Source organism: Drepanopeziza brunnea (genome assembly GCF_022702325.1).
Source record: "Drepanopeziza brunnea f. sp. 'multigermtubi' strain 214-2 chromosome Unknown ctg19, whole genome shotgun sequence".
In the NCBI taxonomy this organism is placed as follows: Eukaryota; Fungi; Ascomycota; class Leotiomycetes; order Helotiales; family Drepanopezizaceae; genus Drepanopeziza; species Drepanopeziza brunnea.
Genome location: NW_027094082.1, coordinates 251,112 through 373,007, shown reverse-complemented (window position 1 = coordinate 373,007; position 121,896 = coordinate 251,112). Strand labels below are relative to the sequence as shown.

Sequence of the window (121,896 nt, the reverse complement as noted above, 5' to 3'; positions counted from 1 at the left end):
TTGGGCACCGGCTGCGGGGAATATCATGTATCAGACGATCGGATGTCCTTAGCAGAGGTTCTTAACACGCTTCGTCGTCTTTCGGACCTGAAAGGCTGATGCTGGGTGGTAGTTAGAGGTGGCAACAACAGCCACTAGTGAATGGATCGAACAATAGATACGGTAGGTAGACGGGTAGATAGGTAAGGACATCTGATAGTCCGTACACAGTAGGTAGATGCGGCATCATTCATCAGGCATGCAAGGACGGGTCGTGTGCTCTTGCGGTGAAGGTCCGTCGTCCGTATCCATCGCCCGTATACCTTAATAGCCAGTGAAAGGCTACCGGCTGCCGCCGTGCGACCAAGGAAGAGCGCTGTACCGGTAGTGCTGCTCAAGTTCCTGGTGGGTGCTCGTACGGAGCTCCTACAGACTTCAGAAGTATGCTCGAGTTCCGGATGTATGTAGTAGTAATACAACTAAGTACTGTAGTAGGTACGTAGTATGAGTAGGAAGTACTTACTTACTACACACCTAGGTAGCTCCTGAATCTGCGGCCAAGATAGCCTGCAGCAGCGCAAGACGTCCGAGAGTCGTAAATCGTAACCAACTCTCCTGCCTGTCCGTAGAATATTGCAGATGGGAAGATCTCCCTAAGGACCTAAGTTTCGTTTCAAGTCGTTCTTTTCTAGAATTCTCCAAGAAGCACGACAGCGGAAGAGGTCATGGGATTTCTGGTGAATTTGGTTCACGAAGAGCTGTCGAGGTGAAGAGGTGAAAAGGTGATCTCCCTGCTCCGGTCGGGGAGGGCGTGCAAAACCTAGCCTAGCCTAGCCTAGCCTGGTCCACCTATAGCTCCACCTATAGCTCCACCTGTTGGCTCCACCTAAAGCTCCACTCCCAGCCGCTTCGAGTTAGCTCCGAGCAGCGATTTACGAGAGTCACTAAATCTCAAATCCCTCTTCAGATCCAGTCTGCCCGCCTTCTCTCATACCACATACGGAGACCTGCGATCTATTATCAACGTCGACGACGGCGGGCAGGATCAGCATCACCATCAACTCCCGCCTGACCCTCCTGATCGGTGCATCTCTATCTGCATTCCTCCAACGGAATTGCTCTGTCTGGTCTTCTGGACTGTCCGCTCCTTACCACACTCACCCACACTCCTTTGACTTCATCCCAACTCGATTTTTCCAACAACGCCAGAGAACCTCGGCCAGTACGATTTGATCAAGGCTTTCTTGACACATCGGGAGAAACTCTCGGCAGTACGTCAGAATCGTCAGAAACATTGACACAGACATCATCAACGTCAGTCCCCCTGCTCTACAAGACACAGTTGGCGAATCTGTCAGCGCTGACGGTTGGACTTCAGTTTTGACCACCCTCCTCGTCCAGAGAAACAATCGCCCGAATCGACAGTCGAAATCGAAGTCCACGTCCCGACAACAAGATATTGAGGGGATTGAGTGATCGAGTCTTTATGCTCGCATCTTAATTGGGCGTCGACACCGGCCGCCGTGCGGCAGGGACTCAATGGCGGCTGCGACATCTCCCGGTACAATGTCGTTCAATGGATTGGACCTATCCAACGCCTCCTTCAGCCCCACAGCAATTGATAATCTTTCAAAGCCTTCAATATCCCCTCGACTCAGCAGTCCCGGGCCTCTCCCGCTACCCAGCTTCGTCTTCCCGGCTCCGCTACCACAGCCCTCTGGCTCAAGATCAGCACCAGCCTCCTTCTCCAGAGCCTCGGGTCGGCGACCACTGAGTGCCATTGAGACCCGAAGTCAATCAAAGGAATGGACAGCTGGCAATGGCGAACCCTCACCATCGCCAGAATCACCGTGGGCATTGCCAAGAACCATTCCACCAAGACCAAGCAGCACGCACCAACGAAACGTCTCCGAGTTTATAGGCCGTGATGGTCTGAATGGAGTCGGAGGTGGGTTGATGTCGACAAGCCCTACAAAGTCCGAAGGAGCCCTCCCCAACTCTCCTACTACACTTGGGCCCCCTGGAGGCCGTCGAGGACACGCCCACAGAAGATCAGCAGCTATCAGCGTGAGCGACTTGGCATTTATTCTCAAGCCTAATGTCACCAATACTCGAGGTGGGAGTGCTCCTACATCGCCTTCGGCGATGCGTGAGCGCCACCCTAACATGCCCTCTCTCGATGCTGCAATCCAGCCTGCGAAATCATTGAACGATCTGGCAGATCCGGAACTCAGCCCCAAGACACCCAAAAGCCGAGTTGGATTTTCTGACGAAGTTTCGATTATCCCTAGACCACTGTCCATGGTCTCCAGCGATTCTTCCAGCACAGTTCGCCATGGACATTCGGTCTCTAATTCAATGTCCTCGATCGTTTCGGGGCCATCCTCGCCATCCTCGAAGGATATACGTAATACTTTGTCATCGACGCACAGAACGGTTGACGCTCGGCCTCGCACTGCAGAACCCATCTTAGACAGAGAACAGTTAGAAGGCATCAACGGACGAGGCTCGCTCACTCTTCTGGAAGATGTTGCGGCTGCATCAACCCCCTCAACCCCAAGATCTGCGAAGAAATGGCAATTTTTCGGCAATGAGAATGCTTCTGGCGAATCATCTCCCAAGTCTCGCCCAGCCAGCGCTGCCTCGTCCGCAAAGGAGTCTAAAAAGGCTGAAACTGCTCCATCTTCTCCTGACTTGACGTCTCCAGCGAACCCAGTCGACTCGATGGAGCCACGCGCCAGCTCCCGAAGGTCCTCTATATCTAAAAAGCCGAGCAAGAACAAGAAAAAGGTTAAATCCTGGGCTGGATCAATCCTCTCGCGCAAATCTCGACAGCGGAAACCCAAGCTTTCCCGCCGCTCACCTACTCCACCCCTGAGAGCATACACACCACCAGTCGGTCAAACGAACCACTTCAACTTCAATGAATCTGAGCACTCGGTACTCGAGAAACCGGGTACTCAAGCGGATTTCACCAACTGGAAGCCACGCGAGCTGCCACTTCAAGAAGAAATTCTAAGTCCCATTATCGATCTGGATGCCGCCCTTGGTCCTTTCAATACTCCATCGAGTTTCGGTGATGACTGGACTAAGTCTCAGCAAAATGGAAAGAAGAAGCGGGCTATGCACAGTGCGGCGGGACTGGCTGGCTTCACAGGACCCGGAATGCATTATCACAGACGGACCGAAAGTGCCCCCGAATTTGAGAACGCTCGATTTGGTCTCCATAGACTAGGAAGCAACTCGAAAATGGCTATGGAAGACGTCTTCGAAGAGGATGAAGATGAGGAGTGGGAAGATGCCAAAGCCGCCTCTGACAAGGAAACAAGCAGCAGGGCAAGCGATGCCGAAGATGTTCACTCTGGTCTCTGTATCGATATCAAGGTTGTGGACTCGGATGGTATGGATTCTGAGACGCCAACGGACTTTGACGATGCTACATTTCAGCGCGCATTGAAGCGAAAATGCTCTAGTTTGAGTGAGGGGGACCGCCGTAACATGAGCTCGACCAAGTCAGCACACTCGACCACTTCTCTGATCGATGAGCCAATTGAGGAGGAATGCATTCCCGTGGAGATAGCCGATGATTCTGTTCCACCGAGGCCTGACTCGAGAGCCCAATCCTCGGACTCGACTGTTACCCCCCCATTCCGACCTAGACTACCCAAAGAACTTCCTCCTGTCGATATACAACCATACTCTCTCCAAGCACCGTACCCTACTCCAACCAGCCCCATCTCTTCTAGTCAAGCGTCTTTCCCATCGCCACGCTCTCCACTATCGTACGATACGCAGCGCATTTCAACCGCCCCGTCCTCTTTCAATGATGAGACCGCTTTCCAGTCGCTGCTGATGGGGGAGCCAGGCCCTGAATTGCGAATGTCAGTTGATGACGTACCTTCTTTGTCGAGCAGCAACTCTACCATGACGAGAGACAACAGTGGCATTAACACTGGTATTTACTCTCAGCTTCGAGAAGGACATCGTTCTGCTTCTGTTTCCTCGGCAGCGATCAATCGCAAACGATCTAGTCTGGCCAGCTTGTCACGGCTCATCAGTAGCTCCCACGGCGAGAAGAGCAAGCTTTCAATCGAGTCCAGACCCCAAAGTGCAATTGAAGGAGAGAAGAAGGAGAAGACGAGCAAAGGGAAGCGAATTGGTCGTATGATGCAATTCTGGAAGCCAAAGGACTCTAGCGCCCCAGCATCCTAATCTGGCTTCTCTTGCCTTTCGAACTCATGCCTTTGATGCTCGAAGAGCAGAATGTTTGATAGATGATGGACATCGGAATTTTTTGTGCATATTTCACTTATAGGGCCTCGTCGACTCGACTTGGTTCCGCATCTCTTCTTTGGTCTACTTGCTCGGCACTTTCAGCGGATCTTCAGCATAAACATTAGTTGCGGCACCTCATCCCTTGACAACGGGCACAACACATCCTTCACGCAAGGGTGGATTGTGGCTTTCTCCCAACTTGGATTCCTAGACTGGGGCTGATGTTCCTCGAGGCTTTGACGCGCGTCTTTTAATGGGTGGTTGGGTTTTTGCATGGAAATGGAGAAGACATACAGCGCGTTGTTTTTAGCTTTTATTTTCATTTCTTGCGAGCTTTCGCTCTCTGGAATATATTTGCTCTGACCCTGGGCATCGGGAAGGAAGAGCACATATTACGATTCGATACTATGGACGAGATGATAGGGAACGGGATGGATGGGCTATAGTGCAACCTGCTTTCGTGTGGGGAGAGAAAGCAGATATGGATAATGCGGTAGCTCGAGGCGCTCGCACTCTGCCGATGCGAGACTTAATGAATATAACTTAGAATATGACCCGACTTTTCTTTCCAAAGGCAGATGTGATCCCACCACTGACGACGTTGGGGCGAGTCAAATTGGACTGCCTCTAGCTCACAAGTTGGGAGGGGGAGAAAGATTTAACCTGAGCTAGGTACGACTGACTACCCAGAGATAATCAAGATTCTACTTATCGTCATGACTTGGGACTCAAAAGTATTGCAAATGGAATCGGTTCTGCTCGGAAAATTGTTTCCCCGCTTGCCGCATCAGATTCCGCCTCGGCCTGAGCAGGCTTGAAAGCTCCCGAGCTCTCATCTCAAGCCTTAAGACATACATCAACGAGCACTTTTCAAGAGGCAGCGACGAAAAGGCGCAATCTACATCGCCACCAAGAATCACCATTCGCATCGGCTTAAGATCGAACTCTTTTCACACCAAAAAAATACGACCCCTGCGCAGCAAGCCAGCAATAACAAAACAACAACAACAACAACGACCACAGCGATAACAACAGCACCCAAAAATGTCCACAGCCTCTTCGTCCACCTCCTCCTCGCGCACACCCACCAAACGCCTCCTCACCGAACTCTCCGCCTTCGCCGCCACCCCGCCCTCCAGCCACCCGTTCATCGCCTCGCTCGCGCCCTCGCCCAGCTCCCTACTCTCCCTGCGCGCCATCCTCGTCGGGGCGCCGCTCCCGGCGTCCTCGGGCTACCGCGCGGGCCGCTGGCTCCTGCACGTCGCCATCCCGCCGACGTACCCGGTGGCGCCGCCGGCCATCACCTTCGTGACGCCCGTGTGCCACCCGAACGTCAAGTGGGAGACGGGCGAGGTCTGCCTGGACGTGCTGGGCGCGAACTGGACCCCCGTCCTCGGCGTTGTGGGCGCCCTCGAGTGCGTCGGCCGGCTGCTGGCTGAGCCGGGCGTGGAGAGCCCGTTGGGCGTGGAGGTCGCGGCTTTGTTGAGGGGGGGGGATCGCGTGGGTGCGAGGGCGTTGGTGGGGTTTTGGTGTGCGGAGGAGAGGTGGGAGGGGGGGTTGGGGTGGGAAGGGGAGGGAGACGGGGACAGGGACGCGGAGGATGCGAGAGGAGAGGAGGTGGGGAGGAGAGGGGAGAGGAGTTAGAGATGGGAGAGGTTGGAGACAAGGTGGAGGATTTGATGGCGGAAGAAGCTTCGGGGCTTGGAGGGGATGCTATCGACGAGAATTTGCGGATGAAACGAAGGAAACGATGAATCGGATGGACTGGGTATATGAAAGATGAATTGCACATATGGAACGCTCGCGTGGGGGTGGTGGCATTTGCATTTCAACGGAGATTGGAAATTGGTAGCTTCTTCTCTCTGGCCGCACAAGAAAAAAAGAAAAAGCGGCTTCGCGAACCGATTTTTGGGAATAAGCTCTTGTTATGCGCTTGCAGCATGAGAATAAATACATGGGACATTTCTCGATGATATCAGTTGATCGGGAAATCATGTGTAGTTAGTTATGAGACACAGGAGGTCGGTCACGCAGTTACTACATGCGTACACCAAGCCAGCGTCGCGCTCTACCAGCAGACTCCACACGCTTCAACTCAGGCAGGATTACCGCCGCCGGTATATAAGTCCATCAAACATCCAGACATTGTCTATGGTATACATACATACACATAAAAGCCCAGTTCTCGTCTCCCTATGACGAGAACCAAGCCCCAAGCCCAAGGCCGCAACGGTGATGCCATGCCACAAACGCCGTTTACACACATAAGCAAACAAGCACCTGTCCGTCCGATTCGCGCGTTATTACCTGCCCAAATCTGCTCGCTTGCTAGCGTATCCTGCAACGCTTTCTTGTTGCCGTCCTATATCCAGCCAATGGAAGCATGTGTGCTCCTTCTACCCCTTTCCGCAAAATCAATATCTCTCGAATCGTGGTCGCCGTGCTGAAATATCTTTCATGAAGTTGAGAGTGGACTGTGCCGGACGGCTCACTCGTTGTAATGGTACACCTGGGAATCTTGGTTAGCACAGAATTTGCGACAAGATGTACAGGAGAGTAAGAGCTTACCTTGTAATTCGGTAAGCCTGTAGCGCCCCATCCCAGTCGTTTCGCCATTTTTGCGAATCCTTCCGTCTCGATGAGGTGGTAGAATGCGAAAGGTGGGAACATGGCTCCGTCGCGGTGAACCTCCGCCTTGACCAACAGCGCCGTGCCCCCAACACCGTCTAGATCAATCTCCTGGTTGGGGTCTCCTCCGTCCTCAGCCATATACGCCATCAAAGTCCGGTAGGTAGCCATGGAAGCGTAACCCTCGAGTAGAATATCATCTGGTCCTAATGTATCTCCCAGCTTGCGCGCAATCTCGCTGTCCTGCCAGCTGTTGAAATCGTAGGGGCGCTCGGAAGCTTTCTTAGTCTTCGAGTCGACAAAGCGCTGGAAGCAGTTGGGGACGATGATAGGCTTATCGTGGGCAGCGAGATCTTGGATCAATGTAGGTGGGGTTTCAATCACATCTGCATCCAGCCAGAGGACCCAGGATGTGGAAGGGCCAAGGGTGGTGAAGAGAAGAGAGTTTCTGGCTCTGGACATTGCTGCTCGTCTAACCTTCTGGTTCTCCATCTTGTGACGCTCGGCTTCAGTTTGGGACTGTAGAGGAGGGTCGAAGTCCTGTCGCTCGATAATGATGCTTGCAAATCGCTGGCTGATGGGTCCTGACTTCTGGGTATGGGTGATTTGTGTTTGGAGTTGAGTAGTCGCCGCATTTCCTTCCCTGCTCTTGGGTATGATAAAGGCCAATGTGATCAGCTCATGTGGGTAGTCCAGGCGCATCAGATTGTCCCAGTACTCTTGGTAGAACTTCGCCAGGGGTGTGAGGATGAGAATGGTCTCCCTGTTGGCCAATGGATTGCTCGAGCTGGTAACGTTGTTCATGTGGTAGTGCACAACTGGAGGTGGTATCCGCTTGCCGCTCGAGGACTTCTCATTCTGCTTTCGGAAAGGGGATGTGGGTGGAGAAAGGGGATTCGAGGCCGCGCTGGCTGTTCGACTCTTTGCCGACGCTGAATCGCTACTCGATGGCGAGAACAGGAAGACAAAGATGAATATGAGCAGGGCCACGCCGATGACCCAGGTGATTGGACTCCTCCGCCCTAAACGCGTTGACCCCATGATTGCGTTGAGATTCCGGGATCCTCACTTGTGCGGTTTGCCCTTAAAATGGCCTATGTGGACTGTCCTCAGCGATCACAATCCGTGTCCGGCGGTCGCTGGTCAAAGGAATGTGGTGGCCGTAGCAGTCGTCGTCCCCGGTGGAGCGAGTTTGGTGAGACTGCGCCGTCAGGATTGGTACAGACAGGTACAGGTTTGTAAGTGTTGATGCACTGTTGTCTGTGAAGAAAAAAGGAGGTACCCACCCAACCCATGCCATGCTCAAGCCTTGAAATGAGAAAGGCGGCTCTTCGGATAAAAGTGCAACCAGCCCGAATGTGGTGGGCTTAATGCTTAATATATCATCTACCATGGGACGAAAAACTCTAAGCTTCTTAAGCATCGTAGATAGTATCAATCATACTTAGTACTTGTAGATTCCCAAGTGGCTAAACGGCTTCTTTCCTTCTTTCCTGATCTCGGGGAATGTGAGGACTGGAAAGGAGCTATGTACCTATAGCTAGCGGAAGAAAGGTTGGCTTGGACAACGTCTATTTATTGTATTGTCGTGTCAACAAGCAAGCAAGCATAACCTAGTCTACTGTATCCCTCGAGTATCCACAAACATGTTCCCCATGTCCTACCGGGTCCAGATTGCATTGTTACACAGAAAAAGAGGCCATCTCGATCTGTTTGGCTTCCGTGAGCGATTGATATCCGTCTAGTGCCTATCTATCGGTAGTATGAGTATCATTGCAGAGGTCCGGATCGTACGGACATGGACATATTACAGTCTGATCACTCGGAATGATCGTCTTCTTGGCCCCTTATCCACCTCTTGGTTCAATTTCCCGTAGCAAGTCTATCCTTTCGGTCCGTTTCTCGAGGTGTTTCCACGGCAGCGTGCCTTAGTCAGGTGATTGTGTATCGCTGCGGATGTTCAGATCAGAATTGAATCCGCTGGTGTCACGGAGATTAGTGTTCCAGGGGGGGGTTTTCGTGTTTTCGTGGTCATGGTCGTGGTCGTGGTACTTGTAACTGTTGACGGCGGCGATACCGAGGGATCAAACGCTGACGGACCCAAGTTCGTCCTGACTCCTGAATCCCCCAACTCGGGGCTGGCGGAGATCAGCCGCTATGCCATGTATTTATTATTAACTCGTCCCGTTGCTGGCGAGCTGGAACATATCGACGCATAATTGTTACACGACGTAGTCAATTCGGTATCAGGGGATGACAGCAAACAAAGGCCCTGATCAATAAGCAGTAAATAATGCGATGCGCATGAAAGAAATGGAAATGAGAAAGAAGTGAAGTGAAATCGGTCGGGGATTCACCCGTTATCCCGTAAACGGTAGAAGTAGGACTCGGGGAAGTTCTTTGTTTGTTCTTGATCTTGACCGCGTTACACCCGGATACCGACCTGACGGATCGATCGATGTGTTTTGGTTTCGAGTCCTTTGAATTCCTCGAATCCTCTGAATGAACTACGGAGAGCCAGAACCTACTTGTATTCCGTACACTTGTGACTTGACTGCCTACTGCTCTGTCAAGCGAGGCTGAAAGTAAGTGCTGAGTTACTTAACTAGTGGGTAGCCAGCCAGGACATCCCTTCTCCATCACCTTCACCCTCACCTTCACCCTCACCTTCACCTTCACCTTCACCTTCACCTTCACCTTCACCTTCACCTTCACCTTCACCGTCGCCTTCACCGTCACCTTCGCCTTCCTCAACTTCTCCCGAACTTCGAACTTCGAACTTCGACCTTCGACCTTCGACCTTCGACCTTCGACCGTCGACCTGCGAACCTTCGAGCCTTCCAGCTCTCACTGCTACAATCCTACGCCTATCCTCCACATCTCGCATCCCAACATCCCAACATCCCACATCCCATACCTACATTGCACCTATCGAGCTGGAGCATGGCTTCTGGCATTGCTCCTTGGCTTTCGTAAATAACTGCGCGCTGGCCTGGCTAAACGCCGAGTCCTACGCGTGGACGCCTGGCTGGGAAGAACCCTGGGACCTGCTTTCACCCCCTTCAAAGCAACCCGGCCTGCATCACGACCACGGAAACACTAAACTGCCTAAATAAACGGACACGCCGCGCCGTGCTCAAGCACCCCGGGATTGCCTTGCATTCTACCTACACCGTCATCTCGAGCCCAAACACCACAACGTGGTCAACATCCTGCAGCTGGAGGCGCTGAAGGAGAAACCCGGCCACCATGGAACCGGTGCCCGAGACAGAGAGGATGGAAGAGTTTAAGACGGCTGCAGTTCCTACTCTACGGATTCTGGAAACGAACGACACCTGTCAGAACGATCTGAGTAGCAGAGACAGGAAACCTCCCACCATTCGTCGATCTACGGAGCCAACTCCTTCCTCACCCCGTTCCCCGATCACCACTCCCTCTCCATCTATACCATATCGATCTCGAAATACCTCGCCCTTCTCTCGAGGCCACCTCCGCTCCAAGTCGTCGACCATGGTGCCTACCATGTCGCGGACCCAATCTCTGCCAGGGTTCAACGCCGCCGGTCATCTACTGGCCTCGCCGCACATCCGCCCCTCGAGTCCTATGGGCTCGCCCAACCGGGTTCGAGCACCTCGAAAACCAGTCGATGATGTGTTCCCAGGCCTGCCGAAACGGCTTTCGAGGGAGGTATTGAGAGACATCAGCGAGACGGGAGACGTATCCGAGGAACACACTCCTAGAGCTACGGAGTGGGGCAGCTCCCCTGTTATCGGTCTACCACCCGCTGCGGGCTTTAGAGCTCGAAGGCCCTCCTCTCCTTTACGACATCTGGCCCAGCAAAACGCTATTGCTGCCAGTACTGCCCCATCCACACCATCATCAGTCAATTCCTCACCCTCATACCCGTCTTACCGCTTCAATGATTCATTTCTGGGCACCAGCAGCTACACAAGCACATTCAGCTATCCTGGATCATACGGATCCTCTTCCGTGCCATCCACACCCACTTCTACTCGGTCCCGAAGTCCCAGTATCTCCAGCTTGGAGACCATACCTGATACTCCCGATGCGGAGGAGGCTGCTCTGGAGGCTGAGCGGATGGCACAATTGAAGGCAGCAGCAGATGCGGCGGACGGAGAGGAGTCCAAGACAAAATCAGATACTGCTGGTTCTCGTGGAAGAACGCTGGGAACTACCTTTGGCCGCGATAAGAGGAAGCGGTGGAGTGTGTGTGGTGCCGAGAGACGAGGTGATCTGAATCTGGATACGATCTGGGAAGACTGAATTCAAGGATATTTTGGAAGAAAACGACCCGCCCTCCCCGCTTTAAGAGATGCTGCAGAGGATGGCCGATCTGGAGGGAGTCCAGGCTTCTGGCGGTGACTTCATAGTCAGGCGTGGTTCGTACTGAGAGAAATGTGCTAGCGATGTGCTGCGCATGCTCTTATCTAGAGCTTGTATTTTTGGGGGAGTGGAATTTCTGGAGGCGGACATCAATCATGCACCGCACACTGCAATTACGTTTCTCCTTGCTCATTCTGAGTTCGATACCCCATATGCCAGTCGTTCGCGGGCTGGCATTCAACGAGCGGAGTTTTGAAGGGGGATTTGCATTGCTTTTCGTTGAAGACGGTCCTTTGATTCATAACGAAACTGTAAATAGAGAAATGAATCAAGTAATCCTTCGATAGGTACACTGACCAGGCGGTTTTTTGATCATGTCTTGCAAGTACCGAGACAATAGAAATGGTTAAAGGGACGTTGTATTTATCTTTTTTGGCTGAGTCGGGGGAGGGAGGCTCTAAGCGAGTAAACATCCTTTGGCTGATCGTGTCTTCAATCTCCCCTCGCCTCATGGCAATGCTGTCGATATTCAACTCCTGGCTCTGGCAATCTTAGTGCTATAAAAAACGACTTTGCTTTGAGCATGCTATTCCTTGGGCATATCTCGAAAGCACTCCATCCAGGAACCTTACGCTCGTTTAACCCTCGACAATTTGCATCCTACTTTACCCACCACTCCTTCAACATGCAGTTCGTCACTGTCCTCAGCGTCGCGGCGCTCATCAACACGGCTGTAGCTCTTCAGCCTCTTGCTCCAGAATTGATGAAGAAATATCCTGTGAACCCCTTCAAACTTATGCCTCAGATTGGTTGCTGACTCTTTGCCGCAAAGGCATGGCCGTTGGTGGAGCTGGAGACATCACAACCATCACCATACCCACACCGGCTCTGGCCCTTCTTGGACCGAGTCACCTGTAGTAGCCACGTCTGCTATCGCAGATCCTGAGAATTTGGCCATCTCGGTTGCTTCTTCTGTCCGATCGACTGTTTCGTCTATCTACACTTTCCCCAACTCTACGTCCTCCGCGAGCTCAACGGCCTACCCAACGGCATCCTCATCATCCAGCTCCCTCTTCCTAACGCAACCGCAAACTCTACCAGGGTCAGACCAACGGCCTACTCGCCATCTAGCTCTTTCGGCTGCTCAACCACAACGTCAATTAGGTCAGTATCTATCTACCCTCATCCATCTCGACGCCTTGGACTCGGCATCACGTTCTGGCAGCCGCCCTTCTATTCCATTCCCACTCACTGCTCGTCTGAAAGGGTGTGAGGCTAACACTAACACGCCCGAAGCACCCTCACCATAACCGAAGGCATCACCTACACCTTGTTCCTCCCAACCCCCAGCTCCACAAACCACACCTGGACCAACACCGCCTCCTCCGTCCCGTATCTACCCTCACCCCCCTTCCCCCCCACTAACGCCACAGCCCTCACGAACCGCACCACCTTCACGCTCATCCCGTTCCCTAGCTACGGCAGCTCCCTCTCCACCACCCTCACATCGCTGGCCACTACAACCAGCTCGTCCTCCCTCGCGGTCGACACCGGAACGTCATCCAGCACCCTAGAGGCTCTCTCGATCCCGCTTTCCGCAGACCCGATCTTCTCTGGTTCGCCGAGTGCGGTCCTGCATCCAGTCACGACCGTTTCACAGACTACGACGGTGACGGGGGGCCAGGCGACGGGAGCCCCCGACCCAGCGGCCTTGCACTGCGGCATCCACAGGCTGCCGAATGGGGCCTACAAGATGGCCGAGTACTGGGAGGAGACACGGGGCGTCTGGGTTACGCTGTTGGGGTGCTTTGAGGTTTGCGAGGTATCGTTTCTGTTTCCCCCTTCTCACTCTCTCTCTCTCACTCTCTCTTCCTCTCCCCTCCTATCATCCCTTTTCTCCAGCTCCTCATTGCCTTTTCCGAATCCCCTGCTTCGTTTTATGTGTGTGTGTGTGTAGGGGGACACTAGGGGTGGTGACCACCACCCAGACCAGGCTAACTTCAACGAACAGGGCGCCAACGACGGCGGCTGCTTCTCTTACTCGTTCTACCGTGACCAAGGCACCGGCGCGCCGCGGTGCGACCTCTCCGGGATGGCCTGGACAGCTTCATCCAGGAGGTGCCGCGCGTGTGGTACGATCTCGACAGTGGCAAGCCTTCGCTAATACTACTGTAGGTAGTAGGTTGTAAGTAGGTAAGGGCTGTGTGCGATACATAGGTAGCTCTACTCTCGCAGATCAGAAGGCCTTTCTTTGCTCTGCCCTGACTTGCCTTTTTCAAGGAAACGAGCGCAACAAGTGAAGTAAACCTGTCGTCCTCGTAGTGTAGGGTAGGATCTTCGAAGCGGGCGGCCGTGGTGTGGTGGAGCGTGGGTGAGTGAGTGAGCATGAGTGAGAAAAGCTGGAGGCGGTTATGCGTGGTGTGATGTGTGGTTGATTGATCTTGGGAGTGTGGCAGCATGGGATGGAGTTTCAGGCGTATTATCCATTCGGAGACCCCCCTTTCCCCCCCCCCCCCCCAAAAAAGGGGGAAAAAAGGGGAAAAAAAAGGGAAAAATGGCAAAAGGAAACCCGCCCACGCGCCCCTGCAAATGAGGTGTTAGCACGACCGTCCAAGTCAGAACATGCTGAAGTCCAATCTACTGCAGATATTTGGTGACAACCATTACACCATCGCGTGGGCCAAACCTGTTTTGAGGAGAGGCTGATGGGTAGTTGGATATATACGTATATACCAAATTTCATCCCACACACACGCGGGTAAACAAAAAAAGAGAGAGAGAGAGACCACTTTCTCTTTCTTCACGCGTCACAGCTGTTCCTTCCCCGCAGATTTACATGGGAGAATGTCAATATTAGTTATATTGATTCTGTTTCTATATGCATTTCAGAGCCCGCGGTATATATTTCTGGCCGATGAATGCTGTTGTTAAGTTCACGCGGGTTCTTGTAAGGGGAAGACGATGTTGCTGAGGAGATCTTTTACGTTATGGATAAGAAGATGGGGTTTGTTTGGTTTAGAAGATGGTCACTTTCACTTGCGGGTGTTTGGATTTATGGGATTGAGGTTGGATTTTGGATTTTTTTGGTATGGCTGGCTGGTAGGCTGGCTGGTATTGCCCACCTCATCCCACCTAACCCTGAAAAAAACAAACACCTGTTGCTGATGATCGGCATTTTCATTCTGCATCTATTGACATTCCAATGATTTTGAGGCTGTCCCCCGATGCAGCTCTGGGAGGAAGTGATCAACCGGGCTTGGTTTGGTTTGGTTTGGTTTGGTATTTTCAAGGGGGACGTTCGCTTCGGTTCGGTTCGTGCTCGCTAAACCGAGCCCCATGTCAACAATAACAAACACTTCAGGATAATCTCAGTCGACGAAGCAGAGAAGCCACCTATCGCATTCTCACCCCGCCACTTATTTCAGCCAGGGGTCTCCTCTTATGCCAGATGATACTTCCCTTCCAATTCCGCTCCCGGATAATCTGATTGAAGTTCGGCAAGGGCTCATCAACCTAGAGGCCCGCAGACGAGCAAAGTTGTCAGTCAGACATTCAACCTTCCTTCTCGACGACCAAGAGCTTCGAGGAAAGAAAAGGGTTACTTTACCGGCTTCCCGATCCCACGATATGCCCAGCCTTGCCAGATCAGAGCCACGGCAAGCTGTAGAGTGACCCACGCGTCGATGGGCGGGCACGAGGCATTCATCTTTGCCATGAGATCGCCATACCTACGTCCTTTCCGCCACCCGTTCTTCATGCGGTCGTGCTGGCGCCATGCAAACTGCATCAAGGGGATGACTTCGCCCAGGTGTACATAGGGGTTCCACAGCGGGGCTGGCGGCAACGTCGCGAAATACATGGTGTACGGCGTATCGAAGATGGGGAGGATCTGGTCTTCGGCAGCATCGAGATAGATGCGACTCGGGTCTTGGAATGGTGAGATACCTGGGAAGGGCGGGTCGATGTAGCCGAAGCGATCTCGATCTGGTGGAGGTTTTGCGTCAATAGAGAGGAATGTGAAGGAAGGATGGTCCATCCGTCCCGTCCGAGATCTCTGCAACTTACAGCACCAGCTCCAGCATTTCTTTTCCTTGGCATAGGTGTGTTCGTCATCCGTGTAGCCGGGATGGATCGTCGTGATAAGATTCTCGTAGAACTCTTCCATGTCTTTCAGAGTGGTTCCGACCAATACATCCCTACGTAGCGAGTCGTTAAGCTTTTTCAGGCGGTCATGGAGCTGGTGGCCGACCGATATGTAACCAGTGGCTGTGACAGGTAATGAGCCCATGGTTTTGGGATGTTGTATTCCTATTATTCGGCGGAGGCTCCGGCCTATGGAGAAGAGGAGAGGGGAGCCCTAGCAACAGCTCTTGCCCTGTGATGAGCTAGCGAGTACGCTAACTACTTCGGGGTAACTATGCAGCCACCGTCCTTACCATACTCTTCCACTCACTGCTAAAGTGAAGACAATAGATTCAATTATGAATATAACGTATTATTGAAGCCAAGACAACAGATTCGAATCCAATCACAAATATTGCCGCCGACGGCAAAACACTGCCAAAGTCCTACTGAATAAGTCTTTACTAGACAGTAGAAACCTCACCCCAACGCTTTGCTTTATCAAAGATATCTGATTCCCGCCGCAAATGGTACCTACCTGTTGACTCTATGTGTTGGAGCCAAGTAGAACGAGACAAAGATTTGTCCCCCTGGTGCTCTCCATTGTATCAAATATTCGAGGTTCTTCGAGACTTCACCCATCCTTCGCTTTCTTTAGGGTTCTTCGCCTACTCTTTTGATTTCTTTGCCTTGCCAACTGTGAACCTCGCCTCATTGGAGAATAGTGGATCTCGTTGCTATCACTTCTTGCCATCAGTCGAATGATGCCGAAGAAATCCAGAGGTACCTCTTCTTATACAAAATAAAATCAGACTCTCACTCAAAGCTGGAGTGAATGCAGCTCGCTCTTAGATATAACACGCTAGCCCCGAGTCAGAAATTTAGAAATTTGTAAGAGCCATTTTAAAGATATGGAAAGGCATCGAGAACAAGCAATATCATGGGAAGGCAGCTAGCTGTAGCTAGGGGATATCAAACTAAATTCATTATCTTGCAACATTTAGTACCGGACTCCTCGCCAATGCCTCATTTTCCCTACCCAATACTACAAGTCCCGCCTCTACCTAGTTAAACTTATCAAGTGCCTCATTCAGTATCTTCACAAACTCGAATACCTCGGCGTAAGTGTTGTACAGCGGTACCGGCGCCACGCGCATGACGTCCGGTTTCCTCTTGTCGGCCACGATTCCTGCTTCGTCCAACATGGCGCTGACAGTGTCTAGCTTGCCCGCATGGAACATGACACTCAACTGGGTACCACGCCATTCAGGATTCGAGGGAGTAATGATGGTGAAGTTTCGCTCGTAGTGTGGGCTAGCGTGGAGAAGGTGCTCGAGGTAGCCGGTGATCATGACGGACTTCTTGCGGATATCGGACATGGAGGTTTGTGCGAAGACGGATAGGGAACCGGAGAGGGAGGCGAGTTCTACGGTGGAGGAAGTGGAGACTTGGTAGCCGGAGGCACCGGGGCTAGGACGGAATTCTGGGATTCGTTAGTATCGACGATTGATTTGATAGAATCGGTCTGGGTGAGGGAAGACTGACCATTCTTCATGTTCATCCGTCCCACCTGGTCACCACCGTACCATCCTGCTAATCTGTGTCTGTACGTCGGTCTCTTCTCTTGCCCATCAGAGTAATCGACCTTCCCGTGTCTCTCATGAACATAGAAACCACCGACGCCCCCGGGTCCAGAGTTCAGATACTTGTACGTGCACCAAACAGCAAAATCCACATTCCAGTCGTGGAGTTGCAACGGTACGTTTCCGACGGCGTGAGCGAGATCCCAACCTACGATCAAGCCCTTGGCTTGCGCATACGCAGTGATAGTCTTGATATCGAAGAACTGTCCTGTGTAGTACTGGATTCCAGGAAGGAGGAGCAGAGCAGTACTCTCTGCGTGCTCATCAATGATCTTCAGAATGCTCCCAGTCGTAACCTCAAACGTTCCATCCTCAGGCCCAATCATAATCATGTTCTCCTTAGGATCAAAGCCGTGCTGCAGGATCTGACTCTCAATCGCGAAGTGGTCACTGGGGAATGCTTTCCAGTCCAGAATGATCTTGCTCTTTCCAGCGGTAGGGAGATAGAAGCTTGCCATCAGCAAATGCAAGTTTATGGTCAGACTGGCCATGATACCAGTCTCGAAAGGAGATGCTCCAACGATGGGAGCGAACTGGCGAGATACATCTTCGGCGAGCAGTTGCCACTGGATCATAGGCGAGCCCTCGAGCGGCACGAAGTGGCCGTGGACACCGATCGTGGCCCAAGTATCGAGATATGCGCTGAGATACTCTCTTGTAGCCTTAGGCTGGAGCCCGAGAGAATTTCCGCAAAAGTAGATGGAAGGATCTTTGGATTCTACCGGAGGATGTTAGCAGCTGAGACACATGTCATGTGATCTAGGAGGGGGAGATGGGGGTGGCGAACCTGGCTTGACGAGTGTTCTCGTCTTGATGTTGGATTTGGAGGGGATAATGAACTTCTCTCGAAAGGAGCGGAGATGGTCTGTGGCATCAAGGGATTGTGCGTATTCGAGAGTGTTTGCCTCGGCCGGGAAAACGTGCTTGGGGGTTTGTTGTTCTGCGAGCATAATGGAACCCATCTTAGCGAGTTGGTCAGGTGTTGATGATCGTGAGAAGATGAAGCTATATATCTTGCATAGTATAGCTAGCTAATGTAAAACGATGCGATGAGTGAGATGGGAAGAACCGGCGGATGAATATATAAATGATCTGATCTGTTCGTGTGTCACTTGCGATGCAGCTCTCGTCATCATGCTGTTAGGAGGTATCCAGTATGATCATTCATCGTATCGGTATTCCCGTGTATCTTAGACGCTTCCGCCTCCGCTTCCGTTTCCGCGTCCGCGTCCGTGTCCGTTTCCGTGTCCACCAACAGTCTCGGGAAACCCTGACCAGAGTTATTCCTGCACGCAACATATGAGAACGATCGGCCTAAGAGGCTGCAAGGAAACGGCATCCGTCCATAACCGTTGACCGATATGGTCGTTTCGCAAGTTCGGCAGCGGTGAGCTTAATATCCGTGTTTACTTACAAGATCCAGATATATATCTGGTTCTTGGAAACTTCGTGTACTACCTACCTCTGATATACGAGTCGAAATTTTCTATCACCATTTTCGCCAGTCTTATTGCTGCATCTTTTTAGTATCATTACAGTTTTTTTATCATGTTGGGCCCATTGAATGTCAACTTGGCGCAATTTGGTGTCTCAGAGAGAAATGGATTCTTACCCGACCAAGCACCCCTCAAGCGATTGAGCAGCCCATACTATGAGAGCTGGGAAACACTACTGTCACAACTCCCAGAGCTCATCAAGACAGGCTCTACAAGAAGCGAAGTGGACCAGTTAGCAGTACTCGCAACATCACATCTCGTCTCAGAAAGCGAATGGCAAAGAGCATACCTGATCTTGTCCTTTTTCACACACTCATACATCTGGGAAGCCGGCGGGCCATCACAGGTACGTAAATCATCCCCCGGGGCCCCGAAGACCATCTCCAGAGCGTTTCTGATCTTGACCAGCGTCTCCCTGCCTCCATTGCAGTACCATTTCTCGACGTGGCATCGCATCTCGGCCTCCCACCGACTGCAACCTATGCCGCCCTCAACCTCTGGAACTTCGAGTCGATATCCGGCGAGAATGACTTCACCAACCTCGACGATCTCCGCTCGCTCCACACCTTCACCGGGACGAGAGACGAAGAATGGTTCTACCTCATCTCTGTTGCCATCGAAGCGTACGGCGCAAAGATCATCCCCGCCGTCATGAAGGCCATGGACGCCGTTCGCGCCAACGAATCTGGCGTTGTTGCGGCAGCACTCGTCAACTTTTCACGTAACATCCGCGAGATTGGAATCATTCTGCAGCGGATGGACGAGCACTGTTCACCGAAGGTCTTTTATGATGACATCCGCCCGTTCTTGGCGGGGAGCAAGAACATGGCCCTGGCCGGTCTCCCGAACGGAGTCTTCTATGAAGAGGGCGCGGGGAAGGGAGAGTGGAGGCAGTACAGCGGTGGGAGCAATGCGCAGAGTTCCCTGATCCAGTTCTTCGACATTGTGCTTGGTGTTGAGCACGTGTCCACGAAGGGTTCGAAAGCGAGGAACAGCTTCCTGCAGGTAAGCCTCCCAGTGCATAGTAACTAGTTGCAAGGGAGCAGTACTGACTAGATACAGGAAATGAGACAGTATATGCCAGGCACGCACCGCAGCTTCCTCCAGAAGATGGAGGAGATAGTCAATATCCGCGAGTACGCCGAAAGCACTTCGATTTCTGAAGTGACGGAGGCGTACAATCTCGCAGTCAAGGAACTTGAGCTGTTCCGAGGCGTGCATATCCAGGTTGTCTCGCGCTTCATCATTATCCCATCGAGACAGGAGAGTCCCAACACGCATCCAGGATTGAACCTTGCGGTTGCTTCGTCGAACACCGTGGACAAGGAATTGCACGGCACTGGCGGAACCCAACTTCTGCCGTTCTTGAAGCAGAGCCGCGATGAGACGAAGGAGGCGGCTTTGCCATTGCTATGAGCGCAGAACTGGATAGCGTGTGGCGAGAACGTTACTTGATGGAATTTGGGATGGGGTTTGGCATATTGAGCATTTTCAGCGGGTAGATAGAATCATAGAATGTGGATATTGTATAATTGCCTGGTGTCTGGGATACTTCCCGCCCCAGATGCAGTAGACGAAAGTAGAGAATCAACAAACACACCACAATGAAAGCAACATACAGTTACAGTTTTGGCTCTATTCGCCTCTACCCTTCTTGCAATCATCCAGGTTCCAAGCTTGCAAAGTCGCAGCAACCACGCTTGCCAGCCCGGCACCCTCTTGCCACTGGACGTCGTGCGGGATGTCAAAAAAATCCTTGAGGACCAAGACCTTGGCCTCCTCGCCCATGCCTTTCAGTGAAGCACCCATGCAATCAATCTGGCCATTATCAACCAGCCCATCGTTGCTCGAGCTGACCAAAACCACAGTCTCTGCTTCGGGCCAAACCTTCACGAGCTCATTTTTCGCAGGCGATGCATAGTCCCACGCCCTCTCATCCTCTCCAAAAGCGCCAACGAGGAACTCCTGATACGCCGGATGGGGGTTGCTGTCTCTCAGCAGCCTGAAGTCATAGATCCCCGCCACGCCAACCACCACCTCTGGATTCTCAAACGGCACCGGAGCAGCGCGAGAAGTTTTCACGCTCTCCCTCAGCTGCAGACTCTGAAAGGCAAGAGTCGCCCCGCAGGAATGGCCGACGACCATATAGCGGCTCCCGAACCTGTACTTGGCCTGGAGGAAAGAGATGGCGGAGATGACGTCCCGGAGATGGTCTGGATGCCTGGCTTCTCTGAGCTCTGTTGTTGGGGTCGACGGGGGCTGTGGGTGGGCTGGATGAGCGGAGAGGCGGTAGGAGAGGGATGCTATGGCGGTGATGTGGGCGTTCATCAATTCTCGGTAAGAGTCGCATGAGTAGAGATGGCGGATCGTCGGGTAGAAGGATTTGTCGGTGATGGTAGGGTCACGCCAGGCTCCGCCATGGATGTAGCTGTTGGTGTTGTCAGGTCTCAGAAACGGATATATATATATATATATATATATATATATATATATAAATGAGAAATGAGAGTTGCATACATCAGGAAGAGCCCACCTCCATCGGGGGACTTGTTCTCTCCGAAGTGGTGATAGACAGTCAGTTTCTGCAGCGCGTGATCCCCGTAGCTGAAGTCCTCCTGCACGATAACCTTGTCTATCTCGACCTCTTCCTCGATGAGGGCCATCTTGTTACACGTGATCCCAAGTTTCTTGAGATATCCAAGATATCTCTGAGTCGTTAAGTCGTTAAGCGCGAATTGACGTACGAGACAGCATGAATCTTCGTACAGCTTGGTCTCCGCACTGAATCTAGTCCTCTCAATTCTCAGTCACTGGATTGAAGAGGCGGGCGTACGTATCATCCTCAATCCGACCGATACTTAACCGATACTTAACCGGGTTCGGCGGAGGTTGCATCAAATTGAGTGCGGACTTGTTGAGGCTTGAATGGACCTCTGCTCGGCATAATTTCTGTTGTCGTCGTCGTCAATGGGTATTGATCGGCTGCAGACAAGTGGGTACGGGACGGTCCGGTACGGAAGCGGAAAATTGGGCTCACACGGATCTCGCACGTCAGGTCGAATTGAATCCTTGCGCCGGCACAGTCACAGCGCTCCTCAGTGCCCAGAACACCCACAACACCAAGATCAATACCAACACCAACACCAACACCAACACCAAGAACCCCATCACAAGTACAGGATGGTGGCATGAATGCGGGTCAGCCTTCTTCAAGGAGGGGCATTGCCACCCCCCTCCCCTATCGACTCTACCTACGCGGACCGAATCTAGCCTATCTCTGGCTCTGCTGCTTGACAGCTCTTGGGCCAGAGGCAAGAGGCAAGGAAGGATCGTCTGCAAGATGGCAATGCGTTGGTATATCTTCTTGACGTACTCAGTACTTTCCTTTCAAGTTCCTCTTATACTACCTGGAACCACCTCGCCATTTTCTCTGCATCTACACTAGCTTCACAATGGGGTCTATCAGTACAAACTGGCGTGAGCTTGACATTGCCGTCGTCGGGGGAGGAATCGGTATGTCCAGACCTACCAGACCAATACCCGACCTCTTTCCTACGTAAGTTAGCTAACAACAACACTAGGTGGTCTTGCAACTGCAACTTCTCTTCGCAGAGCTGGACACAAGGTCACTATCTATGAGCGCGCGGATTTTGCCGGAGAGGTTGGTGCTTCGATCAGCTGTGCGGCAAATGGAACGCGGTTCTTGGAGAAATGGGGTGTCGACATTCCCATGGGACGACCTGTGGTACTGAAGAAGCTGATTTCGCGGGATTGGGCGACTGGAGAGGCAACGAACATCTACGACTTGGCAGATTATAAGGAACGATGGGGTGTCGTAGGTGTATCCGTCGATTTTGGAAGCGTGGCTCATCGATTTAGGTGTACAACATGTTCCATAGAGTAGACATGCATGCCATGCTTATGGACTCGGCTACGGCATCTAAGTATCCTGGCACTCCTGCTGTCCTGAAGGTCAACCACCGCGCATCCGAGATTGACCATGAAGCTGGTACCATTACGTTTGAAAACGGTGTACAAGCAACGCACGACCTGGTCATTGGAGCCGATGGAATCGGTTCGCAAGTCCGGAGAACGATTGGTATCGTGCCCGAGCGAAAACAATCTACATCGCATTGCTACCATTGTATTATTGCAACCGAGGACGTGAAGAGGTTGGGGCTGCACGACTTCACACCAAACGAAGCAATCGAATTCTGGGGTGGACAAGACATCAACAAGATTGTGTTTTCCCCATGTCGAGAGGGAGAGTTACACTCATTTTACTGCTTCTTCCCAGCGAGCATGGCTGGAAACCCAGGCGAAGGGTGGAGCCATTCCATCTCCGTCGAAGAGCTCATGCAACCTTTCTCAACACTGGATCCAGACCTCCAGGCCTTGTTCAGGAACTCCACAGATATCAAGCCATGGAGACTATTTGTGCACCAACCTTACCCCCACTGGCAAAAGGGCAAGACATGCATCCTCGGAGACGCAGCTCACCCGATGATGCCTGATCAGAGCCAAGGAGCATGCATGGCAATTGAGGATGCCGGTGCGCTCGGCATAATCTTCAGCGATAGCTACTCGTTTGCTGGCTCGGCGGAGGATATCAAGAAAGGTCTGCAGATCTACGAGCAAGTGCGTAAACCCAGAGCGACCCGGGTGCAGGCAGCCAGTGCGAGGGCGAGAGAGAACATCAACGAGCGAATCGGGTTCTCGAGTAACACCGACAAGCCGGGATACAAGGTCACGAACGAGTCTGAGAAGTTGACGATCGAGGAGATGAACCAATACGATATGTATGCCGATGTCGCAAGACAGGTTGTTGCTGCTGCTGCTGTGTCTGACGTTTGAGCGAAATAGCCTGTATTTTTTTATTATGAGTTTCTGTCTGCAATGATATATCCCTTCCTCAAGAATCCAACTTCTTCCCTTGTATACATGGCATTCCAATAACACGACAAGGCGAACGACATCTTAAGATGCTTCGTCCTGCATGCCCACTCTTAACTAATCTCTGAAGTAAAGGATGTAAGGAGGCCCACCTAAGCGAGCCGACGATTAACGACGATTCGGAGTTCCGACGTTTCTCCGGATCCGGCTCGTTTCCGCACCTCTCAACTCAGTTCCGCGTCAACCAGAGTAGAACTCCGTAATCCTGCGGTATCAACATACCTCGTACGCACATTTCTGTCTCCGTTTCCGCGCCCCGAAGTAAATTGTCGGATGTCATCCGAACGCCCAGCCAAACGTATACGGCAAGCCTGTGAGCCGTGCCGGTAAGCGCATCCGTGTCACCTGATATCTCCGTCTCCGTGTCACGGGAAGCTGATCAATGATCATGATCACGATCACAACAGGCGCAAGAAGTCCAGATGTCCGGGCGAGAAACCCGTGTGTTCCCATTGCGCCCGGCTACACCAGAGCTGCTACTTTTCCGACGAGCGGCTTGATAAAGAACGTTCGATAACGCCGTCGCCGCATGGTCCGGCTCGATCCGTTGGGCCCAAGAGCTCATCTGTTGCTGCTCCTACAGATCACGTGATATTGGTAAGTTTAGGATGATGTGTGACAAGGAAAGCAAATGTACTTCTACTGATGAGACTACATCGCAGGAGGATCGGTTGAGACTCGTGGAAAGTCAACTCTCGGAGGTGTTGGCGCACCAGAAGACGGTGGATAGGGGGGCTTCGATGCGGGTATCGTCAGAGTCTCCTAGGGCACCGATTTATCGTGATGGTGCTCAGCCGAGCCCACGACAGATGTGCGACGCGTAAGATCGCTCTCCAGATTTCTTCCTCCATTGCCAGGCTCTAACGCTGACAGGGCACCACTGCCTCCGCGGGAGGTCATACTCGGTGCCGCAGAGACGTATCTCCAGTACTGCGACTGCCAACCGCTTCCCCTATTTCATCGCTCATCCTTTATCTACACCTTAAGAGATCGCCAGCCTGAAGTTCTCCTCTCAATCCTCGCTCTAGCCTTGCGTTTCACAGACACTTCAGGTTCTAGCAGTAGCCAAGCGAGGCTTATCAGTGGCTATGTCGAGTCTGCAAGAACGATCATCTCCAAGAAGATATTTGAAGGGCTTGTAGAGCTATCAACAATCCAGTCGCTGTGCCTCTTGACACTTGTTGATTTTGCTGGTATGAACCCTATTTCCGGTTTCTGATCCCCTCGCTGACAAGCTTAGATGGTCACACAAGGCGTGCAAGCATACACAGCAGTCAAGCAATGAGCCTCGCACACAACGCTGGGCTTATCACAGAATACCCGCATGCCCTCCCGGATCAGGAAAAAGAAGAGCGAAGAAGATGTTTCTGGAGTCTCTTCCTCCTCAAACGGCTCCACGGAGCCGACTTTATGGTCCTTGACTTCTCTGCCGAGGACAATTTTCCTTGGTATCCCGAGACAACGGGCGAGCCATCATCGCTAGGGTGCCAATCAACTCCAGCTGCTCCAAATCAGAATGATGGCCAGGGGCCAGATAAAGGCATTGTAGCGTACGCTATACAGCTGAGCGAAGTCTGGTTCAAGACCACCAGGTACGCTCGCCGGCGCGGAAAGCCCAGCACCCTACCCCCTTGGTCCTCACAGTCAGAGTATGCCACTATCCTGGCCCACCAGATGGACTTTGAAACTCGGATGCCTTTCATGCACCGCTTCGCACCCGCAAAATTCTCCCAGCGTTCTGCCGAACATTTGAATTCGACTCGTGATTATTGGGGACCGTGGCTGTTCATCCAGTTCGTCTACCATACCAACATCTGCCTCTTGAATCATCCGTTGTTGATATCTCTTCGGCTGCGAGATTTCAAATGTGTCATTCCGGAGATCTTCCTTCAGCATAGCTCTGATCTCATCTCGTCCCACGCCTGTTGGATTATCTGCTTGATGGATATGCTGGAAGCCAAGTCGTTTAAAATTACGGACCCTTTCTTGGGCCATTGCGTTGCGATCATTGCCACGATATATCTGCAGGAGAGCTTCTCCGAGGATCCAGGAACGCGAAGAGAGAAGCGGGATAACTTTGATAAGTGCTTGAGATTCATTCGTGGGTTTGGTGAGCAATGGCCGCATCTTGGGCGCATAGTGAGTAGTTTCCCCTCCGTGTCGAGCGACAGCTGACAAAGATAGGCCAACAAACTTCAGAAACTAGCGGAGACGGTCTCATCGACTTACGTCGCCAGCGAAGAGCCCACTCGCCAAAACCGAAAACTTTTGATAGACCTGGGACAGTTTTTCGAAGTCTTGGAGTACTCGTGCTCCAGCGAGGTGCCCGGCTCTGCCAGGCAGCTCTTCGGCTCATCATTGCATCCCAGCTTCGGCGATTCCAGAACGGAGATGGCACAAACCTCAGTGCTGCCCCAGCCCACGAGGGTCGAAAGACAAGAGTTTGGAAACCTGACACCGAACATGACCCACGTCGCTGATCCTCTTGACAACCCAAATGTTGTGGCCAACGCACCGCTGTCAGCTGCGACAGCTCCTCTGGTGTATTCGGACAATGAGCTAGCCGTGCTGGCCGAGAGCTTCTTTCACCCAAGAAATGATTACGACGGAAACGCGAATTGGTGGCACTCGATGAACATGAATGCCTTGCGAAGATCCGAGTCCGATGTCTAAGCCCCTTCACTCTATCAGCTCGCTTCTCGTAAAGTTAGTCGCCAATCACCCAAAATAGGGACGATTTCCGAAGAAAGTTTTTATGCGAACTCTGAATGGCCCCTTCCGATGCTAAGTACGGGTCTCACCTGCCAAAAAATTCGAGCCGCGGCCAAGACGAAAGTTCAAAATTTGCCAGAAAGGCTTCGCGCATGAATACCGCATCCGGCCGACCCACCCATCTGATATTTTGTCGGTGTCGAAGACCCAGGAAGTCTTGAGACCAACTTGGTGCACCCACCGACATGTTAAGTTGAAGGCAACTCAGCCAGCCAGCTCTGCTCTGTACGGAGCGTTTCTCGCTTCATCCGATCGTAGCTAACCTTGTCTTGTCTTTGTCTTTAGCGAATAACTCTCCAGTCGAACGCAACAGGCACTGATTCGTTGATCGATCTCCACCCTCACGCCTGTACATCAATCAATCAAAAGACCTTTTCAATCCCATCCACTTACCCATCCCCTTTTAGTTGAGTTGAATTGAAGCGCTGAAGGTTGCAAGTCAGGCGCCTACCTACCGGTACCTAGGGTAGCCTCCCCCTGTGCTGCTGCGCATTGCATTGCTATCCGGTCTTGCGGCGGGACGGATCCCACTTGATCACGGTATTCTTGCTCCTCCTCGTAATGCGTTTCTCTTCTCGTTACTGGACTAGAGAAAGGGGGGGGGGGGGGGGGGGAGAGAGAGAGAGAGAGAGAGAGAGAGAGAGAGAGAGAGAGAGAGAGAGAGAGAGAGAGAGAGAGAGAGAGAGAGAATTATTTCCAGAATTCCTTTCCTATAATATAAAAGTCCCACTCCTTCTTCTTCTTCTTCTCCTTCCTCCTCCTCCTCCTCCTCCTCTTCTTCTTCCTCTTCTATATCTCTTCACCAGCTGTCATTTTTTCCGCAAGCAAGCAAGCAAGCAAGTCCATCTTCTTTCTTCACCACCCAACCTTTTCTTCTCTAGTAAAGCTGAAGTAACCCAATGAGTGACTTCTTATATTTGCACATACATACATACAATACATACATCTATATACACATAAAAGACCGGTAACGAAAGATGGAGATGTAAACGCCTCCCTCTCATCTCATCTCATCTCATCTCTATCGACCCTTCATCTCCATCTCCATCTCCATCTCCTTACCCTGCGACGTCCAAATCCCACTCTTACCTCTCCTCTCACCTCGTCTCGTCTCACCTCGCCTCGCCTCCTCTCGTCCGTCTATTCTCTTCTGTTGCATCCAATCCAATCCAATCCAATCGAGTTCTATTCAAATTCAAATTCAAATTCAAATTCAGATCCAATTCATCATTCGTCCGTTCATCATGCGCATGCGGAATATAATGTTGTAATATAGTATAACATCCTACAGTACAATACAATACAATACGATACAACACTAGAGAACATAGTACCACGTAGCTCCACAACACAACACAATACCATTCGAATCCCATATATACATTATACCACACATCGACTCGCTCTGCGATTGAACACATCCATCGCATTCCAATCGCGAGCTGCTACCCGTATTTATACCTTACTTCACTAGGCCACTATACCACCACTCACTTATACACCGGATCAGTGGCTTCCCCAGTTCCCATCTCCCCGCCTCTCCTTCCACTGCCATGTCACGCGCTACGCCTTTCCCGCGCTTCTGACAGCATTCATCCATTCCTCCTCCCCCAGTTCCCCAAGCCCCGACCTCACAACCCGCTCGACCTGCTCCAAACTTTCACATCCAAACAGCGTCCCCTCCAGCGCGGTCAGAAACGCCACCGCGGCGCGCACTAATATCGCGTCCCCCTCGAAAACCATCACGTCCCACAAGCGCGTCGCGTTGTCCAAACTCAGCGATTCTGTGAACAGGGACGTGAAGATCTGGTTCAGGTAGGCGTCGCCTTCTTGGCCCGGGGGGTGCGTAGGTTCTTGCGCGGGGGAAGGCGAGGCAAGCGAGGCGAGGTGTTGAGCGAGTCGAGGGGACTTGAGCTTGAGTGTTGAGGATAGAAGGGCATAGGTCCGTGTGATGGCGCCGGAGTCGCCCGTGTGGAAGGAGAGGGGGATGGGCCGGTTTAAGAGATTAGAGAGGGCCGAGAAGGAGGCGGCAGGGGTCGGGAGATTCAGGAGGAGGAGGGCTGCTATCGTCTTAACCACATGTTAGCCCCGACGCTATCTTTGGGTGAGCAGGTACTGGAGGAGGGCTTACCGATGTCCCGGGGACGTAGCCAATATCACTCCGGTACATGGCATACGCCTTCAGCACATCCAGCAGCGCCCCATGCAACGGGCCACCCGCTTGGAAGATCCTCAGCTCGGGATACGTGCCCTTGACATCCTTCTGGATCGCCTTCAGCCACATCTTCTTCTTCTCCTCATCAGGACTCAGCTGACTCCCACTCTGGATCGTGGTCTCCAATGCATGCGCGCGACGCAGCGCAGCTGTGTACGACGAGGCCGAGAGACTGAGCTGGTTACCGATAGCCTTCTCCCAGACCGTGCCACGACTGCGGGGCGCAATCCCGCGCCACCAGAGCTCGCGAGTGCGTTTCTGCCGCGTGACGTCGTCCCAGTTGGGGAGGACGTGTTCTTCCCATATGCGGAGGAGGGAGCTAGCTGTATCATCCCGACACGTAATCTTATTCTTCTCTTGGGCCGCTCTCTCCTGCTCGGCTCGCATGGCGGAAGCCATCATCTTCTGATATTCTTTCAGATGGCGCTTCTCCTCTGCGGGACACTTCGGTGGGAGCCACGACGGACGAGTCCGTGACAGAACGGCCTCCTTCTCTTTGGATATCGGCAAGGGATCAATCATTATATCCGTCCGGCGGAGGGGTGGCAGTTCTGCCAGAGCCGACTTGATCCTCGGCTTCTCCGCCGCGGGTCGACTCTTGGTATTGAAGCTCCTCCTCGCCATGGGGTCATTCGGTCTGGGTTTCTTCTCCTCGTTTGCCGCGTGGGCTTCCAACGCTTCCGTCAGGGCTTTTGCTTCTGCGCTCAATTCCGACAAGGCGTCGTTCCAGCTCTTGGCTCGGCCGTTGGGAAAAGAGTGATGATGGAAAGGAAACTGCCCCATACTCGCTCCCGGATGAGCCTGCCGTTTCGGGGACCTCAGTTCCCCTTGCTCCGCCGGCCTCGGCGATGTGCCATTGCCAACACTCTTGACCCTCTCCTTCCCACCAGACCTGGGCGACCTCTCCGGACTCGTGGCAGCCGACGGCGGCGTACTCTTGATCCTCTCCAACTTCGGCCGCGGCGACATGGGCACATTCTCCAGAAAGCATTCATCGGGCACGTCGTCCCCATCATCCTCGTCACATTCCATCTCCAACTGCTCCGCCGTCTTCCTCTCGCGATTCGCCTGAGAGCTGGCCCGGCGGTGCTTCATGGACAGACTCAGGCTCGGGATCCGCGCCATACCCGGGCTCGAGCTGCGATTCCGCTTCATCATCGGCAGGGGCCCCACGCTGGGACTCGGCAGCCCCATGCGCGCCCCGTTCTGCATCGGCAGCAAGCCCAGGCCGACGGTCGCGCTGTGGACCTGGCCACGCAGGCTCGGGAAGTGCGGGTGTGTCTTCCCGGCCGTCAGCTCGCGCTGGGCTCGGGTTCCGGTTGTCGCAGGCATCGGGCTCCGTCTTGTCGCACTCGCATTCGAAGGCTTCCGCCGATCGGATGGGAGGGAGGCATCGTAGGGATTGCTCGTCGTCTTGACTTCGAAGGTGCCTATCCCCGCCTCGGACCTGGACTCGTCGTCCAGGCCTATCTCTTCGAAGTTGCCCACGTCGGACAGGATGCTGTTATCGGATTGGTAGGAGGAGTGGAAGGAGGACGATTTGGAGGATTTGGAAGACTTGGAGGACTTGGAGGACTTGGGGCCCGATAGTTCGGGCGACGAGCCCGGAATAGCGACAGGAGACACGAAGCTGGCGGCATAGTTGGGAAAGGTCATTGCATCTTCGGCGAGGGGGGTTGGGTGGCAGACGAGGGCTCTTTGTAGAGTAGTAATCTTGGCGGGGTGGTCGGAAGGGCCGGTGTGGCTTCGAGGGCAAGGCCTGGGGGGGGGAAAATGGCGATGGCGGGTTTCACGAGTCTGGAAGTATTGATGAGACGATTGATCGGACGACGGTAGAAGAGATGGGGGGGTGGTTGGGATTGCGAATTGAGCAGGATGGCACGGATGAGCAGAGACGAGACGAGACAAGACGAGACGTGGGACGAGACGAGATGGGAGGAGAGCCTAAGAATAGCAACAGATTGTAACGACGGTAGTAGGGATTGTCGAGAAGGATAAAGTCGGTCGGTCAGTCCGTCGGTCGGTCGGTGGGTAGGGAATTACTACTGCGATTAGTCGTGGTAATGCGAATGATGGTGGAAGCTGCAGAAGCTGTGGTGGTGGTGGTGGTGGTGGTTGTGGTGGTGGTTGTCGTGGATTGTTGGTCGTTGTGGTCGTTGTCGTCGTTGTCGGAGAGAGAGAGGATATGATAGTAGGAGTAGTGACAGTAGTAGAAGTAGGGGAAGTAGTAGAAGTAGGAGTAGAAGAAGTAGTAGTAGTAGAAGTAGTGGTAGTAGTAGTCGTACTCGTAGTAGAAGTAGTAGTAGTACTAGTAATAGTAGTTGGGGGGATGGGGGATGGGAGAGAGAGGGAAGAAGTGATCAACAGAGTGTGGTCGGTGGTAGAGTTGAGAGAGATTGAACGACCGACCGAATGCTTGCCCTTCATTCGTGGGAAAGGGAAATGCTGCATCTTGGCCGCTTCAGGAGTGCAGCGGGATCATCCCGTTTCTGGACTGGCTCGAGTCTCGACTCGCGGCTTCTCTCCTTGTCCGGATGGCGGTCTGGGCGGTTGGCCCTGGGCCTTGCGCCTTGGCCCTTGGGCCATCATGGGCCATGGGGATCGTGATCGGAGCATCGGGATGTCGGGATGTCGGGTCGGCACTCGGCATTTGAGACTCAGGGACTGGAGGGACTGGAGGGACTGGAAGGGCCGTGAGGGACTACCGGTAGAGGGACAACCAGCTCCCAGCACCCAGCACCCAGCAGCACAACCACAACCAACAACTTCACATCCCAACAGCAACCAAACTTACCTCCGATTACCATAAGTCACTCGCATTGGATACGAGAAACACACAACCATGCGCATCTCGCGGCTTCTGTTGCCTCGGATTCCAGATCAGAGACGCACGTGCAAGTCACGTGATGAAACGAAGCACGGGAGCAAAGCAAGCAAGCAATCACGGGTATCATAACTTCATCCTAACACCAGGGAGCGAGCATCTCATCTACCCACCGCAACGGCATGCACCACCCTCGCCCTCGTGCGGCCACGCTCACCTGCCTGCCCAAGCCCAATCCTCCCATCCAACCACCCAATAACCTCCCCATACCGACTCTGCCTCTTGCCCAGCACCTCCCGAAACGCGCACACAGCCAACATCTCCAGCTGCGCTGGACTCACCGCACACCGGTACCCCTCATCCCCTCTCTTCCTGCCCGGGCCTTTACCCTGTACCAGCACAGACGCCATCGCCACCAGCCTCTGGATCGTCTGGATGACGAGCGGAGGCCCGGGTCGTTTGTGGCTGGGCAGGCTGCGCGCATAGGTCCACATCTTGGTCGCCGTCTCGGTGAAGGCGAGCGAGAGGTTCGACTGCACCGTCGGGAGAGCATTGAAGGAGGTGTCGAGGTACATGGCGTGGCACTGGATCTTGAAGGTGTCTTGGGCGAGGTGGGTTGACTCGTCAGTGGAGCTCTTCTGCTTCGGTATGGGAATGGCATTCGTGCGGGACGAGATCTCAAAGGGGGGTGGTGACGGGTGCTTTGGGGGTGGGGGGAAGAGCGCGGCTTTGTAGACAGACACAAGCTGGAGGAAGAAGACGGAATGCCAAAGGGAAATTCAGATCTACCAGTCATGATGCCTTTCGGGCCTTTCCGGCCTTGCGGGAATGAGGCGACGAGTAGAACAAAAACAAAACATAACCAGCGGGTATTCGCTGGTGCTCACCCACCCAACTACTCATCCGCCCATCTGAGGCGTGTGGATGGCAGAGCGAACGGGATGCCCCATTCTCCTCAGTCCATGGTCCTATGTGACAGACGAGCTTAGCTTGGGGGACATGGAGCGATGGGAAGAATCGAGCTCGGGTTCTCTTAACCTTTCTTGGCAAGTTTTACAAAGCCGCAGATCAACGCCAAGTTGGAGAAAATGAACGAGGCGAATAAGAACAAGAAAATGGAAGGACAAGATAAGAATAAAAGAATGAAGCGAACGAACTCACTCAAAACCTTTTTCTGGAACGCCTTCCCCGGCATCCGCGAGAACTCCACCGTGAGCGAATCCACGACCGCCGTGGCCCCCCTCCTCTCGCGGTCCCTTCTCACATTCAGCGTCTGCATATCCACGAGGTTGCCGCAATACGGGAAGCCCTGCCCCCCATCACCGTCCCCGCTGCCGCCGACTAGACGCGGAACCTTCTTGCCAGCAATGCAGACCTCGAAGTTGACGAGCGTTTTATCCGGGTGGACCTTGACGCCGTAGTCTGGGACGCCGGCGTGCATCACTTCTAGGAAGCGCTTGGCGTGCGCGCGGTTGCTGGTGATGAGGAGGAAGTCGTCGATGAGTCGCAGCAGGAGCGAATGAGATCCAGAGCCTCCAGATCCGCTGTTGAGGAATCCGAGATGTGTAGCCTCGAGGTCGGCGTAGAAGTAATTGCAAAGTAGACTCGACACTACCGAACCTTGCGGAATGCCCTCCTTCTGGCGATAGAATTTCTTCCCAATCTTGACCATGTTGCGGAGGACGTGCTCCTTCAGCAATTCTAGAATCTCTTCCTTGTCGCGGAAGTAGCCGACGACGCTTTCCACAAAGACTGCATTCTTTTTCCCTTGCGCCAATCCATCCTCATGGGCGAGATGCTCAGCGAACGTGTCGAAGTCATCGGGTGCGTATGCGAGAGAAACCCACTTCTTGGTAGGTTTGGCTGTGTGGTCTGTGAGGTGAGACTCCCCGGGCTTGAGCTCGCAGTGCTTGGAGATGCGATAGCTGGCCTCGGATGGGAGCATGGAGAGCAGATCGAGAATTGCACGTTGCGGGATGGTGTCGAAGGCTGCCGTTACATCGAGTTTGGCGAAGTATAAGGGGGTTTGCGGGGGCAGGGTGGATTTGAAGGCTTTGAGTCTGGTGTAAAGATCGCCGACGGAGAACAGGGTTGAGCCTAGGAGTGCGGGATTCGAGTTCTGCGGGCGATGTTTAGCTCATGGGGTTGAAGTGGAACAAGGGGAGAGTACTTTTTCGTAGGTCAGAACATTATAGGCAGGTGCTAAAACCGAGTTGATGCTCATACCGAGCACAGTCTTCGAACTCGTCTTGAGAGCTCGACGGCGTAGATTCATGATTGGACGAACGCCCGCTTCTTTGGGTAGCAAGCGGACATGACTAAATCCTAGGCTTCGCGAGTTCAGAATTTCTTGGGCTTTGTCAAGTTTGACCTCTTCAAACATGGTGGCTTTCAGGGAAGCCAGAGCTGGTTCGGTGAGGGAGCGCCAGACATCGTGGCGGAAGTAGAAGAGGCGGTAGCGATGGATATTGGATTCTGTCACGTGGAAGTTGGAGCGGACGAGTGGGATCAGTATCGAGTCGAAAACGTAGTAAATGAATTCGCGCAGGAGCTCCCAGCGCTTGGAGGTGTCGGATAGGGATGCTTTGCCCGTGGCGGTTGGCGGTGCAAGCCATGCTATGTTCGCGATCTTGCTCGTTAGACGGTGTAAGATTCGGTGCAAGTGAGACTTACTTTCAGTCCTTGCGTTACTTCGTGCAGTGACAGAGTTTCGAATCTGCGAAGCTCGATGAAGCGGTCAATGTTCTTATAAAAGAGCCGCTCGTTATGCACTCTGTCGTCCCCAGTGCCCCAAAAATCAGATGGAATCAAGTGCGAGAGAACTGCGCGGCAGAACGCAGATACCATAGCGGTTGGTGTGGCGTGATTCATCATAGAAGGTTTCGGGGGCACTGCGACCAGACTCATGGGGGGAAAGGAGGCCCGAGTCGTCTCCTCCGTGGCGACAGACATCTGTGTTTTCAACTCGAGTGATGGTTCTGGAGTTGGGCCTGGGATCGGCAATCGAGGGGACGATTCGAAGACCTGAGAGTCAGCCAAGTCTTGATGAAGACATCAAACTTACTGGACAGTAATACTCAAGCAATGCCTTGTATGGGCATCGGCTGTGTTGCATCTGAAGCTTTCGAACCAACCGTGCTGCTTTGCCACGCAACCTCCTCGGAATTTTGGGTGCTTGGGCGTGGTAGACCGTGTTGATCTCATCTTCGCGAAGGGTGTAGTCTTTGAAAGGCTGCATTGTTTGGAGTGGATCGACATTCTCTGTAAAGACGTTATGTAGGCCGAACTGTCGAGGGAAGATATACATCATCACTTGGATAGTAGTCAAATCCACCGCCGTGGTTCCCGGTTCAGCGACGGCCTTCTTGAGTAGTGGGTATCGGTTCAGGACATCTAGATGTGTAAATACAGGCATGATTCAGTGTGAGGCAACCTACGAATGTGTCGAAGCCCAAATTTCACTTCGAGTTTGGCATTCAATGCGGGCCTCGCATACATCATCCGATGACGGACGAAGTTGATACTTGCAGGAGTATGCCGAGTACTAGTCGGAATTTTGGGTGTTTTTGGTACCTTTGGAGGGTTTGCCTCAAGGAGTGGAAGGTCACCAAGTGGTATGCCTGTCTTCGTTAGATGTGCTTCATCTCGGGCTCAGGGTAACTTACCACTCAACTGATGATATGTCCCACGTCCACGCTCGACCGCGAGGAAGACGCCACAATCCAGAATCAAGTCGATCATAGACCCCTCCCCTTCCTTGCCCATGAGATTTAGAATCTGCGGCCACGGTCGGGCCTTCATAGCCGTCACATGACTGTTCGGGTAGATTGAGACAAGACCTGGAATGGCTGAGGCGGCACTCTCTCCTTGATTGATGAGCCGACGAGGCGCATCCTTCTTGAAGCCTTGACAGAGCAGATGCGGTACTTTTCCATATGTTGCAGTGGTCTTTGTGAAGATCAACCAGATAGCGAAATCCACAACCTAAACGCGATCAGTGTCGTCTCGTCTCGTCTCGTCTGTCTGATGCCGACGTGGAGGGCACCGCAAACAGCAAACCATGAAATGTCAACAAGCAGCGTACCTCGGTTTGTGAAAAGGCGCCAGCGCCGCTTAGATTTACCAGCGATACCGACTCGTCTGGCCGCTGCGAAAAAGCCGACCATTGCTTTCGTCTCTCCTCCGATGGTGCTTCCTTGAACCTCGAGACACCTACCAGCGTCTGGTCAAGAAATTGGGAGAGCTTCTGATCTGTTTCCTTGTCCTCCGCATTCCGTCCCACATGGAGGATCTTCTTTTTCCGAATCTTGGAGCTTGACGGCAATTGCGAGACCAGGTACTCCCGCAGAGTCAGGACCCGAGGGTAGTACTTGGCCAGCAGGGCATGCCTGACGACTGGATCCACGCCATGGGAGCTGCTGGCCATACCCTTTTGGCGCTTCTGGTCCCTATGATGGTCCCCATGGTCCCGGGCTGGCCTCTTTCTCTTTCGCCTAGCGGCCATATGGGATGGAAGCTGGAAGCTGGAAGTTAGAAGTTAGAAGTTGGGAATCGGATGGACGATCTGTACGACACGACACCTGCATATACGCACGCACGCATGCACGCACGCACGCAGGATACGCCGTCAGAAGTTCCTAGAGGGTGACAGGCTCTGGCTTCATCACATTGGGCTGGTGGTACAAACGCGGGAAATGAACGAACGGAGTCGAGAAGTGAGGCGTCGGGGACGGACAGATGCGGATGCGGATGCGGATGCTGATGCGGAGGCCCGGCGGGATCCGAATCGATTGGATTTAATTTGTATTGGGTTGATTGTCTCGGCTGGGGCGTGGCCGTTGGCGAGGCTGAACTCTGGACTTCTGCTTCCCGAAGCGAGCCATAACGCGCAGTAACGTGCTGGATGGATGGCGCAAGGACCCGGAAAATCGATGATGCTGATATCGGTATACCTATACCTACCTAAGCTGGCTGACGCGAGCTGATAGTAGGTAGGTATATATATGTATAGATAAATAGATACATATATATACGTACTGATATATATATCTATCTATACCTATCCATATACCTACCGTACCTACTGATACGGCCAATCTCGTTTGAAGAAAAGAAGAGAGATTAGTCACGATTTTTCTCTTTGTTTACAATAACTCGGTACGCCTAGGTAGACCCTCCTCCGCGCTTGTCTGGCTGTCTCGTCTAAGGTAGGTAGGTAATAAGGTAAGTAGTCGTACGTAGTAGATATCTCGGTAGTCGATGCATCATCAATCCCCATGTACCCACGGTACAGGCCTAATTATTACCCCTTGAGGGTGCCTCAAACGTTTAGTTTCCACTCTAAACCCCCTGATGACCCTACCCTCAAGGGGTAATACTTACGCCTGAGACGTAGTACGTACTAGTACGTACAGAAGTATTTATTCATCTTCACCAGGGTCTGGGGAGAGAAAAGAGCAAACGGAAACTCTTATCGTAGGGTCGTCTAAGACACAAATAGCAGACGGAACTTCCACTCCGCAATACCGAGACACATATCCAACACATCGACGGAATCTCCGTATCTCTCAACATCCCACATCATCCACACTGATCGTTCCCATCCGTTTCCTTTCCATCCCTTCCCTTCCCTTCTCTTCTCTCACCTTCTCTTCCCATCCCATCCCATCCGATCCTCTACCACCAAGTGTATCCCAGCCGAACAAGTCTTGGCACCGTCTGTCAACCAAAGATCCCCTTTCGCTTTCCCCTTACTTCATGGGCGTCATGGGCGTCATGGGCGTCATGGGCGGCGAAGGGATGAATTAAAAATTTGTGTTGAAAAGGTTCGCTTTTGCTGGAAACTATCTAAAGTCTAAAACTATCTAAAGTCTAAAAAGTCTTTTATTCCTGGACCTACCGTTGTACTTACTAGGCTTTAATCCTTAACAACCCTTGTTCGGATGCCTACGCAGTACCTACCTGCCTACCGGTACTTCTTACCTACAGTACCTACTATTTATTACTACGTATACCACCCGGTGCATCATTAAAATAACTTTCGCTCAAAAGAGAAAGGGAGCTAGCTGCAAAACTACGGACTCACTAACAACGCGTCCGTGCATCTGCTTCGGCCACACCCGCCCACTTACTAATGACCGAGCACCTGAGTGATGAGGTAGCAGCCTTATTAGTCTCACACCTATCACCTCTCACCTTACACCCACCTCACCAAAACCTTCCGTCGGATTTACCTCAACACCGACGACCCATCAATCACGACCCAAGACATCTCTCTGAACTACGTACGACGTCCAGAGTAGACCGCCAGCGGAGCTGAGAGGGAAGAATCCATCATCCTCACCATAGCAACAACCGCCGCCTACTATAGTATCAGGTTGGTGTCCCTCCCCGGCTCCCCGGTGATTCGCGGATTGTGTCAGCGAAAATGATGCGTTGGGCTTGCCTATGTTATGTTTCGGTCAGCCTTCTCAACAATCGATAACTGGTGATTGATCGATTCGATCTGTGACGGCGGGGGCCTCGTGTATGCAACCTCTCAACGTCGGGCTAACAAGTATGCAGTGAGGATCTCTCTCAGGCCCAGACTCCATACTGAGAATCGAGCATCGAAATACCTACCTACGCTACGCCCTCAGCTGCCGTCCAGTACCAATAGTACTGTACCGTATTTCGCTGTGCCTGTCTTGCCTGCAATCGTTGCTCGTGCTCTGCAGAACACCTAGCTATCTACCTACTTTAGTGTACCGACGACGAACCGTCTTGCCCACCCTTGGCCCGACCCGCCCAGGCCTGACCAGATCGATGGATAGTCACAATGGAAAGCGGTATCAACAGCGACCAGAACTTCTACTCTAGGCGCCTCTCTCCTCCCCCCGAACTTCACCATCACTCCCAGCATCCCCGAATCTACAACCCGCTCCCTCTACCCCAATTCGACGCACGATCGCCACATCTGTCCCCGAATCTACCCTTCCTTACCACTCAGAACCTACAAGCCGCGGCTACGAATGCCTACGTGCAGCCCAGATTAAATGGAGGTGACCCGGATGATTTCTACAGGGAATATCGCGGGGTGCCTACAAACGGCCTGAAGACCACGGCTCCCGAGATGGCAGCTCCAGTTTCTTCTCCGTGTGAATCAAGGCCGTCTCCTCAGTCATCTCTAAGATCGAATGGACATGGGACAACGCCAAAGCATCCGTCGCTACCGCAAGCACGTACCTTTCTGAAGCCATCGTATCGGTCAGCATCATCCCCTCTGGACGACAGAAGTCTCGGCAACGCAATGGCCCCATCTGCTGTGAATGGAATTCCAAATGCCGGGAAACCGAGTGTCAAGGACTTATTGAAACGATTTGACCAGAACAACGACCAAGCTGGATCGACTGGTCGCAAGGCAGCTCCGCGGCCGGCTTCGAAGGATCGCAGTGGTGCTGGGTATTTAAGGGAGCGTGGATACCAGGTAAGGGCTACTGCTCAAATTGCGGCGTCGCGAGCACCTGGATCGGTCACGAGAGAGCCGGGAAGAAAATCCCCAATCAAGAATCAGAGGGCTCGATTTGCTCCAGAGGACCAGCACTCGACAAACGCCCAAGCAGCCATTCCTCGAAAGGCCCGGAATACCGCTGCGGGCTCGAACTCGCAAGCTTCAAAGTCCCTGACCAATCTATCGCCGACCTCTCCCAACATTGCGGCTGCTCCAACAAGAAAACCGTTGTTTGGTGAGGTTCTGCATGTAGAGCAGGGAACACCCAACATAGCCTATGGCATTTCTCGAACCGCAGCGCGCAGAACTTCCGAGTCCAGTCTGCATCCTTCCCGGCCATCTCATGGGCGGAACAAATCAGACTTCGATGTCTCCCCCTCCTCTCCCACCGCCTGGTACCTTGGTGTAACGCCTACACTTGAGGATGTGGATACAAACAATCCACGTTCCTCCCTGGGGCACAACAGGAATCATAGCGATTTCCAGGATTTCAAAGTGAATACGATGAATGGCGTCACTCTATCGTTTCATAACCCCAAGCCCCCCCTGCCGCTGCCGACGCAGCCCCCTAGTACAACAGCTGTACAGCCACCCCAATCTCGCTTGCCGATGCCCTCAAAGAGGCTGAGCATCTCGTCCGATTCGTCAAGCTTGCCCTCCCCGAGCACGAAGTCTCCAAAAGGGACATCATCGAACGGAGAGCTTCGAAAATCAGAGCAGAGATCTTGGAGCCCTGCCGGCCGGCTCATGACACCAGTAACTAGGGGAAAGACCCCTCGTTCGTCACCTCGGCGAAAAGTCAGGAATCCGGACCAGCCCGTCTCAAACAATGCCAGTCTCCAGGCTTACATCTCAGCCCCTCTACCCAAGACCTCTCCACCTCTTCGAAGCTCACGGCCTCGACTACCTATCTCCTCGGCATCGACCGTCAGTCCACGACGCAAGGCCGCCGATGGGTCTGGCTCCCCACGCCACGTCAGATCTGGCATGAAAATTATACGCAACCACGCAGACGCGATCGACTTGAAGAATCGGGCCACGCCGGAGGTGCCTATGAGTAAGGAGGACTTCGTGGCGAAGAGGGAGTTGATACGCAGGGCATACACAAAGTCGATTCACGAGAGTGAGCAGAAGCAGATTCGATTGGAAAACCTACGAAGATTGAGTGAACGGCGGGCAGTGGAGGCATCATTAACGTCGCAAGCGCCGCAAGATATCGAGAAGGACTTGCCATCTCCCACACAGGCACCTCCTGAAGAAGCTGTGGTGGAGGCTAGATCGTCTCCTGTGCAGGCCAATACGTCCCTACTTCCTTTGCATATCAATACGTCCTTTCAAAGACCAGAACCTGTGCAGCAAAATGTGGCGTTGGGTGAAGATTCCCCAACCCTTGGGATGCCGGGCACCTCTGCTGACGGCGAGGACGTCCCTCCTCCATCTGCTATTTCCAATGCAACTGGCGTCACGGATATTGACAATGAGCCACAAACCGAAGCTGCGCGCCTGAGCCGGATGCCGTCGAGGCCCAGTGGACTCTCTAGTCACTCGGATTTTTTCGGCGATATGCTTAGTCCCGAGCAAGCCTATTACGGAATGCAGGGTCTCGGATCGGAGGTAGATCAGGATACCATCCAAATCATGCTTGATGCGACTCAGGTAAAGAAGTCACAGCAGCTCGAGTCCACTCCTACTAATGAAGGATTTACCCGAGAACCCGCACCCGCAGTTGTGTTCCGTGCGGATGACCAACCCGTGTTCAACTCTACCATTACCGCTGCAAGTCCTCGAACGGAGACGCCAGCTGAACTTCGCGCCATCTCTCCCTTCGCGTCTGGTGGAAATCACTTCGAGGCGGAGGATGAAGTTCACGATATGCCAGATGAGGCTATGAATCCTAGAGCATACGCTCAAAGTCCCGAGATTGCATACAATGAAGAGCCAGTTGATTCCCTTAAGGTCGAATTTCCAAGCCTCCATACTGCCTCGGTTACTCCAAGCGAAAATGGTCAGGACTTTCCCAGCACTCCTACCACCGACATGGAGTGCGAAAGCTCAGACGGAGGAGAACACACCAGTTCTGCTGAAATTGAAACTAATGAGCACACATTCGAGAGCCGAGATGGACAGACGTGGCCGCGAACCTCCGACTCGAACCATCAGTCCTGGAGGACCGATTATTCCGTTGAGACTGTAGAAGAGTTCTCTGAGAGAGAGGAATATCCTTACCCTGCTACATCAGAGACAGAGCAGAAACCGCTTCCACCTCCCAAGACGTGTGAGGTGTCTCCTGACAGCCCGCCAACCACGGATGGGTGCAGCCCACTTCCGTCACCACGGCTTCCGACGAAAACATTAATGCTTTCGAGCCCTCCCCGGCATCAACTTCCTCCCATCTCGACAGGAGACGGGTTAGGACTAGGGTTTGCTAGCGCATCACCATCTTTCAACATTGGCTCGTCTACTCCCCACTGGCCTGAACACTCTCCTCCACCACCACCCGAAGAACCAGTAGACGCTTCCCGTTCACCTCCTCCTCCGAGTTTTTACAACCGCAGGCCACCCTCCAGTCCGTACCAATCCAGTGCAAATGGCAACCCAATTCCGGACTCGAGGCGAGCAAGCGGTGATCTTTATTCTCCTCGTCCTTCGATATCAACACCTCGGTCTAGCTCTCAGATCTTCTGTGATGATGCTAACAACGATTCCAAGGCCAAACTCCAACCTGATGCGACTGATGCTAACAACGATTCCAAGGCCAGAATCCAACCTGATGCGATCATGACGGAAGAAGAGAAGCAGGCACAGGAGGCGACTCGGAAACGCCTATTCAAGCGAATGATGGGTATCAAGGAGCTGATTGATACTGAAGCAGTCTACATCAAAGATATGAATGTGGTCGAGGAGATCTACAAGGGTACTGCAGAGGCATGCCCTAAACTTGATCCTGGTGATATCAAGACGATCTTCCGGAACTCTAACGAGGTAGTGGATTTCTCGACTCATTTTCTGGACGAATTAAAGTCCGCGGCATCCAGTATCTACTCTCCACGAAAGAAGTCGAGGAGCAAGGCAACAGAGGCTTCGGCTTCCGTTGAGGGATGCTCCGTTGCAACCAAATCGAACGAGGAGACTGACGAGCAGAAAGATCGAAAGACGTTCATCGGATCGCAGTTCAACAAGAATTTGGCGCGAATGCGGACCGTATACACAGATTTTCTCAAGAACAGTGAAGCTGCCAACGCTCGCTTGACGGTCCTTCAAAGCGATGGTGCTGTCAAAGTCTGGTTAGGCGAATGCAATTCTGTGGCCAAGGATCTCACTGGTGCATGGGATCTCAACGCTCTACTTGTCAAGCCGGTTCAACGCATCACTCGGTACCAGTTATTCCTGGCTACATTCAAGTCGCTCACCCCACTGGATCATCCCGATTATGCTGCCCTTCAAACTGCGGCACAAGAGATGGGACAACTACTGCAGGATATTGATGATCTCAAGAAGCGTCTCGCCAAGGTCGGAGAGATTGTTGGTCGAAAACGCAAGGAGTCTGATGTTCGGACTGGTATCGCCAAGGCCTTTGGGAGACGCTCGGAGAAGCTTGCCGCAAATCCGAACCGTCCACCTGACGACGAGGTTTATCTCAAGCTACACGACAAGTTCGGAGACGATTACTTGAGACTTCAGGTCATTCTTCGAGATGCCGAGTATCAGACCCGAGAGGCGACAAACTACGTCAACAATAACCTGCGACTGTTTTCGGCTATGGAACTATTTATGCGCATGTTTCCAAGCTCGATTCCCGAGATTGAGAGCAAATGGGTGCGCTTCAACATGTCCATGAGAGCCATTGGTAGTGTCGGGCTGGATGATCACGTGGCAGCTGTCCGGACGCAAGTCATCGAACCCGTAGAGAAGATAATTGCCCTGTACGGACCGCCTGGACTCGCCATGAAGAAACGCAACAAGCGCCGTCTTGATTACGAAAAGTCTCTGACTCTGAAGTCTTCGGGAAAGAAGATCGATGAAAAGTTGGTAGAACTTGTCGCACAATATGAGGCTCTGAACGAGACGCTGAAGCTCGAGCTCCCCAAGCTGGCGAGTTTGACCAATACTATTGGGCAGATTTTCTCTACTCGGCTGCTGTATATACAATCAGACTGGTGGGAGATGTGGAAGGAAAAGCTTGGCCAGAACTTGGAGCAGGGTCAGATGGCGACTAGTATTCAAGGTATCACTGACATGTTCCACCGTGACTTCAAGTACTCGGAAGCCAAAATGCAGGAATTCTCCGTCATCAATGGAACCTTTGGCCACGGCATGTCATCCCGGCCATCTCAGTCAACTCAGGATGACGAGTCTGTACGAAAGGGCAGACCATCAAACATTTCAAGCCGTTCGCGTGGAGTCTCACTCAACAGCGAAAAATCACCCAGTCTACCTACTCCAGATTTCGGAAATAGGCAAAGTGGCCCATTCTTCTCCCCCCTCACGGCGAACAGTCCAGGCCTTCCACCACCCCTGCCCCATTCACATTCCGTTTCTGGGAACTCTCGACCAAGATCTGGATCTCCCGTTACACCAGACGCATCCTCCAGCTCACGATACTACTACAATCCCGGTAGGCCAAGTACGAGTCGAAGCCATACTTCTGATACCCCAGGAATGCGTCAAAGCCACGACTACAATAGCCAATACCGCCGTGAATCGGGATCAACGTACAACTCGCACTATACTGATGGCCCGCCCCCATCCACCAGACCGTTCTCTGGAGTATTCCACTCAGCGATGCCGCTGCCTGATGGTCCTGAAGATAGCCAGCGATCGTCCCGAGCCTCCTCGCGTGATCGCAACATATCAGGCGGTTATAACGTGTTGTACCTTGCTGCCAGTTTGTTCGAATTCAATATCAGTGCCACCAAGTCAGAGGCTGGGTACCCGTACTTGACATATCAAGCTGGCGAGGTATGTTTATCCATTCAATATAGTTTGGACACTTTTCCTCACATATCTGAGCTTGACTTCTCTTATCTATACCCAGACCTGTTTCGAATCTGGACTAACACCTTCCAGATCTTCGATGTGATTGGTGAAAAGGGGGAGCTCTGGCTAGCCAAGAACCAAGATGACCCTGATGACCAAGTCGGCTGGATCTGGAGCAAGCATTTCGCCCGACTAGCTGCTGACTGAATTCTCCTTTTGACTTCGGCATTCTGGTATTAAAGGAATTATTTCGACTCTGAAAACCAACAACGAAAATCTTTCAGCAAATGGCGTTAGGCGGCATTCATTTCACGGACAACCAAGGCGTTTTCAACAGATTCTTTTTATTTGCTGCGATTAAGCGATCATATGAACGGCATAAAGCGGAGCGATCCTACAACTGCTGTTACTTTCTTTTGAGAGTTTTCTTTCCTTTGTCAAATTTCGACTCTGGAGAGAATACTACCGATTTTTCTTTCTCATTTTGTTAGTGTGGTGTGGATAGGATTGGGCTGGACTGCATGGGCTTGCTTTCTGAATTTGGCGTGAGGGCATGCTCTAGCTAGGTACTGATAGCTGGATGGATGGGCAAGGGAAGATATGTATACAATGACGGGTAGATAAAAGATACTTCTGGCTGGAGAGAAAGAGAGGATTGTATGCCGTTCCGCAGTCTCAGTTAGATCAGTAGGCACCTTTACGAAAAGGTCTGCGGCTGGGCCAGAAGCTAGAGGCAAGCAAGGCACGTGATAGAGAGGAAGGAGAGAAGAGAGGAGAAGCAGAGGTAGCAAGCAAGCATTAAATGAATGCGCAAGTGACAAAGTACAAGCTACTGCCCGTGATGATCCTCTCTATCTGATGAAAGTGTGATTATGTTATCACGACGCCTCTTGTGTTAGTACTTTGCATCGTCATATCCCCTCTTCTTTCCCAGCCTAGGTAGTACTGCGCTTGGATGGATTAATATAATACCCTCCTCATCCTTTTCTCTCTTTCCTTTGCTTACCCCTTGGCAAACCCAGGCGCCGATAGATCATTTTCGTCTACTCTAATACCTACTTTTCCATGGGCTGCGAGGAGTGCTTCGCTTTGCTGAACAGAGAAAGGGGAAGAAGGAAAAGGACGCTCGCTACCTATCTATCTCTCTGTTTTTATTTCATTTGTCTGTCTTTCTGTCAAGCGGTAGCCTGCCAGTCAAGATAATTTCAATCGTTGGTAGATTGTTGCATCGCAATGCTAAATTAAAGTAATCAAAAATCGTACAAATAGGGCGGTATCCCAAGTCCATTAGTATGCTCGGCGTCTGTATCGAGATAGCCGAGGATTAATTAGATTAAGCGGTGTTTATTTTTTTTCGGGAATACTCAAGGTAGCCGAAGATTAGGTACTGACCAAATACCTGAAAACGCTCTATAGTGCTGATGGAGCACTAAGGTTAGGAGGAGATTCCGATGATTGCATGAAGCTTAGTAATTTTCTATCTAGGAAGCTCATCAAGATGAGGAATTGTATACCTCAGAGCTCCAGTGCGCCAAGGGCGCTAATGGGCGAGGCTCATCTGTAGCTTGGAACCTGAGGCATGCCAGTTCCGCACAACACGCTCCAACGCTGTAGTTAACAAATGAAAGCCGCAATTCACAAATCCCGATTCCACGTCGGCGCGCCGAGCACCTTGCGCCACTTCTCGCCCCAGACCATCAGCGCGACGATGGGCAGGAAGGAGCAGAACAGGGCGGCAGCGAAGGTGAACCAGGCCCAGAAGTAGCCAACCTCCTGCGCGAACGGCAGCGCGAAGTAGCCCACGACGAACGACAGGCCGCGGGACAGGTTGAACACGGTACCGGACTCGGGGGTCTGCGGCTTGTAGCAGTCGGACGTGTAGGCGTAGAGGGTCGTCGAGGCGATCTGCAGGCCGAAGACGCCGAGGCCGAGGCCGACGAGCGGGACGTAGAAGCTGTACTTGCCGACCGTGGCGCCGAAGAGGATGAGCCCCACCGGCATGAAGACGGCCGACAGCGTGCACAGGTAGAGCCGGTACTCGGGCTTGCGGACGTTCTGGTGGCGGCCGGCCTGCTGCAGCACCAGATAGTCGGAGGCGCGGCCGGCGAAGCACTCGCCGAGCACGGAGCCGATGATGAGGGAGACGCCGAGGCAGGCGCCGATAGGGCCCGGCCCGAGGCCGTAGAAGTGCGTGTAGATGTTCGCGAGCGAGATGGCTGGCATGACGTTGATGAAGGTCCAGGACCAGGTGTAGTACCAGAAGGGGAGGAGGATGGACGGGTACCTGAGCATGGACGGCGACTGCAGGAAGTCCGAGACGCGGAGGTGGTGCCCGGGGATCATGTTGCCGCGGAAGGAGAAGAGCATCTGCATGTACGTGCGTTCGGTGCGATTGGCGAGGAAGGTCGGGTCGTGCGAGAAGAGGGTTTCGGGGAAGCAGAAGAGAGCGACGAGGAGGCAGAGAGAGGTGCTGATGGCGCCGAGATAGAAGTCCCATTGCCAACCCGCTGCACCACCGAGGAAGCCGCCGACTGTGAAGGTGAATCATTTATGAAATGGGAAAACCGGGGAGAAAGGACGAAGAGAATCAAACATACTCAAGGCAGCCACATGCGCACCGTTCGTCACAAAGATGGAATAAACACCCGTCTTCTCGCCACGTTCATGCAAGAAGAACATGTCGTTCACACAGGCGGTTCCCACACTCATCATGCCTCCGAAGCCAAACCCACACAGGGCTCGGGTTCCAAGCAGTGCGGAGAAATTAGGCGAGGCACCTGAGCCGATGCCTCCCATAACAGTGATCAAGATGGCGAGGAGGGTGACGGGGCGACGGCCGTAGTAATTGGTCAGAGGGGTCCATATGAAGGGCGAGAGACCACCGACGATGATTCCGGTCGTGGTGCTGTAGGCAGCAACTTTAGGTGTGACGTTCATGCCGTCTGCGAGAAGGACAAGCGAAGGGTTGATGAGAGCGGCGTTATAGGGCCCGAGGAAGGCCATGAGGCCGACCTGGACGAGGACAGCCCACTTGAGGCGGGAAGGCCAGTTCTGTTGAGTCTTAGCGTTTTTTATGTATATATATGTATATATGTTGGGTTGGGGGGTTGTTGTTGTTGTTGTTGTTGTTATTGTTGATTGTCCACGCATAAGGATAAGAGCGGTAAAAGTCGAGTAGAAGAAAACGGGTAGAGAGCTCGAGACTGACTAGTGGATCATCCTTGAAGCTCGATGGCTGAGGAACAAGAGGTAAACCATGGGAATCCAGGCGTAGATGTGCATCTCCATTCCAATCCTGGCCCTCCATCTGCTGGTGGGATTTCTCTGGTTCACCGTCATGGACGGAGTGTTCGGTCTCGAGTCGATTGACTGGCAGACATTTTGACGATATCAGATACATGAGTCCTGGAAGAAGAGAAGAGAGAAGAGAGAAGAGTAAAGAGAAAAGAGAAAGGAAAGAACGAAGAGTATAGTCGAAGTCGAAGTCATAGTCGTAGTCGGAGTCGGAGTCGGAGTCGTAGTCTATATCACGTGCAGCCATGAATACAAGCTTCAGCTCAAGCTCTACCAAGATTTCTGCCAAGCCAAATAAGTGGACCCCCGCACCCCCAATGACTCTATTACTCCGTATTTCCTGCAGAGCTGCTCTCGTAGTCGTCGGCCTCTGCATCTGCATCCCCACCAGAATCTCCCCCCCCCATTATTTCACCCCAAGTTTGCCCGCGAAAGCTTGATTCCTTCTTCTTTTCCTTCCTCTCTTCCTCTCTTCCTCTCTTCCTCTCTTCCTTTCTTCCTCTCTCCTTTTCCTTTACCATCGTTCATTGTTCCCTACCATATACATTTATATATATATACACATATATACACATATACACACATATACACACATACTACTCCGGCTCTCTCTCCAGCCCTCTTTCTTGCCTCTTCTCCATGGATCACCAATCCCCCAAGATCAAAAAGACTGGCAAGGCGCGCATCCCCGATCACCTGCGCCGTCGAGCACTCGTCTCCTGCGATCGCTGCAAGAAGAGACGGATCCGTTGTTTGCGATCCAGCGCCAGCGATGCCAATGAGCCCTGCCAGGCATGCCTCGACGTCGGCGTCGGCTGCGAGTCGACGCTCCCGCGTAAGACACGCATCTACGGCTCCGTCGAGACCCTCAGCGCTCGCTACCGTGTGCTTGACACCCTGATTAGAGGCCTCTTCCCGGATCGCGATACGAACAGTATCGAGACACTGAATGCCATTGCCGAGGCGCACGAGATCCGGCTGCCGACCTTCGACGACCGGACCGTTGCTGAAGAGCTCTTTAGCCAGCCCGCGAAACAGATTGCGCCGAGTCCACCGCAGAGCGCAGGCGATGTGACGAGTCCTTCGGTGGCATCGCGAGAGTCGGAGAATTCAGACATCAAGGGGAAGGTGCTGGAGGAGAGATTGGTGCCCCTGCCGCAAGGACCCTCGCATTATATTGGCCCATCAAGCTCGTTTGGATTCGTGTTGACCGTGCGGAACATGGTAGCCGAGTTTAATGCGGCGCTGAGGACAATCCAACCCGACGACGAGCGGTCAAAACTCTCGGCGGATTTTGCGGGCTCGAATTGGAGCAAGGCCTTGGAACCGATTGTCAAGGACGAGAGCGATGAGTCGTCCGAGGAAACTGGGAACGTGGATAGACAGTTTGGGGTTCAATCTTCGAGTGTGCCCAGACAACGTGCACCCTCGCTCTTTCCTAGCTCGGTGGACAGCGATCGGACGAATCGCTTGAAGAGAATCACTGTGTCTTCACTGTTGCCGGGGAAACAAGTGACCGACAAATTCCTCGAAGCTTATTTCGAGTCTGTCCATCCGAACTATCTTCTTTTCCACAGACCAACTTTCCAAGCCCGATATGAGAAGATGTGGAACCAGCCGCACCTTTTGACGCGTGACGATCCAGGCTGGGCCTGCTGCATCTTTATGGTGGTCGTTTTTGGGGTACAGGCTATAGAAGATCGCGATGCGAGGCAATCAATGCAAATTCAACGGCACTATCTGCAGCTCGTGCAGTCCATGATGCATTCTCTGATCAGCACTTCGACGCTTGTCAATGTCCAAGCTTTACTCTTACTTCAGCTGTACCAGCACAATTTTACAGAAAGGAATAGTGCTTTCATGCTTCTCGGATGTGCTTCTCGGATGGCTATGGCTCTCGGTATGCACAGGGAAGGCACATCAGGCGGCTTCGACGACATGGAGAGGGAAGTCCGAAAACGTGTATGGTGGACCGCCTACATGTTTGAACAAAACCAGTGTGCCATTCTTGGTCGTCCATGCGCAATTGACGACACGGAAGTCAATATCACCTATCCAAACGAGCTTATGCTTGATGGCGGGGCTTCAGTACCACCTGGGTACATCGACCATTCAGTTCGTCTGATGAAGCTCCTCTCAGACGTGAGGCGGAAAATCTACTCTTCGCCTTCAAGCGCGACTCAACAAGGCAAGTCCCCAAAGATGAACGTTGCTGTTCAGTTCCTCCTGGATTTAGACTCGTGGAGCCACAGCCTTCCAACCCCCCTACGTCTTGAAAATCTCCCCCAAGTCCCCAAACATAGGCGCGCAGTTATACTACTCCATATCACCTTTTACCAGATCCAATCCCTCGTTACCCGCCCCTTCATCCTCCGAAAGGTTGGTGTTCAATTAGCTCGCAAGTTGGGTCGACACGTTCGCTCCCAAGACCTCGATGCAGAAGAGCTCAAATTGTCTCACGCTTGCGGAACCTCTTCTCGACAGGCAACTATGCTCCTTCAGCAGCTCCTCGCCACAGGGCAATTTGATGGCGTAGCTTGGGTAGACGCCTACTATATCTACCACTCTGTCTTCATCCTCGCCCTCGACTTTCTTGCGCGTCCCTGGGACGAGCGCGATACCGCTGAAGATCAGTCCCGCAAACAAGCCGTCCGAGACGTCATGACCGCTCTCCAACCAGTAAAGCTCTGTCCAACATTCACTATACTCACCGGAGTCTGCCTCCAACTCGCCAAGATCGTAGGGATCTTCGATGCAGGTTCCGATGCGCCGGAAAAATCAGATGAGTACAAGCAGTACATTGACCAGCAGCATGCCTCATTCGGCGTCGAATACGGGCCTATCCCGCACGCAAACCCTGCACAAGGTAACCAGGGAGTACATAACTGGTTCCAGAAGGAGCCAGTCGATCTACCATGGGATCTGAAGGATTTCTTCGGTGCGGAGGGCTTTGTAAATGCAGGACCTGTCGTTACTACGCAAGGATTTGGAACCTTTGTGCCTCTTCAGGGAGTATATCAACCTGTGCCGATCATCGGGGAGGTAGGGGAGGAGCTGATGGTGCCACCACACATGGCATATGCCCAATACTCTGCTGCGCCGCCGCCGCATCACGTTTCTGCTGCTTGGAGCGCTCTAGATGGGCCATTTGGGGGTCAGAGGTTGGGTAATGGCATGCCCAAAGGGCCAGGTGTGCTCTGAATGACGGAGGCTATTGATGGGTATTCTCGCATTGAGCCTGGGTACATTAAGCCTTGGATGGGATTCTGCAAACAGATCATCAACCCCTTTGGGGCTGGCATCTTGCCGCATCGGGGTACTGAACTCTACCATGGCTTTTTGGGACCGTTCAAGTTGGAACACTAGATGAAAGTCTGTGTTGCTCGACAGTAGCCTCACGCACTGAATATCCCAGCATTGGAGTAGGTATGGATATTGCCGGTAATTCTGTTTCTGGGCATCGGAATCAGCAAGCCTTATCTGGTCGTCTCCGAAGCAGGTCGACACTTACCTCACTGCTGGCGTCTCCCAACCCCAGAAGACAGACTGTCGTACATATTCCTGTCTAATGGAGTATCAGAATACAAGGAGCATCGACTCTGTTTATTGAGAGTGCTTGCAACGAGGAAATTCGGCAAAATGGATCCTTGAGATAGGGGGAAATCAAGGAGGCTCGGGCGCGGAAGAGAAAAACAAGGAGTTTGAGAAGCCCGAGGAGGGCTGCTTCTGAAGGCTGCGAGAGATGAAGGTCTCCGTTGGTGCAGCACTTGCTGCTATTCAACTTCCGTTTGAGTTTCCGTTTGAGTTTCCGTTGAGTACGGGAATTATTTGTTCGACTGATCCTCGATGCGGTGAGGCTGATGGATAAAAGAGAAAACATTTTAAACATCACCTTGGGCATATTGCTGGCCACTAACCGCTAGCGTGCGACATTCACCGTTGACAGCGAACCATGTAGGCACGTGATCTAGACGAATGGATGGATTAATGAATGGATGGATGAATGAATAGATAATGAGTAGATCTATGAGTAACATTGAGGCAAACCAATATAATGGAATCCTGGACTGTAAGAAAGAAAACATCACCGTGCGCCAATGTACATGTCGTTGGCATACTTCAAGGCTAAATTCTCGGCAAGCGACATCAGCCCTGATTGCCTCTCCCTGGACAAGCTGCTTAACATTTTGTCTTTCACGTCTTCTTTTATATCTTCTTCTACACACAATAACAGCGTTCGGAATCCAAAGATAATCATGGGAACCGACCTCATCCTCTTTCCAGGACCTGTCCTGGCGGCCAAGGGAGCCGCCTGCTTCACTTGCTTTGCACAACTGCCTACGCTGAACAAATGCAGTCGCTGCAAACGGATCAGGTAAGTCAGTCCGTTCGTCAGTCAGTCAGTCGGTCATGGCAGCCTATATCTGCTAACCCATATTCTGATTCTCGATGATGCAGATACTGTTCGCAAAAATGCCAGAAGAAGGACTGGAATGATGGCCATAAGAAGCTGTGTAAAGTGCTCCTTGGGTTGAGCGACTTCTACCCTCCGGTGGAAGCCCAGACATGGCAACAGTACAGGCAGCAAGTGGTATGTAAAGAAGAGGAAGACGAGGAAGAACAAGTGGATGGATCAATCAACGAATCAATCTAAAAGGACTCATCATTCATAATAACCTTCGTTCAAATGCTAATAAGTTTCCAAGCTCTCAAGTGTAGCTGCTCTCCGCGTCTGTGGAGCGCAAGTCAAGCCCATCACCCTTAACGACGAGCGTATCCTTCTGTAAGCCGTCATGATCGCCTCTCCTAGACTCCTTCACCCGACCCAGACTAACCCAAGACCACAGTTACCAGGCGTACTGCTCCAACTGCTACCGCACGCCTCTCCAGCTGGCCCCAGACACCAAACTCAAGCTCTGCCCCAACTGCTTCATCGCAGCAACGTGCACATCCTGCTCCAGCACCCCCGAGACCCACGCCTGCGCCAAGCTCTTCTCCATCGCCCGCGCAGAAATGTTCGCCATAGACCACTTCCTCAAAACCGGCGAGCCGACAATCCAGATGCCCACCGAGCTCCCGCGCTCCACCTACCGACCCCTCTCCACGGCCGCCTCCTGGCTCGACTACTTCACCGTCATCTCCGAAAAATCGATGCTAGTGGGCAAGATCTCGCCCGACCTCCAACCTCTCCAGCCGGAGTACGACCAGTTGGCGAGCGCGCTGACAGCAGCCAGCGACAAGCACAGTATGATCCTCACCACGCTCGCCGCCTTCGAGGCCGCAATCCCCGACCTGCCCACCAAGGAGCACATCACGCTGCACCTGGTCGGGGCCACGGGCAAGGAACTCGACGCCCTGATGCTGTTTGAGGAGCTGCTGCACCTGCTTCCCAAACTACGCGCCCTCAGCTACGCGTTCGTCGGGCCCCAGCTGCCCAAGCCGATGGAGGGCACGCATAGCGTGGCGCTGGACTGCTGTCCTCCGTGCACCAACGCCGGAAGAAGCCGGACGATGAGCATGTTCCAAGGCTCCTATCATGAATACGTGAAGGGAGCGGACTTCGCGCTGCCGGATCTGGCGGTGGTGTTCCATTCCGGACACTCGCAGGAGGCGCAGGAGGAGTGGAAGCCCACGATTGAGTATCTAGTGGAAGCCGGCTTTCCGACTGCCTTCACGACGTTCAATGAGAAGGAGATGTTGGAGGAGACGCAGGGGTTGAGACGCATGGGCGCGAAGTTTGTGCAGGAGGGTGAGAAGAACAGGTGGATGGGGATGAGGCCGCTGCTGGACCCGATGGAAGAGGAAGAGGGGAGCGTGTATCATATGAATATGTACTGGTACATGATTGCGGGCAGCGGGATGAGGACATAGCGGATTGGAAAGCACGTACGGCGTTCGGATAGGATAGGAACAAAAGCGAGGCTCGTTCAAAGGGACATGGGGTGTAACATGAGGAGATATCTCACCAAAAAATTTAAAACCTGAGTTCCAGATTGGCGCGGTCGGTGATTGCTGTGGATCCCATCATGAAGTTGATGGCTATTCAAAAGGGGGATTAATGGGGGGAAAACTGACTAAGCGTGGAAAACGATAGAAGGAAGATACGAAGTACAGCGACACTACTACAGCCGAATCTGCACTCGATGGGGCTCAGGGGCTAGGTAGATTTACTGGAAAAACAACAACAGAGGGAATCATTTTAGCGAGATCTCTCTACCCGGAATGTTTTGTTTTGCATGATACTTAAGCGAGATTGAGGTACGTGCCTGTGTAACCGGTGGCCCTGAGTTCGGAGACAAGAAAGCCAGTTTTCTTCGAGAAAGTACCGTTACAACCTCGGTCTCGTACTCAGCTCGAGTATGGAAGAGTAGAGGGTCTAACTGGGAATCTGTAGAGAAAAGAAATGGGGTGGGGATCATGCATGTATGTTCCTTACTGCCTAGCTCACCTATTTGCGGCTGAGATCCATGTCATCGTATCGTGGGTATCATAGCGTTTCTCCAATATTGTCCATCATCTGTCCTCAAATTCCATCAGGCCCTCAACGGCAAGATGTGCTGCAAACCCACCTCTCTCCTACAAAGCGGACACTCCGGCTTCTCCCTCACCCAGTCCCCAATACACTCCCAGCAAAAGACATGCCCACAAGCGGCCGCGCTCGGATCCTTCAGCTCCTCCAAGCACAGCGTACACTTCCTGTTCTGGCCTTTGATGAATCCCATCACGTCTTCTTTCCTTAGATCATACCTCGGTTCCTTTAAAACCTGAGTGTGCGTCACAATCCCAACTTCATTCCCGGTATGCGAGACGACGTTGTTGGATTCGAAAAGTAGCTCATTGCCGTGGGACGGAGGCTCCAGTGAGATTTCTACGCCGCCCTCGAGGATGGCGCTGCCCCCGTTCATTTGGCTGGCGTTTGCTGGCACGGGATTGGGCGTCCGTAGGGTGTGGTGGAGATGCAGCCAGGCTTGTACGCCGATCTGCAGTAAGAGCAAAACCCCCAGCACTTCATATCCCACCCTCGCCTCGCTCGGCGCAATCTTCTTGGTGAAGATATACCGCAACCCCCATATCCGCTTGGAGAGCTGGTAGTAGGCCCCCGAGAAGTAGAACACCGTTAACGTCAATGCGTGCAGTGGTGATGGCGAGGTGATGGTTGCGAGGTGTTCCAAGAGATACGTCTGTATCCTGTAATTCCTACTCGCCTCCTCCTTACGCCGGCCCATCTTCCTCAAATTCCCCTCCAGCTTCGCTCGTATCCTTGCCCGGAAACTGGGCAGTATCTTTGCCAATCCATATGGCAGCAGTACACTCGACAGGATATATCCAGCCCTCCTCTCCAGTGCCGGCAGCTTCAGAGTATCATCCTCTATTTGTATTATGTCGCAGTACTCCTCGCCCAAAGTCCTGTTCCCAATGAATGTAGTGAGACTCAGGTACAGCAGTTCCGAAAATGATCGAGCTTCAGATGTATAGGTGTGCAGGAATCTTGCACCGTAGAGACGCCGCAGGAGGGCTGAGAGGTGGTTGAGTAGGATGCCTTCGAAGTAAGAGTCCTTCTGGTGGGCGCGTATGATGTCGGGGGCGGCGGCGAACGGGTAATTGAAAGATGGGGTGGCAGTCACTTTCTCAGATACACGGTCTGCCATGCTGAACTGAAGATGTATTTTTCCTCTTCGAACACGGAGCGTTTCCGTTTCTCAGGATGGGTGATGGGTGATGGGTGATGGGTGATGGGTTGAAGAAGTGGAAGTTCGCGACGGGGAGCTTTTGTCTTGTGGTCCGGACCTCGGGCCATCTCACTTCTGCACTAGCCAAGGCGCATCTAGAATCTACCGTAGATTCTTCTCTGTACCTACGTAGCCTTTTGGAGGAAGAATCCTATCCTCCCCTCGACTCCATATACACCACACCACACTCACATCCACACCCACACCCAATTCTCGACGTCGCTGCCACCACCGCCACCGCCACCGCCGCCGTCGCCTCACCTTAGCCACTCTTTCAATCGCGTGCAGCAGTCGGTCGTCCTTCAATGCGGCCTTCTTCTCAGCGGTAACAATGGATGGCGACCCGGCTGTGGAGTCAGAACTCGACTCCTTCAGTCTTATACTCCCCTTGCCCTACCGAATTTCATTGATGTTTGTACTAGGTATATCTTCTCCGCTGCTTTGACATACATATCTCTATTGACACTGTCCAGGTGTATGGGCATGGGGCGCCAACCTCCATTACCTCTCTCTCGTCAAGATTGTTCGTCTCCCTGTCCCGTTTTCCAACCCTCCTCCTCCTCCTCCTCCTCCTCCTCCTCCTCCTCCTCCCTTCCATGCCCCAGCTCACCCAAGTTACTCAACCACCAGGACGTCCCCTCGCTCCTCCACTACCCCCCGCGAGCCTCCCCTCGAACAGACCTCCCTCACTACCTCGCAACCTACCGGCTGGGTCTCCTTCTCTCCCTGCCTACAGCCCTCTCTCTGCTCATATTCTGGGCCGTCTCGCGCCGTAACCCAAGCCTAGTGATCTACTACGACTCCCTGCCCATGTCGCTCCTCGTCCTGCTCGCCCTCATATTCGTTCTCCCCCGGCGCTTTTCCTCCGGAGGACGAACGAGATTTCTGAAAATGCTCCTACGCGTCGCAATTGGTGGCCTCGCACAACCTCACGATGGGAAATTCGGCGATATCTTGCTGGCAGACGTGCTCACGTCCTACGCAAAGGTAATAGCGGACTTGTTCGTGGCCCTCTGCATGTTCTTCTCGCGCAATGGGTCTGCCACTAAACGCCCCGACCGCGGATGCGGCGGACAATATCTCGTACCGATCATAATCTCTCTCCCATCGCTCATCCGCATCCGACAATGCCTGACCGAGTACCTGCGCGTGCGCTCTTCCAACCGCAGGAACGGGGGAATGGGCTCCCATGGATGGGGCGGCCAGCATCTCGCCAACGCTCTCAAGTACGCCTCGGCGTTCCCCGTCATCATCCTGTCCTCTGTACAGCGTAACCTGAACCTAAACGAAGATCCTACCCGCCTCACAGAGAAGCCGCTCTACCGCGCTTGGTTCGTCGCCGTGCTGCTCAACTCGATGTACAGCTTCTATTGGGACGTCGCCAAGGACTGGGACCTCACGCTCTTCACCACTCTCATATCCCGCGCTCGCAGCGGCAGGAGCAGCAGCAAGCCGATGCCGTTCGGGCTGCGCTCGCGCCTCTACTTCCCTAGCCCGGCCATCTACTACGCTGCCATCTTCCTCGACCTGCTGCTCCGCTGTACCTGGTCCATGAAGCTCTCGCCGCACCTCGATCACTTCGCCAACTTTGAGTCCATTATCTTTCTCACGGAGTTCCTGGAGGTCATGAGGCGATGGATGTGGATCTTTTTCCGCACCGAGACAGAATGGGTGCGCAGCGCTGAGAAGGCCGGCTTCGGTGAACTCGGCCAGGATGACGTGCTGTTAGGGGCGTACAGGGACGGTGAGGAGGACGTTCTAGATCTGGATAGCGACTTTGGGCACGCGAGCTCGGGCGGCGAATGAGTGCCTGATTTGATTGACTTTCATCTGATGGCCTATTGGAAATTAGAAAGGAGAAAGAGAGAAAGAACGAAAGAGCAACGTCAAGGCGGTAAAAGGTGCGGCCTGCCTGTGTGGGAGTAACCAACCGACTGGTTGCATACGTTTCCAAACCGGAGGCGTTCATTCATTCGTTCACTCACCATAAGACTATTTATTGTACGATTGCAGTCGACTTGAACGAACCAACCAACCAGCCCACCAACCCACCCACCCTCCTAAAGTAGCAGCAGCAGGAACTGCCACTTCCCACCATCTAGGAAACCAGAGGATGATTGACTTTGCAGCTTCAGCAGTTTGTTTGTAGATATGCACATATAGACAGGATATAGATAGGAAGCTAGCAAAACTATGTACCAACTCACTAACCAATCAACCAATTAACCAACAACATATCCATCTCGGTACACCCTACCTCGAAAGGCTGTTTTTCAGAATCGTCGATGCAGAATATGGCTGCCGCTCCTTTCCACTTATTCTCAGGCCGATGGTCTGGATACGTCCGCTTCTGAACGTATCACTCGTTCATTTACTCGCTCATTTATTACTTCTCTCGGTCACTTCTCCATCTTATAAACGGACGACAGATAGTCGGTAGGTGAATGAGCGTATTAAGCGACTCAGGCGGGATGAATAGGTAGATGAAAAGAGATATTGGGTTATTGGGTAATACAATGAGGGATTAAATACTTCTTCATCAATCAGTCAATTACCGACCGTATCCCATTCGTTTATAGATGTGGATACGGGAGACGGACGGGAGACGGTCACGGATAGTATATTATAATTAATATCGTTTCATAGTTTCTGATACACTTTACATTTATATTCGACGTCTGTTCGACGGCTCGTACCGCAGTACATAAAAACTCGAACGCAAGTTCGAACTGGTGGATCCCCAGCTTCCCATCTTATAAGTGGAAACACTTTGCGAGTATATATCGATATTGCATGCTTCCAACAAGAGCTGGCGCCGCCAAATTCTGGAGTCCGCACCACGCGGAAAAGCCGAATCTGTTGGCGTCCGGGTACGGTAAATTTCCGCGGCTCATCCCATGGATCAATATAGGTGCAGACGTGGACAGCGAGGACATGTTCTTCAAAGTGACGACTTCGCCTGGGAACGTAGCATTGTCGAGGTGTGGGTACAGTTGAAGACTCAGACTCAGCCGGGGTAGTTCCAGCCTGGGGACCCAAATAATCAAGACCTGAACTCGGAGCACACTCTCTGCCCCAGGGCGTGAGTAAAATACACGGGCCTCGTAGGGGCTATTTCCCCATGCGCTAGTTGGAGGGGGACATCCTCCGGGAGCTGAATTGTGCGGTGTCTCGGAGAATCGGATACGGCGTGCGAGTTGGACCGGACGGACTAAATTCATAACAAGAGGCAGCGTCGAAAGATCTATTCGTCATCATCCTTCTCCTCGTGTGCCCCTTTAACGAGAGCGTCTTTGCGGATAGGAATCTTGATGCCCTGCATAGAGAAAATTTTGCTGAGCTCGGTGCTTTCGACGACACCAGGGAAGCGCTTGGCGGAGTAAACTGTGAAGACATCGCTGAAGACAGTGCTAAGGACAGGGGCTTTAGTGGTGTTCACTGCCACCCCAGGGCCCGTACCACTCAGCTGAATATTAGCGGGTGAGGGTGGCACGCCCAGATTGACAAACGAGAACCGGAGGCTACCAGTATGAGCTTTCGATATTGGGAAAGAGGGTGGAGAATACTCACCGGAAGGAGCCCTCTGTTCTAACCGATAGATCTTGAAGGACAAACCAGATTCCGATCCTATCTTCGGTATCTATCAATCTGAACGCGCTTGTCGCGAGCTGGCCAATCAAGTTCCGAGTGAACATGCCCTGTGGACTACTATTGCCCAGTGGTCCTCTTGGGGCGACCATATCTTGTTGCGGATATGGCCGAGGGCCTTCTTGACCAAATTGATGGGAGGACGGTTGCTGATGTGGAGCACCATATTCCCAAGGCCTGGGAGGAGGGCCTCCTGGAAAGAAGGCCTGCTGGGGTTGTTGTGCGTGGCCATTCGGAGGAGCATGTTGTCCATTGGGGGGTTGGGTGTATTGGTTATGCTGATAATGCGCTTGTGAAGGTAATTGAAAACCCGAGCTAACCTGAGGCCTGCCCGGATATGAATTGAACGGCAAGCCTTGCTCAGCCTGATAAAGGCCGAAGGTCAATGAATTTCTCTGGATGGCTTCTGCGTAGGAAATGGGGCTTGTAGCAGAGATTGAGGGTGATGCCATGGAGTGGCGGACGAGATTTACTTCGTCCCTGCCGCATTCAGACCAGAGGTCGACGCTTATGATGAACATGCTGTGCTCGATATCGCTGTATCATGGTAAGCTAAGATAGGCAGCTAAGGTGGAGAGGGCAGTTGCTCCAAAAGCCAGCAAGACTTACCTGCAATCTATCTCTTTTCCAGTCGCCGCGTCAGTGACTTTCAGCCGGACACATGGTGGAGGGGTAATCGGGCGGCGATCCTGTAAAGGTTTTATTTAGTAACCATCACGATTGAAGGTTTGTAGTACATCCATGGTGTATACCTTGTCTCCGAAACCACACATTCGTGCCCGTACTGGTTGTTGCATAACGACAAGCCTGTAGCAGTTAGAAATGATGAGGGGTGGTTGAGGAGAGGCATACTCGTATTTCCTGCCATCCACGACGCTCGTCCGATTCAGCGGCTCTCGGGCATCTGGCTGGGCTCCTGGTGCCAGAGGTGGGTTCCCTCGGTTTCCAGGCGGCAAGTTTCCTCCTGGAAAATATGCGGGCGGGAGTCTCGAATCAGGAAGCGGATTCTGCGATTGATACTCGGTGGGAGGAGGTGGCCCATGGGCCCAATCGGGTGCTGGCGGTTGGTGTTGGTGTTGGTGTTGATATTGATGTTGCGGTTGCTGTTGCTGTTGCTGGTATGGCACAGAGGAGTATGGAGGATACTGAGGTTGGTTCCCGCTGGGGCCTGATCGATATGGATCGTTCATACTGGGCAAGGGGCCTCGGTGTATTTCGTGTGGAGGGGATTGTTTTGCGTATGTCTGCATCGTGGAATCGGAAGGAGGACGCAGGATGGAGGAAGATAATTCAGCGAAAGAATCTGGGTTGGTGGTCGCAGTCTCGTCACCGTCGTAGAATGAATGGGATTGGCAGCAGTTGGGTGCTGATGTGACGGACGTCTTTGGAGGATCTCGACTCGCGACATGCGATCTCTTTCGAGTTGGTGCGGCGACGGCGTTCGTGTGTCGGTTCGATTTGGTACGGTAATGTAAGTAAAGCCGATATTTGTACCATCCAGATATACAGCAGGAGGAGGTCGGAGGGTGGAGGTTGGAGGTCGGAGGTTGGAGGTTGGAGGTTGGAGGTTGGTGGTTGGAGGTGGAGGTGGAGGTGGAGGTGGAGGTGGAGGTGCTTGTTAATAAGTCAGGTAGACTGGCGCCGGTTAGGTTGGGGATGACGATCTGCCGACGGAGCTGATGAGCTTGGGCCCTGGTATTCTATGGAGAAACAAGACTTGGTAAATTATATTACATTACTTGTATAAACTATATTGTCCTACTGATCTTGAAATTAGGTTTACCTACCTACGGACAACGACCTGTACGTACCTTACTGGTATGATCCACCTGTTGGAGGGGTACCGATCTCCCTATTAGAAATCATCTCCTCCTCGTTCCGTAGAGTAAGTGAAGTGTAAGTATACTCCGTAAGTATACTCCGTAAATATACTCCGCGATTATACTCCGCAAGTATACTCCGTAAGTGTACTCCGTAAGTATATACCGGTGACTCTCCGGTCTGCAAGCCCGGCCTGGGTCATATACCGGTAAGGTATCGTTTCTGCAGCTGACACCGACCCGCTTATGGTCCTTTTCTCCGTCCTGGTGCCGGGCCGGCGCTGGGTCCCTGCAGGGTTGAGGTGGTGGGGCTGACGGCTGTTCAATATATATACTTGTACAGGCGGAGAGGAGAGAAGAAGAGGAGAGAAGGGAAAAGAGAAAAGAGAAAAGAGAAAAGAGAAAAGAGAAAAGGATAAGAGAAAAGGATAAGAAAATAGGATAAGAGGAAAGGATAAGAGAACACAATAAGAGAACAGGATAAGAGAGGAATATAACGACAGGACCTACATGTGTTCGAATCCTTTCATGGAAAAATCGGAGGTATAGGGCTGATACGGTAGGTGGATATATAGCTTGTTCCTACCTTGGTAGCCGGCTGACACGATATGTGTAGGTCGCTAAGATTGAACGTCCGCATCTATAACAAAATGTATATATTATTCCACCGAGCGCTATCCACGGCACAGCAAAAGACTGTTTGGAACCTTTGGCTACCTCATTGCTACAGTAGAATCAAGGGTTCAGAAGATGTCGATTATACAGCGAGTAAGAGAGAGCTGAGAGCTACCGACATCCTGTGCGAGTAGCCAGGCCAATTCCAGTACGAGATTAGGAATCAAGCCAATACGGTATTCCAACCGATATTGTAGTTCTAAGTAGGTAGTTGTGTCTGCATTAGCTAAGTATTACTTACTTATCCTCCATCTCCCTTGTTGTATCCTTAGGTATATCACAAAATCAAATGCCTTTCCGAGCTGTTGAGATTCTATCGGATATCCGCTTTTCATAATATACTCTGTATAGCCGTCTGAGCTGAGCCATCTCGCTTTTCCTTTCGCAGACCATCTCACATCGGAGAAATATCTGCTGCCGAAAAACCGCGAGCCATTCCTGTTGGATTGGTTTAATACAACCTCGCTTATCTCACATCTAGCTATCTATCATTTCAAGCACGTCATTTAAAAGGTGCTATATCGCTACTGTAGTAGTATATATCAGCTAGCTGTCTTGTGATGTATGATTCGTTAGAGAGATTTCGGAACCAAAGTTAACCTAACATGCGTAGCGACTCCATCAACCCCACTATCATTTAACCGAGTTAATTCCGAAGGAGAGTTTTCGGAGCTCAGTTAACTTACTCAGGTATCTTAGCTTGATTCGGTATGAATTGCCATAGCCTGTACTCCGAAAAGACAGGTCAAGGGCCAGGGCACAGAGTTAATCTCGAACCAAGAGCAAACTAAGCCGATAGGGGATCTGCAGGTCGAGATAACTTATGCTTATAAATAATTACTGTACGCAGGTCGACAGATCAGTGATCGTTACTTACGAAGTATCTCTTGAAACCGTCCACCTTACTAAGCTCTTGGCTGTGGCATTGACTCTATACTTAGGAGAACTGAGTGAGATAACTTGGCTCTTGGCTCCGAAATCTCTCAATTGTCTTTACAGTAACATCTTCTTACGGGGTTGACGGATGTATCGGTATCGCCCTACAGTATACCGGTAGTTTGTTAGTCGTCTGTGTCTCGCTTATTCTGCTTCGGTATACGGTAGCTACGGTACGCTTAGAGGTCTGTTGCTACTACGTACTTCGTGTCCTGCAAGGGCAGCGGCCGGTAGAGGGTCTGCCCACAGACCTAGCTACAGTAAAGAATGCAGAGCATAGACTCAAACCTCTTGTGTCCTACGCAGAGAAGAACACCAGAACTTGTAGGTACATATTACGTAACCCGACTTCTGGACGAGCGGCAATGGCTTTCTACCTTTTCAGAGGAATTGTTCAAGTCGGAAGGGAGCAAGTGCTACGGCGAGTAGAATTGCCTTTATACAAGCTTCGCAAATCGTCTTGCTACTCTCCAGGCCAGAGTGTAAGTAGTGCTTGGGCTTGGGATCTAGTGCCGTATAGTCAGTATCCCTCGAAGACGACCACAGGCTATAGGCTATACAGCACGGTACGTACATACATACATTCGGCTGAATCGCAGATCTCACCCCGAAGCACGCAACCACTCCTCATCATTCAAGGCAAAACCTCCAAGAGGCGGATCATCCTCCTAGCTACCACAGCCTCGCACACGTACCTCGAGAAACCTCACCCAGGCACTGCGTATCACCCCACGACCAGATCCCAATGCAAGGGAACCCGCCATCCAGATCGTTGGACCGACCACGCCTGTTCGAGATACCACCCACTGGCTAGCCCAGGCCCTCCAACGCCTGTTCCAGAAAGATATGTACCGGTATGTACACAACCCGGATGGATCAACGGGGTTTGGTTCAAGCTGATCGAGCGCCGAGGTATGTGAGCTAGCCATCGCGTATCCACCCAAAGGTACGTACGTACAACGTCTTGAATATGTATACATATACATATTTACATCTATACATCTATACATCTATACATCTATACATCTATACATCTATACATCTATACATCTATATATATATACATAAAATATCCAATCATGGCTCCCGCATTTGAAGAGCATGGTCCTGATAGAGAGCTGCATAAATCAACTCAACAAGCTCCGATTCCCCGTCCATCAATCGGTAAGCGCGAAATGAACACAGCATTAGGTCGTTATGCCGTGAAACGATACCTAGCATTTCGGGACATTAATTTGTACTGCCCAGATGCACGCCACCAGGCTGCATACAGCATACAGCAGCCAGCCGCCTGTCCGTATGTACAACGTCCAGTGTCTCTCTCTCTCTCGAGCCCCCAAAATATTGGCATTTCGATTGATCGAGTCAGGGGTCGTCGACGTATATCACGCCCGCTTCACGATTAACCGCCCATTTTACTATTCCATAGTCGACCGTAGGCTAGGTCTTTACTTGGGCTCTGCTTTCGCCGCTTATTAAGCGGGGTCTATTTCAAGACCTGGAGACGAAGCGCTTTCCTTGGGGTTCTATCAACCGCGTGGGAAAACACTCTACAACTAGAAGGAGATATTGGCGTAAATATGCTTTAACACCACCATGGTCATTGCTGCCATTGCCATCGACACTTGCTATAATGTCCTGCCTCCAAGCTTACTCCGTTAATCACCTACTATCCATGGCCGATTTAGATCAAAATTCAATTACCAGCAAACAGATTAATAAGCAAACAAACAAGCAAGCAAACAAACAAACAAACAACCGAGAAAAGAATAGCCAAATATCCGTCAGTTTGTAGTCAGCGCAATCCCATGTCAGTGAGTGAAAAAAAAAAAAAAATGCAACGTTGGGTATCACCCACTCACTCTCCTCGCGCACCCTCCCAAGCCTCCTAGGCCCCAATTCCATCCCGAGTCGATTTCCCGACCCTCTCCAATCCTCCGCGACGAACTCACTTCCCAAGCTTCCCCATAATCCACTCCTTGCCCCGGTCCGCCAGCCCCTTGCTCCGGTCGGCATCACTCCTCGTGTCCTCCTTCTTGAACCCGGCACTACTGGCCAGCACCTCCCCCCCGTCCTCGTTCCGATCGTCCCCCACAGCGGTCTCCCAGTTGCCGCCGTCCTTCCTCATCTTCTCCAGCTCGGCAGGGGACGGCTTGAAGACATTCGCTGCGCCGCCCCGGCCGACGTGCGTGGTATTTCCGCTTTCGCGCCTGGGCTGGCTGTACAAACACCATCCCGTCAGACCAGTCCCCCAATCGTGAACTCGTCAAAGGGCAGAGGGCACAAAGGTTAAGGTAAGGTAGGTAGGTACATACCCAACAACATCCTGCGCCCGCCTCGCCTCCTCCCCCATGTCGTTCTTGGCCATGTTCCCGCTCCCGCCCCGCCCCGTGGTGTACATCTCGCCCTTCAGCGTCGGCGTCTCGAGGTTCACGGGCTCGGCGGATGGGTCGGGAGGGCCCATGTTGCCGGCGCCGCCACGGCCGTGGGAGAGGGCGCTGCGCTTCTGCGAGCTTGAGGAGTCGCTGCGACTGATCTCGGCCAGGGATCGAGGAACTGCTGCCATGGCTCCTGGTTGCGAGTTATAAGTAGGGAGGGAGGTAGGTAGGTGGGTAGGTAGGTAGGTAGATATGTAGATTGGTAGATATGTTGTTGGTGTGTTTTCGCTGGTTTGGTGGGGGAAGGGTGCGATGCCAGAAGAGGGAAAAAGTACCTAGGAAAGCCGCACAGTCGTCTGTCTTCAAGGTGATGGGACTAAACCAGACCAGCCAACAAAGGGAGGGCGCAACCAGCGACGATTTATATCGAACCGCACCGCCAAAGAAAAAAAGCCGATCCGTTACACGAACAAAGTGCAAAGGGCAGGGCGTCAAGCCAAGGCTCTAACTACCAAGGTAAACAAACTAACGAGGCCAAAGAGCGTTCCTGCGAACTCAAACGAAGGGGAAAAAAAATGCACTTTGCAAACTCAACGAGATCGAGACGCTGTATGCAGAGCAGAGCAGCGCACAAGCAAACAAGCGAGCGAGGAGAGGCAAGACAAGAAGGAGTCTCAAACGTAATGGAAACACAACGACGTGACGGGTAGACGCGATGGCGCCATCGAAGCTTGATGGCCAACCCCCGAAGGCTTAACTTTCGGTTGAAGCTTGTATTGATGTTGACATTGTTGACATAAACTTTCGTCTCCATCGTTGATTAGGCAAGGGCCAGGGGCTGCACATATTACCACCATACTACTTCTACGTATCTATAGATTGCAGTCAAAGTCGATGGAGTTCATATTGCCAACCTCGTTAGATATCGTAGACTCATACCAGCCAGCGCCAAACGCAATGCAGTGCATGGATCCCGCTATGCAACAACTTCATCACTCATACTCATCATCATGCTCATATTCATTACATCCTCATGCTCACCCAGATTCTATAATCCGATCCCACTCTCCCACCAGTGCTTGCCAGTATACCACCCGATACCAAGAGGCTCCCAGCACCACCATCCATCACCCGCGACGCCAAACCCAAGTCCACGCAGAGGGCTGATCGGAAGAGCTTCGTAGAGCCAGATCCCACCACGCGCGAAATCGTCCGTCAGCCACCACCCGGTATAGAACATCCACGCAAAGACGAAAGCAAAGTTTCCAAACTTCCGCACCGCCCGAGGCATCTTCGTGATCGCCGGCCCCAGAGCCGTGCACACGACCATCTGAAGAACGATTCCCACCGGCTGCAGCATGAAGAAGAGTGGGGCGTGCCATTTGCAGGTGCTGGGAAACTGGCTTATACTGCCGCAGTAATGCAAGAACCCGGAAATTCCAAACGCAAAGAACAGCGCGAGGAACTTGGCAGCTGGCGACTTGGCAGTTACGTACCCCTCTCTGATGAGAAAATTGGTGGGCGCGGAAAAGACAAAGCGAAAGGTCTGATGCCACCATCCACCCCAGAGACCGGCGAGACCTTTGTTGGTGATGTTCGACCACGATCCCCATCTACTGGGCCAGTACCAGGCTTCTGCTCGGAGGCCGAAGACCTGAGGTCCGCAGATAAGAGTGATGAAGACTGGTGCGAGGAGGAAGGCCATTTCGAGCGAGACGATAACAGCGACTGAGCTAATGGTCTGACGGATCATCTGGACGGTGAACGGCGAGCATCCTTCAAGGTACCACGGGAGCGCGTAGGTTGTTGGCCCAAAGATAAAGTAAGGGTCTTTCATCATGACCACTTTCAGAACATCCATCACGAAGTACCCGACCAAGAAGTTGGGCATAATTGCGCGGACCAGTTCTGCTCGGGTGTCGTGTCTCTGGAGGCCGATGCTCGAGAGTCCGGATCTTGACTTGGCCTCAACGGGCTCTCCGAGCGAGGTCTTGACGAAGGGTGGAAGGGCCGGTAGAGGTGGGATAGCAATGTTCCATCCCGGAAGGCGGAAGTTGAGCAGAAGGTCTGATACCCAGTAGAATCGGTCCGTGAAGTTGTCGGGATATGACTGCCAGTAGTATTCTATCTCCTGGTCACTTGAGCCTTTCGCAGACTTCCCGTTCGACATTCCTGTAGGCTGTGATCCTCGATAATTCAGATCCGCCGATCCATTCTCTTTCCTGTGCACACTGGGTTTCCCGTCTGGCTCTTCTCTCGGAGGAGCTCCATTGGCTTGTCTTTTCCGAACCCTCCTATTCACTCTCTGCGCATCAAACTGCGGCTTATTCCACACCAACCACGTCACACTCAGTATAACACCCCAAGCTCCAGTCAGACCCGAGGCATATCCTGTCGCCATCATAACACTCGAATCCTCATTGACCGTTTTCCACTGAAAAGCAATTATAGCCAAGAGGACCGGCCATCGTGCGGCATATATAAGCGGACTCTTCGTATGCGGTATGCATAGGTATGCGAGGAGGGCCATAGAACCGTAGAGATGGTACGGGAGAACGAGAGGTCGCAAAGCACCCTCTTCGACGCGGCGGGCATAAGCTGCGCGGTAGGCGTCCATCACCTGGCGATACGAGGGAGCTGGCCCGGTAGACGTGAGGTGGGGGAATACAGTCTCCATTTCCGTTGTGCCGTACACAGACAGATGGATGGTAGAAAGATAGATGATTTTGGCTTGTCAAGAAAGAAGCGAGGGTTTGCGCTCCATGCGGAATATACATGTATGGCTGAGGGCCGAGGACTGAGGGGAGGCGAGGTGAGCAGTCAGGAAGTGCGTTCGGTGGGAGAGGAAGACGCGATTTACGATTTACAGTGCCGTCACGTCTAACTAAGCACTTCAGGGGTTCTCGCTTTGTCGATCATTGATAATTAAGCAATATCGTTCTTTCGCCAGACAATGCTTCCGAGTTTCTATGTCTTGACAGTTGAAGATAAAAGATAATGTAATAATGGACATCAGCTCTTTCTACCTATACGGATGTCATCGGCATACGATTTCGAGCTCCCTTCCGTACCGAGGTTCTGAACAGAATGTCGGCGCCGACTCGCGACCGACCGGAAAGGCGGCCGCAGATTACGGAGCGGGTAAGAGTTCTTCCAGCGGCGATGCGTTTCTACAGTTCTTTCCAAACATCAGAATATCAGAAATATCAGAATCTCAGAATCTCAGAATCTCAGAATGTCAAAACTCGGATGCATCAAAATGTCGGAGCGTTAAGCAACCAGGCATACATGAATCGCGCTCCGGTCAGATGTCAGTGTAGCCCAAGTAAGACATCAAGAACGGCGAATCTTGAGATCGAGGTGGCGATCCCGTGACATCCCGATAAATCCCCCCAGCAAGCGATCGATTGTCAAAAGACCCCCTTTGATTGGGCAGGGGGGGGCTGCTCCACCGGAAGGGTGTTTGTCCGAGCTCGGTTCCCGAGGTCAAAGTCAAACAATCGCCATCAATCAACGACGTCTACATTCAAAACCTCAAACTCTGCTATTGACGCCAACAACGCCCCCGACAACACAACTTCAAATTTCAATGCGCTTTATACACTCCGCGCATCCAGATTGAGAACAGCAAGCCCTGATCAGAAATCACAATTTTTCCTTTCAAGAACAACATCCCGATCTGATTTGATTCGATTTGATTCGATTCCATTCGCCTACGACTGCGACCACGACCACGATGGCCTCCCTCCGCTCAACCTCCCGCCTCTTCGCGGCCAGCAGACCAGCTTTCCGCTCTGCAATGCCCGTACGCGCATTTGCCTCGCATGCGACGACAGGAGCTGCGCCCGCCAGCAAGACTTCCCAGACTGTGGAGACCTCCAGTGATCCTGCGGCGAAGACAAAGACCTTCCACATCTACCGCTGGAATCCCGATGAGCCGACTTCGAAGCCTCGTATGCAGAGCTACACCCTGGATCTGAACAAGACGGGCCCCATGATGTTGGACGCGTTGATCCGCATCAAGAACGAGGTTGATCCCACGTTGACCTTTAGACGGAGTTGCCGAGAGGGTATTTGCGGAAGCTGCGCCATGAATATTGACGGTGTCAACACGCTTGCTTGCTTGTGTACGTTATTCCCATCTTTTTTTCCGGATCTTCCAATGCCTCGGGCCTCCCCCAATCTCCCCAGCGTTTGGCTATTCTGAACACAAGCTGATTCCTCTCTCCGCACAGGCCGCATTCCTACAGACACCAAGAAAGAATCCAAGATTTACCCGCTCCCCCACACCTACGTCGTGAAGGACATTGTCCCCGATCTTACCCTCTTCTACAAGCAATACAAGTCCATCAAGCCATACCTCCAGCACTCCGGCCCCGGCCCCAATAACAAGGAATACCTGCAGTCCAAAGAGGACCGCAAGAAGCTCGACGGTCTCTACGAGTGCATTCTCTGCGCCTGCTGCTCGACTTCTTGCCCTTCGTATTGGTGGAACTCGGAGGAGTACCTTGGCCCGGCTGTCCTGATGCAGAGCTACAGATGGTTAGCGGATTCGCGTGACCAGAAGAAAGAGGAACGCAAGGCGGCCTTGGACAACAGTATGAGCGTGTACCGATGCCATACCATTCTTAACTGCTCGAGGACGTGCCCTAAGGGTCTAAACCCAGGGATGGCGATTGCGGAAATTAAGAAGGAGTTGGCTTTCTGAGAAGCCTCTGTGGATGAAGGGGACTATGAGACTGGAGGCGTGGTTAGAGACGGCAGAGGGAAACCCACATGTGTTTTTCGGGGGATCGTACCGCGAGACGGCGGGCGTTGTATGCTGAAAGCAGCGAAATGGTCCGAATTTGCGGCCTCGTGTATGAGAGAGTCTTTGCAGCATTGAACTTCCATTACTGTTCGTTTTATCCTCCGGATCAATCTTCTCTCTCTCCCAGCAGGCTTTATACCGTATGTAACCAGTATCTCTTGCCAAGTCGCCATCTGCATTTTGAGAAGCCCAAGCCTCTCATCTTTCCGTCCTCTACTTCTTGCTACGATACAAGTCTGCGGCCATAACTTGCTTCTTTACTCGCTTCGAACTAGATCTTCCCCAAAACAACTGAAGGGGCCAGCATACTCCCTCACAGAAGAAGCTCCAGCGCGGTTGTTCTACAGCTATCACCCGGCCCTCGCTCATGAACTCGCTAGCTCACAGAATCCATCTACACGGTACAAGGAAGATATCAAAGTATACCTGGTAAATGACCAGGCCAATCGTAGATATCCTCGGAGCGAGCTCCTTCCTCTCTCGACGCACCAAGTACCGTACCCGGTAGCATTCCCCTCCTGTGATTTGTCATCTGAAGACCCGAAAACGACATGACCTATTTTTACAAGCTCTCGCTTGCTTACATGGCGTGTGCAGAGTACAGAGCACGTTCTCCGTGCGTATGTACGGTATCTAAATTCCATTCTAGGTAATAATCTTCAATGCAGCTTGATAGGTGGACAGATACCTAGATACTTGTAGATAGGTAGCTATCATCCGCTGATCTCAAATGCTTGCTTACTTAGGTACATTAAAGGCTTCTGATTTTTCAATAAATCTCAACCCAGGTCAATTTCTTTCTATTATGATAACAACGACGACGATCATAGGTACTTGTACAGCAGCGTCTGGTTTTAGCACGCGTGTATGTTTATACCTAAATTTGTGAGAATAAGAAGTTACTTCCCAGCGCGCAAAATACCCATTTTGTCCTGCTTTCAAAAATATACGCAAATTTTTGAAAGAAAGAGCCCTTGTTTCGTCTAGGCTCCGCGTGGGCCACTGGTCGGCTGCAGATTATAGGTAGGTGTGCGACTCAATGTCATGATGATTTCTATCGGCAATGGCATGAGTTTTGAGGCGTAGAGAGAGATGTTTACTGAGAGCGAGGTGTCATCAAGTGAAATAAAACACTTGGAAAATACAATGCTCACTCAGCCTCGGGCATAGATGCAGCCGCAAAGAAGATCATGGCAAGGCCCTCAAAAGCACAGGTCGTTAACAGTACGCCATACGTGGAGAACACTTTTCCGTATGGTTCCCTTATATTGTATTCCCTTCCTTCAGCTGTCGTCAATCATCCCCAGCGATGCATCCAATCTAGAAACAAAAGAAAGTCGTCCCTTGGAAAATGCATCGAGCCACCGCCCCTCCCCCGAAACACCCCAGACGCCACGCCAAATATGCAGCAGAAGACAGACCCACCGTCCATTGTACGCCCGCAGTAAAAAAAAGGAACCCATTATCCAAATTTGGTGTCCAGATTCGCAATAAAGTCTTCTATCGACTCAAAGTACCCGTCTTCGACAACGCTAGAATTGTGGTCTCCACCGGGCAAGGGCTTCCATACTTTCGTAGGAGTCTGGCAGAGTTCGTAAAGGCGGCGCATGTGGCTTGGTCTGGTTCCAATCAGCTCTATGATACGTCGGAGGAGACGAGAGTAAAGGGAAAGTGTAATGGTTGTCAGAAGTTCTCAAGGTGTATAATCAAGTCCCAGAAGGGATCAGGTTTTGTGGATGGAAATTGAGTCATCATTCAAGGAGTGTTCATGAAATGGAAACAGATAGTGAACATACGGTACTATCTCATCTTGTAGACCAGACAGGAAGAGAATCGGAACTTCGGTGATAGAAGGTAGGAAAGTGTCGGAGGCCCAGACTTGATGACAGAGGAGCGTGAGATATTTCGCTGGGGGAAGGATGCTATCTATTTTTAGTATGGCTTTCAGAATTACCACGACAGGGATGCGTATACATACGACGGGATTAACTTTCTCATGCTCAGAAATGTGTTCTCCAGAACCAACCCGACTAATCTCTTGTCGTTCTGGTGCTTGGCTGTCAATTGGATGCTCACTGCCCCGCCCAAGCTCTGGCCAAAGATCACAATGTCATTGTCTCTGGTCTCGGAGCGTGTGCGTAGGTATTCAAAGGCAGTTTGCGCATCGACCATGAGGCCGGACTCGTCTGGCGATCCCGTGGAAAGTCCGTATCCACGATACTCGAGCATGAAGACGCTGCAACCCATTCTCTGGACGAACATCCGCGCGATGGGGACTCGGTGCCCGATGTTTCCAGCGTTTCCGTGGAACATCAGGATTGTGATTCCTTTGCGCATACCCGTCTGTGGGGGGCGAATGTAGAAGGCCGAAAGCTGCTCGCCGTCGGGGGTGGGAATCATCAACTCCTCGAAGTCGGTGATGCCGAACTGGGACGGTCGAGCGACATCGGTGCGGGCATTATCTGGGAGGTGCGACGGGTAGATCAACGCTCTACGACGGTCAGCGCAAGCCAATTGCGAGGAGAGAATGGATTGATTCCCTCCCCTCGTGGTTTTCCGTATGGAACATACTTTTGCTTGAAATAGAGCAGGGAGCTGAGCGCAGTAGCGACACCCTGCCGCCAGTGTAAGTATAGCGACATGCATCACCGCCAGGGACGTTACAAACCGATGAGACCAGGACCGGGAGTCGCATGTAGCTGTACACGGTGCCGACGATTCGGGAGATCTGCTGGAGGTAGCTGCCCGAGTTATCATGGGAAGACATTCCGGTAGGAGGCGGAGGCGGAGGGGGAGGTGGAGGTGGAGGTGGTCGTGGAGGCGGTCGTGGAGGCGGTGGTGAGCTTGATCTTGGTATGGTATGATGCCCAGTCTGGGCCTGGAAAGGCCAGTTCTCCGAAGGTTTATAGTTGTATCAGTCCTGGAGGAAGGGCATCGGCAGAAGGGAGTAAGTAGTATGGTAACGCATCCATGTACGTTGTATGTTTTGCTTGTATGTGAGAGTTTGCAAGTATGTATGTAGTCGGAGGGTCAGATGGGTGAAATCCATACGTATGTCTGTATTTGGGTAAACGACTAAGCGGGCGCCAATACTACTAGGGCAAGCTATCGGCTCATCTCAGTCACCGACACTCCGACACTCCGACACCGACACTCCGACATTCCGACACTCGTCCATGCTCCATGCAGCCGAAAACGAAAAACCAAGCAAGAGAGAGTCAATGCGCCTCGTCAAGTCTCAAGGTCGCGAGTAGGTTCCGATTCGACAACACTGTAAATAGATCAAAATCGCTGGTACGTACAGTACAGTGGTACTACCGGTAGTACAGTATGTGTAAACAGCCGGCCCCGCAGCTGTCAAATGTGGGAAATCGATCATCGACCAGGAACCTACGGAATGATCTATTTTGGAATTTAGAATTTCTTCTCGACGTACAGTAATACTCCTTCCCGCTGCGTCATATCCACCGCCGCGGGACCCCCCCCATTGCCGATCTCACTCGGTACAGGGACTACGTACATAGTAGTTCAACTAATAAAAAAAAATTATTTACATCTTGCTGTTCCACCCCACCAACCCACCAACCCACCGACCCCCCCATCACAGCTAAAAACATTCCCAAAGATGGCCGCGAAATCCTTCAACAAGTTCGAGCAGGACCTCGAGTCTCTCAGGGCCACAGTCGCCACAGCCACCGCCTTGATTTCCCAACTACAAGACCCGTCAGCCCCAACAGGACACACCCAGTCCGAGCTCAACGCCCTGAATCTCGCCCACGATGCAGCGTCTCTGATCCGCGCGCATGCCACGAAACTGTCCCTCCTGATCATCAACAAGCCATTCACAGCATCGGCCATCGCGACGGTCCTTCGCGAACTCGTCAGTGGTCCTCTGCCAGGCCTTGCGTCTGCGGTGGAGTTGTGCGATGGCAGGTACACGAAAGCGATGAGCGAGGAGTTGACCTACCACGCTGCCAGTGTTTTCACCGAAGTAGGAATCCTGATCAATGCCATTCCGCTCGACGGCAATATCCTCAGCGACGATGCAAAAAACGGCACTGGTTCGACCGCGGGGAAAGGTAGTCTGGCCATGACGGGCACCGTATGGCAGGCTTGCGACGCGGTAATCGAGTTAAAGAAGATCGGTATTGCCGGCTTGGCGGTCCGGAAGGCGGAGCAGTACAAGGCGACGCTGAAAGATGCGCTGGAGGAGCTGCAGGAGTGGGCTGAGGAGGAGTCGGACGGGGAGGACGGGGATGTGGGGAGTGCGGATGAGGATGACGCCCAGAGGGCCGTGGACGAGATGTTTGGGTCGCAAAAACACATCTCGGCTGATGATCCGGAGAAACTACGGCCGAGATTGGACGGCTCGCTGAAGAGGTTGCGGTTGCTGATCTTGATGTATCAGGCAGTCGTGAAGAGACGGCTCAAGACTTTGCCTGCATTTCCTCTGGCTGACTTAGCCATTGAGACAGGGAGGTCAGATGGAGCCGATAAGAGTACAGAGGAGAGCAAGGAACATGGGGAAAGCAAGGGTGCGTCAGTCGTTCACCGTGTGGACAAGGCTGTAGAGCTGATGAAGGAACTGCCGGATATTGTGGACGAGCTCGCCAACGCCTTCTATGAACTCGACAAGGAAGAGATTGACGAGAGGATGATACAATGCTTCACTGCTGGAGCTGAAGCGGTCGAGTCATTGAAAAAAAACTGGGAAGGAAAAGAGGACGAGTTTACTCTCTGGGTATGTCTTGCGAAAGGGCTGAAAGTCCTTTGCACAAAAGCTGATCTGAACCAGGCCCAGAAATTCCAGAAAGCCTTAGTCTGGCATGAAGGAGATGTGAAGCCGGGACAGTAATTCATTTGCTAATAACCTTAATCAACAAATGAAACAGTATTCAAAGCTGTGAGGATGAAGTGGATAGCATGCAACGCATGTTTACTGTCTTTTCCCAGACGACGATGGCATTGCTGAGGCTGGTACTACTAAGCTCCTCAGCCCGAGACGGAAATCACACGATTTCCAGAATTGGAACTTGCAGCATCGAACCGATGCTGTCAGGGGAAATGCTCTAGCCGAGTCGCTCAAGGGCACGACTGATGAATTCTTCCACGATTGGTATCTAACCTTTTCCGCCTTTGGCTATTGGAGGCATCGCGGGCAATTCAATTCCACCACACGCCGAGATCCTCGTCACTCATGGACACGGCTTACGATTCACACCAGCCTGGTCACGCATCCCACGGCACCCGTCGACGCCAACCGATTCATCCGAGCAGCCGCAGGTCTTTTCATTCCTCAGCTCTGAAGGGGCTGCGTGCTGCGGTCCCGAGGGGAAACCGGCTAATGTCCAGCCTTGATGAGACATCGATCATGGATCTCGCTCGCAGCCTGTTGGACGCCTTGGACGCCCTACCTCACTCACACTCAGCACGAGGGGTTCAGTTGGAAAGATGAGTCTGGCGTCCAGCACCTACCTACAGGCTGATTGAAGAGTCTGCAGGCGTGCCGGAGAGACTAGGGGTCACGAGCATACCATACCACACCACCACAGCGAAATGGTAGGTCGGGGCGGTACGGCGGTACGGCGGTACGTGCCGCAGGCATTTTCAGGAAGTTATTGTGTGGAGCATGGCCCATCGGATCCGGATTTGGCGGCCAGGCCCCGATGGAGCAGAAGAAAGTGCCATGCCTGAGCAGCGACCGCGGCAGCGGCAAGCCGCCGAGGGTTAACTGGAAGGTCGATTACCCGCGATTTGGGGCATTCAGTTGGGTGGGCTGTCCGCTGCGACGGGAAACGGGGGACGGGCACGGGCTCCGGATAATAGTTAATCCAACCGCGACGACGGAGCCGAGAATGAATGAATGAATGAATGAATGCACTCTGAATGCCTTCCTGCCTTCCTGCCTTCCTGCCTTCTTGCCTTCTTGCCTTCTTGCCTTCCTGTCTCATGCACCTAATCGATCCCCAAGCGTTCCCCGGGCCCAGTCATGCCGACCCCACCCCTATCGGCGCCAAACTCTGAAACGTCTTCTCGTCTCTCTCGTCTCTCGTCCCTCTCGTCTCTCTCGTCTCGAGTTGCCCTGTTGCAGGCTTTCTTTCTCATTTCGTCGTCCCTCCCCCCCGTCATCTTGCAGCAAATTGTCGTCTGAAGTGTTGATTCTTGGCGATCTTGTTTCGTGTTTCATAAAGCGACTTGTCTTTCGCAGGGTCCGGGGGGCCCGGGGGCCCGGGGGCCAGGAGAAATGACGCATAGCCCCTTTCTCGGATCGTGAAGTTAAGCTCTTCTCGCGTATAGTTGGCGGATCGAGGGTTGGGTTGGGCTGGGTTGTCTAAGCGTGTACAGTACAGTAATGGCCTGGAACCACTAGGAGACTAGGGGGGGACTAGGGTGCACGTCTCACCTTTGGAGGCTACCATATAGACTTCTCTTAAAGCTTAAAGGGAGTAGCTTAGATAAAACAACCTCACCTTATATTTGTACAAGATCGAAGTCTGTATATACTACTACTACGTAGTACGTATATATTTGCGGGAGCGAGATATCACGTGTCCTAGGATAACTAGGTAAGTACACTATCAAACTTTAAGCCAATCAATCCAGGTAGAACTATCATTAAAACTCTTTTCCCAAAGAAAAAAGAAAAAAAAAAAGCTAACTAATTGATTCCAAAGTATTAAGAAGAATGAGGTATCGAGAAAAAAAAATGAAGTTTGAAGATTTTAATAAGGATAGTCAAAAAGCATAAGTAATCAAAAAAAAAATATATATATATATATATCGAAAGGAAAAAAGAGAAAGAAAAGTATAAGATTTAAGTAGCAATAAATCGAAAGAGATTGAGAATTGCGTATGAAGAATGATTATACACGTAGTAAAAGGGGATATTTAGTTATGAAACCAATTAGAAAAGAGGATACATGATGGCTGGAAGCCGTCAGGAGGGACTAAGGTGCACGTTCCAAATAGACTTCTCCTAGGGAAAGTAGGGTAGTAGCTTAGATAAACAACCTCACCTTATACTTGTATACTACTACTTCCTCTCTCTCCTACAGAAGTAAAGGCCCGGGCACACTTTGGGTTTAGTTAGTTGTCCGAGTCCGATTTTTACTGTCCAGATTATACGTAGTACAGTAGAAAAGACGGAAGACTGAACCGACCCCTAGACCCGGCTAAATGTGATTGAGGGCTCAGGCAACAGGTTAATGTACGTAGTACTACTATCGGTATCTAAGTACTACGTAGCAAGCCCCTTTACAGAGGTACAGCGGTTAAGTTTTCCGACCCACTTTGGAAACTAGCTCAATCGAGCAACACTTTTACGGTCCCTCGCTCAATTGCATACGGCTGTTAAGGATGCGTAAGAAAAGGTGGGCGAATGTGAATCTCAAGCGCCTGCTAAGATATGCCGGAGCGCTACCGGGCTGTAAACGAGGCAAATGGGAAATCTATAAAAATATTGAAACGTTAATCCTTTTCTACTGTATAGAGTACTACGTATATGTTGTACCATCGCATTCAGCGATACGGAACGGGGGAGCGTAATAGAATAGTATTGCTCGATTAAGCTAGTTTCCAAAATTGGGTCGGGAAAACTTACCCGCTGTACCATCGTACGGAAGGAAAGGAATAGAGTGCTGTCCCGAGGATCGTACAGAGTATACTATAGTACAGAGGTACAGCGGTAAAGTGTTGTAACCCTTGCTACTTCACAGCCACTATTCTAATCTAATTGAGCAGTAACCTGACCTTGATACAAAGGCAAGTATTACTCCGTAAGGCTTTTCGAGATTCTATAAGGTTTCGTGCTTAAGGTAGCAGTACCTCTGTAGGTACTGGTTGGAGTATATTTGTGAGTAGATTCAATACTCATCAGATCAGGGGAAAAATAACTATATATGAGTGTTATAGATCCTCCAGGGATAGACGCTCATTTCTTTTTCAGTTTCTGCTTTCCTGTTTCTTCTACCCGCACTCCCTCCTTACAAAGCCCCTCTTGCTACGTGAGACCAGCACCTCTACCACACTCGCTCCTCTGAATACTCACTTACTCACTTACTCACTCGCTCTCTGGTGGATGCCATCACCATGTTCACTTCTTCCTACTTAATTTTAGTCGCCATTTGCGGTGCAGCGCAAGCGCTCCCCGAAGTTCGACACAAGCACCTTGCCCGAGCGGCAGCAACCATCGACGTCGACGTCAACACCAAATACCAAAAAATCGACGGCTTCGGCTTCTCCGAGGCCTTCCGCAAAGCCAACAACATCAAGAACCTCCCGACCAAGGAGCGCGAGGAGGTGCTGGATCTGCTGTTCAACACCACCACCGGCGCCGGTCTGTCCATGCTCCGGATCGGGCTTGGCTCGGCTCCCAACTCCCAAAACGGCGCCATGAACGCCATCCAGCCCGTCGACCCGGGTGGACCGGACGCCACCCCGAAGTACGTGTGGGACGGCGATGACAGTGGCCAGGGTGAGTGATGCTCTACTACCTACTCCCTTCTCTCTGTTCGTATATATATATATATATAAAATATATATATATTATATATATACACACAAACATCTACATCTACATACACATACACATACACATACACATACACATACACATACACATACACATACATATACACATGCACATACACATTCACATCTACATCCATATATAAACGTCGGCACACATATACTGACCGTGATCGCACAGTCGCTGTCGCCAAATGGGCATACGAGCGCGGTGTGCGTGAATTCTACGCCAACCCGTGGAGTGCCCCCGGCTACATGAAGACCACCGGCAACGATGTGGGTGGCGGATACCTGTGTGGAGTCCCGGACCAGGTCTGCTCCAGCGGAGACTGGAGAAAGGCCTTCGCCAACTACTTGGCCCAATACGTGAAGTTCTACAAGCAAGAAGGAATCCCCATCACCCATCTGGGATTCCTGAACGAGCCCGAATTCGCGTAAGTCGTCGTCGTCGTCGTCGTCTCCTCCCCATTGCCCGCCGCGCCGACTCCACTGACATCGATTCCCTTCCCCAGTCCCAAGTACGCCGGCATGATGTCCAATGCTGCGCAGGCCGCATCCTTCATCAAGATCTTGGCCCCGGCCATGAAAGCTCAAGGTCTCTCGTCCGTTGGGCTCACGTGCTGCGACTCCATGGGCTGGGATGCCCAAGCTAAAATGACGGCCGAGCTGAAAACCGCGGGCGCCGCGGATCTGCTATCACGGATCACGGGGCACGCTTACAGCAGTGCCTGCGATGACAAGATCCCAACCAGCCTTCCGACCTGGATGACCGAGTACGCCGATCTCAAAGGGCCCTGGACGACGGAATGGTACAACAACGGCGCCAAGGGTGAGGGTATGTACTGGGCCAATGCGCTCCACGTTGCCTTGACCAAAGCACAAGTGAGCGCCTACCTCTACTGGATTGGCGTTGAGGGTGGAAAAGTCAACACCAAGCTCATTCAGGTCACCGGCGAGACCTACGAGGTCTCCACCCGCCTCTGGGCCTTTGCTGGATTCGCGAGAGCCGCGCGACCAGGCGCCTTCCGGGTCGCTACTACCACTTCCAGCAAATTGCTCACCAGCGCCTACTTGAACCCTGATGGGACTTTGGGCGTGGTGGTCCTCAACGAGGATGCGGCCGATACTGAAGCCACCGTCTCCCTCGGGGCCTTCAAGGGCCGGAGCGTCACTGCTTTCGTCACAGACAAGACCCGGACCGGTGCATCCCTGAATGCGAAGTTGAGCGGAAGCACCGTGTCCGGATCGATCCCTGGTCGATCCTTGGTCACCTTCTTGGTGTCAGGATCTTGATCGACCACCGGCTAAGCAATCGAAAGGTGTGATTTGGTGTTTGGTAACCAACGCATGAGATCCGAGCTTTCTTGGAGTCGAGAAAAGGATATCGGGCTTTGGACTTGGATCAAGGTTTACTTTCGTTTTCGTACTATCTATCCCGCCCGTAGGGGAAGGGAGTAGAGTACTTACTCGTTTCGACACTCTTTTGAATTGCATTCTGGGGTATTATAGGGTGATATTAGGTCCATTCAAGAGAAGATTACAGCTGCACAAGGGTTTGGCGCTTGAAAGATCGATTTGATGGACTGTATATAAGCCCTCCGCCTTGCACGTCTCCGTACCCCCCCTTGGGAGGCCCTAGGACGAGGAGCGCATGCTACGCTTATAGTCCGCCAGACGTTAGTAAATATAACAACAACAACAACAACAACAACAACCGACGCATGTGATACTTATTGTTGTTATTGTGTGATCACCATTTAGCGATACGATACCACTACAATTACAAAATCCCCCCGGTGATGACAGAAAATCGAGTGAATCTCAAGGAGGGAATAGGTAGTTTTTCCAAATCCCAATCTCCAAATCCCAATCAATCAATCTCCTTTTCCCACCATAACTCTCTCTTCTTGACGCAATCGAGGTTTCAAACCCACAATTTCTCATTCTTCAACACCGCTTGCTGAGCCTGGTTTCAAACGTCACCGAATGAAAGCTCGAAGCAGCTTGGAAATGGTTGATTTAAGTGTTTTCGCTCCCTCGCTAAATCGTCGGTAGATGTGGAATAGGTAGGTACTGGGTCTTTGGTGCACCGTTCCCAGGGGGTATAGCAGGGGGTATACCTAGCAAGGGGCAATAGAAGAGTATACAAAGGTTTTAAGCCAATTGGAATGAAGAAAACATCAACCGATTCAGATTCTATCATAAGTCCGGTTTCGAATCCGCAACGCCGAGGATCATATCGTTGCACTTTATACTACGTATTAGCGTGGAATGGGTTATCCTTAGCATACCGGTAGTTCATCCATACGTCGGATTCGCTTCCATGTACTACTGTACTACCGGTACTTGCTAAGTAAAACAAGGTTGATTAACCGCTATCGACGCTCCTTACAAGCCAAGATTTTAAAACATGGTCTCAGCTACCGTACTTTACTACGTACGAGTCGAGAGTTGATGGAGGCTTGATATTGAATTTATAGTAGTAGATCGATCACTAGAAATAGAAGAAACTGCCTTTTTTTTGCAGTTTCGATTTCGAGAGCAGTTTCGAGGTTTCGAGGTTTCGAGGTTTCATTTTCAAGGTTTCGATTTCTTATCCCCTTCTACCAAAGACCAATTCGCTTAATTAGAAACTGATAACACCTTCGAAACTGGACCTTGAGAAAGTGAATCGTCGGTTACCTGGAATTTAATGGTGAAAAAAATCTGACCCAGCTGCGCCAGGTCGGCACCACCGACCCGGGACCCAGCGACCCGGGACAGTAACTTTTGCCCTTATCAACGCGATACAAAATCAAGCACCGATCATATCGTAGTTATTTTTGTATCCAAAGATGCACCGTACTAGGATGAATAAGAGTAGATCAATCTAATCAATTCTATATAGTAGTAGTTGTTATATTGTTGTGCTAGGTGAAAGTAGTAAAGATAGTACGTTATAGAAGTACTTTTGATGTACTTTGATGTACTGTTGTCGTATTTTTCGATCCCACTGGCCCGTCCGCTAACGAGATTCAGCGTATTTACAACCTCAACCTTAGTAAAATCGCAATCCATACATCGATCGCCACCCTTGCTTGGTTACTATGAACCACCTCTTACCAGTCTGACTTGCAACAAATAGATGCATCTTTATATCTGTAATACAGTCTGTAAAGTAACCAGTCTGAATATTAACCGACGATTACCAAACGCCCGTCCAGCTCCGCACATGATACGGAATCTCGGCCGCCGGAACATCATTTTCCCTTGGCCGACAAGGCTCAATGAAATAATGTCAAAGTGCCTCGTCCGATGCGCTACACCAACCGCTCGAGAATGACGAGCCGATAAACTCCTCGGTCCTTTGCCTCAGAAATACACCATGGATCCGTTCGACGTGCGCATCCGCTTCACCGGCCTCCTGTCGAGCATGACGGCCAGCGTAACAAGCTCGACCAAGGCCGCCCAGTATGCCTTGAAACACCGAGATCTGGACGAGGACTTGCACTCGTGCATCTTGGAGCAGCTGGAGAGAGTACGTAGCCCAGAGAGGAGAGGAATCCCCATTCTGCCGCAGGGAAACCAAGAAGGAGAAGAAAGAAAGAAAAGGAAGACAATCATACTGACTCTCCTCCCAGACTAATAACTCCATGAACAACCGCGCCAACATCATGTTCTTCGTCGAGCACCTCTGCGATATGGCCGCGCGCGAAAACCACTACGACTACATCCGCATGATGCAGCGCGACATCCTGCGCATCGTCGACGCCGTTGCCCCCGAGAACGGCACCGGTGCCGCCAACGTGAAGGTCGTGCGCAAGGTCCTGCAAGCCCTGCAGACCAAGGCCTTCCTGCTGCAGCAAACGGTCCTTGAGATCGAAGAGCTGCTGCGGGAGCGCGATACGGAGCCCGACACGGAGCTGGAGACCCCCCGCGTAGCGGCGCAGAAGCTAGACAAGAAGCAGATCGAGCAGCGCATCGAGGAGGATCGCGAGAGGCACAAGAGGTTGAGGGAGCATATCTGGGCGACGCCGAAGGGGGGAGCCCAGGATGAGTTTGACAAGCTCTGGGAGGAGACGAGTGATCTCGGGGAGGATGATTTCGAGCTGTACGCCGAGGAGGCGGCCGAGAGGGCCAAGTGTGCCATGGAGTGGAAAGAGGAGTTTGCGAAGCTGTCCAGCGGCACTGAATGAATCTTTGGAACGCACCTGGACTTTTGGAGAGACTTCTGTTAACACGAGCGCGGCGTTCATGTGGCCCGAGTGGCGTTTTCATTGGAGGCGTTCGGGTTGTGGACATATTCCTGAGGCTGGCAGGATCTGGCGTTTCTGGGAGACGGGGGGGGGCTGCTCTATCTTTTTTTGTCGCATAAGACCGCGACCTGAGGCAGAGATACCATGGAAATAACAGAATGCGAGCCAAACAGACTTTCTCTCCCGGTGACTCTCGGACGCGGTGGTGTTGATCGTCCAAACATGTTGCCATCGACCGGCGAAGCTATCCCTCTCCTCTCCTTCGATCCGCAGCCACGTGCGACTTACGATATTTTCCTCGAATACTAACAAATGATCAGCGACCCAACATTGCCGCCGGCAGAACGTGCTTGTAGCCAGGCGGAGAAACTCCATACTTAACAGGCTTGAGAAGGGATCTGATACCTTCACACAATTCTCGACTCCTTGTCTCTCCTATCGGTTAATTCGTCCATCGAAAGAGTGTTTTCAATCATCAAAACGGTGGATGCCTGTCCTTAAGCAATGCAATACTTTTCCTAGTCATAAACACATTTTCCTGGCTCCCTAAACGCCACTCACTCCTTTCTACCCCCTCCCTTCGATACTCCAGTCCGAACATTACCAGTCTTCACATCCCTAGTAATTCCAAAGTACTTTATGCCATAGGACCCGACTCCCCAACTTCTCATACTCCTGCCCTCCAACCCAGCTCTCATGCGAGCTCATCCTCGCATAAACACTAGCCCCCTTCCACACCACAACCTGTCCATCCATCTCCCGCGGACTCGTACCCACCAAGATCTTCTCTGCTAGATCCGGCCTCTTCTGCTTCAGCTTCTCTTCGAGGAAAGGACCGAGGCCAGGCGTCTTGCCGCCGCCACCGATAACCATGATGCCGCCGAAGAAATCCCGCAGTTTCTTGTCATCGCCACGGGTGGCGTGGGTGATTGACGTGATGATCGCCGTGTCGAGAGGTGCGGTAGGAAGCACGGAGTCGCGCTCAATGGCGAGGTCCTTCTGCGTTCGCGCCTGGGCATCGACAAACATGCCAGCCGGAGGTATGGGAGTGCCGCCGTTGTGGTAACTATTGTTTTGCAGACTTGGGCCTGGGGATCCGCCATGCGTACCATTGGCACCAAAGACGAAGGGTGCTGCGGGGGTATTCGCGCCTTCTGGTGCTGGTGAAGCAGCTGCGGAAGTGACACGAGAGTTCCCGTTTGGATCATTGAGGTAGGCGAAAGGATTCGGCCTCTCTTTCGATGGAGTGGCAAATTCGCCGGAACCATTGAAAGATACACCATTGGCGTTTGTAGCAATGGATGGCTTGATGCTCAACAATATCGCATTTTGGGCTGCCGACGTCGGGTCATCAGGCATATCCGCATCATAAGCATTGTAGGTGCGATCGATGAGTTTCCGTCGCCCGACAAGCTTATCTGAATTCTCGAAGAGCGAAGGATCGAAGAAGCCCATCGGCGCCAATATGACCTCGTCGTAGGTTTTGAACTGATACTTCCGTGTTGGTTGATGTGGGACGCGAAGATGGAAATCGTGCGTACGACTAGCGATTTCCGCATAGTTCATCGTACAGTAATTCATCTTCAGCTCCTCAGCCAGAAGGAAATCGTACCTCCGCTTCAAGTTGATGTCCGAGTACGGGAAGTAATCGTGCAACATCATCTTGATGAAAGTGTCCGTCACGTCAAAACCTCCCTGCTTGAGATTTATCCTTGAATCTTCGATGCACATGCCGTCCTCTACACAGCATATAGAAGTCTTTTGTGCTCCAATATCGACAATGCAAGCAGTCGTATATCCCGCTCCATACGTCCCTGCCAGGCTCTCCTGGATGAAGCACACCTGCTTGAACTCAAATCCCTTGATGCACATGTGCAGAATCTGCTCGACATACCGCTTGTCGTACAAGTCCGGAATAACAACCACGCAGCTGTATTGATTCCACTCAGAGCTCTTGCCTAGACCCAGCTCGTTCCTAATTGCATCTTCCAATATGGACTCGAAGTCGTCAAACAGATGCTCAGCACTCATGTAATCATTCTCGTGAAAGTAACCCTGCTGTATCGGCCAAAACACCTTGTACGAAGGGTCGGAATCGTCAGGTATCCGCAGAGCTGCCATGCCCGTATAGAATTTCGAGAGGTCTTTGGTGTCCTTCGAAACATCGGTCCACTCAATTCGGATGGGGTCATTATGCTCCGGAATGATCTCCGGCTCCGTCCTCTTGTTGAAATTGATAACCAACTCCTTGGAGTTCGGCAGGACCTTGAACTTGTTGGCGCGCATGTCGACCTTCAGCGCTGCCGTCATCTTGACATAGCGCTTCGAGAACTCCTCCCCAAACAGCTGTTCCGGGGTCCCATCCAGCTTCTGCCTCTTCGGTCTCGGCTCGTACTCTTTCGATTCGGTCTCGGTCCATTTGCAGGCAATATTCATTGGTATGGTCTTCGGCAGGGCATCGCTCGCCAGCCCAATGCGCAGGTTCTGGCTGCCTGGATGTATGACGATGATCTTGGAGTTGTCGGCTGCATCGCTGTCAACATGCTCGTCTAGGTCGCCATCGGCAAGGGTGAGTATGGGCACGTCGGTATGACTCGTTCGTGCCAGAGCTCTGTCCCTGTCCTTCGCATTGCGAATCATCCTGTCGCGATTGGCCTCATGTTGGAGTCGGTACGGGAGGATCTGGTCGTCGCGCTTCATGTACTCGCTGTACGGGTTGATGGTTAGCTAGGTCTTCTATTCTCGTACACAGGCATGTATGGACTTGGTATGAAATTGAGCTGGTCGAGTCCAACGTGCCCAGACGTACGTGTAATAGTTCTTCTGGTTGATCATCGGAACCTCGGGCCAGCTAGATTGCTTCATCCCATTGTCGGTCCTCTCCAGACCTGTAGAGCTGGCTGTCAGTCGATTGATTGCTTATCTCATGCGCATCTCTCGGTCGCTAGCTGGGTACCATACCTTCCTCGCGCAACAGTGCCTTCCCGGACTTTTTGCCCACCATGTCGAGGAAATTGAGCTCGTCGGGGCTACGGGAGGGAAAGAGAAAGGGAGAGTGAGAGGGCGAGGGCGAGGGCGAAGGCTGGTGCTGGTGCTGGTATCTGCTGCTCGAGGGGTTGAGGGCGAAAGAGAATATTGGTGGACCGCGAGCGAGCACGAGAGGGAGAGCTGGGGCAGTTGGATTTGAATGTGGAATTTGACTTGGATTTTGACTTGGAGTTGGAAGAGGAATCGGACTTGGAGCTGGAGCTGAAGCTGGAGCTGCATCAGGAACATTCAATGCACTGCGGGCAGAACTGTCCATACTGGCGGCCATGTTCGGGAGCGGTGACGCAAAGCGGCGCTGGCTTGCCGGTAAAGCGCCGACTGGTGGGGGGGGGGCTGTTGGTTAGTTAGGCTTTGATTGGGTTTGTTTAGTGCCGTATCCTCTGGTTTACGGAGGAGAGCTGGGCAAGCGGTGCACGGTGGGGCTACCAGGGTATAAAAGAGTGGAAAAAAAAAAAAAGGATGACTCAGCGAACATAGGTAGTCCAACGTCGTCAAACTCTGTGAAGCGAATATTTCAGTGCTAGCCTTATTAAGAAGTTAAGACGCGCATCAAAAGAATCTCTAATAAGTATAAGCGAGTTTGCAATTTATATAATCTGTTTTAGATATAAGCACATACAGTTGAGCATGTCAAAATGTGCTAGCAATGCAAATAGGCGCTAAAGCTATTTATTTTGGCTGATCGAAGCTACAGATTCTGATACTTGGCAGTTCTGGGTCATCAATTCCTGCTCATCGGCCACTTCTCGCCGCTGTCCGGACCCGCCATGCAATGCTTGCCCAGCGCGGATTCAAACAGAGTGTACGGGGTACGGGAAGGGGAGTTGAGCAAACACGGGAAATCAACAAGTCAAGACGAGTTCTGGGTTTTGGAAGGTGCCGTCCACATCGAGAGCCATGCCCCCTTACTTTTTGATTTCAGCTCTTCTCACCCTGTATTCACATTAGTCACATCCTTTCACGAACTGCTGGCCCTCTTCAGGCGGCATCAGCCTCCATCTCCCAATCATCCACCGTCTCCTCGACAACCTTCTTCTTGTCGTTTTCCTTCTTGATCCTCCCAAGCACCATGAAGCTGCTCTTCGCACCCACGCTGGGAATCGGTAGACCCCTACTCGCAGGTCCGCCCTTGGCAACCTGACTCCACCCACCACTCGAGGAATTCTGATCTTCTCGTCTCAGGATATTCAGACTGCCATCTACAGCACAGAGCGAAGTCGAAGAGGCAAGACGCAAGGAAGAGATCCTCTTGCCGACAGGCCCCTTCAAGGCGGCCAGTTCCTTGTCCATCTTGACCAGCCGCTGGCCAGTCGCCAAAGACTTGAGGACCACGTCCCCAGATGGGAGGAAGGATACCTCAAAGTCGATTCCCGCCTGGGCGAAATCGGGCTTGAGGTCCGCATACAATTCTTCCATCGTGATTCCAAACTTGGGGTTCGTAAGCAGGAATGCGTTCCATGGCTCTGCATTCGAGACGAGTGTCTTGGAAGAGCTTGCTTCAACGACTGGAGTAGCTCGAACCTTTACACACTGTCCAAGTGTCTTGGCTGGAGCCGAAACAAACTTCGGCGTCTTGAAGATACAGACATGGCGACGAGGCTCCGGATCCTGACTCTCGCTATCGAGCCCGAAATCTTCAGCGAGCGCGTGGATGAAAGCGCGTTGGAAAGCTTGCATCGGCTTGAACCGCAACCGCTTCTCTTTCTCATCCGCCGCAAATACCCGGAACTCCCGCTCATACTGCTGCCCGAACTTCTGGTGGTCCGCAAAGAAGGCAAGTGTCGTAGCAGAGTATGGGATGTGGTCGGAAGCGTGGCTGGCAGGGTCAATGTTGAGAGCTGCAGCAAGCTTGGCGTTTCGTTGAACCTTCAGGCATTCGTCGTTACACTCTAAAGTTTTCTCTGAGTTACCGGCAGAGGTCTTCGAAGCCAGGCACTTGATTGCCTGCTTTTGATTCTGGCATTCACAGGTCATGAAAGTCTTCGCTTGACAGGGCGAGTTTTCCTTGCAAGGATATGGAGCATGGCATGGATCCAGGCAAGTATGCTCGCATACTGTCTTCTTACGACCGCACGCTTGCTTACAGTGTGACATGGCATCCTCGCACTGTCCCGCCCGATGGCACATGTACTGGCAGAAGTGGTTTCCACACCTGAGCTTCTTGTTGCAAGGTAATCCACATCTCACCTCACTGAACCAACATGGCTGGTTTTTCAGCGTCTTCTTGCCACAGATGCAAGACTTCTCTACCAAGAATGGACATTTCGGACACTCTTCTCCATCTTCGTGGCACTGATGCTTGATTTGAGGGTGGCCGCAAGTTCGTTGACGGGTGCAATCGAATCGGCATTCCGGAGGCTGTGTACCGCATGGCTGAGGAGGTTGAAGAATCGTCTTCCCACAAGCACAGCTGATATCCTCGAAAACAGCTTCTAGACAGCTACCGCAAGGTCCTTTATGGCACAAAGAAGCGCAAGTATGATTGAGGCACTTCAATCGTCGACCGCACACTTTCAAGCAAATATGCTCAGGCTCGAATTCTTCGCCATTGACCGGCGCTGCATTGAGTGCCCGATGTTTGCGCTTCGAGGCCTGTCTCTCACCGGCCTTCTTCTCTCCAGGACAGCAACGGTCACCACATTCGTGACGACCGCAATTCAGATTGGTCCGACAGACCCGTGGGCACTGAGGTAGTTCTTCCGATCCCTGTTGACAAACAGACTTCGATATCGTTCGGCCACATCGGCAGGTAATCTCAATCGTTTGGAGGCATGGCTTGCAAACCCCACCGTGACACAGCTCTTCGCATACGTGACCGCAGGCAAGTAGCTTCTGGCACTTCTCTTTACAATGTGGTACCGGGGCCGAGCAGTCTACTCGAGGCTCAAGAAGGAGCACATCGATTGGCGTCTTTCCACATGAACAGTGCGTAACAACGTCCGGGGAAAGTGGACAATGAGGCGATACCGGATCCAGAACGTGGCAGGGCTGTTTACAGAAATGCCTGGGGTTTCCACAATCGAATGGTCGTCGACACTCGGTTCCGCAGTTGAATGATCCGATCCAGCTCTCCTGGCTCAAATGACTCTCCATCTCGTCGTCCCGTTCAGAACATCGTAGAATTCTTTCCGTCCGCCCACAGTAGCAGCGCGACTCGACTTCCACTTCACAGCTTCCACATAGCCCCTCGTGACATTCCTTCTGACAGGTATGCTCCCCGCAAGATAAATCCTCTCCACAGACTTGACCACATGCCCAGCCGCTCTGATAATTCGTATCTACACATCGTCTCGAACTCGTCTCCTTCCCACAAAAACAAGACGTTGGAGGTCCCATATGTCCACAAGATGGACAAGGGCCAGCATGGCATATAAGCTCACATGGATGTGGACAACTGCCCGCCCTCCGCCTCGAGCACGATTGCCCGCAAGAATGTGGCGGCAATCCAGCAATGGAGCGAGGTTCAATCTCCTTTTCACACCAGCAAGAATAATTGTTCGGCAGATCTAGCTTGGGCAGATTGCATCCAGGACATCGCCATTGCCTCGGGGGTGGCAGTTCCCCGTTCTCCACAGCTCGCTGTTGGTGTGTCGAAACCTCGTTCTTGGACCATCTCTTCACACAGGACAAATGCAAGACCGACCAGCAGGTCCTGCAACTCCAGACTTTTGAATTTGGCAGAACTTCGTTAGTACAGATCACACATTCGTACTGCCCGTTTGTAATATCCTCGTGCGTTCTTGTGGCGATGTCGGGAGCTTGTGACTTGGACATTCGACGTTTCGGGAGAATTCGAGGTTGTTGCTGCCGGACTCGAGAGGCGACGGGCTGACCAGGGACGAATTCAGGGGCATCGCCAGCCAGCGATCCTTCGTTGGATGTTGCCGCAGTAAGCTGCCCGCCAAATGCTCGCTGTCCATTGACCATTAGCTGAGCAGCGCCTCTCCCTCTTCCTCTGTATCCACCTCTTCTGCCACTCGCTCTGCCCGGCGTTCTCTGGGTATGTGGCTGTGATTGTACCGATGCTTGTGCTTCGAGTGCTACCGAAGCAGGACGAAGTGCCAATGAGGAGTTTGGAGTTGTATTCCCGCTCGCACCACCACCACCACCACCCCGAGGTCCTCCTCGTCTTAGCCCACGACGGCGTCCTCGACCTGCACCAACAGCTGGAGCTGGTGAGGGTTCAGCTGTCGACATGATCGCAGCTTGAAAGGGTGCGGATGCGATGATAGTAAGAGACGCCGGGGTAAAGGAATTGGGTCTAGGAAGCTCCAGTACACTGCGGTAGCTGGTGGCGGGGTGCTCTTTGATCAAGTTTGCCTTGGTTGAATATGCGCCTTTTGAAAAACAGCGGCTCCAGGTTGAAAAAGAAAAACCTGAAATGTCAATCGTCAATCGTCAATCGTCAATCGTTGAAGGTTTCTGTGGTTGTCTGTAAATCCGATGTTGTATATAGCTGCGAAAGTGATTCCCGAGACAAGGCTGAAAAGTTGAAGTGGCGACGGCAAGAGACTAAATCCCGACTCCGAGAGTTGAGCGAGGTGACGTCGTTAAATTATCTGAACCAATATACGTACCGGTAGCACTACGTAACTAGCCAAGCGGAAAAATAAAAGAAGTGCCCGCCCTATTTCGAACCGCGTCGTCTATTATTTGAACGCGACAAACCAGAATCCGATCACTTGATATTCAGGATATTCACAATACTCTATCCTACCTGACTTATGGCTCCCGGTTCTCGGCGCACGAAATTATCTGGATCCCTTCCACCTTCTAGAACGCTTGTTGTTGATAATGGCTCGTACACGCTCAAGGCAGGATTCTCTTCACCATCTTCACTATTGACCGAAACTTCGACACCTACGTCTACGCCCAGCATCATCCCGAATTGCCTCGCGCGAGACCGAGAAAAGAATGTTTATATTGGGTCCCAGCTATCGTCTTGCAAAGACTTTGGCGATATCGTGTTTCGCCGGCCGATGGAGAAGGGCTACATTGTCAACTGGGAGGCTGAGAAAGAGATCTGGGAGCATGAGTTCTTCGATGCGAAGGCCAAGCTACACTGTGACCCCAAAGAAACCGGCTTGATACTTACCGAGGCCCCAAATGCTCTGCCAGTGCTGCAAGGACATTGCGACCAGATGGTGTTTGAAGAGTTCGGGTTTGCCAGATATCTACGAACGAACGGTATTTACCAATCCTACACGCCGCGTGGAAAATACCTGCAACTAATTTCCAAGGTGCCACTCTGAACGCGTACAATGATATCCAATCCTCCTTCAGAGCACCAGCGCCAGCCGCAGAGATCGTATCCACTCCACCCGCCGAGATCCTTATGCTCATCGACTCTTCCTACTCGCACACGACTATCACTCCCCTTCTCCTTGGGCGGCCTCTACAAAAGTCTGTCCGGCGCCTTGAGGTTGGAGGGAAGCTGCTCACAAACTACCTGACCAGGCTGATCAACGTCAGGCAGTACGATATGAAAGAGGAGACCTACCTGGTCAACGAAATCAAGGAGGCCACGCTCTACGTATCGAATGACTTCAGAAAGGATATGGAGCGAACATGGAAAGGGCCGAAAGGGGACAGGCGACCTGTATTTGAATCGGGGGAAGGGATCGCAAAGGATTATGTCCTGCCAGATTATCACGCCAAGAAAGCGGGCTTTGTTCGGGACCATGATCCGACTGCTGCTACGAAATTGAAGGAGTTGACGAAGGGAAAATCCTTAGGGGCATCTGAGGATGTTTTGACATTGAGGAATGAACGATTCACGGTGCCAGAGTTGCTCTTCAACCCCTCTGATATTGGATTACGACAAAGCGGTATTGCTCAGCAGGTGATGGACAGCTTGTCCAGCATCCCGATGGGGTTATGGCCTGGATTCTTGGCCAACATCTTTGTTGTGGGCGGGAATTCCAATATCCATGGCTTCGTCCCGAGATTACAGACGGAGATTCGAGCGTTGGCCCCGGCTGAGTGCATCGTGAGGGTTGCGAAACCTGAAGATCCGGTCACCAGTACGTGGCAAGGAGGTGCGAATCTCGCAAAGAACGAAGAGGCTTTGCGAAATCTGAGCGTCACGAAAGAGGAGTACGAGGAATATGGTGGCGCGTGGGTCGCCCGGAGATTTGGAGGGCGATAGAATTTTGTCGATGGTTAAGATTCCCAAATCAAGCACGTTCAACACGGCATCTTTGCAAGCGACCTTCTCCAAACCATAGATGTCTACATGCTCCACCCGATCCGACCTGTACATAGTTAACCATTAGCCCTGCTCATCTACAGCTTCGACTTTTCCATTCCCCACGCGAAGCTACTGCCCCTCCCCTCCCCCAGAGCCTCCACGACGGCATCGACGGCCTCCAGCAACCACACACTCCCCTCGTCCGTCGCCAGCCACCTCCCGCCCTCCACCATCCCCTCGCCCTCGGCCTCGCCACTCCCATCCGTAAAGGCCTTCCGCAGCCCGAACACGTGGCTCGTGACCTGCGGCCCGACGCCCGTCTGCGCCCTCAGGCACGCAACGGCGACGAGACTCGTCAGCACTCGTCCGACTCTCGCGCCGGCAGACCCGGGAGGCCCGTCGCGATGCGTGGGTGGGTCGGCGAACAGCGGGCCGTATGCGTGCTGGAGGATGAAGACGGGGAGGTCGGGGTGCGAGTCGGCGAGCTTGGCTGCGAGCGTGGCATCGAAGGGGCGGTAGATGGAGGTCCAGAGGGCGTGGCCGCGGGCGATGATGGCGTGGATGTTGGATTGCGAGGCGGTTCTGGTGATGTGTTGAGATGTCAGTTATCTTTCGGTCTGGCTATAACTCCGTCGGTAGATAGGTTTTTTTTTTGGTGTGTTTGTCTATCGGTGTTTCTTTTCTGGTCCCCTCTATACGGGCGAAGTTGACCGGCAGCAGGGAAGGAAAGCGAAGTGAAGGAAAGGGGGGCTGACCGTGTCGGCTTCGTGGATAATGAGGATATAATCTCGACCGGTAAGCTGGATCTGAAGGCCCCGAGACAGTTGATGGTCCGGGGGATCTGTGATGCCATTGATTATTACTTGCATTGTATATATATATATATATAATACTGCTTGCCCCTGAGGGCCCCGAAGGGAGATCCAACCGTACCCCGTTGAAGCCGATGCATTTCAAGGCCACTTCTCTCATCAGCTCGGCCGTCTCCACGGATTGCGGCTGATCCTGCGCGTGGTCCGTGGCCAGGTGGAACAGGATGGTGAGCGATGCGGGCGAGTTCATGGTCACCGTGGCCGCTGTCTACTTTTCAAGAATAGGTGGTTCGCATTAGAACCACGACTTCATTCACTCGCTCGATATATCTGTATAGACAAGAATTCAAGAAGAACGGACCCAAAGATCGAAATATATCAATATCATGAGGAATTCGCGGACCTACCGAGAGCGTCAGCCAGGCTCTGCTTCCCACCTTCTTCGCCGCGGCCTCCCGTCGCAGTCGCTCATATACGGCTCGGATGCCCGGTGGTGCAGGGAGGGGGTGCGGTCGGGCTCCGGAGGCGTTGATGAGGGCCTTGAGCGACGGCGAGAGTTTCGACATGACTTGACGGATACGTTTCCTACAATCGATAGATGATCGATCTCGGTCAATATTTTTGTGTTGTATTCCTCAACAGAAAGCTTCACATGTCCGACCGGCTGCGGTGACGATCATGCTTTCGGGCATTGTGATTATCCCCGATGTCCTACGCAAGGGAAAACCAAAGACGAATGCGGGTGCATTTTATTACTTTTTCCTACTCCTACTACTACTTCTACTGCTACTACTGCTACTCCTCCTCCTTCGACTCTTACTCCTCCTCCTCCTCCTCCTCCTACTACTACACTATCTGCGCACTCTCGATCTGCTCAATCGACGACACATTGAACTCTGAAGCCTCACGAGAAGAAGATGGCCGCCCTCGGTAACCCTCGCCACGATGAGAAGACCGGAATGATCCGGGTTGAGGCCACGGCCACGGCGACGGCGACGGCGACGGCCACGGCCACAGCCACGGCCAAGCAGCCCGTCAACAACACGGCGTACGATTCCGAGACATCGGCCATGACCAGACGGGTTCTGCTGAAGCTCGATACCCGGTACGAGAATCAAAAACCAAACCCAAGCCCTGCACTCGTGGCTAATCCAGTCCTGTCTGCCTGTCAGCATCATCCCCGTCCTCGCCGTCCTCTTCCTCTGCTCGTTCCTCGACCGCACCAACGTCGGCAATGCCAAAACCTACAAACTCGAGCACGATCTCGGCATGACTGACCGCCAGTACGACACCGGGCTGGCCGTGTTCTACGCCACATACATTGCCAGGTTCGACGTCCTGTCTCTGTTAGAGCCCCATTCCAAGAGCGAAGATGTACATGTATTTATTTGTCTATATATCTATGTCTATATGCCTACATGTCTCTAAGTCTATACGTCTCTTTGTCTACATGTCTCTAAGTCTATACATCTCTTTGTCTCTATGTCTCTATGTCTATATCTCTATGTCTCCATGTCTCCATGTCTATATATCTATAGATATATATATATATATATATACACACACATGTATCCATTGTGCGCCACCGGTATCATCGTATATGAGACATGCCCTGGCACGCCGATCTTCACTGACAGCGAGCGGCCCCTAGTGAAATACCAAGCAATCTTGTGCTGAAGAAGCTCTCCCCGAGGATCTGGTTGCCGGCGCTGACCATGGCCTGGGGTCTCGTGACCATGTGTCTGGGTTTCGTCCGGAATTACAAGGAGTTTGTGGCCGTGAGAGCGATCCTGGGCTTTTGTGAAGGAGGACTTCTCCCGGGGATGGTGAGTAAATCTCTCACTGATAATACGCATGTCACGAGCACAGGGCACTGATTCTTCCGAGCCAGGTCTTGTATCTTTCCAGCATGTATACGCGAGGCGAGATGGCCTTGCGACTGGGACTATTCTATACCTCTGCTTCTCTTAGTGGTGCCTTCGGAGGTAAAGTTTTCCATATCTCATCGTCTGGATGCGCCAATAATATTGACAATGAATGACCACAGGACTTCTCGCCCGAGGTCTCACTTCTATAGGGGAGCATGGAGAGCAGAAGAAGTGGAGTTGGATCTTTATCATCGAGGGACTAATGGTGCGGACCCCATACAAACAATCTCATTTCACCTGAAGACAAGAGCTGACTGACGACCTGGCGAGTAGACCGCCATCGTGGGTTTCGGGGCCTACTTTCTCCTTCCGAATAATGTCGAAACAGCGCGTTTTCTTAGCGAGAAGGAACAAGAGTTCGCCAGTTCAAGATTACACATGGATCGGCCTTCTCGATTGCTTGGGGATGGAAAGTTCGTCGATATATTTCTTTAGGGTTATACAATCGCTAACCAGCCGAGCAGCGAGCATCGCCATGAGCAGTTTGAATGGTCCGAAGTCCGAAGAGGAGTCTTCAACGTCTCCACTTGTAAGTACGGGAAATCTATACCAGCCCTCTGTCTGGATTACTTCCAAGCATGCTTCGTTTCAGCGTCGATCTTTTGGGATTCTCGCTTAATATATTTTATCAGCAAATGTATTTAAACCCGCCAACCTGCTTGCTTGCTAACAATATCTTCTCCCTAGGGCTGAGCGCACTGGCCTACTTCGGCGTCCTTTCTGGCCTCTACTCCTTCGGTCTCTTTTTGCCCACCATCATCGTCGAGCTTGGCTACACCGCCAACGAAGCCCAGCTGTGGTCCGTCATCCCATATGCCGTCGCCTCCGTCGTCACCGTCGCGGTCGCCCTACTCTCCGACCGTCTCAAACTGCGTGGTACAATTATGCTCTTCGTGCTCATCCCCGCTATTATTGGCTACGCAGTCATCGCTAACATCTCCATTGCTTATCCGAAAGTGAAATATGGGATGACGTTCTTGATGGCTACGGGATTGTACGCCTCGGTACCATGCGTGCTGGTGTGGAACTCGAACAACAGCGCGGGTCATTATAAGCGTGCGACGACGACGGCGCTGCAGCTGATGATTGCCAACAGTGGAGGCTTCGTGGCCACTTTTATCTATCCGAACAAAGACAAGCCGCAGTTCCACAAGGGGCATACGGTTGTGTTGGGTCTTTTAGTGTTTGCATGGTTCATGTGAGTAACTATCCGATTTACAGTTACAAGGCTGGGAAGGTGAAGAGGGGGAGCTTATGCATATGCTAACCGGATGATAGGGTGCTGTCCAATGTATTGTACTGCCGGAAGGTCAACCAAGATAAAAGGGCTGGAAAATATGATCAATATGTCGGGTGTGGAGATGATCGGGATCCGGAATTCCTTTTGGTACTCTAAGAGCCAGTTTGGTCCGCGCCAGATATCATCGTATAAGAAGTCAAATTTTCTGAACCATCGAGCAGATAATAATAGGTCTGCCCGTTATAAGGTAAGTAAGCACACGGGGTAGATGGTGTCTATTAGTTGTTATCAACGGTGACTGTGATAGCCTAACAGTACACGCACCTCGGGAAGGGCGAACGCAGGTTCGCCCTTCCCGAGATGATTTTGTTTTACGCGTAAAAAATTTTAAAAAAATCGCTTTGTATCGGGGCGACGCTTTTAATACTATTTAAAGTCACGCCGAGGCGCTAGCACAATCACGTGACCTTTTTTTCTTAATTAAAATTTTTTTTTCGAAAAAATATTTTCGACTTTAATTGTCATTAACGGTGACTTAAGATAAATTCTAGGGGTTGTAGTGATGATTAGTCATTTAATCACGTGAGACTATTTTATACGGATCTAGCAAGATTTCTGAGCAATGCTAAGAGAAATGTCGGCATATAATTTTAGATTTCGAAAAGGGTCGGCCCGAATTAAATATGTCTTACAGCTAAGCTTAATTCAGCTACCGCTATCAATTCTGCCGCAGATAACTTACGTAAAGCTGCTATACGTAACTTACGTAAAGCTGCCACACGTAAACTACGTAAGGCTGTTATACGTAAACTACGTAAGGCTGCTATACGTAACTTACGTAAGGCTGTTACACGTCACTTACGTAAGGCTGCTATACGTAACGCACGTCGCTGCTTTACGTAACGCACGTCGCTGCTACACGTAACGCACGTCGCTGCTTTACGTAGCGCACGTCGCTGCTATACGTAACTTACGTAAGGCTGTTATACGTAACTTACGTAAAGCTGCTACACGTAAACTACGTAAAGCTGCTATACGTAAACTACGTAAGGCTGCTACACGTCACTTACGTAAGGCTGCTATTGTGGTGGAGTTGGGGGTCTGTATTTGTTTTGTCTATGTATATAATACTGATGTTAAGCACTTTTGTCACGTGGGTGCGCTGCATGCTCTAGCCTTGCTAAGCACGTGGTTAAGTCACGTGCAAGCTTTTATATAAACGAGTAGTTGGTTCTTCCTTGAACTAGCATAATATTACATATAATTAGGCTGCTCCATGGGGTGGGGGCCCCATGGGGTTTTCCTCCCTATTCCCCCCATAAGGTCTTGGCCGATAAGGGACTTTTTTTTTTAAACTTTATAAAGAGGATTTTTTTAAGTCAAATTCCTTACGAAAGATGAGGAAACCTTATAAGTTTAAAGTAAGACAGCTAAAAATAATATATATAAGGCCGCTAAAAATAAAACAAATTTACGAATATTTACTAATTTTACTTAATTATTATATTTATTTATTATATTTATTAATTATATATGTTATATTTTACAATTACATTGCATTACATTATAATAAACTAAAATTATTAAACAAAACTTTTAATCATGATTTCCCGCAATTTCTTAACTAACGCTATATCTTTATTTTGAATCGTTACTCGTTTAGCGTAAATAGCATATAAGTTCGTTATTAAAAGTGATTAGTAAATCGATTAGTAAATAAATATATAAATATTTACTTTCAAACTCTTTTACGAAGAATGCTTTTAAAGCTTCTTATAAACATTCTAAAGCACCGCTTTGAAATTTAAAGTCTTGTTTAAAATCGTAAGTGATCTTTCGAATAAGACGCTAAAAGGAAGTCTTTTTAATAAAAAGCTCGGTGCCTTTTTAGTATCGTCGGATCTCTTTTAACGCAATAGCTATATAAATTAGTAATTGTATTTAAGAATCAATTTATTAATTGATTGAACTTACTTATTAGCTTGTAGCGACGGCGCTTTCGTTAGCTTAAACTTTTTTTTTTCGCAATAATTGCAGACTTCTTAAGATACTTGCTTTTTTTAGATTTTTGACGAAAAGAAGTTTTAGCTGCCGAAAGTGATTTGCTAGCTAATAGAACGGAGCGAGCAGCTTTAGCCGTCGAGAATGATTTTTTAGCTCTTTTATATTAAAAGAGAAGAATATCATTTTCATTTGAGTTTTCTTTATTATCGCTTTGCTTTTCTTCATTTGTATCATTATAAAGTATCGTCTTCGTCGCGGTTTTTATAGCTATAGTTGGGCTCGAGATAATAAAAGACCTTTTAAAAGCTTTTTGCGCGAAAGCTTTTTTAATACGATTGCTAATAAAAGCAAAAAAAAGTTTAGCAGCTGTAAAAGAATTGTTTTTAGCACTTAAATCGTAAGACGGATCTTCGTTTTAAAGCTGAGCTAATGCACTCGCTTAGCTCGTCGATTATTATATTGCTTTTAAAGCAATTTTAAAACAATTAGCGAACGAAAGAAAAAGGTTTAAAAAAATTAAACTTATTAAAAGCTGTTAGTACTTATGCTAGTATTGTTAAGAACGATGCTTTTATTTATTTCGGATTGAATAGCCGAAGTAAATCTAACTGCGTTTGCTAAAAAAAATTTGATTAATAAATATTTATTAATTATAAGTCAAAAACATTACCGGATCGAAGTCTAAAAGATAATAAGTGCTAGTTTATATTTGCGCGAGAGTTTGTTAGTATTTAAAAAGCGTCACTTAAAATAATAGAAATTAGCAATTATTAATTAATAAAGTAATTAATACTTACTAGCTTGACCTTAAGAAATTCGGCGAAAAAAGGACGGAGATAAATCGGTTTTTTATTATAGATTTGCAATACCGCGCGGAGTTTTAAGAATTTCTATAAATGCTTATCAGCTATTTGCAATTGATTTACTAATTAATTTACTAATCAAATACTAACCGGATAGCTATCGAGTTGTAATAACGCGGCGCTTAACAAAAGTAAGGTTAAGAATTTCTATAAATGCTTATCAGTTATTTGCAATTGATTTACTAATCAATTTATTAATCAAATACTAACCGGATAGCTATCGAGTTGTAATAGCGCGGCGCTTAGCAAAAGTAAGGTCTAGCGCATCCGTAGCTAATTGAGCTTTGCTAAACTAAAGATAAGGATTTGCGCTAAGCAAAGTAACTGAAAAAGTATTAGTAGTACTTCGATTAATTAAATATAAACTTACTTTATTTACCTTGCAAATTTAAGTTTTCTTCTTCTACGCTTTCGCCGCGTATTGTATCTGCTTTACTTTTTTATACTTCGTCCTCATCTGCTTGACTTTCAGCCGCTTGACCTTCAGCCGCTTGACCTTCAGCCGCTTGACCTTTAGCCGCCTGACCTTCAGCCGCTTGACCCTTAATCGCTTGATTCTTAATTGCTTTATCAATTAACTTATCTTGGCTTGCGTCATCTCTTTTAACTATAGTGCTTGGTATATCGGTAAAAAGAGGTCGGTCCGAAAGCAAAGGTTCGTTTAGTAAAAAGGCTATTTAAAAGTATTAATAAAAGGACCTGATCGCGATAATCTAGTTTACGATCAATAAGTTGATAATTTTAAACAAGAAAAGGACGACCTTATAAAGCAATGAATAGCGTTGTATTTAAAGGCGTAGCAAATAAGAAAGCGATAGTTGTAATTGATTATTAAGTAATAATAAAAAGAAATCAAACTTTATTTTATAAAGTAAAAATTACGCGAAGCGGCCGCCTTATCTTAGCTGCGGCCGCCTTATCTTAGCTGCGGCTGCTTTATCACCTCGTGAATTCATTAGCGGCCGCGCTAAAATGTTTTAAAAATAGAATATACGAGTTCACTTTTAATTTTAATACTTTTATTCTATTACTTTTGATTTTACTTTAAACAATTACTTTTAACGTTTAGCTTCTTTATAATACTATTTAATATAGCCGCTTATCAGCTTGATTCGATAAAAAGTATTATTGCAAATACAGATCAGCTTGATTTAATAAAAAGAATTGGAAAATCTGTAATAAAAATCATTTTTTTATTTACTAATTTATTTACTAATCAAAAACGTTTTTCTTAAAATGCGGCCGATACGACGGCAATCGTAGCGGCAAGTAATCCGGTGTTAAGAAACCTTAGCAAACGCAAAGTAAATATCTTTTTTACGTAGTATTCTAACTTTTATTAATTTATTAATTTTTCTTAAAAAAGAAAGCTAAAGAGAAGCTAATTATCAATTAATCTTTATACGATAAAGGCTAATGCTCGTATAGCAAAGCTGAAACAAGATCTTTAAGCAGATGAGCTTCGAAAAGCTAAAAGACGAGATCAAGCGGCCGCTAATCAGCTTTCTGCAATTTAAAAATAAACCTTAGAATATTCTTAAGTATTAAAAGCTGAAAGAAAGGAAAACTCGATAAGCCGAAATGCGAAAGAATCTTATAGATGAACGGTACTTTTTCTTTTCTTTAATTTATTAAGCAATTTACTAATCGATTTTAAAAAGAATCGAAGCATCTACGCGGATAATCTTGCTATGCAAGCCGCTTTTTTTACAGCTAGATTCAATAATAAAAAATACTTAAATAGCGATTAAGTTAATAAAGCATTCAATTTAAACGAAAAGGTTTATAAAGAATTTAATTTGCGAAAAAACGAAAAAAAAAATAGTAATATACCTCGCGATAGATACGTTTCGATTACCGATAAAAAGATAAAAAAGGTCACTCGGCAATTAATACATCAGCACGCATAAGTAAGCTTCTATTTCATTTAAATATTTATATTTTGCTAATAATATAAAGTCACGCTATATAATAACCGTTTAGCAATTTCGTCGCTATTAGCAAAGTGTAGCGCGGTCTTTGTTAATGAAGTGCCGAGCTGTTAATTTAAAGAGTAAAGAAGCTTTTCTTAAATTAATAGCTTAAGACTTAGCAAGCACGGTTTCAAAACGAATTAAGTAAGAATTCATTTTATTATGCTTTTAATCAATTGAATTAATATTATAACTTTTAGTCTTTATCTAATCAAGCTTCTTTACGTCTACTTTTCCTTTAATGAAAAGAAGTATTAGCGAGCTAAAATTAAAACAAATACCGATAAGATTAAATACGAATTGCCGGGTCCAACCGCTTAATAAAATATGAAAGGATTCGAAAAGAATATTGAATTTAAAAAAGCTGATTGCGATCTTATTTTATTTTAACGCGTTATGCAATTGATTTAGAAAAAAGACGAGCCAGCTCCGGAGTTGTTTTACGGCGTTAAAGATAGCGATACGGAATTAAGATCATTCCTAAACTCAATGCTTAAGTTTATATAGAATAGAATTCACGATTAATTATAAATTTTATATTTTATAAAAATACTTCTATTTATCTTATTTATTAATCGTCGGTTTCCTTAAATTTTAATTCGAAAGAATTGACCGACTTGCTGTAGCAAGTCGGCACTACTAAGGCGGGACACCCAGCAAGGCGGGATAGTAAAATTTGCTCCTTTTTAATAAATAAAAAATCAACCAACTATTATATAATAATTATTTTTGTATAAAAAGATGCGCTTTACTAAGTTTGATATTAATCGATCAATTAAATTTTAATTACAAGTTGTTATTTCGTTATTGTGTTGAGTTAAAGTAATAAAAATAGTACTTTTGTTATATATTTTTCGATTTTGGTAATGCGTATATATCAGAATCAACGCGTATATATTAGAATAAGCGAAGAACACGAAAATCGGACTTTTATTTAAACCTATCAAAAGAATACGTGTATCACTACCAACTTTTATTTAATAATTGATACCTTTAGTAATATAATATATTAAATCATTTATTTTCGATCTATGTGACGTTTTTTTGAATTAAGGTTGTAGTTATTAAGATATTTGCAATAAACAAGTAAATTTGAATTATTTGGGACAGTTTTTGACCATTTTTTCATTACATTTTAATATATTAGATTACCACAAATGAATGGATTTTGATAATTTTAATTTACGTTTGTAAAGCAAAATTTTCTAAGCATATAAAGATTTTTTTTTTTAATTTTTTATAATAATAGTTGTTGTTTAATAAGTGGTATACCGTTACTGTCCCGCCTTGCTGGGTGTCCCGCCTTGGTGGTGCCGACCTGGCTGCGCCAGGTCGGGATTTTTTACAAATTAAATTCAAGGTAACCGACGATTAATTATATTTATTAATAATACTTATTAATTATATTTACTTATCATATTTACTAATCATATTTACTAATTATATTTACTAATTATATTTACTAATTACATTTATTAATCGTCGGTTTCTTGTATAACGATACGCTAAGTCTCTTAGACGCACCTTATATGCGCTAAGCTACTTCTTTTTTTTTTCTTTCGTATTTTTCGTATTCTCTTATTCCTCGCTTTTGACTTATAAACCATAGTTCACGAGTCTTTAGCGCTTTTACCTTCGTGTATATAGACCTTAGCTACTTTCGACCTTTATACTCGGTAATTGTTGATTTTAAATCATTACTTTAAGATTCTCTTAAGCTTTTATATGAACCCTCGCGCTCTCGTGAGTTCTTTTAAGTAATCGCTTAAAGTCGTCATATCTTAAAGTTTTGAATCAAAAGAATTGACCGACTTGCTGTATTTAAAATCGATATAAATATATTAATAAATTATTTTAATATTTACATTTATAAATTATATTTAAAATTAATTATATATATATTTTATTTAATATAATAACGATTTTAAAACTATTTATATAAACTTATCTATTAATTTATAATAATAAAATTCAAGAAGCCTTCGCAAGCTATCGAATTTATTACCTTCTTTTCTTGCGATACCTTTTTTTTATATATAAAAAGTCTTTTGCCCGCTAACAATACTAATTCTATAATATCCGTCGTTATGTTCGTTTTTACTAATCTATTCAATAGATAGCTTAATTTTATAGCCGTTATTTAAAAATCGTTTAACTCGATATTCGTCTATTTTAATTAATTAGCTACGATTACGCTTTTCTTCGTTTAGCATTTCTATTGCACACCGAGCGTTTCGACCGTTCGTTCGTCTAATAGAAAAAGAATAATAAGTTTTATTATTTATTTTAGTAAGGATCGAGTTTAGTTGGTTTGCAATCCTTAATAAATTAATAACTTAATTAATATATAGATAATAAAACGGCACTTACAAATAAATCGACAAGCGTCCGTTAAAATATGAATTTCTTTTATCTATTTTTTAGCTATAATAGATATTCGAGCTTATAGATATAATTATAAGCTAATATGATTATAAAGTGTTCTATCGTTTTAAATAATAAATTTTTAATTAAATGCTTTTATTTTTAATATTTATTAGATTATATTAATTTTATTTACCGCATAGCAGCAGCCGAAAAGAAAGCTGCAAAGATTATATTTAAATTAAGATTTCTATAAGCACTTTATCTTAATATACTAATTAAACTTTAATAAATTTAAGTAAGTACTTGTTATAACGACCTTAAGCGATTATTTAAAGAATTTATAAAAAAGCGAAAGGATCATATAAAGCTTAAAAAGATTATAAAATCATTATTTGAATTTGAAATTAATAATTATCGAAAGTAAAAGTTGAAAAAAACTGAGTGTTAGATTCTTTTTAAGCGATTAAAGAATATATTCGTAACTTCGTAACGGTCGTCAAAGTACTTGCAGTTGCAAAACACTCGGTTGTAAAAGTATCTGAATTCTAATTGCTTTTTAAGATTCAAAAGAGCTGATTCCTTTTATATGATTAGAAGGAATCACGCGCACTAGCTAACTAATAAAGTTACTAGTTAAGTTAAGGGTCCTTTGATTAGTATGATATGCTAAGCGAAGCATGTTAAGTAGCCCGTAAACTCCCTTAAATACTATTAGCTAGCTAAAGTCGATATAAATATACCGACATTAAGGTCTATATATAAAAAGGTTGTTCGTAATAATCAATTTAAGTAAAAATAGCTTAAAAGCGTTAAAAGATATAATTATAATTAAGCTTTAATAAAAAGGAAATAAAAAGAAATGAAAAGATAAAAAAAAAAACCGCTAATTAAAACTTAACGCTCGCAAGAATGCTGCTTAAAAAGAATTAAGCGTAAGCAAAACCTTTTTTAAAAATAAACTAACTTAATAAAATATATTTAAATCATAAAATAATATTATACAATATTCAAGTATATAAGACGTTAATATATAAGTTCAAATTAATAGTTTAATAGCAAATTCGCTAGAATCTAAACATATCTTCTTAAGCTATTAATTCGTTTTCATCTTAAATTACTTTAACTACTTACGAAGATACCGATCTATTTTAAAGTCAAGAGTTCGAAAGCTCTACAACTAGTTTCTTTAGCTTAATACTATTAGCAACTATTAAATGTTTTAATTAATATTATATTTAGAACGTCAAAGAGATTAAGACTTTTAATACTTAATAGTCATAGACTTTATAGTATTCTTAATAACAAAAAGCTAATCAAAATCCTTTGCGAATCGATTAAAATAAAAAGAAAACTTCTTTTATATAGATTAGATTCGTTCAAGCAGCTAAGAAATCAATAAAAGAGCTTATAATATGCTGTAAAAAGTGCGATCGAGCTTTAAAGCATCCGAAGCTAAAAGCTTTTAAAACGAAAGCATTAGCCGATCATTAAAAAACGGACGTTTGCAAACGCGTCGTAAGTAAGCTAAAACAAAAGCTTCGGCAAACTCAATTAAGATCTAAATTTCTTTAACGCAATTTAATACGTTTGTTTTTATTTATAAATTCAGTTAATAAATCTAGTAAATCTAATTAGTAAATTTGATTAGTAAATCTGATTAATAAATCTGATTAGTAAATCTGATTAATAAATCTAATTAGTAAATCTAATTAGTAAATCTAATTAATAAATCAGATTAGTAAATTTGATTAATAAATAATAAAACTAATATTAAATAGACACATCTATTACGAAGAACGCTTTCGCATCAAGACTTAAAATCAGCATTTCGAAAAGGTGTTTTAAATATTATATTATCTACGCGAAGTTCGTTTCGAATAATTAATAATCCGGATTGGAAATCTCTTTACGAATTATAAAACCTATATCTTAAGCTCTTTAATGCTTCAATTATTAAGCGAGACTTCGACGATAAGATTCTAGAAATTAATCGTTATCTATTAGATAATTTATTAGCTAATCAAAAACTCAGCATTTTACTAGACTATTAGTCTAGCATTAAGCGCTATTCTTTTATATGCATAATCGGAACTGCAATTATAAAAGATTGACATATGATTCAGCTTATGCTTAAATTTATATACGTTGAATTCAATCATACAAAAAAAGAATTAATAAGAATTATTTACGAACGCTTTATTAAATTAAACTTAATAAAAAGGATAATCGCGATTACAATAAATAACGCATCTTCGAATAACATAATGATAAAAGAGTTGCTTAAATGCGTCGAAGATGCATTTGAGAAAAAGCTTTTTATAAGCTAAAAGATTTTATACGTTCCGTATATAACTCACGTCTTGCAATTATCTTTTAAAGCGGTGCTCGAACCGCGATTATCGCTAACGAACGAAAGCTTAAAAAAGCATTAAGAAGAAGATTCTGATATAAACGAGCTAAAAAGAGCAAGAAGACGCGATAAACGAAAGATTATATATACACTTGCGATTATAAGTTTTTTTTTTTAAAAAAAAATATTTATTAATTATATTTACTAATTATTAATCAACGTACTTAAGTTCGGAAGTTTGTTAAGTGTGTTACGGCTAACCAACCTCGAAAATCGCGATTTAATAAAACGATAAAAGCTTTTATCGACGATTTAAAGCATCTTTTAACGAAAAGCTTGAAGCTTGTTTTAAATGTTATTACAAGATAAGATTCTACATTCTATATGCTTAATCGATTTATAACTTTTAAAGATGTTATTTAAAGATATTGTATAAAGATCGATAAAATAAGTATTTTCAAATTATCTAATACTTAATAAAAGCAAATCTTATAGTTAATCGATATCTTTCGACCGTTTTACCTTTTAACTATGCACTTAAATAAAGAGCTTAGTCCTATTATTTAATACGGATTTTTAATATTCGATAAAATATTCGAACGTTTAAATAAAGCACAAGCACGATTAAAGTCTAAATATATAAAGATTTCGAAAGAAGATCGCAATTAGGCTGCTCCATGGGGCCCCATAGGGCCCCACGGAGTTTTGGGTCCTCCCTACGGAGGAACCCACGGGGGGTATAAAATTCTGCCCCTCCTCATAAGGAAACCCTATAAGGCGTAAGGTTACTTTATAAGGTTTATATACATAAAAATATGCATATGCATAATTATTAATCAGGTTTACTAATCACATTTACTAATCACATTTACTAATCATATTTACTAATCAGAGACTCAGAGTATTAGTTAAATTTATTAGTTACAAAGGCTTAAGGGTTGGTAAAGACCCGTTCTTTAGCTTAAGTCTACTAGTTATAAAGAGTTGATAAAGACCCGTCTTTTTGCAGTTACGTAAAATACGTTTAACTCGGTCTCCGCTTTTAGCCTAAGCTCTTGCTTATAAGCATAGTTCAAATAAATCTCGTCTAACTTAAGTAGCTCTCTTAGCTTTTAGCACTTATTGCTTTATTTAAACTCATTTTCATCCGAGAACTTAAAAGTAAGGCGTTTGTATGCTAAAGTGCTATCGATAGTGAAAAGGTATAGCATTAATAGCTCTTTCAAGATGCTTTTAGCTTCGGCATGATCGCTATCGAAAAGCTTAAAAGTAAAATCACTTAAGATCAATCGAACCTTAATATCTTTATAAGTGAATTGCTTTTCAATTGGGTTAAAGAAAGAGACAAAGTAATCGAGGAAACAAAAGACTTAAGCGCTCTCTTTTTAAATAAAAAATCAATTAGTGATTATAGAATATAAATATTATTACTAATTTTATTAGCACCGTAATGCTTAATGCCGAACTCGTCGATAAAACTTTTGCGACCTTTCTATTCGTAATCGAGGCCGATTGGTCTTAAAAACAAAGCGGTATCCTCTCCGTTATAGCAAGTAAACATTGAATTAACAACGTTACTATTAGCATAAACGACTACGAAATCCTTATAGCGACTAAGTATCTCGTTGATTAGCTTGTTGCCACCGGTGCTAAAAGGGTTGACTTCGACTATAGCGTTATAAGAGAGAAGAATCGATATTATTAAATAAAGAAAATAATTAGCTTGAAGCAAAGAATCAAAAAGCAAAGAATCAAAAGGAAAATAATTACCCAAGTTAAGTGTAGTTGTAGTTAAGTGTTGAGATTGGTTAAGAAGTTGGGTGTTAAAGTTGAAAAGTTAAGTATTGAAGTTGAAGTTGAGAAGTTAAGTATTAAGGTTGAGAAGTTGAAGTTAAGTGTTAAAGTTGAGGTTGAGAAGTTGAGTGTTAAAGTTGAGGTTAAGAAGTTAAATAGAAAGTAGTTGTAATGATAATGAAAAAAAGAAAAAGAAAAGGAAAGGGAGCGAGTACTTATATAAAAATAAAAGTATAGCTTAATCGTAATCGAAGCATTGCCTCGATTCATTAAAAGTGAATTATAATATTTGAAACAATGAATCGACGCGGAACAAAGAAAATAACGCGTTTTGAAACAATAAATCGACGCGGAACAAAGAAAATAACGCGTCGCTTAATGATAATCGATGCAATGCTTCGATTCAACAAAAGTGAATTACAATATTTGAAACACGAACTCGACGCGGAACAAAGAAAGAACGCTTCGCTTAGTAAATCTGATTAGTAAATTTGATTAGTAAATCTGATTAGTAAATCTAATTAGTAAATCTGATTAGTAAATCTGATTAATAAATCTGATTAGTAAATGCTGCACGGAAAGAAACCTTGCATGCTGCACGTCCCTTTGCTACACGTGCTTAGCTCGGCTATAGCTCGGCTATAGCTCGGCTATAGCACGTGCTTTACCGTACGTAATCTAATTAGTAAATCTGATTAGTAAATCTGATTAGTAAATGCTGCACAGAAAGAATTAACGTACTTAAGGCTGCTATACGTAACTTACGTAAGGCTGCCATACGTAACCTACGTAAAGCTGCTATACGTAACCTACGTAAGGCTGCCACACGTAACCCACGTAAGGCTGCCATACGTAACTTACGTAAGGCTGCTATACTTAACGTACTTAAGGCTGCCACACGTAAACTACGTAAGGCTGCTATACGTAACTTACGTAAGGCTGCCACACGTAACCTACGTAAAGCTGCTATACGTAACCTACGTAAGGCTGCTATACGTAACCTACGTAAGGCTGCCACACGTAACCCACGTAAGGCTGCTATACGTAACTTACGTAAGGCTGCTACACTTAACGTACCTAAGGCTGCCACACGTAAACTACGTAAGGCTGCCATACGTAACTTACGTAAGGCTGCTACACCTAACGTACTTAAGGCTGCTATAGCTCGGCTATAGCTCGGCTATAGCACGTGCTTTACCGTACGTAATCTGATTAGTAAATCTGATTAGTAAATCTGATTAGTAAATGCTGCATAGAAAGAATTAACGTACTTAAGGCTGCTACACGTAAACTACGTAAGGCTGCTATACGTAACCTACGTAAGGCTGCTACACTTAACGTACTTAAGGCTGCTATAGCTAGGCTATAGCTCGGCTATAGCACGTGCTTTACCGTACGTAATTTAATTAGTAAATCTGATTAGTAAATCTGATTAGTAAATCTGATTAGTAAATGCTGCACAGAAAGAATTAACGTACTTAAGGCTGCTATACGTAACTTACGTAAAGCTGCCACACGTAACCTACGTAAAGCTGCTACACTTAACGTACTTAAGGCTGCTATACGTAACCTACGTAAAGCTGCTATACGTAACCTACGTAAGGCTGCTACACTTAACGTACTTAAGGCTGCTATACGTAAACTACGTAAGGCTGCTATACGTAACTTACGTAAAGCTGCCACACTTAACGTACTTAAGGCTGCTACACTTAACGTACTTAAGGCTGCTACACGTAACCCACCTAAAGCTGCTATACGTAACTTACGTAAGGCTGCTACACTTAACGTACTTAAGGCTGCTACACGTAACCTACGTAAGGCTGCCACACTTAACGTATTTAAGGCTGTTATACGTAACCTACGTAAAGCTGCTATACGTAGCGTACGTAAAGCTATTATACGTAATTGACCTATGAACCATGGTTCACGGGTGAACTCTTCTTTTAACTACTACTACCGGTATTCTTAGCTAGCTAGCTAAAGTCGATATAAATATATTAATAATAAAAAAAAAACTAAAGATATCGATAAAAAAGAATTCAATTAATCATTGCAATCAATTGTAAACAAATAAATACAAAAACTTAATGATACAAAAAAAACAATTCAGTAAATAAAATCAAAGTCGTTAATTATAAAACCTAGCAAGAGCGATACTCTTTGCAATTAAACGCTTGATTCCAAAAGAAGCTTCTTTCTTTTTATCTTGTACCAATCCCGCTTTATTATCTTCTTTTTCTTTTATTCGTTTGCGCTTTAAAGTTGATAATAGATTTGTAATTCGTTCGCTTATAAAAGTATTAGATTTAAAGTCGTTAAACTTATATATAATAATTAACTTACTTTGATTTTAAATAACGACTAAAAGAGTTTTAAGTTTCGAAATACTAGGTTTCGAGGTTTAAGCGGCATTTAAGGTTTTATAAAATAGCGAAGCCGAGTCCGGTATTTTATTAGCTTCCTTTCTACTTATTATCTTTTTATCACTTTGCTTAAGGCTTGATATTTCTTCCGCGTTAAAATAATTTTATCGAGAAATATTATTCGAATCGTTTTAATCGCATAAATTTGCTATCGTTAATATTTAAATTAGAATTTATATCTAAATAAAAGCGTATATTATATAATATCGTACCTCGTTGCACTTTATTTTTATGGTTTATATAGCGTTCAAAGCTAGTCGATTCGTTCGTACCGTTCGAATCTGAATTTTCTAAATCGTTTTCGTTTTTTATATCATTAAGAACGTTTTAATCTGTATCATCTTAAGTTTGCTTATCGAGAAGTAAATCCGTAACTACTTTCGATTGATTTACTTTGCTTGGTTTTCTTTGTAAAGAATATAATCGATTTGCTACGACTTTGCTTTAAGAAGCGGAAGAATGCGCTTTATATAATCCTATATGATAGTTAGTAAATCGATTAGTAAATCGATTAGTAAATCGATTAGTAAATCGATTAGTAAATCGATAAAAGGTAAAAATATCGCAAGTAAATTAACTTACTTTTTAAATGCCTTTCGTAATTTAAAGACTTTCCGTACCGTGGCTGTCGCATTTTAAACGAAACATCTTTATCAATATCTTGAAACCCATTTAAGTTCTTTTTTATTTAATATAGTTAATAAATATTTATAAAATCAATATTATTTAAACTTACGTGATTCTCGCACTTTAGCTTTCAATATTATCAACTTAGCCTCTCGTTGCTTAAAACTCATTGTTCGAAAGTCTTAATCGATCGCAAAATTATCGCAAGTAAAGATATATTCAAAACAAGATAAGCTTTGAAATTAACGATTTTGCTATTCTTAAAACTTTTATACTTCTTATTCGAATTCCTCTTTAAGCTGATCTTTATCTAAATCATTGTAATTTATTAAAATCGATTCGAATAAGTGCCGAGCTTTATCTAAGCGAGTATTACATATCTTGAAATATAAAGCAATTATTTCTTTTGCGATTATTGATAACGATAAATTACCGCGACGATAATCGTAAATATCTCTTATAATATTAAATACTTTTTTTACGCAAACACTAATTAAAAAGATGTATAAAAAATCTTTAGCTATTCGAGCTAGATTAAAGTACCGAAGCTCAAGGTTTCGCTAAAAAGTTAAAATCTCTTGTCCGTCGACCGCTAAACTCAATTAATAAAAATTAATAAAATTAAGGTTTTAAATTAAAATTTCAAACTTACGAGCTAAAAGATAATCATGCACTTCCGACGACTCGTGATTTGTATCTTCGAAAGAAGCTTATAAAAAAGAACTTAGTATTAATCTGCCGCGAAGTAATAAAGCAGCTATCGATTGACGATCGATTGCTTTAATATTATTAATACGTTAAGCTATAAATATTAAAGACTTATAATATTCGTTAAAAAGCCTTTCGAATCTCGCTCGATATATTACAGACTAATCTTTACTTTCGTAAAGCTAAAAAAAATTTGAGTCAAAAGTCTTTAACTTAATAGCAAGATATAAGATTATCGCGAAAGCAAAAATATCCTTTAGCTGTGACGAACTGATGAATTCTGACCTTAGAATACAAAGTGAGGAGAGGAAACAGGAAGCTCGGGGAGCTCAGGAAGGTCTATATACATGGCCACAAGCGCTAGGCCTGAATGAGTGATCAGCTGACTGCAGGTAACAAGGCAGGCTGTCACATTAGCGGCCCTTGCGTTTTCTTATAATACTTATTTAATTTCTCGATAGCATTGATAACGCTTTCTTTTAATTGCAAAATCCATTTAAAATCATTGCGATCTTCTTTCGAAATCTTTATATATTTAAACTTTAATCGTACTTATGCTTTATTTAAACGTTCGAATATTTTATTAAATATTAAAAATCCGTATTAAATAGTAAGATTAAGCTCTTCATTTAAATGCATAATTAAAAGGTGAAACGGTCGAAAGATATCGATTAGCTATAAGATTTGCTTTTATTAAGTATCAGATAATTTAAAAATACTTATCTTATCGATCTTTATATAATGTTTTTAAATAATATCTTTAAGAGTTATAAATCGATTAAGCATATAGAATATAGAATCTTATCTTATAACAATATTTAAAATAAGCTTTAAGCTTTTCGTTAAAAGATGCTTTAAATCGTCGATAAAAGCTTTCATCGTTTTATTAAATCGCGATTTTCGAGGTTAGCTAGCCGTAATACACTTAATAAACTTCCGAACTTAAGTACGTTAATCAATGATTAGTAAATATAATTAATAAATATTTTTTTAAAAAAAAAAAAAACTTATAATCGCAAGTGTATATACAATCCTTCGTTTATCGCGTTTTTTTGCTCTCTTTAGCTCGTTTATATCAGAATCTTCTTTTTAATGCTTTTCTAAGCTTTCGTTCGTTAGCGATAATCGCGATCCGAGCAACGCTTTAAGAGATAATTGCAAAACGTAAGCTATATACGGAACGTATAAAATCTTTTAGCTTATAAAAAGCTTTTTCTTAAATGCATTTTCGACGCATTTAAGCAATTCTTTTATCATTATATTATTCGAAGATGCGTTATCCGTTATAATCGCGATTATCCTTTCTATTAAGCTTAATTTAATAAAGCGTTCGTAAATAATTCTTGCTAATTCTTCTTTTGTATAATTGAACTTAACGTATATAAATCTAAGCATAAGCTAAATCATATGCTAATCTTTTGTAATTGCAATTCCGATTATGCACATAAAAGAATAGCGCTTAATACTAGATTAATAATCTAGTGAAATGCTAAGTTTTTAATTAGCTAGTAAATTGTTTAATAGATAGCGATCAATTTTTAAAATCTTATCGTCGAGGTCTCGCTTAATAGTTAAAGCATTAAAGAGCTTAAGATATAGGTTTTGTAATTCGCAAAGAGATTTCTAATCCGAGTTATTAATTATTCGAAACGAGCTTCGCGTAAATAATATAATATTTAAAACACTTTTTCGAAATGCTGATTTTAAGTCTTAATGCGAAAGCGTTCTTCGTAATAGATGTGTTTATTTAATATTAGTTTTATTATTTATTAATCAGATTTACTAATCCGATTTACTAATCAGATTTACTAATTAGATTTACTAATTAGATTTACTAATCAGATTTACTAATTAGATTTATTAATCAGATTTATTAGATTTATTAACCGAATTTATAAATAAAAACAAACGTATTAAATTGCGTTAAAAAGATTTAAATCTTAATTGAGTTTACCGAAGCTTTTGTTTTGGCTTACTTACGACGCGTTTGCAAACGTCCGTTTTCTAATGATCGGCTAATGCTTTCGTTCTAAAAGCTTTTAGCTTTAGATGCTTTAAAGCTCGGTCGCACTTTTTATAGCATATTACAAGCTCTTTTATTAATTTCTCAGCTGCTTAAACGAATCCAATCTATACAAAAGAAGTTTTCTTTCTATTCTAATCGATTCGCAAAGGATTTTAATTAGCCTTTTGTTATTAAGAATACTATAAGGTCTATAATTACCAAGTATTAAAAGTCTCAATCTTTTTAACGTTTTAAATATAATATTAATTAGAACATTTAATAGTTGCTAATAGTATTAGGCTAAAGAAACTAGTTGTAAAGCTTTCGAACTCTTAACTTTGAAATGAATCGGTATCTTCGTAAGTAATTAAAGTAATTTAAAATAAAAACGAATTAATAGCTTAAGAAGATATGTTTAAATTCTAGCGAATTTGCTATTAAACTATTGATTTGAACTTATATATCAACGTCTTATATACTTGAATATTATATAACATCATTTTATAATTTAAATATATTTTATTAAGTTAGTTTATTTTTAAAAAGGGTTTTGCTTACGCTTAATTCTTTTTAAGCAGCATTCTTGCGAGCGTTAAGTTTTAATTAACGGTTTTTTTTTTTATCTTTTCATTTCTTTTTATTTCCTTTTTATTAAAGCTTAATTATAATTATATCTTTTAACACTTTTAAGCTTTTTTTACTTAAGTTGACTATTACGAACAACCTTCTTATATATAGACTTTAATATCGGTATATCTATATCGACCTTAGCTAGCTAGTAGTATTTAAAAAAGTTCACGGGCCACTTAATATGCCTCGCTTAGCATATCATACTAGTTAAAGGACCTTTAACTTAACTAGTAAACTTATTAGTTAGCTAGTGCGCGTGATTCCTTCTAATTATATAAAAAGAATCAGCTCCTTTGAATTTTAAAGAGCAATTAGAATTCAAATACTTTTACAACCGAGTGTTTTGCAATTGCAAGTACTTTAACGACCGTTACGAAATTACGAATATATTTTTTAATCGCTTAAAAAGAATCTAACACTTAGTTTTTTTTAACTTTTACTTTCGATAATTATTAATTTCAAATTCAAATAATAATTTTATAATCTTCTTAAGCTTTATATAATCCTTTCGCTTTTTTATAAATTCTTTAAATAATCGCTCAAGGTCGTTATAATAAATACTTACTTAAATTTATTAAGGTTTAATTAATATACAAAGATAAAGTGCTTATAGAAATCTTAATTTAAATATAATCTTTGCAGCTTTCTTTTCGGCTGCTGCTATGCGGTAAATAAAATTAATATAATCTGATAAATATTAAAAATAAAAGCATTTAATTAAAAATTTATTATATAAAACGATAAAACACTTTATAATCGTATTAGCTTATAATTATATTTACAAGCTCGAATATCTATTATAGCTAAAAAATAAATAAAAGAAATTCATATTTTAACGGACGCTTGCCGATTTATTTGTAAGTGCCGTTTTATTATTTATATATTAATCAAGTTATTAATTTATTAAAGATTGCAAACCAATTAAACTCGATCTTTATCGAAGTAGATAATGAAACTTATTATTCTTTTTCTATTAGACGAACGAACGGTCGAAACGCTCGGTGTGTAATAAAAATGCTAAACGAAGAAGAGCGTAATCGTAGCTAATTAATTAAAATAAACGAATATCGAGTTAAGCGGTTTTTAAATAACGGCTATAAAATTAAGCTATCTATTGAATAGATTAATAAAAACGAACATAACGACGGATATTATAGAATTAGTATTATTAGCGAGCAAAAGACTTTTTATATATAAAAGAAAAGTATCGCAAGAAAAGAAAGTAATAAATTCGATAGCTTGCGAAAGCTTCTTGAATTTCATTATTATAAATTAATAGATGAGTTTATATAAATAGTTTTAAAATCGTTATTATATTAAATAAAATATATATATGATTAACTTTAAATATAATTTATAAATCTAAATATTAAAATAATTTATTAACATATTTATATCGATTTTAAATACAGCAAGTCGATCAATTCTTTTGATTTAAAACTTTAAAATGTAACGACTTTAAGCGATTACTTAAAAGAACTCACGAGAGCGCGAGGGTTCATATAAGAGCTTAAAAGAATCTTAAAATAATAATTTAAAATCAACAATTACCGAGTATAAAAGTCGAAGATAGCTGAGGTCTATATATACGAAAGTAGAAGCGCTAAAGACTCGTGAACTATAATTTATAAGTCAAAAGCGGAGAATAAAAGAATACGAAAAATACGAAAGAAAAAATGAAAGAAATAGCTTGGCGCATATAAAGTGCGTCCAAGAGACTTAGCGTATCGTTACGTAAGAAACCGACGATTAGTAAATGTGATTAGTAAATATAATTAGTAAATATGATTAGTAAATATGATTAGTAAATATAATTAATAAATATGATTAATAAATATAATAAGTAAATATAATTAATAAGTATTATTAATAAATATAATTAATGAATAAGATAAATAAAAGTATTTTTATAGAATACAAAATTTGTAATTAATCGTGAATTCTATTTTATATAAACTTAAGCATTAAGTTTAAGAATGATCTCAATTCCGTATCGCTATCTTTAACGCCGTAAAACAACTCCGGAGCTAGCTCGTCTTTTTTTTAAATCAATTGCATAACGCGTTAAAATAAAATAAAATCGCAATCAGCTTTTTTAAATTTAGCATTCTTTTCGAATCCTTTTATATTTTACTAAGCGGCTAGACCCGGCAATTCGTATTCAATCTTATCGGTATTTGCTTTAATTTTAGCTCGCTAATACTTCTTTTCATCAAAAGAAAAGTAAACGTAAAAAGACTTGATTAAATAAAAACTAAAAGTTATAATATTAGTTCAATTGATTAAAAGCATAATAAAATGAATTCTTATTTAGTTCGTTTTAAAACCGTGCTTGCTAAGTCTTAAGCTATTAATTTAAAGAAAGCTTTTTTACTTTTTAAATTAACAGCTCGGCACTTCTTTGTTAAAGACCGCGCTATACTTTACTAATAGCGACGAAATTGCTAAACGGTTATTATATAGCGTAACTTTATATTATTAATAAAATATAAATATTTAAATAAAATAAATGCTTACTTATGCGTGCTAACGTGCTAATTGCCGAGTGACTTTTTTTATCTCTTTATCGATAATCGAGACGTATCTATCGCGAGGTATATTATTATTTTCTTTTTCGTTTTTTCGTAAATTAAATTCTTTATAAACCTTTTCGTTTAAATTGAATGCTTTATTAATTTAATCGCTATTTAAGTATTTTCTATTATTGAATCTAGTTGTAAAAAAAGCGGCTTGCATAGCAAGATTATCCGCGTAAATGCTTCGATTCTTTTTAAAATCGATTAATAAATTGCTTAATAAATTAAAGAAAAGAAAAAGTAGCGTTCATTTATAAGATTCTTTCGCATTTCGGCTTATCGAGTTTTCTTTTCAGCTTTTAATGCTTGAGAATATTTTAAGGTTTGTTTTTAAATTATAGAAAGCTGATTAGCGGCCGCTTGATCTCGTCTTTTAGCTTTTCGAAGCTTATTTACTTGAAGATCTTGTTTCAGCTTTGCTGTACGAGCATTAGCCTTTATCGTATAAGGATTAGTTGATAATTAGCCTCTCTTTAGCTTTCTTTTTTAAGAAAAATTAATAAATTAATAAAAGTTAGAATATTACGTAAAAAAGATACTTATTTTGCGCTTGCTAAGGTTTCTTAGCACCGGATTGCTTGCCGCTACGATTGCCGTCGTATCGGCCGCATTTTAAGAAAGACGTTTTTAATTAGTAAATAGATTAGTAAATAAGAAAATGATTTTTACTATAAATTTTTCAATCCTTTTTATCAAATCAAGCTGATTTGTATTTGCAATGATACTTTTTATCGAATTAAGCTGATAAGCGGCTATATTGAATAGTATTATAAAGAAGCTAAACGTTAAGAGTAATTGTTTAAAGTAAAATTAAAAGTAATAAAATAAAAGTGTTAAGATTAAAAGTGAACTCGTATATTCTATTTTTAAAATATCTTAGCGCGGCCGTTAGTGAATTCACGAAGTGATAAAGCAGCCGCAGTTAAGATAAGGCGGCCGCAATTAAAATAAAGCGGCCTCTTTGCGCAATTTTTATTTATTTAAGTAAAGTCTGATTTTTTTTTATTATTACTTAGTAATCAATTACAACTATCGCTTTCTTATTTGCTACGCTTTTAAATACAACGCTATTTATTGCTTTGTAAAGTCGTCTTTTTCTTATTTAAAATTATTAACTTATTGATCGTAAACTAGATTATCGCGATCAAGTCTTTTTATTAATACTTTTAAATAGCTTTTTTATTAAACGAACCTTTGCTTTCGGACCGACCTTCTTCTATCGATATACTAAGCACTACGGCTAAAAGAGATGACGCAAGCTAAGATAAGTTAATTGATAAAGCAATTAAGAATCAAGCGATTAAGGGTCAAGCGGCTAAAGGTCAGGCGGCTAAAGGTTAAGCGGCTGAAGGTTAAGCGGCTAAAGGTCAAGCAGATAAAAACGAAGCACAAAAAAGTGAAGCAAATACAATACGCGGCGAAAGCGTAAAAGAAGAAAACTTAAATTTGCAAGGTGAACAAAGTAAGTTTATATTTAATTAATCGGAGTACTATTAATACTTTTTCAATTACTTTGCTTAGCGCAAATCTTTATCTTTAGTTTAATAAAACTTAATTAGTTACGGATGCGCTAGACTTTACTTTTGCTAAGCGCCGCGCTATTATAACTCGACAGCTATCCGATTAGTATTTGATTAGTAAATTAATTAATAAATTAATTGCAAATAGCTAACAAGCATTTACAGAAATTCTTGACCTTACTTTTGTTAAGCGCCGCGCTATTACAACTCGACAGCTATCCGGTTAGTATTTAATTAGTAAATTGATTAATAAATCAATTACAAATAGCTAATAAGCATTTATAGAAATTCTTAAAACCTCGCGCGGTATTGCAAGTTTATAATAAAGAACCGATTTATCTCCGTCCTTTTCTCGTCGAATTTCTTAAGGTCAAGCTAATAAGTATTAATTACTTTATTAATTAATAATTGCTAATTTCTATTATTTTAAGTGACGCTCTTTAAACATTAACAAACTCTCGCGCAAATACAAACTAGCACTTATTATCTCTTAGACCTCGATCTAGTAATGTTTTTAACTTATGATTAGTAAATATTTATTAATTAAATTTTTCTTTAGCAAACGCAATTAGATTTACTTCGGCTATTCAATCCGAAATAAACAAAAGCATCGTTCTTAATAATACTAGCATAAGTACTAACAGCTTTTAATAAGTTTAATCTTTTTAAACCTTTTTCTTTCGTTCGCTAATTGTTTTAGAACTGCTTTAAAAGCAATATAATAATCGACGAGCCAAGCGAGTGCATCAGCTTAGCTTTAAAACGAAGATCCGTTTTACGACTTAAGTGCTAAAAACAATTCTTTTATAGCTGCTAAACTTTCTTTTGCTTTTATTAGCAATCGTATTAAAAAAGCTTTCGCGTAAAAAGCTTTTAAAAGGTCTTTCACTATCTCGGGCTTAATTATAGCTATAAAAACCGCGACGAAGACGATGCTTTATAATGATATAGATAAAGAAAAGCAAAGCGATAATAAAGAAAACTCAAATAAAAATGATATTCTTTTCTTTTAATATAAAAGAGCTAAAAAATCACTTTCGACGGCTAAAGCTGCTCGCTCCGTTTTATCAACTAGCAAATCACTTTCGGCAGCTAAAACTTCTTTTCGTTAAAAATCTAAAAAAAGCAAGTATCTTAAGAAGTGTATAATTGTTACGAAAAAAAAAAGTTTAAGCTAACGAAAGCGCCGTCGTTATAAGTTAAGAAGTAAGTTCAATCAATTAATAAATTGATTCTTAAGTACAATTATTGATTTATATAGCTATTGCGTTAAAAGAGATCCGACGATATTAAAAAAGCACCGAGCTTTTTATTAAAAAGACTCTTTTTTAGCGTCTTGTTCGAAAGATCACTTACGATTTTAAACAAGACTTTAAATTTTAAAGCGGTGCTTTAAAATGTTTATAAAAAGCTTTAAAAGCATTCTTCGTAAGAGAGTTTGAAAGTAAGTATTTATATATTTATTTACTAATCGATTTACTAATCACTTTTAATAACGAACTTATGTGTTATTCACGCTAAACGAGTAACGATTCAAAATAAAAATATAGCGTTAGTTAAGAAATTGCGGAAAATCATAACTAGAAGTTTTGTTTAGTAATTTTAGTTTATTATAATGTAATGCAATGTAATTGTAAAGTATAACATATGTGATTAATAAATATAATAAATAATTATAATGATTAAGTAAAATTAGTAAATATTCGTAAATTTGTTTTATTTTTAGCGGCCTTATATATATTATTTTTAGCTGTCCTACTTTAAACCTATAGGGTTTCCTTATCCTTCGTAAGGAATTTGACTTAAAAAAATCCTTTTTATAAGGTTTAAAAAAAAATCCTTTATCGGCCAAGACCTTATAGGGGGAATGGGGAGGAAAACCCCATGGGGCCCCCACCCCATGGAGCAGCCTAATCGCAATGATTTTGAATGGATCTTGCAATTAAAAAAAAGCGTTATCAATGCTATCGAGAAATTAAATAAGTATTATAAGAAAACGCAAAAGCCGCTAAAAGATATTTTTGCTTTCGCGATAATCTTATATCTTGCTATTAAGCTAAAGACTTTCGACTCAAATTTTTCTTAGCTTTACGAAAGTAAAGATTAGTCTGCAATATATCGAACGAGATTCGAAAAGCTTTTTAACGAATATTATAAGTCTTTAATATCTATAGCTCAACGTATTAATAATATCAAAGCAATGGAGCGTCAACCGATAGCCGCTTTATTACTCCGTAGTAGATTAATGCTAAGTTCTTTTTTATAAGCTTTTTTCGAAGATACAGATCACGAGTCGTCGGAAGTGCATGATTATCTTTTAGCTCGTAAGTTTGAAATTTTAATTCAAAACCTTAATTTTATTGATTTTTATTAATTGAGTTTAACGGTCGACGAACGAAAGATTTTAACTTTTTGGCGAAACCTTAAGCTTTAGTACCTTGATCTAGCTCGAATAGCTAAAGATTTTCTATATATCTTTTTAACTAGTGTTTGCGTAAAAAAGGTATTTAATATTGCAAAAGATATTTGCGATTATCGTCGCGGTACTTTATCGCTATTAACAATCGCAAAAGAAATAATTGCTTTATATTTTAAGATATATAATACTCGCTTAGATAAAGCTCGGCACTTATTCGAATCGATTTTAGTAAATTACAATAATTTAAATAAGGATCAGCTTAAAAAAGAATTCGAATAAGAAGTACAAAAGTTTTAAGAATAACAAAATCGTTAATTTCAAAGCTTATCTTGTTTTAAATATATCCTTACTTGCGATAATCTTACGATCGATCAAGACCTTCGAACAATAAGTTTTAAGCAACGAGAAGCTAAGTTGATAATATTAAAAGCTAAAGTGCGAGAATCACGTAAGTTTAAATAATATTGATTTTATAAATATTTATTAATTATATTAAATAAAAGAGAACTTAGATAGGTTTTAAGATATTGATAAAGATGTTTCGTTTAAAATGCGATAGCCACGGTACGGAAAGTCTTTAAATTACGAAGAGCATTTAAAAAGTAAATTAATTTACTTGCGATATTTTTACCTTTTATCGATTTACTAATCGATTTACTAATCGATTTACTAATCGATTTACTAACTATCATATAAGATTATACAAAGCGCATTCTTCCGCTTCTTAAAGCAAAGTCGTAGCAAATCGATTATATTCTTTATAAAAAAAACCAAGTAAAGTAAATCAATCGAAAGTAGCTACGGATTTACCTTTCGATAAGCAAACTTAAGATGATATAAATTAAAACTTTTTTAATGATATAAAAAACGAAAACGATTTAGAAAATTCAGATTCGAACGGTACGAACGAATCGACTAGCTTTAAACGCTATATAAATCACAAAAATAAAGTGCAACGAAGTACGATATTATATAATATACGCTTTTATTTAAATATAAATTCTAACTTAAATATTAGCGATAGCAAATTTATGCGATCAAAACGATTCGAATGATATTTATTAATAAAATTATTTTAACGCGGAAGAAATATCAAGCCTTAAGCAAGGTGATGAAAAGATAATAAGTAAAAAAAAAGCTAATAGAATACCGGACTCGGCTTCGCTATCTTATAAAACTTTAAATGCCGCTCAAACCTCGAAACTTAGTATTTCGAACCTTAAAACTCTTTCAGTTATTATTTAAAGTTAAAATAAATTAATTATTATATATAAGTTTAACGACTTTAAATCTAATACTTTTATAAGCGAATGAATTACAAATCTATTATCAACTTTAAAGCGCAAACGAATAAAAGAAAAAGAAGATAATAAAGCGGGATTAGTACAAGATAAAAGGAAAGAAGCTTCTTTTAAAATCAAGCGTTTAATTGCAAAGAGTATCGCTTCTGCTAGGTTTTATAATTAGCGATTTTGATTTTATTTACTGAATTGCTTTTTTTGTATCATTAAGTTTTTATATTTATTTGTTTACAATTGATTGCAATAATTAATTGAATTCTTTTTTATCGATATCTTTAGTTTTTTTATTATTATTAATATATTTATATCGACCTTAGCTAGCTAGCTAAGAATACCGGTAGTAATAGTTAAAAAAAAAGTTCACTCGTAAACTATAGTTCATAAGTCAGTTACGTATAATAGCTTTACGTACGCTACGTATAACAGCCTTACGTGGGTTACGTGTAGCAGCCTTAAGTACGTTAAGTATAGCAGCCTTACGTAGGTTACGTATAACAGCCTTAAGTACGTTAAGTATAGCAGCCTTACGTAAGTTACGTATAGCAGCTTTACGTAAGTTACGTATAGCAGCCTTAAGTACGTTAAGTATAGCAGCCTTAAGTACGTTAAGTATAGCAGCTTTACGTAAGTTACGTATAGCAGCCTTACGTAGTTTACGTGTAGCAGCCTTAAGTACGTTAAGTGTAGCAGCTTTACGTAGGTTACGTATAGTAGCTTTACGTAGATTACGTGTAGCAGCCTTAAATACGTTAAGTGTAACAGCCTTACGTAAATTACGTATAGCAGCCTTACGTAAGTTACGTATAGCAGCTTTAAGTACGTTAATTCTTTCTGTGCAGCATTTACTAATCAAATTTATTAATTAAATTTACTAATCAGATTTACTAATCAGATTACGTACGGTAAAGCACGTGCTATAGCCGAGCTATAGCCGAGCTATAGCAGCCTTAAGTACGTTAAGTGTGGCAGCCTTACGTAAGTTACGTATAGCAGCCTTACGTAATTTACGTATAGCAGCCTTAGGTACGTTAAGTATAGCAGCTTTACGTAGGTTACGTATAGCAGCCTTACGTGGGTTACGTGTGGCAGCCTTACGTAGGTTACGTATAGCAGCCTTACGTAGGTTACGTATAGCAGCTTTACGTAGGTTACGTGTGGCAGCCTTACGTAAGTTACGTATAGCAGCCTTACGTAGTTTACGTATGGCAGCCTTAAGTACGTTAAGTGTAGCAGCTTTACGTAAGTTACGTATGGCAGCCTTACGTAAGTTACGTGTGGCAGCCTTACGTAGGTTACGTATAGCAGCCTTACGTAGGTTACGTATAGCAGCTTTACGTAGGTTACGTATG

General features: G+C 47.3%; 34 protein-coding genes across 35 annotated transcripts; 18 read left to right on the top strand and 16 right to left on the bottom strand.

The window, feature by feature from the left end:
* Positions 1–704: 704 nt before the first annotated feature.
* On the top strand, positions 705–1,455 carry L3040_008866 (uncharacterized protein; the record flags this gene model as incomplete). Its single annotated transcript, XM_066155740.1, has 4 exons — positions 705–745; positions 884–1,063; positions 1,283–1,293; positions 1,358–1,455. 4 exons carry the CDS (start codon positions 705–707, stop codon positions 1,453–1,455), a joined length of 330 nt encoding a protein of 109 aa, XP_066010034.1.
* Positions 1,456–1,545: 90 nt separating this feature from the next.
* L3040_008865 (uncharacterized protein) lies at positions 1,546–4,191 on the top strand (the record flags this gene model as incomplete). Its single annotated transcript, XM_007292626.2, has 1 exon — positions 1,546–4,191. The coding sequence occupies one exon, from the start codon at positions 1,546–1,548 to the stop codon at positions 4,189–4,191; it is 2,646 nt and encodes an 881-aa protein (XP_007292688.2).
* A 1,107-nt stretch (positions 4,192–5,298) lies between these two features.
* L3040_008864 (uncharacterized protein) lies at positions 5,299–6,008 on the top strand (the record flags this gene model as incomplete). Its single annotated transcript, XM_007292625.2, has 2 exons — positions 5,299–5,754; positions 5,922–6,008. The coding sequence occupies 2 exons, from the start codon at positions 5,299–5,301 to the stop codon at positions 6,006–6,008; spliced, it is 543 nt and encodes a 180-aa protein (XP_007292687.2).
* A 734-nt stretch (positions 6,009–6,742) lies between these two features.
* On the bottom strand, positions 6,743–7,923 carry L3040_008863 (uncharacterized protein; the record flags this gene model as incomplete). Its single annotated transcript, XM_007292624.1, has 2 exons — positions 6,743–6,763; positions 6,823–7,923. The coding sequence occupies 2 exons, from the start codon at positions 7,921–7,923 to the stop codon at positions 6,743–6,745; spliced, it is 1,122 nt and encodes a 373-aa protein (XP_007292686.1).
* A 2,208-nt stretch (positions 7,924–10,131) lies between these two features.
* Positions 10,132–11,166, top strand: L3040_008862 (uncharacterized protein; the record flags this gene model as incomplete). The annotated part of the gene is made up of 1 exon (XM_007292622.1): positions 10,132–11,166. One exon carries the CDS (start codon positions 10,132–10,134, stop codon positions 11,164–11,166), a length of 1,035 nt encoding a protein of 344 aa, XP_007292684.1.
* Positions 11,167–11,911: 745 nt separating this feature from the next.
* Positions 11,912–13,390, top strand: L3040_008861 (uncharacterized protein; the record flags this gene model as incomplete). The annotated part of the gene is made up of 4 exons (XM_066155739.1): positions 11,912–12,035; positions 12,145–12,328; positions 12,523–13,039; positions 13,238–13,390. 4 exons carry the CDS (start codon positions 11,912–11,914, stop codon positions 13,388–13,390), a joined length of 978 nt encoding a protein of 325 aa, XP_066010033.1.
* Positions 13,391–14,619: 1,229 nt separating this feature from the next.
* Positions 14,620–15,514, bottom strand: L3040_008860 (uncharacterized protein; the record flags this gene model as incomplete). The annotated part of the gene is made up of 2 exons (XM_066155738.1): positions 14,620–14,739; positions 14,834–15,514. The coding sequence occupies 2 exons, from the start codon at positions 15,512–15,514 to the stop codon at positions 14,620–14,622; spliced, it is 801 nt and encodes a 266-aa protein (XP_066010032.1).
* An 898-nt stretch (positions 15,515–16,412) lies between these two features.
* Positions 16,413–17,953, bottom strand: L3040_008859 (uncharacterized protein; the record flags this gene model as incomplete). Its single annotated transcript, XM_007292619.1, has 3 exons — positions 16,413–16,831; positions 16,894–17,709; positions 17,779–17,953. 3 exons carry the CDS (start codon positions 17,951–17,953, stop codon positions 16,413–16,415), a joined length of 1,410 nt encoding a protein of 469 aa, XP_007292681.1.
* Positions 17,954–18,539: 586 nt separating this feature from the next.
* L3040_008858 (uncharacterized protein) lies at positions 18,540–19,903 on the top strand (the record flags this gene model as incomplete). Its single annotated transcript, XM_007292618.1, has 3 exons — positions 18,540–18,833; positions 18,896–19,492; positions 19,550–19,903. 3 exons carry the CDS (start codon positions 18,540–18,542, stop codon positions 19,901–19,903), a joined length of 1,245 nt encoding a protein of 414 aa, XP_007292680.1.
* Positions 19,904–20,122: 219 nt separating this feature from the next.
* L3040_008857 (uncharacterized protein) lies at positions 20,123–21,150 on the bottom strand (the record flags this gene model as incomplete). The annotated part of the gene is made up of 2 exons (XM_007292617.2): positions 20,123–20,915; positions 21,005–21,150. 2 exons carry the CDS (start codon positions 21,148–21,150, stop codon positions 20,123–20,125), a joined length of 939 nt encoding a protein of 312 aa, XP_007292679.2.
* Positions 21,151–21,939: 789 nt separating this feature from the next.
* Positions 21,940–23,341, top strand: L3040_008856 (uncharacterized protein; the record flags this gene model as incomplete). The annotated part of the gene is made up of 3 exons (XM_066155737.1): positions 21,940–22,000; positions 22,069–22,322; positions 22,367–23,341. 3 exons carry the CDS (start codon positions 21,940–21,942, stop codon positions 23,339–23,341), a joined length of 1,290 nt encoding a protein of 429 aa, XP_066010031.1.
* Positions 23,342–23,713: 372 nt separating this feature from the next.
* L3040_008855 (uncharacterized protein) lies at positions 23,714–26,113 on the top strand (the record flags this gene model as incomplete). Its single annotated transcript, XM_066155736.1, has 6 exons — positions 23,714–23,766; positions 23,848–24,037; positions 24,103–24,260; positions 24,314–24,633; positions 24,681–25,579; positions 25,625–26,113. The coding sequence occupies 6 exons, from the start codon at positions 23,714–23,716 to the stop codon at positions 26,111–26,113; spliced, it is 2,109 nt and encodes a 702-aa protein (XP_066010030.1).
* Positions 26,114–27,775: 1,662 nt separating this feature from the next.
* L3040_008854 (uncharacterized protein) lies at positions 27,776–30,083 on the bottom strand (the record flags this gene model as incomplete). The annotated part of the gene is made up of 2 exons (XM_007292615.2): positions 27,776–28,282; positions 28,344–30,083. The coding sequence occupies 2 exons, from the start codon at positions 30,081–30,083 to the stop codon at positions 27,776–27,778; spliced, it is 2,247 nt and encodes a 748-aa protein (XP_007292677.2).
* A 1,329-nt stretch (positions 30,084–31,412) lies between these two features.
* On the bottom strand, positions 31,413–35,755 carry L3040_008853 (uncharacterized protein; the record flags this gene model as incomplete). Of its 2 annotated transcripts, XM_066155735.1 has the most annotated exons (9): positions 31,413–31,978; positions 32,190–32,219; positions 32,413–33,370; positions 33,422–33,880; positions 33,925–34,203; positions 34,316–34,644; positions 34,689–34,871; positions 34,917–35,235; positions 35,336–35,755. In XM_066155735.1, the coding sequence occupies 9 exons, from the start codon at positions 35,753–35,755 to the stop codon at positions 31,413–31,415; spliced, it is 3,543 nt and encodes a 1,180-aa protein (XP_066010029.1). The 2 variants fall into 2 exon arrangements, with proteins under 2 accessions (XP_066010029.1, XP_066010028.1); XM_066155734.1 differs by lacking the exon at positions 32,190–32,219 and having other exon boundaries at positions 31,413–31,852.
* Positions 35,756–38,068: 2,313 nt separating this feature from the next.
* On the top strand, positions 38,069–43,924 carry L3040_008852 (uncharacterized protein; the record flags this gene model as incomplete). Its single annotated transcript, XM_007292613.1, has 2 exons — positions 38,069–43,699; positions 43,808–43,924. 2 exons carry the CDS (start codon positions 38,069–38,071, stop codon positions 43,922–43,924), a joined length of 5,748 nt encoding a protein of 1,915 aa, XP_007292675.1.
* Positions 43,925–45,352: 1,428 nt separating this feature from the next.
* L3040_008851 (uncharacterized protein) lies at positions 45,353–47,117 on the bottom strand (the record flags this gene model as incomplete). Its single annotated transcript, XM_007292612.2, has 3 exons — positions 45,353–46,248; positions 46,315–46,768; positions 46,926–47,117. 3 exons carry the CDS (start codon positions 47,115–47,117, stop codon positions 45,353–45,355), a joined length of 1,542 nt encoding a protein of 513 aa, XP_007292674.2.
* A 533-nt stretch (positions 47,118–47,650) lies between these two features.
* Positions 47,651–50,212, top strand: L3040_008850 (uncharacterized protein; the record flags this gene model as incomplete). The annotated part of the gene is made up of 1 exon (XM_007292611.1): positions 47,651–50,212. One exon carries the CDS (start codon positions 47,651–47,653, stop codon positions 50,210–50,212), a length of 2,562 nt encoding a protein of 853 aa, XP_007292673.1.
* A 1,055-nt stretch (positions 50,213–51,267) lies between these two features.
* L3040_008849 (uncharacterized protein) lies at positions 51,268–52,882 on the top strand (the record flags this gene model as incomplete). Its single annotated transcript, XM_007292610.1, has 4 exons — positions 51,268–51,386; positions 51,470–51,602; positions 51,718–51,794; positions 51,859–52,882. 4 exons carry the CDS (start codon positions 51,268–51,270, stop codon positions 52,880–52,882), a joined length of 1,353 nt encoding a protein of 450 aa, XP_007292672.1.
* Positions 52,883–53,544: 662 nt separating this feature from the next.
* Positions 53,545–54,660, bottom strand: L3040_008848 (uncharacterized protein; the record flags this gene model as incomplete). Its single annotated transcript, XM_007292609.1, has 1 exon — positions 53,545–54,660. The coding sequence occupies one exon, from the start codon at positions 54,658–54,660 to the stop codon at positions 53,545–53,547; it is 1,116 nt and encodes a 371-aa protein (XP_007292671.1).
* A 412-nt stretch (positions 54,661–55,072) lies between these two features.
* Positions 55,073–56,547, top strand: L3040_008847 (uncharacterized protein; the record flags this gene model as incomplete). The annotated part of the gene is made up of 3 exons (XM_007292608.1): positions 55,073–55,163; positions 55,215–55,264; positions 55,372–56,547. The coding sequence occupies 3 exons, from the start codon at positions 55,073–55,075 to the stop codon at positions 56,545–56,547; spliced, it is 1,317 nt and encodes a 438-aa protein (XP_007292670.1).
* Positions 56,548–57,985: 1,438 nt separating this feature from the next.
* Positions 57,986–59,579, bottom strand: L3040_008846 (uncharacterized protein; the record flags this gene model as incomplete). Its single annotated transcript, XM_007292607.2, has 5 exons — positions 57,986–58,262; positions 58,312–58,926; positions 58,999–59,078; positions 59,142–59,196; positions 59,242–59,579. The coding sequence occupies 5 exons, from the start codon at positions 59,577–59,579 to the stop codon at positions 57,986–57,988; spliced, it is 1,365 nt and encodes a 454-aa protein (XP_007292669.2).
* A 4,189-nt stretch (positions 59,580–63,768) lies between these two features.
* On the bottom strand, positions 63,769–65,012 carry L3040_008845 (uncharacterized protein; the record flags this gene model as incomplete). The annotated part of the gene is made up of 4 exons (XM_007292606.2): positions 63,769–64,039; positions 64,136–64,391; positions 64,534–64,574; positions 64,903–65,012. The coding sequence occupies 4 exons, from the start codon at positions 65,010–65,012 to the stop codon at positions 63,769–63,771; spliced, it is 678 nt and encodes a 225-aa protein (XP_007292668.2).
* A 234-nt stretch (positions 65,013–65,246) lies between these two features.
* On the bottom strand, positions 65,247–66,875 carry L3040_008844 (uncharacterized protein; the record flags this gene model as incomplete). Its single annotated transcript, XM_007292605.1, has 1 exon — positions 65,247–66,875. One exon carries the CDS (start codon positions 66,873–66,875, stop codon positions 65,247–65,249), a length of 1,629 nt encoding a protein of 542 aa, XP_007292667.1.
* Positions 66,876–67,934: 1,059 nt separating this feature from the next.
* L3040_008843 (uncharacterized protein) lies at positions 67,935–68,906 on the top strand (the record flags this gene model as incomplete). The annotated part of the gene is made up of 2 exons (XM_007292604.1): positions 67,935–68,325; positions 68,434–68,906. The coding sequence occupies 2 exons, from the start codon at positions 67,935–67,937 to the stop codon at positions 68,904–68,906; spliced, it is 864 nt and encodes a 287-aa protein (XP_007292666.1).
* A 1,564-nt stretch (positions 68,907–70,470) lies between these two features.
* L3040_008842 (uncharacterized protein) lies at positions 70,471–71,775 on the bottom strand (the record flags this gene model as incomplete). The annotated part of the gene is made up of 5 exons (XM_007292603.1): positions 70,471–70,627; positions 70,805–70,930; positions 70,987–71,499; positions 71,580–71,623; positions 71,677–71,775. The coding sequence occupies 5 exons, from the start codon at positions 71,773–71,775 to the stop codon at positions 70,471–70,473; spliced, it is 939 nt and encodes a 312-aa protein (XP_007292665.1).
* An 858-nt stretch (positions 71,776–72,633) lies between these two features.
* On the top strand, positions 72,634–73,863 carry L3040_008841 (uncharacterized protein; the record flags this gene model as incomplete). The annotated part of the gene is made up of 2 exons (XM_007292602.2): positions 72,634–73,749; positions 73,804–73,863. 2 exons carry the CDS (start codon positions 72,634–72,636, stop codon positions 73,861–73,863), a joined length of 1,176 nt encoding a protein of 391 aa, XP_007292664.2.
* A 3,233-nt stretch (positions 73,864–77,096) lies between these two features.
* Positions 77,097–78,827, top strand: L3040_008840 (uncharacterized protein; the record flags this gene model as incomplete). The annotated part of the gene is made up of 3 exons (XM_007292601.1): positions 77,097–77,481; positions 77,716–77,968; positions 78,047–78,827. 3 exons carry the CDS (start codon positions 77,097–77,099, stop codon positions 78,825–78,827), a joined length of 1,419 nt encoding a protein of 472 aa, XP_007292663.1.
* A 2,071-nt stretch (positions 78,828–80,898) lies between these two features.
* Positions 80,899–81,709, top strand: L3040_008839 (uncharacterized protein; the record flags this gene model as incomplete). Its single annotated transcript, XM_007292600.2, has 2 exons — positions 80,899–81,051; positions 81,155–81,709. The coding sequence occupies 2 exons, from the start codon at positions 80,899–80,901 to the stop codon at positions 81,707–81,709; spliced, it is 708 nt and encodes a 235-aa protein (XP_007292662.1).
* Positions 81,710–82,387: 678 nt separating this feature from the next.
* Positions 82,388–84,773, bottom strand: L3040_008838 (uncharacterized protein; the record flags this gene model as incomplete). Its single annotated transcript, XM_007292599.2, has 3 exons — positions 82,388–84,476; positions 84,579–84,657; positions 84,731–84,773. The coding sequence occupies 3 exons, from the start codon at positions 84,771–84,773 to the stop codon at positions 82,388–82,390; spliced, it is 2,211 nt and encodes a 736-aa protein (XP_007292661.2).
* Positions 84,774–85,795: 1,022 nt separating this feature from the next.
* On the bottom strand, positions 85,796–86,791 carry L3040_008837 (uncharacterized protein; the record flags this gene model as incomplete). The annotated part of the gene is made up of 1 exon (XM_007293801.2): positions 85,796–86,791. The coding sequence occupies one exon, from the start codon at positions 86,789–86,791 to the stop codon at positions 85,796–85,798; it is 996 nt and encodes a 331-aa protein (XP_007293863.2).
* A 1,501-nt stretch (positions 86,792–88,292) lies between these two features.
* Positions 88,293–89,014, bottom strand: L3040_008836 (uncharacterized protein; the record flags this gene model as incomplete). The annotated part of the gene is made up of 2 exons (XM_066155733.1): positions 88,293–88,482; positions 88,530–89,014. The coding sequence occupies 2 exons, from the start codon at positions 89,012–89,014 to the stop codon at positions 88,293–88,295; spliced, it is 675 nt and encodes a 224-aa protein (XP_066010027.1).
* A 527-nt stretch (positions 89,015–89,541) lies between these two features.
* On the top strand, positions 89,542–90,965 carry L3040_008835 (uncharacterized protein; the record flags this gene model as incomplete). The annotated part of the gene is made up of 2 exons (XM_007293800.2): positions 89,542–90,004; positions 90,058–90,965. The coding sequence occupies 2 exons, from the start codon at positions 89,542–89,544 to the stop codon at positions 90,963–90,965; spliced, it is 1,371 nt and encodes a 456-aa protein (XP_007293862.2).
* A 137-nt stretch (positions 90,966–91,102) lies between these two features.
* On the bottom strand, positions 91,103–92,385 carry L3040_008834 (uncharacterized protein; the record flags this gene model as incomplete). The annotated part of the gene is made up of 4 exons (XM_007293799.2): positions 91,103–91,589; positions 91,763–91,848; positions 91,941–92,087; positions 92,227–92,385. The coding sequence occupies 4 exons, from the start codon at positions 92,383–92,385 to the stop codon at positions 91,103–91,105; spliced, it is 879 nt and encodes a 292-aa protein (XP_007293861.2).
* A 351-nt stretch (positions 92,386–92,736) lies between these two features.
* On the top strand, positions 92,737–95,143 carry L3040_008833 (uncharacterized protein; the record flags this gene model as incomplete). Its single annotated transcript, XM_066155732.1, has 10 exons — positions 92,737–92,924; positions 92,992–93,147; positions 93,471–93,645; positions 93,711–93,804; positions 93,867–93,952; positions 94,021–94,160; positions 94,212–94,276; positions 94,435–94,623; positions 94,705–94,945; positions 95,026–95,143. The coding sequence occupies 10 exons, from the start codon at positions 92,737–92,739 to the stop codon at positions 95,141–95,143; spliced, it is 1,452 nt and encodes a 483-aa protein (XP_066010026.1).
* Positions 95,144–121,896: the final 26,753 nt, after the last annotated feature.